The sequence below is a fragment of the Fistularia commersonii genome, chromosome 7 (assembly GCF_037954325.1).
Source record: "Fistularia commersonii isolate RoL2024-O1a breed Wild chromosome 7, RoL_Fcom_v1.0, whole genome shotgun sequence".
Taxonomy (NCBI): Eukaryota; Metazoa; Chordata; class Actinopteri; order Syngnathiformes; family Fistulariidae; genus Fistularia; species Fistularia commersonii.
Window position 1 is genome coordinate 19,812,123 of NC_141290.1, and position 111,617 is coordinate 19,923,739.

The window sequence follows — 111,617 nt, forward strand, 5'->3', positions numbered from 1 at the left end:
TTCAACATGTTACTGTGTGTAAGTTTAGACCTGCACTCAGGTCCTGTACCAAAAGGTCTGAGAGAAAAATTGTCTCAATATAAGGAGGCAAAAAAATCGTAACAAAACTTATAGGAAAGTAAAATAAAAGACCATAGAGTAATGTTGTGTAGGCCTCCTTCCTTGGGTTGAAGTTAGATATTTGAAAAGAGACACATTTAGAAGGTTAATAATTGTTGATGTACTTGCTGTAAAAACATTATATGCAGTACACTGCTGTGAATTGGAAGCTATGTGTTTTGTCTTTTCGCAAGACTGTTGATGGTTACTGTTGCACATCCATGAACAGAGCATGAACGTGAGCTAGGTTGTGGTTGCTTAAACTTCAAAGCAAGCTCTGACCCAAAATGCTGACAAGGATACAAATTTAATAAAGACCTTTTCTATCATGCAGTGTATTTAAACAGTTTCCTACAAAAAACAAATGGCAAAACCTTGCTGATTGCTTTAGGCCAAATCCTTGTTACATTACATTACATTACATTACATTACATTACAGTCATTTGGCAGACACTTTCATCCAAAGCGACTTACAAAAAGTGCAATTCAGTCACCGAAGATCTTGTTCTCTCTTACTGCTCGGTGGAGCAAATGTTGGGCATGATATATTGTCCCCATCACCCATTCACATTTCAAAATGTAAAATGCTTTTTTCAATCCTACCGATATAAAAATACAGTCTCTTGATAAAAATTACCAATACCAGGACTCAATGTAAGAAATGCAGTCACTCTTATTTTATTTTGTAAATATTACCCAGAATGCTCTTGCTATTATAGATCAACTTGGAATTATAATACAAACCTGTCATTATATACAAAATGATCCAATAATTCCTTGGACTCACAATTGTGATTCAATTCCAAGCATTTAGTCAACTCATGATCCTTGACATATTGTTTTTGTGTTTTCAGTTTTTCAATCATGCATCCTTGCAGATGAGCCAAAGTAAGAAATCATCTCAACACAACCACTTTTAATGCCTCTATCTTTCTTTTCACATTTTTGTCATTCAGTCAAGAATCAGTAACTAAATTATGATATGACCCATAAAAATTTATCTCAGTCCGTCATTTTTTGAATATATGCTGTTGCTGTCTGTTTACCTTCAGTCCATCAAACAGCGAAGTTTCGGCAAAAATGGCAGGTCTCCAAACCATGATTCATCTGGCAAAAGACATGCGTTCTATGTATGAAAGGTAAGGAAGTGTCAAGGCTCTTTGTTTTTACTGTTTTTTCATTTTCATTTTATGGCACCAGAATACGCCAAACATCAAAAATCGAATTAATTATTTTTGAATTACACAATAACACTTTTAACTATCGACCCCTTTGACCCAAATATAACAAAATTTAGAATCAAACCTCCAAAACACTACATGGTCTTATTATCCAGTATTCCATTGGATCTTCAGCCTAGACTCAAGGACTTGATCTTGACATTCCCTTGACATTGAGATTGAATCATGTATAAGGTGTTTATTCACCAAGAAGATTAAATTTCCTTTGTGTCCAAAACCAAGATTGCCCAGAACTGTCTTGCCCATCTAAACCGGGTAAAATAGTTACTTTGATCAAACCTAAACTATTCTTTCTGTGTGTTGAAGCTCTGGTTTAACCGATGAGGAAATCAAAGACTTGAATCTGAAGGTGAGTATCACTGAAACAACCCACTATGATTGTTTCTGAATGTTTTTTCTCCTTACCTACTCATATGTTGCCACTGTTGCAGGCGCTTACACCTGACGATATTAACAGAGGCCTGAGGCTAATCAACATTCTCATGAAAGGCCTGCTTTCAGTGTTCGAGAAAAAAGGGCAAGTATCAATCATTAAAGAGCCACTGGTATAATTAAATTTTATATCCATTATACATTCCTTTCTCTTGCCATTCATATTCATACATAATGCTGACGCTGAAAGATGTCCTTTGAGTTTTTTCCTTGATGGATGCCAAGATGCTTTTGTGGAATGTAAACCAGACATTAAAAGCAGTCTGATGACAACATTCTTGAGACCTTGAGGCAAAAATACAGGGTCAAATTCTAATTTGGGGTATTGGTTGCACCTGAGGTTTATCAAAGCAAGCAATAGGAGTGACTCGCAGGCCTGAAAGGCACTGAGCCGATTGCCAACAACGACAAAGATGATAAGGTGGCTTAAGGCTCCTGACACTTAGAATGTAAAGGGATCTAAAGATTCACAGATAGCTAGTGATTCTTGGAGAGAGGTAGCCTGAACCTGTTTCACAAAGAAGTGCAAGATGGCAATGCCTTTGTGACAAATTGGCAAAGGCAATAGAAATCAACCCAAATGCTGTATATGTTATTACAGCAGCTCGATCCTCACATTTAACACCATCCACATGACTGTTTCACTATCATTGTCACCATAGTTCTCACCTCTTGCGGAGCATGTAAGGGCCTTAAAACTTTTATGAATATCTGAAAGCATCAGGACATGAAGTGTGAAGTGTCTTTACTCAGAAATCAATATCAATGTTTCCCCATACGCCTTCATAAAATTCCCTTAAAACATTATTGTTACATCAACTGCCCATGTGGACATTAGTAAGAAAAGTAGATGAATGAATAAAAAACAGCCATGTAGTTCAGTATAACAACTTCCATCATTCATCCTTTCTCAGCAAGTGTATCTGACACCTCATGATATAGTTGTATATGTATTTAAATGTATAGCCGGTAAGTTAGCTTATAGCTCAGCTAAGCTGTGTATCGCAGTTGCTGAAACTGTGTTGTTGGTAACTGCACTTGCTTCTCGTTATTGAAGACACTTTCAATAACCTGAGGCAAATCTAACTGCCTCCTGTCAGTTTTAAGGAAGTAGTAAGTTAGCAAAAACCGTGTCTCAAAGGGTTTGCATCATTCACGCTATCTCTGTTTTACTTTGCTTTAACCTTTGCTTTTAAAAGATAATTTGGGGTTCTTTGTGTAATAATTAACTGTTGGTAAGAATAAAAATATTTTGGACAGACAGACTTTAACATAATCCAATCTCAATTGTTTCTCTATTTTTCTTCTCCCAATTCAACATCCTGTTTCTTTGTAGGTATGTTTTACCCAAATCAGATGTAACCCTGCTGACTGAGGAGGTGAGTGTGATTTACGGTATGATTCTACAAGATTCTCACTGTCAGTCAGCTTTCTGGGGTGGGTTTTTGTGTTCTGATGTGTGTCATTGTTGGACAGATTTTTGATGTGTGTTCTCTTCCAGGATATGACAGGAGACAACATGGTGGAACGTCTGGCCCTCCTGGAGTCTCAGCTGGAGAAGCTCTTCCAGATATATAAAAGGTTGGTAATTGCTGAGCCTCCTTTTTTGTTGTCATTGATTGTTTCATTTTTTTCTAATTGAGATTTAATGGTGAATATTCTTGGTATCTTTTACAGAAGATATCATTTTTACTCTTGTGTTTTATTTATATTTTTAGGATTTGCTAGATCTAAGTGTTACGTTAATAGATTCTGATTTACTTTTTACAGTTGGATGTAATTTCAATCATATTTTCTTTTGTTTTTTTTATCTTCAGCTTAAATCTAAATGATGAAGAAGACAAAGTAGTGGAGCCAGAAGTGAGTGCCTCTTCACTGATATTAGAAACATAATTTTATCAAAAATAATTCAAGTGTCCTGATTGAGATGTGTCTCTATGGTTACAGCCCCTCAAACATGTTTACAGAGGTCTTCTGAAGATGCAGAATCACCAGTTGGAGCTGAAAGAAGCGCTAAAACAGTAATTATCTATGAAAATGAGTGTAAAGATGTTTTCAGGGAAGATGACAAAACATTGTTCAAATAATGGAGGCAGTTAAAAAGAGGGATATGTGTATGCATATGTATTCAGTATGACAATTAAATAGATGGAGTATAGCATTGTACTAAAAATTTTCTCAGTTCTTCCCAAGGTTTATAGATGACCGAAATACATGAGAACACATGCACAAAATAAAAACCTTCAAGCATCAACTGGCTCTTAAATTTCTTTGGTTGTGTTAAACCTTGACACTGATTCCTAAAATAATAGAAAAAAAATTGGAAGGTAATGCATCTAATAAAGATAAGACAGACTGAATTTGTTTTAAGTTTTTCTTAGTTTCATGAACATAAATATCAAAATTGATCTTCAGATAAAGGGCAACATGGTTCCCAAAGTCATTGACATATTGGTCACTAGGTGGAAGTGTTGGATCATTCTTTTTTCATCACACATCCTTGGGCACAGTGGTGTTCAGGATACAGCAACATTTGGTTTCAGTTGGTATTGATACAAACTAAATACAGTGCAAGTATCGCTGGTACTAAAACCTTTAAATAAACAAGGTGGATACATCATCAAATTGCCACATCTGAATGAATTCATGACCATTAAGTGTATATGGAGCCTCTCAGTCATTCTGGTGACGGTTAATCCTTGTCATATGTTATCATTATGGCAACTGGACAAAGAAATCCAGAAGTCCAGTTGCCATGAAAAGATATTACAAGGATAACCTTTAAGTGTTTGCAGCTTTCCTTTGGTTTATAAAAGAATTAAAACACCTGAAACAATTTGGGCAATAGGAAATATTTACTATCAAATACAAACATTTTATCATAAAAAGTCCTCATCAGGGTAACTTTATCCAATTAAATATATGGCGCTCTCCTTCATTCATTATACCACATTAATCTATACCACTTATCTTGCACTCAGAATCACCTGGATGCTGGAGCCTATCCCAGCTGTCAGTGAGTGAGAGGCAGGGTTCTCCCTGTACCGGTTGCCAAGCAATCACAGGTCCACATATAAAGACATACAACCATTCACTCTCACATTCACTTACTGCACATCTTTAGACTGTGGGAGGGAACCAGAGAACCCTTAGGAAACAGACGCAGAAATGTGGAGAACATACAACTTCCCGTCAGAATCGAACCAGGAATCTTCTCGCTGTGAAGTGCTATCAACTGTGACACCAACATTCATTATTTGTTTGTTTAGATTCAAGTTAATGTCTTCCTTTACATAGCACATTTCAAAGGTATAAAGGTATTCTATTAAGGGCTCAGCTTGATTTGTCCTTCTTGAGGTGGCAAGAAAGTAATAAATGACCAGTTGCACTTTGAAAATGGATAACGTGGCTTCCTCGGCTGCCTCTGGGATGTGATATGGAAATGAGAGGAATGTGGGATATAGACTGTTATGACTGTTTGGAAGTGTGTTTGCTATGTGCTGGGGGGCGTCCATGTCAATGTGATGCTGTAACTGTGTAGTCGATTTTTTAATGTTTAGTTTTAGTGTCAAAGCCATGGGAGTGAAGTAGACGGCCATTGTGCTGTAAGAAGGTCAAGGTAAAAGACGGATGGTATAGATCTCCAACCTCATCAATCCTACAATAATTGAAATCCAAATTTGCTACAATAATTGATACAAAAATGGTAAACATATTATTTCTATCACAGTTATCTACCTCGGTATTTTCTGGGGTTCGTGTTAAATATTATAATGTCAACGATGACAATTTGGCGCGTCACAAACCTTATCTTTATCAGCGCAACTAAACAACGGTGGCTTCGCTAGTCTTCGCTAGAGCTTCTCCAGCTGAGAAACACAGAACTCAGAACTTCCTCGAACAGTACCGCAGGGTCGCCACAGTATCACTTCGATAGAATCGTCAGTGAATAATTTGGTAGACCAATTATATCCCGTTCCATTACAAATCCTGCAGCTTGTCGTTCAGCTTCAATTTGGGCTTGAAAACAGCCACACGGTGCAACTCGGACCGTGACTCCGCCATTGCTACTTGGTCACGTGACGAACACAGGAGGGACGAGCGAAGTGCGCATGCTCCGACTCTGATAGAAGCTACGCTTGAAAGCAGCCGTATCTCCAAACACACAGAAACTCAAGCTAAAACATTGTTTTTTACGTTGGTGTCGATCGTTGATATCGACATTTTTTGGGAGGGTGCGGGGTTGTGTAAAGTTGCTGATAAGTTGTTAATTTTTTAGATAACACTGAACAGAATTTCAGTGTGAACTTATTTTATTTTGTATTTTCACAGTAACAGAATGCATTTTTCTATATTTGAGTATTTCGCCTTTTATTTCCAATGTATTATTTATTTTTGGCCACATATTGCTAGATCCCTTGGTTGTCCCTCATACAGTTTCTGAAATTTGTGGAATCTGTTCTATATTTGTCCATTACATGTATGATTTCAAAAAAGAAAAAAAAACATTAGAGCTACAAGAATCTTGAAAATCTTGTATGACTATGAATTCCATGGGTTACACGAATATACTGGGGAATAGAATAAACATGTTTTGAATGGATGAACTTATAAAAAGATTCTCTACAGTTCACAGCAGGACAAAATGCCTTTTTTATGTTTTTGTTTTTTCATTGATCCATCATTTTTAATGATCAGAGGTCCATTACTTTGCCGTGTCTTTAGGTATGGATGTATCGATTGTCCACTATGAAAACTTTACCAATCAGTATTTTATAAGGCAAAGAACTTATCACTGCATTCATAGACAGAGAGATGTTGTTTTTATTCATGTAGGCATCAATGTCTGGAATACTAATGTTGCTTTATGTTGTTGCTTTATTTAGAATAAGAGATTTTGTGATTAAATTTGTGGTTTCAGCAGTAATGGCCAATGACTTAATGTAAAGTAATTATCCTTAGAGATTTGAATTATCTACTTATCTTAGGTAATGAAAATCAAATAACCTCAAATGAACCCTAGACACTGAAAGAGAACCCTGATCATGGTGACCTGGACAACAGAAATGAACCATGCAAAAAGAAGCATGCAAAATCAAGACATTTTATCCTCTGTGATTTTCCCCTAGATATCTCCCCAATACTGCAGTTCTTTGCCGACACAAGATAGCGTTTTGTTAATTTAAGTTTTGTTTTTGAGTTTGTGTTGCTGTACAATGTGTGTAATATTTTGATGTTTATATCATTAACTACCTTGTGGTGTGAAAAACAATCACAGATTTTTTTTCAAAAACTATAATATTATATTTTAGCTATCAGTTTCTGATTTTGAGCCATTTGCCACTACTGATATTTCTGAATACAGTAATCAGAGTATGAAAGCAGCCCATATTTATTTCAGCACAGATTCACCTGTTGCACTCCCTCTTGTCACTACTGCTTAAATTAATCCTGTCAGACACGTTAACTCCTCACTGTTGAGAACAGGGAGTCAGGCAGCGACAGGTGGCTTCCTCCTCCTCCTCCTTCTCCCCTGACGGTCTAACACTCTGTTTTCACTGTGACTGGCTGCTCCTTTGCCAGCAAGTCTCCGGCTCGGTGCTGTGAGGCAGTGGGTTAACTGACCCAACCGGCCAGGCTGTCCGGCTGCCAGGCACCGGAGGAGGGAGGGTGAGGGGGGGGGGGGGGTTGGGTCCACTGGATACAAGCCGAAGAGTGGGAGAAAAGAAGGGCAGAGAGTGGACTGTGTCCTACAGCAGAGATTCAGAAAGGTGAAGGATGGGTGCGTCATATGGAAAGAAGGTCAGTTACCTTTTTTTTTTTCTTCTGAACAAGAACAGAAGGCTTTTTCTCACATTGTTTTTTTTTTTTTTTTTTTGTACATAGAATATGATTTTTATTTATTTTGTGAATGACAAAGAACATAGTTTAATTTTCTGTTTAAAAGTAAAAAAATGCTTCAATATGTAATGATGGGCAGTTCAAACTATTACAAAACCTTTTCAGGGAGACCTTTGTGGAGGTCAAAGGTCAATATCTGTAACTGTCCTGCCAACGACAGTTGTCCTGTTACATCACAGTTCCTGTGTTAATGAGAGAAAAACAATGGTATTTTGCAGCTCTGATGAAAGCAGCCAGACTGGCGGACTGAAGTAACTGTTCAAATGTTCTTAAAATCTCATTATGCATAATTAATAACTGATAATAACTGATACACACTATGTGTGTGTGTGTGTGTGTGTGTGTGCCGGGGAAAAAGATATATACTGGAACTTGTGCATTGGTAAAATTTTAAGAATACAGTAATGGGTATCAATGGCAGTGAAGAGTAAATATCAGTACATATCTGAAATATGTATATAATTGCAAAATGTCATTATTTTCCTGGAATTATATATCATTATGCATAAGTGGGAAAGGGGGGATATTTGTATCTGCCTTCCTCTCAGATTGTACTTTATTACAAATACATGGATGTTTATTTATAGCTCTTATAGTCTTCAATGAACAAAAGCTCAAACATTACCACCCACTGAAACAGCATCGTTACACATCATTTGATTTTAATAGTATGTTTGCATGTTACTGTCCTTGGCTTCAAATGGTGTTTTCTAAACTTTAGCAGACTCCTGGTCACTAAATCTTAGGGCTAAAATTGACATTAGCTAATCAATAGCATGCTACAGTAGTTACGTGCGACACTTGGCTTCAGTTAATGATAGTTGCGCCTTAGTTGCTGCAGTGCTTGAACTTTAGCAGGGTTACACAACGGTAGGGTCTGCTAGGACAGTCAATTATCTCATATTGGCTGTGTGTCACATTGCTACTGCTCAAAAAACATACCCTGCAGCACCTACAACCTGCAGGGTAATCAAAAGGGAAAATCACTGGGATGTTATTCTTGAAACAGTTTTGATATATATTTGAGCTAAGGGGTGCGGTGCACCTGTTGAGGTGGGGCATTTGTTGTATGTGGTGTATGCTGGTGTATGTCATTCTGGAGGGTGAATCATAGTGCTGTTGACATGCTCATGGCTAATGATGAGAATACTTTAGGTTTTCCTCTGTGCAGCAGGTGGAAATGGTGGCAGGTGGCTTTGCGTGTGTGTGTGTGTGTGTGTGTGTGTGTGTGTGTATGTGTGTCTGTGTGTGTCTCTGTGTGTGTTATCAATTTGCTGACTTCCAAGGCTTTTATATCAGGAAATAGCTGATGAAATAGACAAACGAAAATACTGGCTGACACTTTAATAAGACTTTGTAAAAGACACAAAATACAACACTTCAAAAAAAAGATATAATAACTCATAAAATCACATTTTGAATCCCTCCAGGACTGATTCATTGCTCAAATGTCAAAGAGTAAATCCAAGTTGTAGGAAATAAATGAAAAGTATTTTCAAATGATTTAAAAAGGAGGCCAATATAATGCTATCAAAAAGAAGTGTGCCAGTACTTAGGCTCCAATAAAAATTCTGAAAAATCCTGTGATGCTACATAACATGTCCACATTACAGCAAGTTGTTGTGCTTGTCCAATGTAGATTCCGTTGTGAAAAATGTGCTCCGCTTTGAATCATCATCTTATTATGGTGGACTTTACATGTCCTCATCATCCAGGGAGTTGGGTTGTGTGGGGCATGGTGGGGTCTCCCAAGGCAACATGGTCTTTGGTGAAGACCTACACATGCTAGCCCTCTGTTTGGGAAACTGGCTTTAGGAACATGGCATGTCACATCTCTGGTGGGGCCAGAGCCAGTGCCAGAGGTGGAGCGGCAACAGCCAGAAATAGCTGGACCCTCCTCCATGGCATTGGATCTGAAACCAAATACCCAGAACAATCCTGGGTGGATCGGCAGGTCTTTTTGATAGATTTATATTGACCTCCTTTTTAATCATTTGAAAATGTTTTGAATTTGTTTCTTGCAACTTGGATATAGTTTATAGCAGCTGAGCTTTTATTAAATCTGGTTGTTTTGTGTCCGTACTCTCATACTAAGACTCATTAAAGTGACAAACATGACGCTTTAAGATTTTAAAAAAGCTTTGAGGGTCAGTAAAATGATAACATGACATATGAAATATGTATACAATAAGAAATAAAATCTTTTTCCACCTGTTGTGGAGAGGAAAACTAAAATAGTCTCATAAGTTGACATGAGCAGGTCGACAGCAATGCAATTTACCCTCTATAGCATAAACAACAGCTGCCGCCCACAACGAAATTTGTCGGGGGATACTTAGAAACTGCTGGTTGAGTGCCATTGCGTTGGAGTTTCCCTCTCAGTGAGAGGGTCGCCTCTTTGGGATAACATGGGTTGATCTCTAATGGTTGTTTGTGTTTATGCACCAAATACTTTTAGTATGCACCCTTCTTGAAGTCTTTGGGAGGTGAAGTAATAGATGGAGCACCACCTGATGACTCCATTATCCTGCTTGGTGATTTAATTGCTCACACAGACAAAGACAGAGAAGCCTGGAAAGGGGTGATTGGAATGAATGGGCTTTCCGGTCTAAACTGTAATGGCACTTCTTTAATGTAAAAAGGTCAGTGATCGACTTGCTAAACATACCATCTGCTATGTCCCTTTATCTATATCTCTGGTAGAGGTTACCGGGGCAACCATCAGTGGCGCCAGGTGTGGATGAGATTCATCTAGAGTCAGCATCTCCAAATCAGAGTCCTTGGAACTGGCGGATTTTATCCCGCAGGTTGGAAGAGAAGTACTGCCCCATGTGTGTTAAAGTACCTTGGAGTCTTGTCCACTTGAGGATAGAATAAAGAACTGGGTGGATAGATCGATATGGCGTCCTCAGTAGTGCAAGCACTGATTTGTCGGCCTCTCGGGCACATGCCATTAGGAATGTTATGGCGTGTTCATCCAGAAAAAAGGCCCGACAATCATCCAAGAACCTCATCCCATCTGGCCAGGGAACCCCTTGCAAGAAGGGTAGTTCCAGGTATAGGGACATCTGGGCTGACCTCCTTAGTGCTCCTGCACATTTATATATCACTAATCACTGTATCTCTAAAAAAGAAGAAATTACTCAAATATTTTGAAGCCCTCAAGACCAAAAAAAGCTCTCACACTAGCAAATAGTTGCCACATAGAACAAGAAACCTCGAGGTCTGCAAACGATTGCGTTTAATTCAATTATCGAAATATTTCCTCTGTGGTCATCAAGACCTTCGGTATCCTATCAGTAGTGTTATGCTAAGGATGCAGTATTTGCCTTGAGAATGTCGATAGAGAAGAACAGAGAAGGTCAGAGGGAGCTGCATTGTGCTTTTGTAGACATAGAAAGAGCATATGACAAGGTGCCAAGAGAGGAACTCTTGTACTGTATGTGGAATTCAAGAGTGGTTACGGTGGTGTGAGGAGTTGTGAGGTGTCCCATGGATGTGACGGAAGGGTTCAAAGAGGGGGTGGTACCGCATCAGGGATCAGCTCTGAGCCCCTCCTATTTTGCAATCGTGATGCACAGGCTAACAGATTAAGCTAGGCAGGAGTCTCCATGGATTATGATGTTTGCAGATGAATTTGTGAGCTATACTGAGAGCAGGAAGCGCGAAAGGGAATATCTAGAGAGGTGGAGGTAGGCTCTGGAAATGAGAGGAATGAAGGTTAGCTGCAGCAAGACGGCATATATGTGTGAATGAGAGGGACCCATGTGGAATGATGAGGCAAAGTGGAGTAGAGATAAAGAGGATGGAGAGTTTTATGTACCTAGGGTCAACATTACAAAGGAATAGATGTATGGAAAAGAGGTGAAGAAAGCTTTTAAGCGAGTGGGATAATTTTCGAGTGTGATGTGTGATAAAATCAGCCAGAAAGGAAAGAAAAAGTGTGCACGAGAGCAGGGATGTTGCATGGTCTGGAGGCAGTGGGGTTGAGGAAAAGACAGGAGACATAGCTGGAGGTAGCAGAGATGAAGATTTTGAGGCCAGATAGGGTGAGAGGGAGGCAGGTAGCGACAGCGGAAAAGAACAGCTGAAAGGACGAGGTGGAGGAATATGACTATTATGCTGAAAATGACCACCATTACAAACTAGAAGCTCCAATGCTAACACTCAACTCCAATATTCAGACATCGATCCAATCCCCAAAAAACTGCTCTTCCACGAATAAAAAGCCCCCGGGCTTGAGATTGTGTGCCTTTCGGAATTATAAGATATCGAGAAATGGGAAAAAAAAGCCAAAGGAGTAGGATCGGTCCAATCAGATGACTGATGAAGTCATGTGTGAGTAACCTGATGACGTGTTACGTAACAGGAAGTTGACCATGTGACTCTTTACACAGTAAATAGGACAGGTTTGTGTGTCGGTGGTTCTCAGATTTGAGGTAGCAGATTAAGGCAATCAGAGAAAATCCCTGCTGCTAAAAATACAGAGAGAAGAGGCTTCGAGAAAGTCACCACTTGATAATCAGCTCCAACAGTGTTTGAAGATGTAATAACATTGTACTTTAAACAGCAGCAGACCAAATACTATCTTTTATTTTTAGTTTAGGAATATGACATTGTTTCACAAAGTTTTTACAAATAGCTTTGATTTTGATTTTACTTTTCTTTTTTGTACATTTCATTACATTTAGATCAAATTACATTTTACTGCAACTGTGCAATGCGGTTAACTGACTTTAGATTTTTTTTTTTTCAGTTTTGCTTAAAGTCATAGGCTGGTGAGCGTAGCTGAATTGTAAAATTTACCGTAATTTCTTTCTTGCTGATTTGTATACCTGGGGGTTGCCAAGCCAACTGGTTGTAATATCCCTTTTTGTCCAGTGGAGGTCAGACTGTTCACAGATCCATTTCTGTGACGCCATCCAGCTAAACCACCTCTTTGTTAAGCCTATTAATAGGCGTTATTGTGCTTTTTGTATTTCATTTTTCATGACTATATATAGATGAAGCACAAAAACTCGTAAACATGTAGCTGGTCCCTATTGAGATAAAAAATGTAAAAGAAAACAAAGAAACGTACCTCTCAGTAGATCAGGTTCTTTTTATTTTGTGTAGACATCATCCTGCTGAAAACAGCATTCATCGCACCTCCAGATCCTCCTCAAACCCCCTCTAGTGTGTGTGGGTGGATGGGTGGGTAGGGGGGTAGTCAGGGAGACACTGAAGGCCTTGTTACCATGTTGAAGCCTGATGAAGCTTCTCCTAGCAACCAAAACAAAGTCCATTCAGTCTTAGAAGATGATGTCCGACCGCCCAGCAGCCGGACGGAGCCAGAGGGGACAGGGGGCTGGTTAGGGGTTTGTTAGACATACTGATAATCATTGAAGAGGAAAGCGTAACCCTCGAAAAGGAATTCTGGTTAAATTTCAATATTTAACATGTGTTTTTTGGGACTCAAATATCTTGTCAGGTGGAACAGGGTCTGCCAGAAGGTCCTTGAGGAGTATCTACAGTGGGTTCCTGTAAATAAAAATAAACGTTATGAATATGGTAAAAATGCGGTGATAGCATTTAATATTTGATGGTAATTTTTTAACCTGATGTTTTCAATTTTTGTCATTTCATATTTTTTTCTCATGTCTTTTCATTCTCAAGTCATTGAATGTTTATCTCTGAGAAAAAGAAATGCATAATTTTTGAGTGTGAGTGTGTGCGTGTGCGTGTGCGTGCGCGTGCGCGTGCGTGGATGGGTAGGAGGGGGTTTATTGGTAATTAAGATTTCCTGATAGTTTTTGTGTCTCTCGTAGAAAGCGTACAACATCGACCAGAAGCGCCAGCCGCAGAATCAGCAGAGTGTTAAAAATGGAAAGCATCCAATTCGAGGTGAGTTTGATGTTCTCTCGTTACAGAGAAACAGCAATGTTTGCAGGTGTAATGGAGTGAACGCTTTGCAGCTAAAAGGCTCCTCTGATTACAGGAGACAATGCATGATGCCTTCAGAAACACAGTAGGTTTAACCTCTGACATTTAGCGATTTATAGTCATGTGCTTTCTGCATGTTACTTTAGCTTGGATTGAACATTAGGAAACCTAAGGATCTTGCTGGTTGCTCACAAATGTATGCTTTTGGAACTGCTCCGTCAGGAAGCATATTTCAAGATTTTATAGTTACTTTAACATCCTTTATTTGGATTCTTGTAAGTTTCAAGTAACCCAGTAGCTCCTTCCCGCACCAGTTTTGAGTAAAACCAACTATATCTCAGTTCAAATGGAATACCTAAGTGTGGAGGATTCTCAAATCTCAAAGACTGCACCCCAAAAGTACTTTCAACATAAACAGATATCATGATTTCAGTCTTATTTTACATTAGCATTGGTTGAGACGCAGGCACCCAGAATGTGACAAGCAAGCAGCTGTTCAGTGACATCTGAAATTCACAAATCCCTTTTACATGTCAAACATATGTTTTTTCCTTCCTATTTCACATACATCAGTATGCTGATTAAATCAGCTTTTTAATTTACCAAATATCTTATTGTCAAGATTTTCACCAAATCACGATATCATCTGAGATATTGCTGAAACACCATATATAAGTCAATGAGCTGATTTCAGTCAGGATTTGGATCCCGTACATTTTGGTGTTGATCATATACTCTGTCAGCCATGCTTTCAGTGCTAACACGGCATTTCGTTTAAAGAGAATTATTTTATTCTGGTGTTTCAGTCTTGATTTCATCTAGTAGTCTGGGGTTTTGATCAGGTCCTTTGTTCCCTCATGTATAGAGTTATTTAACTCACTATCCGCCAAAATAGTCTGGTATTCCTTTCTTGGACTCTCTTGTCTGCAGCAAGTTTTACTCCCTAGGTTTTTATGTTTTCTTAATATTCAGTGTACTCTCGGATTTTTATGACTGCTTGTTTCTAAATACTCTTTCAGCATGCAGGGATCAAACTGTCACTTTGAATTATATTATGTTTTGTTTGAAAGTAGCTTCATATTGCAGTTTAAGGGGTTGATTGATTGACTGATTGATTGATTGATTGATTGATTGATTGATTGATTGATTGGTTGATTGATTGATTGATTGATTGATTGATTGATTGATTGATTGATTGGATACTTACAGATTAGCTGATTGACTGATCAATTGAAAAGGTCTTAAACATAGAAATACTTGTTCATGTTTGGACAACGTGTCAGTTTAATAAAGTCGAACTGATGGACTCAGACTGGATCTGAAGAAGTGTGGGAAGCAGGGGGTTGGACAGAGGCAGCAATGTTGCTTCACAAAAGGAGGTGGAGGAGGAGGAGGAAGAAGAGGGGGAGGCAGGGAGGCACTTGAGGATCATGTGACGGGTGTTGTACACTCAGCATGGTTCAGTCCGATGGAGTGAGGCTGAGACACATGAGGAGTGTCAGGACATGGATCGGACGACAAGCAGGAACCCTCAGTGGCCAGAGACAAACACAGGGGGTCTGGTGAAGTCGGGTAAGGGACTGACAATCCTCCTGGATTCCTCCTAATGCATTTTTCAAATCTGGTCTTCTGCTTGGAAACAATTGGGAAAATGAACTTTCTGTATGTCAAACTGAGTGAAACCTGCCACTGATTGATTCACATAGAAATAAACATCTATCCCTCTGAAACTTTCAATTCAGGAAAACAAGACATGGAAAAAAAATCCAATTTTTTCACACTTATTTTCCCAATATTGCCTCAGCCTTTATCATATAACTAGATGGATAGATTTATGATTTTTTTATGGTTACGGTGGATGTAAGTCTATGGTTAGTTTTTAGATCATTTGATGATTTCAGTCATTTTTGATAATTTCTTGTAGAATTGTCATTAATTGCTTGAAGTTTCCTGTTACGATTAAATTTTTTTTAATTAATTTTTTTCCCATCTCACGTGTCTCGTAGTACATTTAAATTCAAAGGGTGGAAATGGAGATTACGTCTGTGTCATGCCTTCCTATACAGTAGATTAGCAAATTTAGGGTAACAGAGATTTCGGAGGCTCTGATTGTTCAGGTGTCAATGCAGATAAGGTGAGGTTGTGAACAACAAATGGTTTTAATGCAAGGAATTTTACTCTGAAAATATTTTTCCCTTGTGTTGATTCCCATTTTGTCGCATGACAATATTGCTTTACAGTAGGCATTTAACAACAGAGATGATTGCTTATGCGGCTAACGGTGCTTTCTTTGCCCAGGCCATGGTAATCAATACCAATATTTAATGATTTTATTTCTTGGTTTCTCCATATGTAATGTCTTTGGGTACTTTTAAAAGCTAGACTATTCTGAATCCACATGTTTGTCTTTTCTGTTATGTAACATAGTCTTCCAAGACAGACTTGTTCATAAACAGTAAAGTCAGTCATATCATAAATTTCAGTGGTTTCACCCATATTGTTCTTTCATGGGGATCAATCGATACCAAATGGTACATGAAGGTTTTGCTTCGGTCCATTGGTTTTAGCAGGAGATGATGACTTTCCTTCTCATAAATAATTCAAGTTTTTAAGCATGCGGCACGAGGCCGAGGTAAGCAGAGCAACAAATCAGCTGTTGGCAAAGAATTGAGGTTCGATTCTCGTTCGGGGCTCTTGATGGTGTTCAGATTTAAAAAATGAAGTTAAGAAATCTCTGAAATTTTTGACTTTGTTACTTTTTTTCTTACTCTTGACCACTAATTTTGAATGGATTAACCTTTGTTGGTTCCATTAATATCTTGCATTTTAAGTTTGGAAGACTTCGTCCTGAGTTTGTCCCATGTTTCCTTTGTTTGTGCAGTCTTGTGGTCCAGTGTTGCAATTATAGTTTGATCCAATAATATTTTACAGTGTTATTGGTGATTTAATCTGACGAGGAATAGTATTTTCATCTTGGTTTCAATCCTAGAATTTTTCCTTTGTTCGTCACTAATTCCTGTATAAATTTAACATTCTTACACCATGTTTCATCTAATATTATCTTGAATAATCTTTAGTTTTTTTTGTATTGAACTGATGCTGGAGTTTAAGACCAGATTTCATCTACAGTTAATGATTTCCCCTGATTTGCTCCATATGCTTTTTACATTCTGGTTTCCCACTGTCAATTCGATGAAATCATGCCTGTTATTTTAGTCCTCTTTCTGTTTATTGAGATCAATCGTTGAGACCAGATTTAATTGTTGTCAAATCTTATCATGGAAACTCAATTTAGGATGAGAGGTGAAATGTCTTCAAGGAGAGAAAAATAGTCAAGTTGCCAAGATAAGATTTGACTCGCTCATATGTGACCGGGATCACTGAAAACCTGCACAGACACCATCTTTAACTGGATGCTGTTTAGTGATTTTGTCTTTTATTGTCCAGCAATTTCTGATCTTTGCACCTGTTTTTTTAAGAAAATCTTTTTTTTGTGACTGTCCTGACACAATGGTCTGACAGTCAGGTAGTAAATATATCTGATGATATATATATAAGTTCTGTTTGTGCTGAACTGGTTGCAAAACGCCTTGCTTCTGTAGAAACAGGTCAATTTCTGCACAGACTGACCCTCAGATCCTTTTTGTCTTTTGCAACATGTCAGTATGGTGTGTTTATCTAAGGAGAGGCATCACCATGCTGTGTTTGAACTGTGATTGTGTGCGTTTGTGTTCATACAGACATGCCAACAGAATCATTTTGTAATAGATTATTATTATAGGAAAGTCATAAAGTCGTTAATATTTTTCTTGGACTTAAATCAGGTTCTGTTGGATCTGGAACCTCCAGCAGTTCTTTCAAGTTGTGATGGGCAAAGGACGTTATCGTTTAACATTTCGTGTTCCTTCCTTCCCATGTAGCAAGTCAGACCGTCTTCTCCTACAGAATAAACTCAGAGTCTTTGGCTTCGTGTTTGAACAGGATCATCAGAGGTCAATAAACTGCACAGGGTCTTGGTTTGCACGTTTGGCCCTGCCCCCTTTCCTGATCGATGGCAGGCAGACCACATGATCTCAAAGTCCACCCTGCAACTTGCAACCGGCTCATCAGTTCTCAGCTGTTTGTGTGAGGATCAGGTGGATTAACAGTAGGTGGTGCTAATTCTCAAGGTCTTTATTGACATTGAAAGCCTATGACACAATCAGATCTCAAGGTTTTCATTCAAATGTAAATGTATTGAATTCAAACTGTTTTGTTGTTAGCATTATTGATTGTTTTACAGTCAGTTTTAGTTTCTGATGCTGGTCTGTCTGCATCATTTTCATTTCATGACAAGCGTGATACAAAATCTATGTTTGACTGTCATGTATGACCTCTCCACCCCCACAAACTTGTTCCCTGATATGTTCATATATGTCATGTGACTTCAGAAGGACTTCATTACACTTTACTTTTCGGCCTTTTTTTGCTTCCAACAAATTTTAACATGAGTCCTGGGCCACCCTTGTTTTTGTTTTTTAGTTAAGTCCAACTTATTAAGAGACTTATAAGGACACCTAGTTGTTTTTTTTTTTTATGGTAACCTCCAGTGTTCTGCTCTCATAATGGGTTTGCTGACCAGATTTCAAGTCTGATCTTTTGATCCTCTTCTCTTCTCTTCTCTTCTTTTGGTCCTCTTCTGTTTTCAATTGAATTTTGTGTCAATGCAGCCAATTAAGTCTTGACAAATAAATAAATCATAAACATACTGCTGTAACCAGATGTAAACAGTGCAGGTAAATGCAAACAGGGCAGTGAAGCAATGTAAAGGGTATCAGAAATGTAACAGTATTAGCAAGATTTGCAAGTTAAAGTGGAGTGCAGCTTTGAACGTGCATCTCACAAAATGCAGGTGGAGATTGCAGACAGTTTGAAGAGACAGTTAAGTAACACAAATAGTTGAGTGCACTACTAGCTGTACCGATTTTAAGTGCAGAATTATCCTGAAGTATAACATGGTTATTGACTCCTGTCAGTTGTTCAGGAGTGTGATGGCAGTTGGGTAGGATGAGTTATTTAGTTATGTCATTCTACATTTCACACCCCTGTTCCTCAGGCCAGAGGGAAGGAGTGTGAACATTCCATGTTGGGGGTGGGCATGGTCCTCGGTGATGGAGGCAGCTCTATTGTGGCCTCTGCGGTGGTAAATGCTTTGCAAAGAAAGCAGTGGGGTGTTTATGATCTTCTCTGCAGCCTTTACCACTTGCTGCATGCATTTAGTGTTCTGAGCAGTGTTGTTGCCGTTCCATAAGGTGATGCAAATGGTTACAATGCTTCAGCAATGCAGCTGTAGGTGTTGCTGAGGATCTTAGGTAACATTCCAAACCTCTTCAGCCTCCTCAGAAAGTATAGCCACGGTTGAGCCCTCTTAACCGTCTGTGTGGCGTTGAGGGACCAGGTCAGATCCTCACTGATGTGAACATCCAGGTATATAAATCACTCAACCTCGAGACCTCAGGTGACCAGTTGCTGATGAGGTCTCCTCTCCTTCCTCACTCAGAAAATTTTCAGCTAAAATTATTATTCCAAATTAGGAAATTATTTGATTTCTTCAAAGAATTTCATGATTTTATGCTTTAAAAATTGGAAATCCTCCAATGTCATACCACAGCCTATTTATTAGGCTTTTACTGTAAACAGGCTTGTGAAGTATTTATAGTATTTGTCAGAAAAAAAAAATATCCGGAAACAAGTATGGTCGGAGCTCTGAAACCAGCCTCTTACTCTGGGCTGCCGATGGCTCATTGAATATTTTTGAAATATGAAGCAGGAGATGACGTATCCGGTTGCAACCTGGGGACGAGGTCATTGTCTGGATGAAACTGTGTCCGCGCCTCCCAGAATATCTGACAACCAGGATCAAATTCTCATTGATCCTCAGTTTCGGACAAGACGCAACAGAAGGAAACTCTGGGAAACTAAAGAGGATCCAGAGAAAAGCTTGAGAAATTGAAAAAAATGGAATCATGCTGATTCACACAGACGAATCAATTGGCTTCAGGTTGCAGAGCAAGCAGGGTGGTGTCAAAATTGAAGCATGGCAGTAGACTAACGTGGAAGGGTGGGGGCCGATATTTAACTTGGTGAATAACACTGAATTATTGAAAATAATACCTTCATAACAGAATGGTCACATGCATTTCAGTGTTTCAGTGGTAACATCTTCATTCATTCTTGTCTTTCCCGCTCATATTCAGTTGAAAACTTCAGACTATATTTTGCTCGCCATTTAAAAAAAAAGTGAAAACTTTAAGCAAGATTTTGAGGCTTTATCTTTCTTTTCTTAATGGTCATTATGTAATAGGTTGTAATTTTTGCAGATTTTACAAGTCAATGTATTTTTTTTTTTAATAATTAGAAGAAAAAACACAATATTCACAAATTTGTTCAAAAAAGGGATTTGCAAATGAGCAAAATTATGTACTGCTCAAAAAAATAAAGGGAACACTTGAACAACACAATGTAACTCCAAGTCAATCACAGTTCTGTGAAATCATAGTGTCCACTCAGGAAGCAACACAGATTCATTTTGACTTGTTTTAAGGACATTACATCAAAGTTGGATCAGCCTGGAGTTTGTTTTTACACTTTAATTTTGAGTGTGATTCCTAATCAGACCTCCATGGATTGATACAATTGATTTCCATGGATCATTTTTGTGTGATTTTGTTGTCAGCACATTCAACTGTGTAAAGAGCAAAGTATTTCATAAGAATATTTCATTCATTTAGATCAAGGATGTGTTTTTTAAGTGTTCCCTTTATTTTTTTGAGCAGTGTATATTACTTGAGAATTGTCAAAAACAATTAATGTAAAATCATATCAAAAATGTTTGTTGATTCTTATTAGCTTTTATTGTCCTGTTGTACCACCCAAACTCAACGTCTTGTCTGATCGCCCGTCCTGCAGCTTCAGCATACGCCGACCTGCAGCAGCACCAGCTTGATGGCGTTCACAAGAAGACATCGCCAGTCTGCAGCTTCGTCCCGCCACCCGACTACCTCGAGGGGGACGAGGACGAGGACCTCATCAAACCCAGGAAATTAGTGAATCCCGTCAAAGCCTCCAAGAGCCATCAGGAGCTTCACAGGGAGCTTCTGAGCAGCTGCAAACGGTAACAGGGGGTTTTCTTTCTGCTTTAAAACCAATGGGGGATAGAATGTCTCTTCTTTTTATTGATTGCTTTTATTATTTTGGCCCTAAAATATTTTGTATTTTGACAAGGATAAAAGGGCGTTTTTTCTTCTCATTCTGAGAGGTGTTAAGTACTAGTGACACCAGCATTAAAATGCTTTCTTTTCACTTTTGCTTATTTTTAGAGACTTGCTGTTCATGTATTTGCAGCCATTTTTCTGCGTAACCTAATCATAAATATGCTAAATAGACTAGAAAAATATGTAGAAACCAGACAAGCAACAGATTATATTTTACAATTAGCTGTGTGAGTGAAGCGATCGAACTAAATTTGTCTGTTATTAGAGCTGTCAGACAATTGAAATCTTAATCACATGGCTGCTATGGAGGAATGAATGTATTATCTAACATTGTTCACTATTCTATTAATTCATTAATTCGTCTAATAAGAATAAGAATAAGAATAAGAATAAGAATAAGAATAAGAATAAGAATAAGAATAAGAATAAGAATAAGAATAAGAATAAGAATAAGAATAAGAATAAGAATAAGAATAAGAATAAGAATAAGAATAAGAATAAGAATAAGAACAACTTTATTTATCCCGAAACAATAATAGATAATTGTAGGAAATTGTATAAACAGTGAAAAAAGGGGGAGAATAAGAAATACAAATAATGTAGATAGTCTAGATAATGGTGTTCCTTTTAACAGTTATATAGTAAATCATTTTAAAGCATATATATGTTTTCAATTCGGATCACCCTGTTATAATTTATTTTGACTGTTGGAATCAATAAATTAATTGTCTAAAATCTTAGTATTGCTGATAATAACAGTGAAAAAAATAAAGCATAGTTGAGTTGCATAGTAAAGTTGAATTTTAACTGTCAGAGTTATGTGTGATCAGTATTTTTATTCTGATAATGTTCTGGGGCCACAAACTCCCCAGCTTTTTGTCTTCATAATAATCTCTTCCTGATAAAAATCTTTCCTCCCATTATTTTTGTTGGTGGTGGTGTTAGTTCTAGCAATAGAAGTAGTGGTAAGGGGGTATTATATACATTAATATCTTCATCGTGATTTAAATGATTTCCCGGGTTTTTATTTATATATGCACCATGTATTTTTTTAACTTTATATATATATATGTGTGTGTGTGTGTGCGTGTGTGTGTGTGTACCTGTATGACTATACACTGTATTTAAAGGTTTTCATGTTTAGTTTGCATTCATCGATTTGATTTATGACAAATGATAGTTAATATCAGTGGGTCCGGCAGCCTGCCCTCTGCTGGATGAAATGTACACATCCCTGTGGGTCTGAAAAGAGAATCGTATAATTTATTTGCTGTGTAGTAACATTTTGTGTTTGTGTATTGTGTGTCTTATCAGGACTGGTGTCAGTGTGGAGATAAAGCCAGAGCTGCAGAGAGTTCTCGAGTCAAGAAAACGAGATCAGCTGATGAGACAGAAGAAACAAGAGGAAGAAGCTCGAAGGAAGATTTCACCCTTGGAGGCTGAGCTGAAGAAGAGACACCAGAAACTAGACGAGGTAACTTGCACGGACAAAAATGCACATAGACACATGCAGACACATACAGTCAGACACACACACTGACACACAAACACACACACACACGTACATGTGCTCTGTGCTCCTTTTGCAGCTGGAGCTCCAGCAGGAAAGGCAGCAGCAGGAGATCCTTAGAGCTCCTGAATTTGTCAAAGTCAAGGAAAAGCTTAGACGGACGTCCTTCCAGGGTAAAGATGAGAAGGAGGTGTGAAGATAGACAGCTGTCAAGAACAAAATGAGGGCATTCCACAGTCTGGACTTTCTGAAGGACAGCGAGGACATGCCGAAGACACACTGATGACAAGATTCAGTAACGTTGAAGACCAGTGGAGGACATGCTGAGGAGATGTACAAAAGCTTTTGAAGGATTGCGTCGACATCATAATCAGGATGTGATTAAGAACATTCACATCTTCTTGAAGACATATTCGGGGCATGTTATTGTACACCGAGGACAATATGGATGTCTTCAAGAGATATCGACGACAGAGTAAGAAGCTTCCAGTGACAAGTTGGAGACCACGGGAACGTTGAAAAAAAGTTGAAAGCAGGTTGTCCAGATAGCGAGTCCCAAGGCAATAAACAATCTGAACTCTGCGAAAAGGACGTTTGGGAAAACAAGCAGACAGAGAAACATCCAGAGATTTGTGGGCTTGGACTGTGCAATGTGTCATAATTGTTACAACAACCCAACCAGATGGTTGACTTATTCTTAACCATCAATTAGAGGCAAAGAGGTTGCTCATCTTTCACAGAGATATAAAATGCATAGAACATTCTGTTCAGATCTATGTGACTTTTACCATATTGAAAAGACAGATGTGTTTGTGCCTTGCTTTCATTTTGCAAAGGGGCTATGATATATATCAACATGTTATGAAAAAGTTGTCAATGCTTCATTGATGTGTTATTGACTTGCTAATAATGTATCAAGAATCATGTATGCTCAACTTGGATGGGAACAAAAACATGATTAAGCAAGCTTCCTTGCGATGCGCAGAACACTCCCCTATCTGTTTACTAAAAAATGAACGAAAATAACATTTAGTGATGAAGTGGATGGAATTTTGCCACTCAGCAAAATTTATCCCAGATTTTTACAAGGGCTAACAGGATGCAGGAGCTCCAGGCAAAAGAAATTGATTGGTTGAAACATTTTTTTTCGTGATCAAAAATATGAATATAAAATATATCACTGTAGAAATGTTACAGTTTGTGAAATTGATTGTTATAGCATTTTCAATTTTGTAAACTTTCATCCAATGCAATACCGATTTATGACTAACACTGGTAGGATGATACTATAAAATAAAATTAAAACAGAAATATTTTATTTCACTGATTCATATTAATTTGATTAGAAAGTGGTCAATTATTAAGATATAATTACAACACACAGAAGCTGTAATAAGATTTCACATAACACGCAAGATACAGGATTGTTCTGTTAGAGTTTAAATTACAATTGGATGTATTTTTTTATGAAAAGATTATTTTATTTCATGCATGAAATGCATGTTACATCATACTACCAAAGGTGTGGACTAACTTCACGCGGGTATCAGCCTTACGACTCCAAGTCCGAAATGTAAAATTTAATTCTTCCATAAAATGTGTCAATAAAAATTTTTCTAAAGAAATACAGGTTGTTTTTTTTTCAATTTATTGTTTTGCATGAGTAAAGATTTTAAAATGAAGATTCAAGCCACAAAAGAAAAAAAAGGACTTTAACTGTAAGCTGATGATTATGACCAGAAAATGTTTCTAGTGGTTACAACATACACTTTCGAAAAAGTATGTGGAGTTTTATTCATAATTCAGGTAAAATTTACACAAAAAAGAAAGATCATCTGACAATGAATTTAAAAGCATGACTTTTCATCTGGTAATATAGAAATCACTTAATCATTTCTTATTTGTACAGTGCAGACATTTTTTAAACAAGTTGTTTGCACAAAATATTTCTAATGTTCTTAGAAAGAGGGCAACTCATTCTTCAAGATGGACTTTCAAGTTTTTTTTGGAATACAGGACATTTGTTTTAAACTAAATGAGTGTGTTATTGTTCAGTGGATCACAAGGTCGTTGATACAACAATATGTGAAGACAATAAAGAGAAGTCATGTTTTACTGCCGGATCTCCACATTTATGCACTTTAGACTTTGGCTTGAACTGTTGAGGATTCACAATGCAGTCTTTTTTAAGTGATTATTAACAGGATGTGAGTCACGACTGGCTGAAACTGAAACCTGTGCCAAACTGTTGCCGTGGAGACAATAAACGCACTAATCGTGTTGTGTGCGGTTTCCTTGTTTGTGTTGTTTTGGGGTTTGGGGGTCCACTGAACCAGCTGGTGGTCATAGGCAGACATGCATATCAATCCAGGGCAAATAATTGTTTGGTACATTTGAATGGAAACAACAACAACAATAGCAAGCATTTGCTTTTAGAATCTTCTTTTCCCTCCATTGGTTTCTCAACTTGATGGTCGCCGCGGTGAATCAACCTCCTTCATCTCATCCTACTCTCTGTATCCTCTTCTCTCACATCAGTTAACTTCATGCCCTCTTTCATTGCATCCATAAATATTCTCTTTTCTCTTCCTCTAGGTCTCCTGCCTGGCAGTTCCAACCCCAGCATTCTTCTACACATATATTCACTATCCCTCCTCCGTACATGACCAAAGCATCTCAGCCTGGCCTCTTTGACCTTATCTCCAAAATATCTAATGTGCTGTCCCTCTATTAGACTCATTCCTGATCCTATCCATTCTCATCATTTTCAACCTCCAACTCTGCTTCCTCTATTTTCCTCAATGTCACTGAGTCTAAACCATACATCACTGGTGTCACCACTGTACCGTACACCTTTTCTTTCATTCTGATAGATACCCTTTTATCACACATGATCATGTGTGATAAAAGACACTTCTCTCCAACCGTTCCAACCTGCTTGAAGCCGTTTCTTCACCTCTTTTCCACACTCTCCTTTTTGAATGGAATTTTGAACATATGACAACTAGCTCTTACAAAAACCTGACAAGAAAACACAAAAAAAAATTCTCTTAATGATTTTTCACATTTTTTTATGTTTGCTTTGCGTCTAATCCCAGACAGCACAGGAATAAGGCTGTCTGGGATAATTTAATTTTAAATGGGCATGAGAAGCCGACTGACCATTGAATGTATAACTCGACCAAATCTATTTTTATAGAAATATGTTTACAACATACAATCCCTTCTTTTCTTATTCTGATACTGTTGTATTATTTGGTTGTTTGTTCTATCAAAAAATTTTAAGTAAGTTTGAAGTAAGCTCCAGAGGAGCTGGACCCACCACATGGTCCGGCTCCTCTGGGGGGACTCATCCTTCTTCTTCCTCCAAACACGGCGAGTAGAGTATAGACCAAAAAGCTCTATTATCGTCTCATCAGCCCACGTGACGATCTTCCATTCCTCCTCTGGATCATCCAGATGGTCATTGGCAAACTTCAGGCGAGCCTGGACATGTGCTGGCTTGAACAGGGGGAGGATTTTAATCCACGACGGCATGGTGCGTTTAGTTTTCTTTCAGACTGTGGTCCCAGCTCTCCTCAGGTCATTGACCAGCTCCAGCCATGTAGTTCTGGGTTGATCCTTCACATTCCTGATGATCATTGATGCCCCACAAGGCAAGATCTTGCCTGGAGCCCCATAAGGGAGACTGACCATCATTTTAAACTTCTTCCATTTTCTAATTATTATGCCAGTGGTTGTTGCCTTCTCACCAAGCTGCTTGCCTATTGTCCTGTAGCCCATTCCAGCTTTGTGCAGGTCTACAATTATAAACCTGATGTCCTTACACAGCTCTCTGGTCTTGACAATTTTGGAGAAGTTTGTGTGATTGAGTGTGTGGACAGGTGTCTTTTATACAGGTAAGGAGTTCAAACTGGTGCAGTTAATGCAGGTGATGAGTGGAGAACAGGTCTGTGAGAGCCGCAATTCTTACTGGTTGGTAGGTGATCAAATACTTGTGTCATGCAATAAAAAGCAAATTGATTATTGAAAATTTAAATATCCCCTCTAGGGACCTGGAGATGGGTGGGTAAACTGAACTGTTGTTGGATGCATAGCCACAAACAACAGTCACAACCCAGCTCCCCACCGGAAGGCAGAGGGAGGCTACCCTCTCATCACCGGGTTGGACCCCAATGTACAGGTGCTGGGTCGCGGGGCAATCAATATGCCCACACCTGCCCGATGCCTCTCACCGGGGTCAACTCCAGAGTAAAAAACATATGGCTGTCATGTAAATTGATATTAGTTCAGAATTGTGAAATCCATCTGGATGTGATTGTTCCTCCAGGTATGATTACTTGTCCCTGAGTCCAATAGGCACCCAATAGGTGTGATTGACCCCTTTGCCTTTGGCTGCATCTCCTTGGTGAAACTGGTGAAATTGAGACCCACTGGGTTTGATTGGATCCTCAGATTGAGATTAGCCCTTGTTTTCTGATTGGCACCTTTCTTGTTTTAATTGAATCCTCTGGATGTGTTTGCATCCTCAGGATGCAATTGATCCTTTTGTCCAATGGGCTTCCTCTTGGTATGATTGATCCCTCTGTACATGAGTCAGGCTGCTGTAAGCAATTAATTTCTTAGGGGTGTGTTTGGATGTTCTAGGTGTGACTTAATCCTTTCGGATTTGACTAGTTCGAATAGATCCCACTGCATGTGATGAAAGAAGCCTTGTAAAACTATCCATCCATCTTCCCCGGCTTGTCCAGACTCTAGTCGCAGAGGTAGCAGACTGAGCAGTGAGGCCCCGACTTCCCTCTCCCCCGTCACATGGTCCAGCTCCTCTGGGGGGACCCCAAGGTATTCCTCCAGGCCTCCAGGCCAGCCTGGAGAGATAGTCTCTTCAGTGTGTCCTGGGTCTTCCACGTGGTAAATGGGTAAAGACCCGGCCACCAGGTGCTCACTGCCGAGCCCTGTCCCCCGGGCCAGGCTCCAGGGGGAATTGAAATATATATGTATATATATGTATGTATATATATATATATATATATATATATATATATATATATATATATATATATATATATATAGTAGCGGCTTGCGATACTGTTTATAGCAGTGTTTCCCAACCACTGTGCCACGAGAGATCATCAGGTGTTCCATGGAAAAATGGCCACTTTCACCTGATTGATCCAAAATTTTTTTATTAATCAATGGTTTGCACCTTGTGCTGAATGGTGTGTATTTACTCTCATGAAGTCTTCTTTTTATGGCAGACTTGGATACTGATATGCCTACTTCCTGGAGAGAGTTTTTCACTTGAGTGGATGATGTTGTGAAGGGTTTTTTACAATAATTCATAATCATAATTTATCCTTTATCAATTCCCATGGGGAAATTTTCTCTCTGCAATTAACCCATCATGGATGAACTATGAGCAGTAGACTGCAGTCCACCAGTGCCAGGGGAGCAGTCAGGGATTCAGTGTCTCGCTCAACAACACTTCGACACACTAGAAGGAGCAGGGAATCGAACCAGGAAAGACGATTGCTCTACCTGCGATCATCCACCACTGTTGTCTTCGGTGGATATTCAGGCCTTTTTGAGTTTTCAAGCTCAACAGGGCACTCTTTTGTTCTCAGAATGCACCAAACTGTTGATTTGGCCACTCCTAACATTTCTTCTTTTTTTCAGCCTCAGGATGGTCCGTTTCACCTCCATCGAGAGCTCCTTTGACCGCATGTTATGTGTTCACAGCGACAGCTTCCAAATCCAAACGTCACACCTGGAATCAACTCCAGACCTTTTATTTGCTTCATTGTTAACAGGTTGCCGAGGGAAGAACCCATGGAGCCTTGTTATTTTTATTTTCGCAGCCTTCTGAGTCAATTGTCCAATTACTTTTGGTCCCTTGAAAAAGAAGCAGCTCTAACAGCAGCTGCAGACTCTTATAGCTGAGAGTGCACTTTAAGCCAATATTGATTATATAATTGTAATTTGAATGTTTTTTTTACACACAGCTAAAATAACAAAACTTGTGTCACTGTCCAAATATTTCTGGGCCTAACTGTAAATGTTCTTCCACCAGATGGTAACAGGTAGTAAATGAACCTGTGTATCTACCTGCTGCTGCTCAAACAGCAGAGTAATTAGTGACGCTTCAAGAGTGACAGCGGCAGTGACACACGACGGACAAATGTGTTAAAAGAAAAAGTATTCAATCAGGACCCTCTGGTTCTGAAGAACATTCTGACCCAGATGATGGCCCAAGTATGAGTAGTGGTCAGAAGAAAATCAAAAAGGTGAGCTCAAGACAATACAATGAAAGTTACATAGAGTTTCATTTTTACTGGGGAACCAACCAACCGATTCCATAATGCCTGTTGTGCGGAGAAAAGCTGTCCAACAGTGCCGTGATTCCAGGGAAGCTTAAATGCCATCTCCAAACTAAACACCCTTCACTGCAAGTTAAGAACACAGACCATTTTGTTCATCTGTGTAAACAGACTGAGAAACAGGTAGCGTTGTTGAAGAAAACCACCAAGACTAAATCCAAACAGCCACACTCTGTGGCAGAGACATTAATACTACCTGCCTGTAAAATCACTGTAGAAGAAATGCTCGGCCCTGGCGCTGCTAAAGAAATAGCCCAAATCTAGCTCTCAAATAATACCATTTCTAGACGTATTGATTGAAAAGAGTGTTCTGGAAAAAATGCACATCGGTGGGAAATTTGCATTGCAACCCGACGGATCTATGGATAGTAGATATATTAGATTTCATTCTGAAAAGTCAATTGAGACTACGCTTTCATTGTATTTCCTTTTCTAATGTAAAAATGGGTGCTGTGGCTCAAAAAAGATTAGGACATACTGGTTTAGAGGAAAGTTCAGAGTTCTGAGACTTCCTCCTGGCTGTGAATATGTTTTGGGATGAGAGGGAGTGAGGGGGCAGAGGGGGCAGGGTGTGAGGAGAGAGAGCACCAGAGGCGGAGAAGATTTAGTGGAGCTGCTGTTGAATAACTGTTATAATTGTTCTTATAAAGATAAGATTTGTTAACCAGCAAATTGTCATCTTTGGGCACGTCCACTAGGGCATTACAGAAGTAAAACATCGGGGTTTAACCTGCCAAACTCCGCAGGTGCCCCTCAGCCCTGAAACCAGACCAAAGACTGCTTTCTGCAAAGGATTATGGCAGTTTCGAGTCCTCTGTTTCAGCCTGTGCAATGCCGAAGCCACGTTCACTCAACTGAGGGAGAACGTGCTGGCTGACATCCCCCAAAAGGAATGCCTGCTCTACTTGGATGACATACTGGTCCACGGGAGCTCCATCAATACAGCTCTGGGGGCCCTCCAGTGGGCCCCCGAGTGGGGGTTCTACAGTAGATATTGGCGGCTGGTCTGAAACTGCACCCCGACAAGTGCTGCTTCATGAGAAAAGAGCTGGAGTTTCTGGGGCACAGGGTTGGGGGAGTAGACATTAGCACGTTGGAGGAGCAGGTGCAGGCAGTGAAAGACTGGCCGGTCGAGTACAGTTTGAAAAAATCCGCACACCAAAAGTTCTTCAAAAAGAAAGACGATTCATTTTTATAACACAAAGAACTCATTCTTGCATGACATTTGGACCAAACATAGGCTCTTCCTCAGATTCTTATCGGAGCACTTTCGGTATGTGGATTTTTTCAAACTCTGCTCAGTTAACTTTTTTGATCCAGCACCCATCACTAACTGGACAGCGGATGTGCATGTGTTTTCCTTTTCTTTTTAGCTCTTTGAAAACAATGAAACTGGCGGTTTATGTGTGGGTTTTAATGCATTGCTGCGCCCCTGTTCCACGTGCAGCTAAAAGACAGAGATTTTTCCTGGACGCCTGAGTGTGAGCAGGCCTTCAGTTCCTTGAAGAAAACCTTGACAGAGTCACCCATCCTCATTCTCCGGACCCTTATCTGCCATTCATGTTGAACACAGATGCCAGTAAAGATGGGATGGGGGCAGTGTTGAGCCAGCCGGGGGCACAGGGAGAAAAAGTGGTGGCGTATTTCTGCAGAACTTTCAACAAGGCGGAACGGTGTTATTGAGGTGACACGCAGAGAACTCCTTGCCATTGTGAAAGTGATAAGCAACTTCAGAAATATCTGTGGGGAATGGCCTTCACTGTCCGAACTGACCTCTCTGCCCTCCAGTGGTTAAGGTCCTACAAAAAGTCAGAGGGACAGATTGCACGCTGACTGGAAAAACCGGTGCCATATGTCTTCCAAGTTGAGCACAGGGCTGGAAATCGACATGTCAATGCTGATGCCATGTCAGTATCGTGATAAGAGGGAGGCTCGTGAGAAAGAGCTCTGTGCGGGAGAGTAAGAGCCCATGCAGGATGGAGACGGGCCTGTCTGCAGAGAGATACAGGTTGTGGATGCACCTGACAAGAGAGCTCAGCAGGAACACGATGCTGAGCTGAGGGTTGTTTAGAGTCTAAACAATCCTGCAGGGTCACTACACTTTTGCACTGGCCGCTCGGAACTTTCCTCTAAAGTTTAGAGGAAATTTCCGAGTTCTGTGATTTCCTACTGGCTGTGAATGTGTTTTGGGATGAGAGAGGTGGAGAAGATTAAGTGGAGCCACTGTTTCTTAATTGTTATAAATGCCCTAATAAAAATAAGGTTTGTCAATCAGCAAACCGTCATCGTTGTCATCTTGTGTGTGTTTGTATGTGTGTGTATGAATGATATTTTCGATGCCTGGCATGAGATGAGCAGGTCCTCTAGACGTAGAGGGGTTGGGGCGGCGCATCCAGCTTCGGCTGCACCTGTTGTGCATTAATCCTCCGGTGGGCTGAAGCACCGTGAGGCCGGATCACGGCGGCGGGTCGATTTAATTCGGCGGTCGGGCTTTGCTGTCGGCAACGGTGGCCTTGCGGTTTGGGTCTCTCCGCAATTCCAGCGTCGATGACAGCTGTTCTTTCCAGATGTTTCCGGTCCCAGGAGATTTCGGTTATCCGTAATAATGCTTTCAGACTCTAGATATCGCTGTTCCCTTTTTTTCGTCGCTCCACGGACCAATAAAGTCAAATGGAATAATATATCGGAAGTGTATTTGCATTGCTGTTCAGCCAATTTTAATGCAGTCGTACTTGAAACGTGTGCTTAAAAGAGTTAACTTTAGTACGTACATTAATCGAATAGCCATCTAGTAAGACTCTAAAAAGCACCTTGAAGCAAAATGTTCACTTACAGATGTATTTTATTTAGAAATTGGGACCGGAAGCTACGTGTATCTTTCGGGTCCGGCTAGATGCTGCCGCTCCGGCAGCTGCCGAAGAGACGCTGACGCAAAGCGGAGAAGCTCGGCGGTGATCGGTCCTCAGAGCAGCCCGAGCCGCGTCGCACAGCGGACCGCATTGTTCAACGGCTAACAGCTGCGGACATAACGGAACCGGTGACCCTGTGTACCACCTCTATGTGTGGAATATCTCAAATACCGACGACTGGAATCTATCAAGTCACTTGGATACATCGACAAAGGATCGAGAATTGGAGGGGGCCGATGTAATTTTGGTCAAGAAACTAAACCGCTTTAAAATGGCACCCACCACCCACAGCCGGTGACCGTGGACCCAAGAAACAGGTGAGGCTTCACACGGCTAGCTAGCTGGAAAACCGACGACGCCCCGGTTCTGAAAATCTTCTGACGCATGTCTGAGCGGTGCATGAAGTTCGTCTTTTGGACAGCGCTGTTCCATGAGGTGCCCGCCTCCGGAGGGGACGTCGAACCAAACTCCATTCAGAGAATCGACAATCACAGCGGCGTTGCTGTCTGATATTGCCAGTTTCCCGAATGAGCGATACATTTGGCTTTCAAAATAATTTTTGGACTAAACGGCTGAATCCGGCCTAAATGATCTCATATGTAAGGAGTGGTTTGTTGTGATAAATTTGGAGTTGATAATCGTTTGAATGGTTCGTTCCACTCGCCACCGCCCTGCAGTGACGACCGTGCGGATGAAAACCACCGTAGACACAAAGGCCAGCCGCTAATAAAAGTTTTAATATTGCCAGACTGATCGCGTTTTGATCTGGAGCTCGAAGTCAAAAGTAAACCAGGACAACGCAGCCGGCTAGGGCAGAGAGGCACCAAGTCATGCGAGCATGGCCAAGTTAAAGTGGCTGGTCTGTGAATGGAGTTTGGTGGGAATGTCTCCGCCAGCCGGGAGGGGTCGTGTCAGAGGAGCCGCTGGCAGCTGCCTCGGCAGCTGTCAAGAGATGTTTTGGCCTCCGACGTCCCTCCCCGTTACCTCTGCGGTCTCTCTGTATAAGGTTATGATTCCTTGGACTGGAAAAAAAAGTACGAAACGGTCAGTTTTAGCCGAGAGTTTTGCATCAACGAAGAAGCCAGTGCAAAACTGATTCAACTAGATGTTGGAAATCACACACATTTGGTACAGAAGAAAACATCACACATTGCCAATATATTTAATACAAAATCAAATATTTGCATTCTTCAAAATCACATGTTACATTACACAACAGCTCATATGAATCTTCAAAGTAATAATAATGTATTTTATTTGTCAGTAATAACTTTAAAGAGTTTAGTCAGGAGGACAGGGAGATGTAGTGCTGGGTGACTTGTAGAGGTGGCAAGGGCCAGACAAAGGGTGCACAATGACTTGTGCACAAGGCTTTAAGCAGAATGTGCCTCATTTGTATAGGTAAGGTGAACCAGAGAGCTAGATAGGGGAGAGAAGGGCAACAAGTTAAGGAAACGGTGCGGAATATATTCAAAGGTGCCAGCAGTGTGTTCGGAAGATAGATATACCCTACCTGTGGAGGAATGGAAGTGTCTCGGAGCGATAGCTAAAGAGATTTTGACTGGATCATTCAACAGGATCTGTGAGTATGGTATTGCCTGAAAAATGGAAGAGAAATTCAATCCAGAGTTGTGGTTACTGGAAAAGAGAAGTAGGAGCTTGGTTTAGAGTAGAAGTGAGCATTTGTGGGCAGCAGTATTGTTTCATCCAAAAAAAGCGCAGTCAAGTTGCATTATTTGCTTTAAGAACATTGATAGAGAAGGTAAGAGGGAGTTGCATTGTGCCCTTGTAAATGCAGAAGAAGAATATGACAAGGTGCCGAGAGAGGATCTGTGGCACTGGATGAGGAAGTCTAGAGTGGCACAGAAGTATGTTAGAGCGGCATGCAACATGTATGTGCTACTGGTAAAGTGTGCCGAAGGTGCGACAGAGGAGTTCATGGTGGAGGGTGGACTGTCTCAAAGATCAGCTGTGAGCTCTTTATTGTTTGCTATGGTGATGGACAAGCTGACAGATTTGGTTTGACAGGAATCTCCATGTACTATCATTTTTGCAGATGACATTGTTATCTGCAGGGAGAGCAGGTGGAGGAAAATTAAAAGGGGGGGATGTGGCCTGGAAAGGAGAGGACTGAAAGTTAGCTGCAGCAAGACAGAATACATGTGTGAATTTCTATTTATATTATTTTTTTATTATTTTCTTATTTAAACAGGTCAGTCATTTGAGAACAGTTTATCATTAACAATGGCAACATGGCCAAGATGCACCACAATGGCAAATAATAACAAGGGAGATTGTATAAAAACAGTAAGAGCGATACAAATACAGTGAATTACAGTTAGGACAATGATATGTAGTTAATACAATAATAAATGAAACAAGAGGTTAAAAGCAAGAGAATTGGTGTTGTACAGATGGTTTAATGCAATTTATGAAGGAAGAGAGTGGCTTGAAGGAGCTTAGTTAAATTGTGTGTTGTGAGTGTTTCCAGTCAAATAGCAGCTGAGAACTGAAAGGAGGAACGACCAAATGTAGAACTGGCTTTGGAGATGCCGAGTTTGAGTAGTGAACAAAGCATAGGCTGCGGCTTGGGGTGTGGAGATAGAGAAAACACTGGAGGTATGGAGCATTTGCCCTAGTGAGTGTATTATGTATAAGAAGGTATGAGTGAAGGGATTGGAGGGACCCAACTGGATCAGTGAGGCTGGATCAGTTAGTCCATGGAGCAGCGGTAGGGAACCTATGGCTCTTCCGGTGACGCCGTATGGCTATCAGATAGCCAACTAGTTTATCTGCGTCAACCCTCATAACGGAAAAGTTGGCGAAAAGAAAAAAAAGACGATGATTACCGTGCACTCCGGGCTGCGTGGACAGAGGAATTTGCATTTGGATCTGTGCTATGGCTTTTATGGCTCTCCCAGTCGAAAAGGTTCCCGACCCCTCCTATAGAAAGTATGGATAACAAAAGTGGAGGATTTTAAGTACTTTGGGTCAACAGTTCAGAGCAAATGGGGAGTGAGGAAAAAGAGATGAGGAAATGTGTTAAAAAGGTAAGAAATGGATGGAGAAAAGGGTCAGTGCATCAGCCATAATGAAAGGAAAGGTTTCAAGAGAGCCACAGTGTTGTATCCTTTAGAGACAATGGCACTGAATGAAAGACAGGAGGCAGAGCTGGAGGTAGTTGAGATAAAGATGTTGAGAGTGTTTACTGACATTTGTTGAGATCAGTCGGATGACTGCACCGGCTGCCATAAGATCCTGGACATTTTTCCTGTATTTTTTTCAATTTAATGAGCATTTTATATTCATTTTTTGATCATATTGACCAATAGGAGAAACCAATGGAAACTAATTGTGGATTTTATGACATAATCTGTGTCACTTGTAGTTATTTCTTTCAAAGTTCTGGTAATTTCACATGTGACTTTCTGGAAAGTCCTGCCTGTTTTATACCTGTGCCTTCTTAGGCACTGAAACTTGAGTCCCGATGTTTGTTTGGGAAATATTGCTGACTTTTTATTGCTTAGAGTCATATAACTGAAGCCTATTTGCCAAGGTAACAAAGTATGGGAGCAATGGGTGAAACAGCAAGATGTTCAGGAGGTACCAATTAGGTTGTCTTCAGGCTGTCAGTTTGAGTAATCATTTTTGAACTGTACCAGTTGCTGTCTCTTAAACCCTATGTATTCATTCATGGGTGTGCATTTGTATGTGCTCACACCCACTCTCCGAGGAAGTTTGGTCTGAGAAATAGCTTCAATATGAACAGGAAGTTCATATCTGTTCTGTCACAACTTGTAAGTATTTCATATCTAAAATACTCAATAAACAGAGTAACAGCTAAAGAAAATAGCAGCTTACAAAATTCACCAATTCAAGTGAGAGAATGTATTCTATATTATTTTTACATGTGTTCTCTAAGTAGTTGGGATAGATGTCCTTAAGTTGTGATGCCTTATGAATTATTTGAGTATAAAAAAGTGAAATTACTTTAGCTACATACCCCTATGCTTCAATAACCTGGTATTTAGTTGCTTTTGAATATCCTTCAACTTTGCTAGATCTGTATGAAATTAAAAAAAAATAAATAAATGCTGGCAAATTGCTGAACCTTTGCATGAAATCTACATGCCATTGTCAAGAATTTGTGGTGGAAAATTTAACAATAATCTGCATTTGACCCATTTGTGATCGGTCAAGTACCAGAATTAGGAAGAAAACATTGTTTTAAAATGCTTTGATTAACACACCATATAATATGATGGTTTGACTGGTGGTGAGAGTTGAAACAATAATAATTACATGTAGTTGTGCAAATCAGTGTTATTTCACCATTAACCATATTTTCTTTGGTCATAGTGATTAATTAGCTTCACTGATAAATAATCAAAGAGCGTTCTCCAATATAGAAATAATAACAGCATAAAATCAAATTTTTCAAATGGTTGGTTTTACCTAGACCAGAGGGTGTGTTCTGCTGCTGCTGCTGTGAGTGTGTGTGTGTCACATGGTCAGACCTTCCCCCTAGGAGTCACAAAAGGGGGGATGGTATGACCGTCAATGTCTGAACCCCACCCTCAGCACTCCCCCACAACCATTCACACACACACACACACACACACACACACACACACACACACACACACACACACACACACACACACACATACACACACACACAAACATATATATGTGCATGAATACACATACACACAAAAACCTTCTTGTAATCATTATGGTGTGTGGCCATTGACTTTGATTCAGCCTCTCAACATTTACCTGGGCACTCAATCCTCTGACCACCATTTCTGGCCTTTGATCTGCCCTTGATTGAAACAAAAGCTCATTCCCTATCCTTATACAACAATTTAAGGTCCTGAATCCCCTGTAAAGCAAGACCCCAGACCTTAGAAGTTGAATAAGCTTGTTTATTGACACCCAGAGATCTGTACAGAGTTGTTTAAAAAAATCTTGAAATTTCCTCAGAGAACAATCCATCCACCCATCCATCCATCCATATATCCATCTTCTCCTGCTTATCTGGAATTGGTTCGGGGGGGCAGCAGCCTGAGCAGTGAGACCCAGACCTCCCTCTCCCTCACTACAAGGTCTAGCTCCTCTTGGGGGAACTCCTCGGTGTTCCCAGGCCAGCCTGGAGACATAGTCTCTCCAGCGTGTCCTGGGCCTTCCCCATGGTCTCCTCCAGATGGTCATGCCCAGAATACCTCCCCCAGGAGGCATCCAGGAGGCATCCTGACCAGATGCCTGAGCCACCTCATCTGGCTCCTCTCTATGCGGAGGAGCAGAGGCTCTACAGTACTCCGAGCTCCTCCTGCAGGACAGAACTTCTCACTTTATCTCTGAGGGAGAGTCTGGCCACCCTGCGGAGGAAACTAATTTCGGCCGCTTGTATCTGGGATCTCGTTCTTTTGGTCACTACCCACAGCTTGTGACCATAGGTGAGGGTGGGAACGTGGATCGACCGGTAAACTGAGAGTTTTGCCGTTTGCCGTTTGCCGCCAGAGTCCACATCACTGCAGACGTCGCACCGATCCCCACTCCATCGATCTCCTAGGATCACTGGGACACGCAACCCCTCCACCATGGTAAGGTGGCAGCTCACGGAGGGGTCAAAGAGAATAAAAATTATGAAATGATCTAGAAGAGTGGTCACCAAGCTCCCTTAAAGAAAGAAAATGCTACTTTATAAAGAAGAAGTTACTGAAATAAATTATAGATAATGTTAATGAATAACCAAGAAAGTATCATGCAAATCTTGTCTTCATCCCCCTTATCTCTCTCTCATGCTGCCATATTACCACATACTATGTCAATACCCTGGATGATATTGGCAGGGATTCAAGCCACTCCCTGTCCGTTCATACATGGACATTGCTGTATCAGGGAAATTTGCAACAGGTGAACTTTGATAAAACACACTCTTCAACTCATAGTTTTATGACGGAAAGCCAGACGTGCTGAACATACATTTAAACATCCTCATATCAATTTTCTTCCAATCTCATAGTACTTGCTTAGCAGTTTTAGCTATTCTGTGTCAATTCTTGAATTTACTATTATCAGCTTTGGGGGCTAACCTCCTGATCACCTTTTTATCCTCAACAATTTTTCTGTATAATTGACAAGTTAATTAAACTGATTTAACGTTAGCATTTAAATCAGTCAGAAATAAGATGAAAATGAGCAAGAAATTCCTTTTAAAATTCACAGAAATTTCATTCAATTTATTGAGAATATTGTAAAAACCAGCCAGAAAATGCCTTAGAACTTAACCAAAAAAGTTGCAAAACTCAATATTGAGAATTCCTCTACTCCTTTTTGGCTTTTCCCCTCAGGGGTAACTACAGCGAATCAGACTTCTCCATCTAATCCTATTTTCTCTATCCTTCTCTCTCACATCATCTGCCTTCATATCCTCCCTCACTATGTCCATAAATCTTTTCTTTTCTCTTCCTCTTGACCTCCTGCCTGACAGCTCCAATTTCAGCATCTGTCTACTATTCCACTATCTCCTCTGTGCATGACTGAAACATCTCAGGCTGGCTTCTCTGACCTTCTCTACAAAACATCTAACATTCCAACCTGCTTGAGCTTGTCTCTTCACATCTTTTCCAAACACTCCGCTGCTCTGGACTGTTGACCCCAAGTACCTGAAATCCTCCAACTTCTTGATCTCCACTCCCTGTAGCCCCACTGTTCTACCCAGGTTCCTCTCATTCACACACAGTCTTGTTGCAATTAACCTTCATTCCTCTCCTCTGCGCTCACTACAAATAACAATATCATGTGCAAACATCATTGTCCATGGAGATTCCTGTCTAACCTCATCTATCAGCCTCTCCATCACCACTGCAATCAAGAAGGGGCTCAGAGCTGATCCCTGATGGAGCCCCACCTCCACCTTGAACATTTCTGTTTCCCCCACAGCACACTGCACCACTGTCTCACAGCTAGCATACATGTCCTGCACCTGTCTAACATACCTCTCTGCTACTCTAGACTTCCTCTTACACTACCAGACATCCTTTCTTGGCACCCTGTGATATACTTTTTCCAGGTCTGCAAATTGCAATACAGCTCCCTCTGGCCTTCTCTGTACTTCTCTATTTGCAGTCTCAATGCAAATACTGCATCTGTTGTACTCTTTTTAGGCATGACGCCATACTGCTGTTCACAAATGCTGACCTCTGCTCTAAGTCTAGCATCTTCTTACTCTCCAAGATCCTGTTGAATAATCTTGCCAGAAAATCTCTACCACTGACTCTCCTTCCATACCTCCACAGGTATCTCCATCAGGACCAACTGCTTTTCCACTCTTCATCATCTTCAATGCCTTCCTCTCTTCCCTTTTACTAATCTCTGCTACTTTGTGGTCTACAATAGTCACCTCCTCTATCCTTGCCTCTCTTTCATTTTCCTCATTCATCAGCTCTTCAAAGTACTCTTTCCATCTTCCTATCACTCTTCTAGCATCTGTCAATACATTGTCTTCTCTATCCCTAATCACCCCAACCTGTTGTACATCCTTTCCATCTCTATCTATCTTTCGCCAACTTGTATAGAACATTCTCCCCCTCCTTACTATCCAACCAAGCATACGAGTCATCGTACGCCCCTTGTTTTCCCTTTGCTACCTCTATCATTATCTTATGCTGCACATCCCTGTACTCCTGTCTTGTCTCTTCAGTCCCCTCAGTGTCCCACTTCTTTGCTAACCGCTTTCCCTGTATATACTCCTGCATTTCCTCATTCCACCACCGAGTCTCCTATCCACTTTCATTCCCTCAACTTTGTCCTCTGCGCTGCCTTTGTCCTCTCGATCTTCCTTGTCACCAGAGTCATCTTACGCACCACCATCCTATGCTGTCTGGCAACACTCTCACCTACAACTACTTTGCAGTCACTGATCTCTTTCAGGTTACCTCGTCTATACAAGATGTAGTCTAGCTGTGTGCTCCTACCTCTGCTCTTATAAGTTACCCTATGTTCCTGTCTTTTCTGGAAAAAGTGTTCACAACAGCCATGTCCATCTTTTTTCCAAAGTCTACCACCATCTGTCTTATCCTGTATACCAAATCTGCCCATCACTTCTTTATCCCCTCTATTGCCTGCACCAACATGTGGATTGAAGAATGCACCAATTACCACTCTCTCATCTCTGGGGATACTGTATTCTGCATTATTTCATCTAACTCATTCCAGAACTTTTCTTTCTCCTCTAACTCATATCCCACCTGCGGGGCGTAGCCACTAACAACATTGAGCATCACACCTTCAATTCCCAGTGTCAGACTCATAAGTCTATCTGACATTCTTTTCACCTCCAGATCATTCCTAACAAACTCCCCCTTCCAGATAACATCTACTCCATTTCTCTTCTTGTCAGCACAATGTTAGTACAACTTAAAGCCCGCTCCTAAGCTTCTAGCCTTACTACCCTTCCACCTGGTCTCCAGGACACACAGTATATCCACCTTCCTTCTCTGCATCATCTTGACCAACTCTCTTATCTTTTCCTGTCATAGTCCCAATATTCAAAGTCCTTTCTCTCAGTGCCAGACTCTTGCCTTTCCTCGTCTGTCTTTGCATCTTAACACGCCGTCCTCCTCCTTCTTCAGCCTACAGTAGCCCAATTTCCGCTGGTACCCTGTAGGTCACATATGTCAAAGTCAAGGCCCGTGGGCTGAATCCGGCCCGTGAACAAATTATCTCTGGCCCCTGGGATGAAATTTAATTATTAGTAGAACTGGCCCGCAGGCTGCAGCAGCCTGCTGGTGTTTTGAACGCACCAATACTACATTCCCCACAATGCAACGGTACCGTGTGAACTCACTGCAGCGCAGCTAGCGGACTTTAGTTTCATTTTTCGTCAGAAGTCAGAGCAGATGTCAAATTTCAGCTGCCTCCTCCACAAAAATGGCTAAACGAAAGGTGGACGCTGACAACAGGGGATTTCAAGGCAGATGGGAGGCCGAGTACATGTTCACGGAGGTGAAAGGCAAACCTGTGTGTCATTAATGTGGAGAAAGTTTGGCTGCAGATGCGGATAGAAAACTTGAGCCACTTTCCCAACTGCCAGACCATGAAAGAGAAGCGCTCTACCGCTGCGTTCCCGAGTGCAGTTTGCAGATATAATCAACATACTTGCAGCCGACGTCCGACGCTGATTTGCTGACTTTGAAGGCCAAAAAAGCAGGTTTACACTGCTCGGCAATCCTTTTGCAATTGACGTGGAAAGCGCACCATCAAACCAACAAATGGAGTTGATTGAGCTCCAGTGCAATGACACACGAAAGGGAAAATATGAGAGAGAGGGTGCTACTGAGTTTGAACGTTTCATCCTCGACGTAATGCCCCAGCTGCGCATCCAAGCTGCTCAGACACTCTATATTTTGGAGCACATACCTGTGTAAACAACTGTTCTCTTTGATGAATCTAAACCTAAACCTAAATGAACGTATTTTTAGTTTTTAATTCAGTTAAATTCTTACATTTGTTTCTACAGGACGTGTGATTTTTCTTTAAAGAAAATATTGTTTTGTCTGTGTGCCATAGATCTTTGTATTTTAATTTATGTTATTTTATTTATTTATATTTATTTTTCAGTTAATGGATTTATTTTTCATTGAATGGACTAATTGCAGATAGGAGCCATCAGAAAGAATACAACTGATTTTATTTATTTATTTATTTTCTCATTTACTATTTGAAAGCAGTGATTGATATGATCATAGAGCAGCATGATATTGCATTTTCAGTTTATATTGCATGCAATTTCATTTATGTATTTAGGTCTTGGTTCAATAAGCTATGTTCAGTCAGTTCAATATGTTTTAATAAACACTGAATTGGTGCAGCCCTCAGCTTGTAACAAATTTGTTTTTTTGGCCCTCCGTGTATTTGACTTTGACACCCCTGCTGAAGGTCATCAGTACCAATGGCAATCGTTGTTAACCTGGGCCTCAACTGATCCCGAATCAGATTATTAGGTTTTGATTTGCATGTTTGGTTTTGGCAAAAGTTTTCCACAAGATGCCCTTCCTGATGCAACTCTCTAATGGAAACATTGGCCCATGCTGCCCTGAGGCTGCATTAAAACTGAATATTGAGAATAATCTTATAAAAATCTATAAAAACCAGAAAGACTATATTTAACATTTGCATTTAAATTAGCGAGTAATTTGGAACTTAATATTTCAACTCCATAGTTATTTAAATGACAGTCTTAAAGGTCAGATTTATTTTTACATAGAAACTATTCTACAGTGTGTAGGTGGTCCTGCTGACAATGGGGGAGGAGATGATGACATTATTGCTCCCCATGCAAACACACACACACACACTGAAACACCATAATACACACGAGGAACCAGCTGTGACCCACTTTAATACCCGGTAGCAGCTGGAGCTCAAAGACACCATTACACACCGCCATCATAAGCACACAATTATTCTCAACCTATTGATCTTTCAGGCACCCCCTCCACAATGTCCTATTGTTCATCTGGGAGAGTCATTTTCAGCTGATTTCCTGTTTATTTTCAGGTTGATTATTTGGGGTTGGGGCTTTGAATTTATTTTTTATATTTCAAATTTTCAAATTTTTGAGGTATTTTGTGGTAATAATCAAGATTGTTTCTCCTTACTGTCAGCTAATTTTAAACAATATTTAGATCCTTTATAGTTTATTTTTTCGGTAATGTTTTCTGGATAGCCAGCTGAATTGGAAACACTTATATAGATAATTCCTTTTCAGTTTTCAGTAGTGAATTACCACGTAACTCCTCGCTGTGTTTAAGAAACATTTCCAAGGCAATGTTCAGGAAAATTGTTATTCCAATTTCATGTCATTTGCAGACTTTTGTGCTAAACAAATCCTGCGCGTGTATCAAAAAAGTTGATTATAAAATTGCCATTTTCCTCATCTTAATGCCAGGCAGTAGTAGATCAATAATTCCTGTTCAGACTGAGGAAAGAAAGCTTTTGGCAGGGTCTTTATATTAGTGAATTAGATTTTAGCTTCAGCTCACTTTGCTTCAAAATACTCTTTCTGAACAACTCGATCTCTGCTGTCCCTCTGACAATCTGAGGAGTCCCTCCTGGCCTCACCTTGGCTGATTCATTTCCTCCCTGTTTTTTTTCTTCCTTCCCTCAGATTGTTCTCAGTGTTTCCTTCCTGCTGCTCTGTGCGCAGGGCTACGGGTGTGTTTCTCGGATAGTGTTTTTCTTCACTACTGAGGGGAAAAAGCATGTAGGTTCAGAGTGAGTCTGAAAACTACACACCTGAAACACTCCTTCACCATTCTTTCCTCTTCCAGACATAAAAACAGCAAAAATACCTGCGGGGATTGAAGAATGTTTGAATGATTGCCTTGTTAGACCTGATCAATATCCAAAGCTCAGTTTCAGATTAAATAAGGTACAGTAAATGGTCCGGTAATGTCCACGATGGCAGTCATGTGACCAGGAGAGAAACCTGTTTTAGGCAGACAAGTCTTTGCTGTGATGGGTCTGCTTCACCATCCCACAAATATAACTGTTTAAATTGTCTGATGACATAAGAACCATCCTGATAAATATTTTAACTGTCAGAGATTGGGTAAGCTTGTTGTATTGATTTTCAAGGCAGGACAGTGATATCATTCTGATGTTGATATTTAGGTGAACAAGTTTGTTTGTCAACTGTTTGATCTAGATCCTGACCACAGCTGACAGTGATATTATGTTGCTTTAAGTCATTATCTAACCAAAATGCAATGTCTTTCTACTGTAAAGTCCACATAATAAGAATTGTTAATATTTCATTTATTTGGATTTTTTTGTTCTTGTTCCTTCTTATTGTATTGTCCCCATTATGGCATAAAAACGTCAACTAGATACAAATATATGTTTGTTTGTTTTTTCGTGTTAAACCGATGTTTGGTGCAGGCAGTTTCATGCGTTGACCTTAACTCTTTAAGTTGTAGATCCTGAAAGCATAAGGGTAAACAAAAGACAAAGCAACCTTTTTTATTAACTCTCACCCTTTTTCTCAAAGAAGGTTTTACTGAAAAAAAACTTTGTAAAACTTGGTTAAAAGTTTTTAAGAGGCTAAATGGCGAAATAAAGACATTTCGGTTCCAAAGATGAGATGAGATGAGATGAGAACAACTTTATTTATCCCGAAGGAAATTGTTGTGCCAGAGTTTCAAGCAAAAACATAACCGTAATAGATAATAGTAGGAAAGAGGGAGAATAAGAAATACAATGAAATATAAATTGTCAAAGGTCAGGTGAATGACAAGCTGGGAGGGCCCACCTTGTCATTCTCCTACCCCTCTCAAAATACCCAGAAATATTGTGAAAAACAGCATTGAAATTGTAAAAAGTTAAGAAGTAACAGGTATTTGTTTTGCTTCAGCAGCTCCATGAATCATCGCTGGTTCTGCTAATCCAGCTGACCCTCCCCTCCAACTGTTCTGTGCTGGAGAGGCACTATGTCGGCAACTCAGACCCAGAAGGAGAGCAGTGAGGCGGGATGGGGCTGTTTAGAGGCCCTGGGTCTCAGCCAAAAGGAGCTGGTTCTTGCCGAAGCCTTGCAGATGGAGTACGATGCCCTCTCCAGGCTCAGACAGGACAAGACCACCACAACCCAGACCTGCTCCAAGACACCAGCTCCCTCCATAGAACACCCCTGTCCCACCCCCAGCAGGAATGTCCCGACACCTGCAGTAGGCAGCCTGCGGAGGGGCCTCTCCGGGTCAGACTCTTCCCTTAACCAGCCTGGAGGGTCCCAGTCTCCTCTCTCCAGCCCAGCCAGGGTGTCTGCTCCCCAGGGAGGCCCTCCTGGAGACCCCCTCTATATCCTGGATGGTCCAGAGCTCAGCAAGCTCAGGGATTCAAGCCTCAGGGACTCTAGTGGATGTGGCTCAGGCCTTCTCCCAAAGGTCGTCCCCTCTCTTCCAGACGATGCTCCCCCTGCCATCCCACCAAGGAACCCCATTCCACCAACATCGGGTCATGAGACCCCCTTCCTGCTCCCACGGCCCTCCATGGCTCCTCGTGATGTTAACCTTTTCACACCTGATATTGATCAGCCTAAAGTGACGGTTGAGCTGAACTACGACAATGTGAACGACTCATTGTCCCGTCTCAACGGGGGCCGCCAGGGGCCTCGAGCCCGGAAGGCGAATGGGGACCAATCTGGGAAGCCTGTGGCTCGGAGTAAGACCCTGCCCCCTCAAGTCCCACCAAGGACATATGTTCCTGTCGCCAAGAGTAACAAGAACCAGCGACGGGTATCAGCAGACCCAGTAAGAACTCTTTTTGATCACCTTGTTGTCTTTCTAATTTAATTTTTGAACTATTTTCAGGAAGAACAACAAAAAGACTATAGTGGATTAGAAATTACAGAAACTAAGCAAAAAAATAACACAATATAAAAATGATTGTATAATATCATTTTTGTCAAATATACTGGTAAACATTACTGCAAGGCACCTCTGCTGAATGTTCCTTCTTTCAAATTGAGAAAACATATTCAAAAGGCAATTTCCTGTGCTTAATTTTAGTTGATATTATGTCAAGTCCATGCAGAATAAAGCAATTAAAACATGATTCAGGCAATTTTTTTATTTTTGAAAATAATGCTTGATGTTATATCATAATGTTTTAGACATTTTCATAGATGGCTAATTGCAAAGATACATACACTTATACAAATAATTACATTAACTTATCAATCACAATATTTTGTGAAAAATGAAGTTCCAAAATCAAATAAATGATTACCCTGTCAAACTTATAAGTATGTCACCCAGAAGAAGCATAAAAAAAACAAAAATGCGGGGCATGTTCAGGATTAATTCTGACCCCTGTTGCTGGATAATCAGGTTCATTTATGTCAGACAATCATAATGTTCATGTATCATATGCCAAAATAATCCTGCAGAAAGAAGGGTTTCCAGACATAATCCGAATGTCACGATAAGACACTGATGAAATATAAACCTCCATTTCAAGTCATGCCCTGTTTGGAAACATTATGTCACCTTTGCAGTTAAATACTGTTTCATACAGCACAGAATGAGTAGTAATCTAATTCCAACACACTTGAATGATAGCTTCAGTTAGAGTCAGAGGTATCAAAAAAAGGGGGATGCATGGGTGAGTAACCTCACTTATCCACCTGGCAGCAGCATTTTATTTTTTTTATGAAAAGGTGAAAACATGAAAAGCTCAGACAAATGACACAAGTATTGTCAAACGGGTTTGGTCTTGCGCATCAGGCCCTCTTCTCAATTATTTCTGAGGGAAAAAAAACTTGAAATTTACCCAATTCCCATTTTCCCTTCTTAAACGATTGAAACAATATAGAAAAAAGGTCATATATAAATGCAACGTAGGATTTATTTTCACTGCAGCAGGACATCTCAATATGTATACATAAAATGTAGCTGAGGGAAGATTGTGAAGTGTCCATGGCAACGTCTCCCTAACTCGAACCTATGAATGAACATTGGCAGGGTGACAGTCTTTTGGGGGTAGGGTGTTTTTAACAGCAGTTAGTCCTGTCTACTCAATCTGTTGAATTTTGTTCAGGTCCTGGGGCAAGTCTCAGTGCTCATTGAAACATAAGTCGATTAGATAGATAGATAGATAGATAGATAGATAGATAGATAGATAGATAGATAGATAGATAGATAGATAGATAGATGATAGATAGATAGATAGATAGATAGATAGATAGATAGATAGATAGATACGTACATATGTACATATGTACATATATACATACATACTTTGTACTTCCAGCTTTTTTTTATTTTTCATTGCCAAACTCTTGTAGGACTACCATGTTCCTACCAGGTGCTAGTGAAAAAAAATCAACATATATTTCCCTAATGAGATGATCATACTTTTAAGTTTCCGACTTTTTCTATCTCTTTTGGCCATTCGTTTCCCAGGGAGCCCAATTGCTGAGGTTTCAGCAGTTTGTAAAATAAATAATTGTGTGTCAATTTAGCCCTCTCTGGTGTTTAACATTTCCAAAAATCCCATATTGTACCATATTGTATTGTTTTGTAACATGTGGTCTTACAGGTGATAACTTTTTATTGCCATATTGGTACTGAACCGTTTTGATATTCAGTTTGGGGCAATATAAATTTGTCTTTTTTTGAGTCTTTTTCTGTCTCACTCTCTCTGTGTCTCCATGTCTTCTTCTTTCTCTGTCCCTCTTTTCTCTCTTTCCTCATACACACAAAACCAATCTCCATTTTCTGTAACTATCTCAAACCTTCTCCATCTTTCTCTTACTCTCTTTCTTGGGCTGTATGAGATTTTGGCTGTAATAAACAAAGACTTACATGATAAAAAAACCACAGCAGAAATAACTGAGCGGTAGCCATTCAGAGCAGGAAGTGTCGCAAAGGAGAGCCACAGCTCAGGTCAAAGCTCTTCTCTGAGTGATGGTCATTCTTTGATTCACAGGTATCCCTGGGGTCCAGGATGAACGGCTTTGGATATGAACTCTTCCAGGTGTGTGAGGAGAGGGATGAGGAGGTGGCAGCTTTCTGTCACATGCTGGACGTGTGAGTCTCTCTCTCTCACACACACACACACACACTCACACACATGCATGTGTGCACATGTGCAGTCAGTTTTACTATCTTTTACTGTCAGGCTCATATATTCTTGAGATGATCTTAAATTGAGCAAAGTAAGATTTATGACAATTAGATTCTAGTTAGAATTCTTTTTTGCTAATTTGATTGAAAAAGTGTTCTTAGCACTTTGCTCCAAGATCTCAAGGTCAAGAAGAAAGAGCCAGAAAACATTTGCAATTAATTTCCAGTAAATCCATCCATCCATCCATCCATAGTCTACCATTTGTCTGGGATTGGGTCGCGGGGGCAGCAGCTGAAAAAGAGGGCCCAGACTTCCCCCTTCACTTGGTCCAGCTCTTCCGGGGGGATCTTGTGGCGTTCCCAGGTCAACCTAGAGACATAGTCCCTTAAGCATGTCCTGGGTTGTCCCCGGGGCCTCCTCCAAGTTGGACATGCCCGGGACCCCCCACAGGGGTGGCGTCCAGGAGGCATCTGAACCAGATGTCTGAGTCACCTCATCTGACTCTTCTCCATGTGACTCACCAGCGACTGCACTCTGAGTCCCTCCCAGATGGCCATGCTCCTCACCCTATCTCTAAGGGAGAGCCCAGACACCCTGAAAAGGAAGCAAAATTCAGCCACTTGGATCTGTGACCTTTTTCTTTTTGTCACGACCCACCGCTCGTGACCATAAATGAAGGTAGGAATGCAGTACAGTAGGTAAATTGAAAACTTTGCCTTTTGGTTCAGCTCCTTCTTAATCAGGACAGACTGGTGCAGAGTCCTCATTACTGCTGATGCCACGCCAATCTGCCTGTCAATCTCATGTTCCATCCTTCCATGACTCATGAACAAGACCCCAAGATACCTGAACTTCTCCATCTAAGGCAGGAACTCCTCCCCAACCCAGAGTGGACACTGCACCCATTTCCGTCTTAGAACCATGGTCCAGGATTTGGAGGTGCTGATCCCGATCCTGGCTGCGAACCACTCCAGTGAGTGCTGGAACTCATGGACTGATGAAGCCAACAGAACCACATCATCTGCAAAAGCAGAATACCAAACCTGAAGTCACCAAACTGGATCCCCTCAACAACCTGGCTGCGTCTAGATTTTTTTTTTCATAAAAGTTATGAACAGAATCGGTGACAGCCCTGGCGGAGTCCAACCATCACCAGGAACAAGTCTGACTTACAACTAGCAATGCGGATCATGCACTGACACTGATCATAGGACTGAACAGCCCGTATACAGAGTTTGGTACCCCATACTCCCAGAGCACAGGATTGCCCGTGGGACACAGTCGAATGCCTTCTCCAGGTCCAATGAACACATGTAGACTGGTTGGGCAAACTCCCAAGGACCCTACCAAGGGTGTAGAGCTAGTCCACTGTTACAGGGCTAGGACGAAAATCACATTACTCACCCTGGATCCAAGATTCGACGACCCGGCTGACCCTCCTCTCCTGCACCCCTGAGTAGACTTTTCCAAGAAGGCTGAGGAGTGTGATCTCCCTTTAGTTGGAAGTTGGGGCACACCCTCCAATCTTTTTAAAGAGGGGGATCACCACGCCAGTCTGCCAAGTCAGTGGTTCACTGCCCCCACCTTCACGTAATTCTGCAGAGATGTGTTAGCCAGGACAGCCCCATAACATCTAGTGCCTTAAGGAACCCAGGGTGGATCTCATCTACCCCCATCTTTCCCCCTGGAAATAGGAGAGTTCTGCCTAGGGTCCCCCAACTCTGCTTCCTCATTAGAAGATGTGTCATCAGGATTGAGGAGACCTTGGAAGTATTCCTTCCACAAGAAGGCGGATCCATGTGGACCACCACAGCTCCGGTATGCTACTTCAACACGGCTGGGAACATGCCCCATTCGGACTCAATATCCCCTGCGTCTCCTAGAATGTGGTTGAAGCTTTGCTAGAGGTGGAAGTTAAAACTCTTTAAGACAGGGGACTCTGCCAGACGTTCAATACAGACCCTCAAAATGCATTTGAGTCTGCCAGGTCTGACCGGCGTCCTCCCCCTCACCTGAGTGTCCAGAACATGCGGGCTTAAGTCCGATGATAAGACCACAAACTTGATTTTTGAACTGCGGCTTAAGGTTTGCTGGTGCAGGCCTGGGGACAGGGCTCAATTGCTAGCACCTGATGGCCAGACTCCAAGGAAGGTAAACAAGGGAACGCCAGGTCCGTTCACCTTTTTGCTCATTTGGGGTCTTCTTGAGCCACACTTTGTCTCGTCCGTTACCACCCAGGAACTGTTTGCCTTGGATGACCCTACCAGGGGTATAAAGCCCCTGGCAACATAGCTCCTGGTGATCACTGGGACATGCAAACCTTGCCACCACGATAAGGTGGTGGCTCAAGGAGGGATTGCAGTAAATGCAGACTCAGAAATTACTTAGATTTTAAAGTTCGTTAAAATCAAAAAACAAAAGATGATAACTTTTAAGGAATTCCAATAAATGATTAACATTCCCTCAAAGTTACCCTAAAAATCTGCAAAAGAGAAAAAATTGAAGAACTTATCTCAAACATCCCCTGCTCTGTGGTCACATGTACAGGTTGCGGTCAGCATACCCACACACTGACAGCTCGAAGAATGCAGGCTTTGTGTGGTCACCGTCAGTCGGCCATGATGAGCTACATCAGGGTCTGGGGGTCAGCGTGAAGGTCACTGTCATCAGTGAGCACTTCCGAGAACCACTGACATTCACCTGCGATGGTAAGATGACATGTCTATTTTGGTTGTGTCAAGTGTCTGGGAGCGGGGATTACTCAGATAAAATTATGGGCTCTGGGTGTCTTACAGGCTCCTCCACTGTGGACCTGCTGATCTATCAGACTCTGTGCTATGCCCAGGATGACCTGGATCACCTGGACGTGGACGACTACTTGCTGAAGGTCTGCAGACATGACGAATTTCTCAACAAGTAAGAACATTTTTAGCAACGTTACCTGTATTAGGATGATATGTTGTGTCATTACATTACGTTTTTCATGTTTTTTCACTTCAAACCTTCAGACCAAAGAAACCCTGAATTCCATTTTTTCAGGATATTGTTGGATAAAAGAAAACCTACAAATCACCAGACTCCCTATGAATTTGCAGCAAAATATAAACAACCCCTCGCCCCTGAAAAAAAGTAGTTTGGGTCCCGAGGCTCTGGTAGCTAGTATAAGATTACTAAACGGTCATCTTATGTTCATAAAAGTGAACAAAGCCTGTTCAACCACAATTAGACTGTGGCTTTTCTAAGCATTGGCACCACAGCATTGGCCTGGAACATCATCGTTCTGGTTAACACTGGAAATGAGTGATATCGTTGCAGCTCCCCTATTGTCAAACTTACAATTTACAGAAGACCATCCTGTTTGTCTGACTATGTCAACAAGGGTCTACAACATCAGGAAATCACAAATGTCCTCCTTCAGTAGCTCTCAAAAGGCTTAAGCCTGTTCAGTGTTCGTTTTCCCCAGATTCAACACTGCCCCTTGTGGCTGAGACCTCCATAACATCAACTTGCTGTGAAGTTTCTTGGAGAGAAACAGCTGATGTGGTTTGTGGCCCATACTTGGGCTTCGATGATTACAGAGCAGCAGTCCACACACTGGTGTTAGCACACACATGCCAAACCACGATATACACTCACACAAAGACGCATATAACAACTCTTGTGAGAATTATTCTGAGCTAATCTGCCATAGCTGCAGTGTTTTATCTGTTTACTGTTACATTGCAACATCAATATCCATCAGTGTATTTTTCTACTGAGCTGCATTGCACCCAATATCTTGCTTGTAAATGTCATCAGACAACCTCCCAGCAGTTATATAGTCAAACAAAATGTTTTGGCTTTCAAAATAGTGTCACCAGTAATGCTGCATTTTTGTTTGCATTGTTATACACAGCAAGACTGTCTCAAATAATCTAATCCTGGTTTGAGACATACTTTTTGAATAACACACAAAGTGTGTGTGTGTGTGTGTGTGTGTGTGTGTGTGTGTGTGTGTGTGTGTGTGTGTGTGTGTGTGTGTGTGTGTGTGTGTGTGTGTGTGTGTGTGTGTGTGTGTGTGTGTGTGTGTGTGTGTGTGTGTGTGTGTGTGTGTGTTCAGCTCACAGACCCTTGCAGGACTAGAATTTGTCCAACAGTGTTTGAAGTTTGACTGGGAGGTCCGACTGTTGCTGACCAAGAGATCAGCCATCAATACAGAGCTGTCCCGCAAGGTGAGAACAACACATCCCGTACAGGTTAAGAAATCCCACATGCTTCCTGTGAAATTTAATCTTTGTGAATTTGAGATTTTATGTAGTTGGTAATTTAATTGGTTATTTCTGAACTGTGCATTTTTGTGAAACCTATACAAAAATATTCACTTCTCTTTTTGTTGTGGGAAACTGTGCCCTGGATCTGGACTCAACCTCAGTTTTCTGAAAAATCTAAACTATCGGTTCTGGTTCGAGCTTAAGAGGGATAATTTCATGTTCTGCCACTTCTGGATCAAGGTTATTGATCACAGACAGAGGAAAACTGAAAAGTTAGAACAGCTGAGTTGCATGACAGTTTTTAAATAGTCTTAGCTGACTCAGCTAACACGGCATTAACAACTAAAACAAGAAAAAACAAAACCAATTATATTAACCCTCAAAAGAAAATAACAGTAAAAATGAATATTGGAGAACAAGTTTTACTTCAGAAAAAAAATCTTGACTTGAAGACAATCAGTTCTCATAAACCCGACATTTTAGATATAAGAAAGCTAAGGATGAGGCATAGCTTTTTTTCTAAAAAATATTTTCTATTTCCTCATGTCTTTCATGTGTATATTCAAACATGTAACATGTTTTTCAAACGACAGTGATAAAAGGCAGGCAAAAGAAAAGTAAAAAGCATAGTCTGAGGGCCATTGCTGGCTGAACTGACTTGTTTTCAATAGCACCAGGACTAAAGAAAATGTGGATCAAGTGGTGTGAACTGGCCCAGGGTTCTGGTGGAAACTGACATGAATGTCCTGGATCTGCTTGACATGAGTCACTCATTGATTGAACATGAATGTAGGTCACACCGAAGTGACGGTAAGCGAGGTTAATGATGGCAGAAGAACTGCCAGCACACAGAGAGCAAACAGAAGACCAGACACAACAAGAAGCACCAGGGAATTCAGAGCTGCTTACAATATAATACCAACACCTACCCGAAACCTTTATCCTCTGAATTGAAAGTCTCCTTTGAGTTAGTGTTCAGTTTTCCATATAAAGTTCCAGAATTATCATTTAGATCCAGATATGTAGTGAAGCAAAATATAGCAATTCATATTTCGGCAGGTAATTTTCAGTGTGTTTTTTTTCTATTTCTTTAAGTTTTCGCAAAATTTCTTTTTCTCCTATTTGCTAATTTTTAAGCATTTTCCATTATTTTTTTAGAATGATTTCCTCTCCCAAGGGAAGTTTCTGCTTGTATTCAATTCATTTCTTGGTAATGTTTTTTCTTCTGCTGTTTTTTTCACCCAAAATGTATGCCATTTTGTTTATTTGGACACCTCCTACTTGCTTTCATGTCATTTTAAGGCCATTTTTAGTTTTGCTTAGTTTTTAGTTTTTTTGAGTCATGTCTTGTTTGTGTTTTTAATTTAGGGGTTTGCCATTTGTGACATTTGTTCAGGTCTTAAACCATTTATTTTGAATCTGACACCTCTGAATTGACCACAGTTTTTGTTGCTACAATTGTTATTTATAACTTCAACAGGTTGCTGTGTTTGATCATGGTTGAAGTGTTGAGTAATGTTCAGTCAGGGAAAAGCTGCTCTTTAAATAAAACAATGTAAGTGTCCTAATTTCGACTTGAAATTTTGGTGGGAAAATTTCAGTTCAATTTTGACAAAAAACATGAAATGAAAAAAGATTGCACTTCCTTTTCCTGCTGCTGCTGCTCTATATCTGGCCATAGGTCTTTCAATTGCTGTCACCACCTCATAGATTGGACACACAAGGCTTGAGGTCCATTTTACTTAGTTTGGAAGCCAAGTTCAAAATAATTTGGAGTGCTTAAAACTTTGGTCTTCAGTTTTGTTAAATTGAATTAATATAATTTGATGCCAGTTTTCTGGTAATTACTTGGTATTGTTTAAGGGACTTTATCCAGTTTTGATTTTTTTCACTGTTTTTCTGAATTCAAGGTAATTTCTTGCATGTTTTAGGTAATTTCCTTGTATCCTTTTTGTATTTTTTCTGAGGGGTAGGTGTCCCTTCCATTTTTACAGTAGTAGTATTGAAGTATTGAAACTGAAATATTTTGTATATTTTTTTAGTTTCATTTATTTATTAGTCACTTTTCAGTGTTTTAAGAGGATTGTTTTCCATTTGGGGTTCCTTTTTTGTTATGTTATTGTTTTATGTATCAGTGTTTAATTTTAACCTCAACAGAGAGAAGATGATGAGATGCCGTCCACCATGAACCACTGCATCCTGTTGCAGGAGCGTCCAATCAAGCAAACAGTGACTAGGTAAGATGCTCAATCATCTGAGCTCCCCTTCTTTATACTGATTATATATTGTTTATATTTTTTATCTATATTTCTTTTTTTATTTGACTGTATATTTTTACATTTATTTTGCTATTTATGTATCTGAAGGCTGTATATTATCATTAAGTACTTCTACTGCACTATCCACTTTCTGCTGTGTGTGAAATTGCCCCAAATTTATCCATTGTGGGATGATTGCCAGTAAATGAATATTCTATTCTTTTCTATTCTATTCTTCCTCTCTTAAGAGTTGTGTTTGTTCACAAACAGGGAGGCTCTGACGCTGCTGCTAGACACTTTCCACAACGAGGCAGAGTCTTTCCTACTGTCAGAGGTGGGGCCACATCCAACATGTCCTGAAGTTACATGCCTCCTTTCGAGCAGAGAATACATTCAGATCTTGTTTTCCCCCTGGAAGGTGGAGCTGCCGCTTCACGTGGAGCGACTGGTCCAATCAGTGAAGGCACTGTGCAGTTCCCTGGCCGCCATAGAGACACCTGAAGTGACTGCCGCCCTCAGTCAGCTGCCAGCCTGCCCCTGTAGGCTGCAACCCCGAGTCCTGAAGGTGAAGCAGAAGCTCTGTCAGAAACCACAAGACTTGTGTTGAAAATAATTTTAATCATGATGTTGCATCTGTTTCCCAGGATGCATCAGTGCTCACTGTCAGAGAGAATAGAGGTTAGTCCCCCCAAGATATTTTTCTCGGTGAAACTGTTACAGCATCCAGCACAATTAAACGTTTCTCCCCTTCAGTATTTATTAGATACTTTGTCTCAATTGTATTTTTTTCCTTCACACATGATTTTTTTGAAGAAGATAAGATTTTTTGGGGGGGGGCTTGATGGTGTTTCACATATTTATTTTTTGGGGGAGCATTGTACCTCATTAAACCAATTGTTTTCAAAGGGATCTGAAAATATTAGAATAATGTTTGCAAGTAGTTACTGTAACTTTGAAGATGTAAGATACTCGCAAGATTTTAATCCAAAAACTGTCCAATAACTTTGAGATAAATATTGAAGTAGTACATCGATAAAATTGACCTCAAATTTATGTATTTATTAACTGATTAATTTTTCAGAAAGATATCAGAAACCATCTCAATTTCAGTGAGAAAGAAATGCAAAAAAATGATGCAGAAATCAGCAAAATAGTGGCAAAAATTGTTGGCACTTACATGAGTCTGATTCTGTAGAACAAACTATTTTAAATAAATATGCTTTTAAAAGACTGTCAAGCCTCAATGAAAATTAGATGGGAGATTTCAGGAAGTGGTGTAGACAGTTCTTGAGATCTGTCCCATTCTAAGCAGTGATGTGTCACATTGTTGTCCGACAGAAAAAGTGGTGGAGAAGCTGACAGTGGCCATCTTGGACCTGGTGGAGTTGTACTGCAGCACTTTTAATGCCAACTTTCACACCACGCCTCAGAGCCTGAGCTGCTCACCACCTGTCCAGGAGGCAGGTCTCGTCAACAGCGTGTTGTCCTTCAGCGTGTATGCTGCCCACCGCATCCCCATCACCTGGGCTGCCAGGTGGAACCCACACACATGCCCATATGCACATGTCCAGTACAGTGTAACATACCCATGCATACTCACAGACACACATACAAACATACACAAATTTGCAGATGTACATATAGGGAACTTGCAAACAGGCAAACACACACCGTGTATACAGACACACAAACACATATACATAGTCTCAGAAAAGCATACAGAAACACACAAACGTACATGCAGTGCATTCAAAGACAAACATACAAACGTATTTGAATACACAACAACACACACACACACACACATAAACAATAACATTATTGTGTGTGGCGCCTCTTACAGGAAATTGTTGTCGTTACACTCTAAGGACAGACTGATGACTCAGCTAAACGTTTGTGTCCCGATAGAAATGAGGCAACTACCCCCTCCCCCAACTCACAAACATTTTTCCCTTGTATTGTGAGGACTATTAAAGGCAAATCCAAATGCATATCAAAATATTGTCAGACTTCAGAAGTATTTGGCAAAAACTTTGAAGTTAACGCATGTCATTTTTCTTGTCACTGCCCACTGATTGATTGGTTGCAGGTTTTTAAGCATTATCAGACAATTCTTGTGTTTTTAACAAGCAATCAAATGAAAAATTGATTCAGCATCATTGGCGTGACATTTAAATACACCATTTCAATCATTAGAGGCTACTTTTTAGAGGCTAAGAAATACATTGTTTTCATAACATAATTTTTTTCTTATAGGTTTTTAGATTCTTTTGCTCATGATTTAATGACAATTTGTCTTTAAGTCTGTCGTCCTTATTTTTTAAGAATTTAAGCAGCGTCTTGATTAGCCAGCATGTTTTCATAACATCAATGTTTTGGACATGTGTAGTTTTACAGCTTTGTCAGTGTAGTGATGTAACACCATACCAGGTTTAAACTTGGCGGTCAGTATTGAATCCAACAAGACATAATAGAGATATTTTCTGACTTTTAATATGAAATAATTAACATTACTACGTAAACATCAAAATGGTTGAAGGATAACAACTCTCAATGTCGGTGTGGTTCTGCAACAGGAAGCTTTAGAAAAAACTCTCTTTACCTCTGGTTCTCACAAGGGTAGATGAATGTGCATGCACACTGTCCTGGGAAAGGATTATATAGGGACAAAGGAGCGACCGTCTGGGAACCAAGGTTGACCTCTGACCTCAGAGAGGAGGCGGGGTGGCTGCTCCGTGAGCCACCTGTTATTTGGCATCAGAGGCAGAATTATACGAATGGTGGACGATATAGCAGAGTCTCAGTGTTTGGTTCAATCTCTAAGTGAATGTAGTACATAGGCCCAAAATCAAGGAAGTGAGATGAATCTGTAGAACCCAAACAGCACTGGATTATTATAGCTGATCCCTTGACTAATGTCTGAGCAGCACTCGAATATCCCAATACAGGTAGACAAGCTAATTTCTTGACATGATTTCACAATAGAAAGATGTGTATTTATGGTTAAAAATTATATCTCATCATCTAAAGGACATCAGTTAATGTCAAAGATAATAATATGAAGTCAGAAAGATATTTATTCAACATCAGAAAGGCACCAATTTAATGTCAGAAATCAAACAGTTGAAAAGACACTGATTTAATATCAGAGAATATGCAATATTATCAATTTCTATTGACACATTTAATGTTCAGAAAATCATCTATTTTAGATTGTATGTCTTGTCCTTCATAATTGTATAAGACCATATCATATGCTTTTTGAGGTCTACAAAGGCACAATGCACCAAAGCAAATACTGCATCTATAGCACTGTCTCTAGGCATGAATCCATACTTCCATCCATCCATCTTCTACCGCTTATCCAGAATTGGGTTATGGGGGCAGTAGCCAGAGCAGTGAGGCCCAGACCTCCCTCTCCCCTGCCACATGGTCCAGTTTTTCTATGGGGACCCCAAGGCATTCCCAGACCAGCCTAGAGATATAGTCTCTGTCCTGGGTCTTCTCCATGGCCTCCTCCCAGAAGGACATGGCCGCAATACCTCCCCAAGGAGGCGTACAGGAGGCACCCTACCAGATGCCTGGGCCACCCAATCTCACTCCTCTCTATGCGGAGCAGCAACTCTATTCTGAGCTCTTCCCACATGACCCTATCTCTAAGGGAGAATACAGCCACCCTGCGGAAAAAAAATAATTTCGGCTGCTTGTATCAACGATCTTGTTCTTTCGGTTACTACCCACAGCTTGTGACCATACGTGAGGGTAGGAACGTAGATCGACCAGTAAATTGAGAGCTTTGTCTTCTGGCTCAGCTCCCTCTTCACCACAACAGACCGGTACAGCGTCCTCATCACTGCAGACACTGATCATACATACAGGGACAGAACAGACCATATTACGGGGTTCGGAACCCCATATTCCAGGAGCACCCCCCTACAGGATTACCCACGGGACACAGTCAAATGCCTTCTCCTGATCCACAAAACACAAGTAGACTGGTTGGAAAAACTCCCACGCCCCTCAAGGACCTGGCTGAGGTCCACTAGGTCCACTAGAGCTGGTCCACTGTTCCATGACCAGGATGAAAACCACAGTGCTCCCCCTGGATCTGAAGTTGTGACCAGGCAGACCCTCTTCTCCAGCACCGCTGAATAGACCTTACAAGGGTGGATGAGGAGTGTGATTAGTGTAGTTGGAGTACACCCTCGATCATCCTTTTTAAAAAGGGGGATCACCACCCCGGTCTGCCTGTCCAGTGGCACTGTACCCGACATCAATGCAATGGCTGACAGAGGAGTGTCAGCCAGGACAGCCATACAGCATCCAGAGCCCTGAGGAACCCAGGGTGGACCTCATCCCCCATCGGGGCCCTGCTATGTAAGACCTTTTTTACTGCTTTAGCAACTTCAGCCCCAGAAATAGGTGTGTCCACTCCAGAGTCCCTGGCATTTCAATGGGATTGAGGAGGTCTCGGAAATATTCCTTGCACCGATCTACAACGTCTCCAGTTTAGGTCAGCAGTGCCCCACTCCCACTGTACACAGTGTTGACAGAGCACTGCTTCCCCCCCCTGAGCTGCGGGATGGTGGACCAGAATCTCCTCAACGCTCACTGGAAGTCATTCTCCATGTTCTCACCGAATTACTCCCACGCCCGAGTATTTGCCTTGGCAACCACCGAAGCTGCATGCCGCTTGGCCTGCCGATACCTGTCAGCTGCCTCCAGAGCTCCACAGGCCAGAAAGGCTCGTTAGGACTCCTTCTTCAGTTTGACAGCATCAGGGTCCACCGGCGGATTAGAGGGTTGCCGCCCTGACAGGTGCCGACCGCCTTACAGCTACAGCTCCAGTCTGCCACTTCGACAATGGAAGCACGGAACATGGCCCCTTCGGACTCAATGTCCCCCACTTCCCTCGGGACATGGTTGTAGTTCTGCTGGAGGTGGGGATTGAAGCTCCTTCTGACACGGGACTGTGTGAGACGTTCCCAGAAGACCCTGACATTGTGTTTGGGTTTGCCAGGTCTGACTGGCATCCTCCCCTGCCACTGAAGTGAGCTCACCACCAATCAGTGATCAGTTGACAGCTCCACCTCTGTCTTCACCTAAGTGTCCAGGACATGCGCAAGTCTCGCCCTTCCAAGTCACACTGTCATTGGCCATGTGAGCATTGAAGTCTCCCAGTCGAGCAAGGGTGTCTCCGTTAGGAACGCTCTCTAGCAATCCCTCCCAAAAACTGTACTGCTATTTGATGCACAGCCACAAGCAACAGTCAGAGCCTGACCCCCCACCTGAAGGCAGAGGGAGGCTACCCTCTCGTCCACCGGGTTGAACCCCAACGTAAAGGTGCTGAGTCTTGTGGCAATCAATATGCCAACACCTGCCCGGTACCTCTCACTGGGGGCAACTCCATGGTAAAAAAAAAAAAAGAGTCCAGCCCCTCTCATGAGGCCATGGTCCCAGATCAAACGCTGTGCGTCAAGGTGAGTCCAACTATATCTAGTTGGAATCTCTCGGCCTCACGCATCAGCTCAGGCTCCTTCCCTGCCAGAAAGGTGACATTGTATGTCCCAAGAGCCAGCTTCTGGCCCAGGGTCAGACTAAGGTCCCCCGCTCTGGCCACCACCCGACTCACAATGCACCCGACCCCCTTGATCCTTCGTGTGGGTGGTGAGCCCAGGGGAAAATGGACAGGCCCAGCCACCAGATTCTCACCGTCGAGGCCCATTCCAGGGCCTGGCTCTAGAAAGTGCCCCGTTGATCCGCTTTGGGGCAGGGGAAACCTGGGTTCCAAGATGTTGTTCTTCATGGGGGGTCTTCCTACCCACTCTGCCTTGTCCTTCACCTGGTACCTGTTTGCCTTGGGTGACCCTTACAGGGGCATAAAGCCCCCGACAACATAGCTTCCAGGATTACTGGGACACGCAAGCCCCTCCACCACGGAAAGGTGGCAGCTCAGGGAAACCATACTGTTGCCCACAAATGCAGACTTCTGCTCTCAGTCTAGTTTCCACAACCCTTTCCCATAACTTCATTGGATGGATCATCAACTTAATTCCTCTACAGTTACTGCAATTCAGCACATCTCCCTTATTCTTATAAATGGGCATCTTCATACTTCTTCTCCATACCTCAGGCATTATCTCACTCTCTAACATCCTGTTAAGTTTATGTAACCAGGAACTGCTTTGCCACCTCTCATAGTCATTTATATACCTCCACAGTTGTATCATCGAGACCAATTGCCTCTCCCGTTTCATTCTCTTCAATAATAAGGAAGACCTCCCTGACCCCCCAACGCCTTTCTCACCTCCTCCCTGAGAATATACAACAATCCTCCCTTTTCAGCTACCAATACATTGTCCTCTGCATTGCCTTCGTCCCCCCTCTTTCACCAGATTCATCGCACAAACAACAATCCTTTACTGTCTGGCTAAACTCTCACCTACCACCTCTTTGTGGTCATCTCCTTCAGATTTCATTGTCTTTGCAACATGTGGTCTACCTGCATGCTCTTATCTCTGCTCGTATAAGTTATCCTATGTTCCTGCCTCTTCTGGGAAAAAAGCATTCACTATAGCCATTTCCATCCTTTTTACGAAGTCTTACCACTATCTTTCCTCTTTGTTCCTCTCCTGGATACCAATCCTGCCCGGACTTTTTCATCACCTCTGTTGTCTGTACCAAGATGTCCTTTGAAGTCTGCACCAATTACCACTCTCACACCTCTGGATGCACCAATTTTCACTTTCTCACCTCAGGGGATATTCAAATACCAATGAAAAGCATACTGATCAGACCTTTAAAATTAAAACATAGATGAGAAAAGATTTCATAGCAATGACTCCGCCCGTTGGTCACATCATGACCTCCTTTGGGATGGGACTTGCCACTGTGAATGATAAATACCTGACATCACCATAACCCTATATCCTCCCTTTTCTTCCTATTCCCTTCAGCTACGAGGGCTTCTTCCTGTCTTGCTCTCTGACTCACGGGGGTGCGGAGCTCTGTGCGCCCCAACACACCAGCAAGCAGGCAGTCAGCAAGTACTTGTTTCATCTGGTGGTATGGGACCAGAGGTGGGTCATCATCTTTTTCAATGGTGCTGTTGGGATGGTCAGCAATGGAAAAAAAAAACTCATATTATGATATTCATTAAATACTTCACATGAATTCAGACAAACCTTTTTCCCTAACTTTTTATGGCCCCATTTCAGTTATTTTCTGAATGATATGGAGTTATTGTGGGACTGTTTGTCATGCATTATCTTCTTTTGGATTTTGTCAAAAAGACATTCTTGCCATATTTTTGGTAATTAAAAAAACCTAAAAATAAGACTGTAATTTTATCATTTGATTTTTTTACACTTTTCTTTTTACAGGGTTTCGGTTTAGTTTTAGATTAGTTTCTGGTTATTCCAGAACTTCTACATGTTTTGATCTTCATATTTATGAAATCCTTGATGCTGATTTTCAGTCATTCTTGTTGATAACTGTGGGACTTTCACACTGATTCAATATTTGCATTTGCAAATGTTTCTTTCGCAAATTTCTCTTCATGCATGCATATCTGTATTTTTACTTAAAAATTTACCAAACACACTACTGTGCTAAAAAGAGGTGTACGGGTTTCTGTGTATGGCAGGGTTTCTTTCCCAGTGCAGATCAACCAGCTTCCACGAGAAACTCAGTTGACAGTAACGCTTTATGCGAGCTCTTTGCTGCCACCTGGTGGTGCCGAAGAGAAGGGGAAGCAACGGCGCAACATCGAGGCTCTGGGTTGGGTCACCATGCCGCTTTTCAACTTCAGGCAGTGAGTCCCATGAAAACCTCTCTTTACCTGCAAGTTGCCAAGAAAACACAACTATTGACCAACCATTACATCATAATATTATGTTTGGGTGAAACCAGGAGGTAACATTTACTATAATTGATGAATGAATATTATTGTGATGGAGACAGTCACTAACCGCTTGTATTACTTTACTGCCCTTTTGATTAAAAACAGAAGCAAACTCATAAATTTTGAATGTGACCCTGATGTACTTTGTGACAGAGGATGTTCTTCCCTGGACAAGAGGGAGGAGAGTGGAGATGCGTCTTGTCTCTTTTTTTCCTTTTGGCTGATCCCTTCAAGGGTCTCCTGAATCACCTGCATTCATCTAGCCCTTCCCTCTGCAGAACCTCAACATTTTCATCTCAGTGACCTCCAGCTCTGCCTCCTGTCTTTTCCTCATTGCCACTGTCTCTAAACCATACAACATTGCTGCACTTTTGTACACCTTTCCTTTCATTTTGGTTTATACCACATATCACATCTGACACTTTCCCCAACCATTCCGACCTACTTGCACACATATTTTACCTATTTTCCACTCTCTCCATTGCTTTGTACTGTTGACCTTAGATATATAAAATCCCCCACCTTCTTTATCCCCACTTCCTGTTGCCCGCCTGGGTTCCTCCTCTATTCTGCCTTGCTTCAGCTAACCTTCATTCCTCTCCATTCCAGGACATACCTCCACCTCAGTAGTTTCCACCACCTGCTCCCTGCTCTTACTACGGATCACAATGTCATCTGCAAACATAGTTCATAGAGATTCCTGTCTAACCTCATCTGTCAGCCTGTCTATTAGCATAGCAAGGGGCTCAGAGCTGATCCCTGGTGTACTCCTGCTTCCTGTCACACTACAGCACTCTATCTTATATAGTTGTTAAAAATAAACAGGAAGGAGGAAAACATCAGTTTTGTAACTGCCTATATTGGACAAACACTTGAGGTGTTGATGTCATTTCCTGTATGCGGAGCAGCTCACATCCTGTACAAGCCGGCCGCAGGATGTTTGTGCGGATATTGGATAAGAGTGTTGATTTGTTTGTATGTTTGTGTGTGACTGCAGCATACTGACTTGCGGTAGAAAGTTGCTCGGGCTATGGCCCTCGACTCTGGGAAGGAGTGGCAATGCTCGTTCAAGTTCCCCCAACTTCAGTCAACCAGACAGCGTCATCTTGCAGGTGAGACTAAGTGCCATATTTGTCCCTCAGAGGACAATACTTTATTGAGCTCCTTAGGGGAAATTTGTTTGTCCCAGTTGCGCAACAATAACAATAGAAATAAATAAATAGAAATAGAAGAGACTTATAAATAGAAGGTACAAATCAGAACAACAACAGCACGGATACAAATAGATAACAGAATGACAACAACATGGATACAAATAGATAACAGAATGATATCAAGGATAAAAATAGATAACAGAATGATGACAACAACAAGGATAATAATAGGTAACAGAATTATTACATGATGGTTGAATGAGTGAGGTAGTGGTTGCACAGATACACCTCCGGATGGTCAGAGTTGTGTGCTGTCCAGACTGGTATGTTGTGTTGTGGTTTGCTGTCTTCTCAACGTCAAGATGTTGACGCATACACAATTAAACATTTTGAACTAGCTTCACATTTTGTTGGATTAAAAGCCAGAATTAATTTCCTTTGTTCAACAGAGATCTAATGCCTGTTGAACCTGTTCCTGACATTCACCTTTTGACTGACAAATTATCACTTGAAACATGAAATAAGTGTCTCCCACCTCTGTATCATCCTGTTCCCTGTGCATCCACAAGGTGGACTTCCCCACAACATCCTTTGAGATCCGCTTCAATACTCCGTCTCCAGCAGACTTCTGTCCTCAGTATGATTTTTCCAGACTGGACACCATCAGTCAGATCCAGGTGCAGGATGTCCTGCACAAGAAAGCCTTTTTCTGGTCAGACACACACAGACACACGCATGCCATCATGTCAAGTGTGTGTATGTGATAATACTTACTGTCTTATTTATCATCTACTTCTGCAGGTTGACAGTAGATGACAAACGACTGCTATGGGAAAAAAAAGCCTTCTGTCAGGCAGAGAGTGCGGCGCTACCTCTGGTCCTGGCCAGCGCCCCTTGCTGGCAATGGGCATGTTTGCCTGATATCTATGGTCTTCTGAGGCAATGGGCATGTCTGGGTCACCTGGATGCCCTTGGACTCCTGCATGCCTCGTAGGCCCCATCTCTTTTTCTCTATCTTACCTCAGTGCCCTGAGTGGTGAAATCATCATGTCCTCCTTTTAGCTTTCCAGACCAGGAGCTGAGGAGGACAGCTGTCCAGTGGATGGACTCCATCTCTGACCCAGAGCTGCTGGATTTCCTGCCTCAGCTGGTCCAGGTCAGCTGTCATTGGTTTCTTCTGTCTTCATGTTTTGAAACATTCAAGAGGAGCTTCTAGTGCCTTTTGAGCTGAAGGGAATACCATCTGAAGATACTTTTTTGAAATCAGTCAATCGTAACAGAAACAAAACATGAAAAATGTGCTAGAAAAATTGTAAATATAATATGATATAATGTAAAAATTTGCAGTTCACACTGAAAAATAAATGTATTTTATTTGAATATACCAGGATAGCTCTTAATTATCTCTTTCTATTATTTTTCTCTGGTAATGTCATTACTGATTCTCTTAGTAAAGTGTCTGCTTCCTTTAGGCTCTGAAGTATGAATGCTACCTGGACAGCTCCCTTGTCCGTTTCCTTCTCCGCAGAGCCATTGGAGACATCCGCATCGCCCACTACCTCTTCTGGTCAGTCTCTCAAATCACCACCATCCAACGTCTGCAGTTTCATCTTAAAATTTTATATTAGTCCACTGTTATATGACCCATTCAGTTTCCCTGAGCCTCCAATTGAACTTTAAAAAAAAGAATCAGTCACTGCATCACTGATGATGGGATACTTGACTGTCAGGCTGCTGAAGGACAACCTACAGGACAGTCAGTTCAGTGGTCGCTATCAGCACCTGCTGGCTGCCCTGCTCTGCTGTGTTGGTGCCGGCCTGCGGGAGGAGTTTGACCGCCAGTGCTGGCTGGTGTCCATCCTTGCCAAGGTGGCTCAGAGTGTCCGGGACACCACACCATCCAGCAGACAGGTAACAATAGATTGGTTCTCACTTGGACATATAGAGTGTGTGGGGTACGGAGAATAGTTGTGCTCTAAGTGTATGTGGTGTATGTGCTGTGTATGCTGTGTGTGCTGTGTGTGCTGTGTGTGCTGTGCGTGTGTGTGTGTGTGTGTGTGTGTGTGTGTGTGTGTGTGTGTGTGTGTGTGTGTGTGTGTGTGTGTGTGTGTGTGTGTGTGTGTGTGTGTGTGCGTGTGTGAGAGACAGTCTGTTCTCAGGGAGGGTCTGGAGGAGATGAAGCAGTTCTTCACAGTAAACAGCAGATGCAGACTTCCCCTCAACCCAGCACTACTGGTGAAAGGAATCAACATCCAGGTGAGCACATACACTCACGTACACACACGTGCATGCACTCACACACACATACATTCATATAAACAGAGAGGTGTTTCACTATTGGACTTCTGTGCAAGGCATGGTTCTGTAATATCAAACACCATATTTGTGTATAAAGGTTGTTCTTAAGTGTATGTGCACAAGTGATACCAGATACCAAAACTGCCAACTGATTACCACCTGGTATTGAGCTGAATCAGGTGGTGGGGAAGTCTGCTGGACAGACCTGGTAAACCCAAATTCTTGCTTACTGACTATCTTACCTTGTATCTTGTGGGAAAATTACAAGAGATGGTATTGGATTTACACTAGTATTTTTACACCATGTAAAAATACAAGTCAAGCTACGGAAGCTTTAAAAAGTGCTTTCATCTGTGCAGATCTGTTCTTATTGTAGGATTGTTCAGGTCAAAGAGGTGAAAGGCGCCTCTTTTTCCTTCCAGGAAAACATTTTTTTTTGAAGTTATTCAGCAATTGCTTCTGAATTATATTACTGTACTCAGGCAAATATGAAATGAAAGGAAGCAGTAAAGACAAAGGATGACCTGCTCGATAAACACCGTGAGATACGCCTCTGTGTTCACACATATGTCACATAACTTTGAAAGTATCCAGTATAAGCGAAAAGAAAACTTCTTTCTTCTGCTGATTACAGTCCTGTTCTTTCTTCAACTCCAACGCTGTCCCACTCAAACTTTCCTTCCAAAACGTCGACCCCCTTGGAGAAAATATCAATGTCATCTTCAAGGTCAGACTGAGATTCACCATTCAAAAGCCTTAAATTTTATTTTTGCAATTTAAGGAAAGCTAAGGCCAGTGTATCAGGGCCTTGTAAAGTTAAGTACCAGTTTAAAGTACATCATGATATATGGTCATCGTAGAATTTACATTGTAGTCGAGGATAACAATTACGCTGTGTTTGAGAAATGTCTTTGAAAGTCTCAGTCTTAAAAGTATAAATATTCTTCCTTTGAATACTGTGATGAAGTCAAGATTCATGAGAAAAAGTTTGAATATGTGTTTTTGTGTTTTCCCTGTGTTCTGGTACTTAGCATTTATTATTGATGTGCTTTACTCTCATATGAAAATACAAAATATTTTAAAGGAAAAATATATTACAGACAAAGTTTGTTATGGAACATTATTCCATGGTTACGCACATGTCAAGCTGACACCTCTGTCTTGTCCAGTCAGGGGATGACCTACGGCAGGACATGCTTACACTTCAGATCATCCGCATCATGAACAAGATCTGGATCCAGGAGGGTCTAGACATGAGGATGGTCATTTTCAAGTGCTTCTCCACAGGCAGAGGGCGAGGTAAGGAAGCCTGATACTCTTGGGAGACAAGGCATCATGCAGCCCCATAATAGCTTTTGTTTTTATCTGTCACCTTGTTTTCAAAATGAATCATTCTTATATTGAAACAAGTTTAATTACAGTTGAATCATTGACTAATCTAGGAACATTTGCACGTCTTCCTTAAGCCAGTATATAGTCTTAATAATTGGGAATATCCTTTTCTTGTCATTAAACACATATTGTCCTTGATACTAATGTTTTGTGTATTTTTTTGGAGATCTTTTTGGAGATCTTTTTTTGGAGATCTTTTTGGAGATCTTGGAGAACTGTTTATTGTCATCTGTCATTCATTTTCAATTCATATCTTTCTCCTATGAGTTTTAGGTAATCGTTCAAATTTATCTCCTCACACTGAATTGGACCTAACAAAAAATATTGCAAGTTTGTTTGTGATGAAAGACAGGTGTAGTGATGATTGACACCTGTTAACATAATATTATTACCTTTATTGAAAGTGTATAGATGCTAAGAGTGAAGCTCGGTGGAGAGGGTTGACAGTTGGGGAGATGATCGATAGATTAAATTACCCCTGTGTTCTGGTGTACTGAAGCTGTTTAACATATCTTGTGTTTATGTATGGTAGAGATGATTGCCAAGTGTGATATCATCTGTATTCAGGGATGGTGGAGATGATTCCTCAGGCCGACACACTGAGGAAGATTCAGGTGGAGCATGGTGTCACTGGATCCTTCAAAGACCGAACGCTGGCTGACTGGCTGCAGAAATACAACCCTACTGACGAGCAGTATGACAAGGTACTGGTAGACATACACACAACATACACATCCAAACTAAATTCAGTAAACAATCGTTCAAGTAAATGTACGTAAATCTTCCTGCACAAAACTTGACAAACCATGAACTTATCAGGTCAGACATTACAGTCTGCAAATTAACCATGAGGAGTCACATGATCCTACATGCTGTACTTTTACATTTCTCCTTAATTTGTAAGAATTAGGTATTTCAGTGCTCTGCGTCCATATTTGTTCATGTGCATATTTGGGTTTTTTTTTTGGCCAGGCGGTGGAGAATTTCATTTACTCATGCGCTGGCTGCTGTGTGGCAACTTATATCCTGGGAATCTGTGACCGCCACAATGACAATATCATGCTAAAGACCAGCGGTCATATGTTTCACATTGACTTTGGGAAGTTCCTCGGACATGCTCAGATGTTTGGAAACATCAAACGGTGAGCTATGATGATGTCATGCTGTTGAATTCATATTATGTCTTTGAATATTTTGGTCTCCTGTGCCTGTGTGATAAATTAGCTCATAATAGTGTATAGAGTATGCTCAGCAAACAGTAATATCGCATATTAATGTTTGTCATGTCACCTTGGCAGGGACCGTGCTCCCTTTGTCTTCACCTCTGACATGGCATATGTCATCAACGGAGGGGACAAACCATCAAGCCGATTCCATGATTTTGTCGATCTGTGTTGCGAGGCATACAACTTGATAAGGAAACACACACACCTGTTTCTCAACCTCCTTGGCCTGGTAAGTTGGACACACACATACCAAGCTCCAACCTAGGAGTCAAAATAACCATTTCTTGGTCATTCCAAGGTAGTGCCTGAATCTGCCTTTAGAATTCTGTAGTAAGGGTTTTTAGGGTGTTTTCTCAAGATAGGTCTCCATTTGAGCACCGTTGACTTTTATGTATGTTATATCAATATTTTGAAATTTAGTCGTCTTGAAATTTACATTTTTTTTACTACTATTCCCAGAATTTTTGTTCTTTAAACATATTAACTCTGCAATTTTCTTTTTTATAAATAAAATAATTGAATCAATGACTGTAAATAACTGAACAGATATAGATGAAAAATTCAAGTCAATTAAGGACTTTTCTACTTGACCGTAAGAAAAACACACAAAAAATAAAATTAAACAAATTCTGAATTGTCTTTTTTATGTACATTTTGTTTTCATAAATATAAAAACACCACCCCTGAACTCTTTTTTTGAACTTCATAAAGCTGTTTGTTGTGTTTGGATGCAATATGGAGTGTGTCTGTTGTGTAGATGTTATCCTGTGGAATTCCTGAGCTGTCTGATCTGGAGGATCTGAAATATGTTTATGATGCGTTGAGACCTCATGAATCTGAAGCAGATGCTACGATGTACTTCACCAGGTACACACAGAACCACATACAGACACACATTACACTTTTTTTTTCTGCATAAATATATGTAGAAACATACACAGATTCTTCTTCCTCTTCTTCTTTCGGCTTTTTCCTTCAGGGGTCGCCACAGCGAATCAACTTTCTCCATCTAATCCTATTCTCCGTATCCTCCTCTCTCACACCAACTACCTTCATATCCTCTCTCACTACGTCCATAAATCTTCTCTTTGGTCTTCCTCGAGACCTCTTGCCTGGCAGCTCCGATTCCAGCATCCGTCTACCAATATATTCTCTATCCCTCCTCTGCACATGACCGAACCATCTCAGTCTGGCTTCTCTGACCTTCTCTCCAAAACACCTAACATATGCTACACACACTAAATGAGCCCTACATTTATATTTGTTTTGTGCGTGTGTGTGTGTGTGTTTGTGTGTGTGTGTGTGTGTGTGTGTGCGTGTGTGTGTGTGTGTGCCCGTGCGTGTGCATGGAAACAGGCTCATAGAGTCCAGTCTGGGTAGCGTTGCCACCAAGCTGAACTTCTTCATCCACAATCTGGCTCAGATGAAGTTTGCATCCTCTGAAGATCATCCCTCACTGTCCTTCGCCCCTCGTGTTCACACAGCACGTAGCACTGGCCTTATCAGGAACCTCTATATCTGCCGCCACGTCCGCATCTCCAGCAAGGGCTATGTGAGCAAACTCATGCAAAAGAATTCAGTTGGAAGGCTTTCATGGATCCTCCTATTATTTTGTCACTTTCTTAAAATAATCTCCAAAGTCTTTTTTTCAAGGTTTCAGTTCACAAAAAACTGAGCCATATGTTCAGAATCAGTTGATTTAGGCAAAAAAAAGATTGTCTTTGTCTTTAAATTTTTGTCAAAAAAAGGCTAAGGCAATTATTTTAAGAGGGTGGCGATATGCAACCCAGAAACCCAATTTTATTGCTGGGGAAAAAAGATAGAAAATCATTTTTGTGTTTCCAGGCTTTTGTGGTAAAGGTGGAGCGTGAAGGCCAGCAGGAGGCATCGCTGGTACAGAGAACCTTTGAGGAATTTCATGAACTGCACAGCAAACTCAGACTCATTTTCCCTTCGTCCAAACTGCCCAGGTAGTCTAACACAGACACAGATAAACACAACCGCTCCAATGTAAGATGACATGTTTCCTCTTTGCCCTTTCCCCAGTTTTCCAAGCCGCCTTGTGATTGGCCGATCTCGGGGTGAGGCAACAGCCGACAGAAGGAAAGACGAGCTGAACGGTTACGTGTGGCATCTGATCCACGCAGCCCCGGAGGTTGCACAAGTCAGTCCCTGACCTCTGGCCTTATAACACTGTCATCCCCTTCTCTGCTCCCCCAACTGTACCTAACTCCTCCACTGCTGTTATTAAATGTTTTGGAACATGTCCACAATATTAATTGAGAACTTTTAGAGCACAGTGACCCCACTAAAGGTCATGACCATTACCCAGATTACCATAATGTTTTTCTTAATATGCGGTTACGTATTCAGATCGTATATCTCTCTAAATTTTCCGGTTGTCGGCTTTAGATGTAAGAAGGAATAATTTAAATTTGGCTGTACCAAGCACTTGCAATTACGGGTATTTTAACTAACCTGACATAATTTGTCAATGTTTATGAAGTTGTTATTGTCATGTCAAAAAAAATGAAAGTTAATTAATTAATAAAAATGCAAGTTAGTAATTATCAAAAGCTTTTTAAGCCATTTAAGCCATTTTTTATGCCTTAATGATCAGCTATGTTGGATCAGAAGCAACCAGAATATTTTTTTTTTATTCTTGATAATAGGGTTAACTTTGAACAGCATCACTTAAAACAGTTTTAGGATCATTGAGGCTAAACTATTTTCAAAACATGATGACTTTGGACAGCTGTAGTTCACTGTGCATGCATGAGGAAGTAGTCATGCATTAAAAAAAAAGACATTTAAGCCAGTGTTTTAAGGTCTCATATATCCTATACCGGCTCAAGTACAGGTTCAGAGTCACGTCCATCTTTATCTATATGTTTTCCGCATACCATGTGCAATTTTCCTTTAGCTGGCTCTTAGAAGTATATATATGGTAAGAGATTTTAAAGATCATATTGGCACATGTGTGCAGACACATGCACACACACACACTGTAACTATCTCTGACACTCTCACAGGGTGGGATGGTCTGTAGTATCAGCTCTTTCCAGTTTTAGAAACTTGGCAGGACAGTTTTACAGTTTGTTTATCACGTACCTCTTCCTATCAGTCTGGGGATAAAGGTCTGTATGTGTACTACACGTGCATTTATTAAGTCTTTATTGAAAGGTTTATGCCTATGTGTGTATTTGTATTTTATGAAAGCTGCAATTTTCTAATGGTTTGATTCACACAAGTACATAAACAGTAACACATTTAACTCACTAATGATATAGTTTGACTTCTTGTTAGATGCTTTTAGTAGGGGATTCAAAATTTTGTTTGTTCATTTAATGGTGTGTTTTTTTTAATTTCATTGCTGGAACCAGTCATATAATACTATTACAATATCAGACATAACCCAGCGAAACATTACCTGGAGTTAGAATTAGCAATAAAATTATGGTAGAATCAAGAATCTACTCCTAATTTATTAGAGGAAATGTAAACTAAAGGACTATTGTGTTAAAATGGTGTTAAAACTATTTTAGATGACTGAAAGTAGATGTTTGATGGCAACCCAGTTATTTGGTTAGAACTTTTTTTCACACTCATAAATCTTTCACAAACAAGTTTATTTCAGCAGACAGACAAATGCTGTATGTGTGCTATATATCTGATTCAGTAACATTGTGTGTGCTTGTGGCCATGTGTGCTTTGCAGTGTGAGCTGGTCTACACCTTCTTCCACCCACTGCCCCGAGATGAGAGACCAGGACCTACAACCACCAAACCACCAGGTTAGGGCTTTTTTTTTTCGTCTTTATCAGATGTTTTTCAGTTAGGATGTTTCTCAAATTCCCTGCATTTTCATTCATTGTGTTGAATCCCCATTTACAGTCATGTTTCTGACTAAATATGCTGTAAATGTCAGCCTTATTTTCCGAAAAGCAATTTTTCCCAGATGTTGTGCCAGTGTCTCCAGTTCCCCTTATGTTAAAATGGTAATAGTGATGCGGTTTATGCTTGAAAGTGCTATATTTAAGTGTGTGCATGTGCATGTGTGTATGTGTAATTATCACAGATATTTTGTGGACACCAGCTTCAGGAAAGGAGCTTGGCGAGGTCAAACTTTCCATCTCCTACAAGAATAACAAGCTCTTCATCATGGTCATGCACATTCGAGGACTGGTTAGTGGTGCTCACATATGACACTGAAAATATACACTTTTACTAATATAAGGCTTCTTTAAATGCCACAAATCCTTAATTCTAAGCCTCAACTTCTCTTAGATTACATTCATGTAATACAGCAAGTGACAGGATACTGAAAGAGGCAAGTAAATAATTGTGACTCAAATTCAAATTTGATAATTTTCTATTGGCCAAAATAAGCATAAAAAGTCTGACATTTATTATTTCTATTATAATTTATTATTTTACCTGTTTTCTTAAGGTATTTTTTTAATGCAACTACAATTTTTGTCCTTCTTTAAAACATTGATATACCAAAAATATAACTTTAAAAAAACAGAATCCCATTCACTTCAATTACTGACAAGTTATTTTATTCAATTTTCTCAAATTTCGGCATCCTTTTTCCCAAAGTGAATTTCATAATACTTTCATGCATCTGTATTGCTTTTTTCCACTCTTTCAATAAGCATTTTAAACAAAAATGCAATAACTGGTTTTGTGAGAAGAACATTGCTTGTGTATTTCATGCAGCAGCCCCTCCAGGATGGGACAGACCCTGACCCCTATGTGAAGCTCTACCTTCTTCCTGACCCCCAGAAGACCAGCAAGAGGAAGACTAAAGCGGCCCGACGCACATGTAACCCCACCTACAATGAGATGGTAATAATATTTATGCATCTAATGAGAGACATTTTTAAAAAATGATCTTGTGGGTTATTTGGAATGACATATTTGCCAGCACAAAGATGTGTTTCAACCATAGTGTCCTTTTTTATCTATAAACCACCCTTCAGCTCATTGCTAACCAACACTTAGCTTGTAGCGAACTATTGGTGCACTCAAAATTGGATGACCAAACTAGCTGTTAGTTTGGTCATACACTTTCAAACAACTGCCTCAATGAAAACATCAAGATTCTAATGTAGCTTTTTACTGCCCCTGATCACTAACACTCACAGAAAGGGGCTGCTGATAATGACAGTGTCAACTCATGGATCACACTAGTACAATGTGGTCACCGTTAGGATTCATAGACATTCTGTGGTCTTGTTGATGTCACTTACAGGGAAGTGGACTCTTTCCTGGGAACATTCATTAGAATTTCATAGAAGAAACCAATATTCTGTGTGCATGACAGCGATAGAAAAAAAGAATAAAAAAAATCTTTGGCAGATATCCCCCAATCATTTGTAAACATTCATGTAAACTGTCCAGCCCTGAACTGTTACTTGTGTTTTTGGTCCTGCAGCTGGTCTATGAGCGGATCCCACAGGGAGACCTGAACCAGAGAGTGATCCACCTAAGGGTCCTCGGTGATGGGGCCTTCTGGGACAACACCCTATTGGGCGAGGCCTTCATCCCTCTAAAGAAGTTGGTCCCAGGTCAGCACTGGGTTGACTGGCACCAGCTAGGTGGTGCTGGCTCTGACTCCGCCCAGTGAGATGAGTCCGATAGAAAAGAGGAGGACTTATGAGTGTTAGGAGTGGTTCTCTTCAGAGGACTGAAGAAACAAAAGGGAAATCCTTTCAAAGTAAAAGCCATGTGGCTGATGGTCCCTCTGTGTGAGGGAGTTTATTTTGAAGCTGCAGCAGTTTCACTTCAGTGACATCATGTCTGTCTGTTGAGATCCATCTAATTTACTGGATTTCTTTATTGGATTTCTTATAGAATTAATAACTTTCTTGAACCTTTCATCTCCTTTAAACTCCTAATTTAAACTCCTAATTTAAACTCTCAGATGAAACGCTGGTTAAAGTGTCAACATCTAACTGTCTTTGTGACTAAAGACAATTAGGAAGTTACACTAACTTACTGTTTTAATGAAATAAGAAGGCAGTTGATTTGAAGTTTTCAAGACAGTCTTTAAATTGACTTCAAAGTGACAATTATCTAAACAAAGTAAGACTTCAGCTTGTTTTCTTTCTCTAAATATGGTCCAGATTTGACCCTGTTTTGTTGTTCGGCTCATTTAGTTTTAAGGGCTTTTGCCTAACTTACTGCACATATGACTCCGGTGTGAAGGAGGAGCTGCAGTCCGGGGCAGATGGGTGTGAGAACAGCAGGAAAATGTATGCACAAAGACATTTACGTCACAGGAAGGATAACAGGAAAAAAATGAAGAAAAAGCACATCAATAGTCTCAATTTCACTGTTTATGAACTATTCCTGCTGGAATGATCAGGAAAATCACTTTTGTGGATCACTTTGAAGGACTTTCCAGGACCAGGAGTTTCATTATTGAATTCCAGGAATTATTTTCAAAACTCAGATGGACTTCCTAAGCAGGTAAATAAGAGTTTGGAGATTCAGATCATTATGATGTCGCCAACCAGGATGAAGAGTTCCGTCATGTTTTAAGGACAAGAAAAGATTTTTCAAGGTTGTCATGTTAACAGCTGGCAGCCCTGGCTTATTTTTGATTCCCAACAGCCTGCATGGCCTTGCGACTGAAACAGGTCAGTTTCATTCCTTGATATCTGATCCACTCTTCTTCCATATGCGAATTTTGTACGTTTGGGTTTTTTTTTTTTTTTTGTTTGTTTGTTTTTATTTATTTTTTTTTGGGGGGGGGGTTGTTTTGTTTTTTTTCCTTTACTTAGTGGCTCGCCTGGATTTGTGTGAATTCGACTTGCTGTGAAAGATGAGCTTGATTTCTTTTCTCTGGATTTGCCCACCATGGAGGCCTGACACTATGCTGTAGCAGCAAGAAGCCAACAGTCTGACTGTCCTTGTTCCAAGTCTTCCCTCTGTGTCCAAATTGGTGTTGACGCCTGCAACAAAACAACTAATAACTGCTGCATCTCTGAGTTCAGAGAAGTCTGATCTTTAAAGTGCAGCCGTAGTTTCGATTTGGAGGTTGGGGGTTAAAATTATTAAAAAAAAATAAAAGATAAAAAAAATGGTCATCCGCAAAACTAGGACTATTTATTGTAGCAATTGTTTAGAGAAAGTGAAAGTCTGAAAGAGTCTGAAATTTAAATACAAATAATAAATCTGACATTCAAGGAGATAATTCTGATAGCTCAAAAAATGTTGTCATCTGTATAAAATTCTTAATTGTGTAGTTTTTTTTTTTGATAATAAGCTTTTTTTTCTTTGTGTGAGATTAAATAAAATCATATAATTTCTTTTTCCTCAAACAGATATCTGAACTATTCCCTTTGCTGACAAAGAATTCTGATGATTAATTGTATAAATAAAATTACAATATATTTTCTTAATTGTTTCTTCCAAATTTTTCTTCTTTTTTAAAAAATGTTCACACATGTCTTGTGACTTTTTTTGGCCATTTTCTGGTGCAACTAAAATAATGGAAGCTCAACTATTACCTGCTGAGTTTAAATGGGTCCAAAACTTTGTTCTTAGATAAGGTAAGATAGCATTTTAATGTCAGGTCAGGTCTTAAAAATGTTCTTGCATCCCAAAAGCACTATTTGCATCATCATTAGAAAACAAGACAATAGAAACACTACAAATAAGTAAAATTTATGTTGTGACTGTAGGCTAAATCATAGATTTTCTCAAGGGACTGGCCCATGATCTTTCAAATCTAAGCTGATCCGTTAATCAAAATTTTGCTCAAAGTAGTGGACTACCAGGTATGCCACACAGTGTTACAGTACCGTAAAACACTCCTTATCACGGAAGAACAAAACTTGCTTCAAAAGATCGAAGATAGTGGAGGGTAAAATATTTTGTTTCCTTTTTTGCTGACAAATTCAGTATGATATTTCTAGCATAACAGGTGATCTATCATTACACCCAAGCATTTGAATGTTTTTTTTCATCCTAAATAATATCAGGAACTTTACTGGTGTTACTACATTCGATTAGTTGATTTCAAAAGCACTATTTTTAATGTACTCAACTACTACTACTCGAGACAGTGATGTATTTGAGCTTCTTCACATATATTTAGGCTGTATCATCAGAATTCTTGGGAATGTATTGATTTGGTACATCTGTACAATAATCATCAGTATACAGTGTAAAAGTTATGACTGAACTGACACAGCCCTGGCCAGTCCAACATTGGTTATGATAGCGGATGAAAGGTATACTTTACCTTGACAGTGTGAAGTCTTTTGAGTCTAGAAAGACTGGTTTTGCACAAGTGTTTGGTTTATTCAAATGTTTGGAAATGATGCAGCCGAAAGTAGCCACAATACCCTCAGTACCACAGTCCTGTACTACCTGTAAATTTTGTGATATTGGCAATGCATCACGATACTTGAATTGAAGTTCTTAGTCACACTCTGCTATCGTGTCAGCAGCTAGTGATGCTTACCACTTGGAGGGGTGTATACGACATATAGTGAAACACACCCAAACTCCAGAGGCACATGAAAAGGACTTAAAGTCATGCAGAAAATATCAAGGGGGGGGGGGGGGGGGTGTGTCCAGCCGTGTTTCGCAGCTGTAGAGGCATCTCAGCTGTGACTCCCCTTCTCTGTCCGGGCTGGCACTCAGGTGTATCGTTTGAAGTTGCACAAACAGCCATCAAAAGTCTCCAGAATCAAAGCACAGTCTTTAAGATGCTTATCTCATCATCTACGCACAAAAAAATTAGGACAGCAACGACAAATCAAATTTCAGTCGAAACTTGAAAAGAAGGAAAACAAACAAATACCACATATTGGCTAGCAGTTTGCAGCGAAACACCGCCCCTTCAAAATGATGTCTGTAACCTGTGTTCTCAGTTGAGATTTTACTCACTGATAATGATATACTAAGGTGCAGCACTTTACGATCCTGCCGTTTTCGGCTTCAACTTGGGCTTGGAGAATTCAAGAAATACCTCTTTCCCTGGGACGTAAAAATGATTGTAGTTTTCTGTAACTCACATATGATGCTCCAATATATGGTCAATCGTATCACATTGTGAGCATACACAGAATATACTAAGAAACTTCAAAATGTTGAGAAGTTGCACAAAAAAATTACCTTTAAAATTAGAAACAAATGAAAAAAATTAAAATCAATTGAATAATTTTGCTTAGAAGGTGAAAATTTGAAATATTGACCAGAACTGATCAGCACACCAATGGGAGAAAATACCAGAAAACTGGTTAAAAAGAGAAATCTCAGGAAAAAAAAAAAGATACTCAACAATTGTTATCTTGATATTTAATAAAAAATAGGTGTGAATTGTAATTATTCCACAACATACTTTGAAGATGTTTGAAGGAACCCTGAAGCCTTAAAAGTTCAACTGCACATAAATTACCCCATGCCCCTTTTACTCTTGAGTTGTGGTCTGGTCAAGATGATAAAGTCTCTTAATGGGGTGATAATAGATATCAGTCCCCTTTTACTCAAATCAATATGTGATAGCTGGCTGTTCATTGGCATTTCTAAAATTGACTAAAAGGAAGAGAATTGGATTGAAGTGTGGTTTAGTAGAAGAAAATGCACAGTATAATTTTCCCTCATCATATAAGGTGATAATATACGTTTAATATACATTACAGGGGGCGACGTGGCGCTGGAGGTAGAGCGATCGTCCTTGGAACCGAACATTCCTGGTTTCATTCTCAGCTCCTCCTAGTGTGTCGAAGTGTTGTTGAGCAAGACACTGAACCCCTAACTGCTCCCCTGGCACTGATAAATTGCAGCCAACTGCTCATGGTTCATCCATGATATTATAGTGAGTTTTTTGCAGAAAAATATATTCATGTCACATTTGAATACGTCCTCTTTAACAATTCCAGAATACAATAAATTGCAAATACGTTTTTGTGTGAGAAGTAAAGGAGCTGCAACACGCCGAGGGACTGATGAATAGTAGTTGTGTCCAAGCCCGCCGCTTGAGACATGCAGGGGACAGAATGTAAGTTCAAAGTGAACTGATGTTTGTACTGTAAATACTAACTTGGGTGAAATTGTGATTCATTCTCCCTCGCTCAGATTCAGCAGAAGAAGAACATGCTGATTTATTAACACAATTTAAATTTTGGAACATGTTTTTTGCACTACAAAATAAATTTGAACTGAAAGCCACTTGAGTTCTTTTCATTTCCCCTTCCATTCTCTTTAACCCATGTTTTCTTCTAACTTCATCTTCTGTTCTTAAATTGTCTTTTTTGTCTTTCATCAGTCTCCAAGATTGTTGTCTCCCAGTTTTGATTGTTTTATTTCATTGTGCCAGCCTACTTATTCCTCCTCAAGAGGTTCTAGCCTTGTCGTGGCAAGAAGATGTATGTGTTCCTGTGATCGGGAGTGTATTACTTTATTTATTTACTGGTTTACAGTTACAGGGACAGGGCGCGTTATCGAAAAAATTCTATAAACGCACCAGTATTAGCTAATTGGTTGCATTTCAGCTGCAGCCCCTGTTCTGTCTGTAGTAGTCAGTTTATGATGATTCATATTTCTATTTTTATCAATGTATGTATTATAACAATAAACAAGCAAAAATTATTCTGTCACACTTCTATTCCTTCTGTTCATTTAAACATTGTGTTATCAATTTATTTTTCAATATCCATTTCACACGAATGACAATGAACTACAAATTTATAAAGGTATTGCTTGTATATCATCAAATGTATAAATGTGTCCCCTGCACGAGTGAACTATGCCTTAGCGTGACGTGGTTACAAACACGGGTGTCAGCTGAAGAAGGTGTAGGCTTTCCTCTCGCCAGTCGATGTAAACTGCAGGGAGCACACCACGAACGCACAGTATGCGACACGTGGACGCGCAATTCTGCAGGCGCTTGTTATGTAACAGGAACGCCCCGAAAACCTGCTGCCTCGAGTTCAGTAACACAGTGACGCTCCCTTACACTGAATTTTACACCAGGAGGTGGACGGAAATTTGCAGACGGTCCCTGATGTTTCTGATGAAATCCGACGGAAGCGACACAGCGGTTGAATTTTACTCACTTTGAAAGGAATACAGTGACAATATTGATCCGAGCTTTTCAAATCACGATTTGGAGTTGACATCGAATCCAATCGGATATCTTTGGTCGGAATATTTTGGATTTTGGTGACTTCCCGGTCAACCAGCCGTCAACCGTTGAGCTAGCTGGTAACGTGCTAACGCCCGCGGCTAGCCGCAGAACGAGGGAGCCTCTCAGCCGCCGCCTTTTGGAGATAAGCACCCGGAGGGGAAAATGGCTCTTATTTCATCGCAAAACTCGGGTTATTTCTTTCGCCGTGAATCAAGTGTGTTTTACCGTTGCTTGAATTCCTGCTCTGTTCATGTCTTCGCCAACACAAGACAGAAGTCCAACCATCATTCACAGCGAACCGCCGCGCAGCTCGCCGGCCTCACGGATGGTATTTCCTGGCTTCCTTTTTCTCACAGCTGTCAATGTATTCGTAAGTCAGTGTAACTTTTCCACGAGAAACATCCCGGGTTTCGTCGGGGTAAAAAAACTTGGACTATTTCTTGTTTTGATGCTGCATCCACATCTGCTTTGACAGCTGCTACGCAAACTGCCAGTGACTGAAAATCGACACCGCAATCGTTGTTTTAATTGTCTATTGCACTTTTGAACTGAAGAAAAATGTTCAGAAATCTCAATGACCAGCAGCATTTATCCGGCGGGAAGTGCTCGGCCTCGACGACCCGACACCTCGTCGCCTCCTCCGGCATTAACAGTCAGGAAAGCTCGTGGATCGGCCTGCTCTCCGGGCTGAGGCCCGCGCTGGCCTTCCTGCAGAGATATCTCCCCGGCCGTGCCAGGACTACGGCCCAGTGTGACACAGATGTCCGCTGGTTCAATGGCGATTTTAAAACTAGCTTATTTGATGGTGAAAGCGACTATTTACAACCGCACATCGTGCCGCTCACTCAGCCCCCCGGGCCCGCTGGCCTTCCGCCGCCGAGAGTCGGTGGCACTCTCCCCTGGCTGAGCGCTGACTCTCTGCGCGAAATTCAAGAGAAAGAAGAAACCGACATGAATCACCAAATACACATAGGATATTTTTCCTCTCTAAGAACTGTTTTCAGCTATGACATACTGAGCTCAGTGTCATCTCAGGAAATTAAGCCCACAGGAGGGACAGATTGGTTGGGCCCCACGATGAAGTTCAGTGCAGTTAAACCCACCAGGTGGGGCGGCTTCTTGGGAGACGACCAAAGCAATTTGAAAGGCTCGTTGTCATATCGGTCTTGGGCTGAAGTGAGGACGGTGTCAGCCCACCCCTGTCCACAACCACCAGCAGTTCAGACAATAGCTATCGATACTAAAACAAGCAATGTTTTTGTCTCCAGCAGCAGTGGGGAGGTGACGTTGGGAGAAAACACTGGGCTGCCACCACACAAAGAGCAGCCAGCTAACAATGGAGGCCTTCATATGGTCCAGAACACAGAGGGGTCCACGCCAGACCTCCAGCTCAACATCAGTAGCCACCTGAGCAGCTCAAGAGGTGCCGCCTGCAATGATGTGACACTTCTGACCCTGGATCTGGACAATGGTTACTCCAGTCTGGAGGAAGAGCAGTTGATCAATCAGCTGACCCTTGTGAAGACCCCCACTGAAGAGCAGATGCAGCAAGAGGCAGAGCTGACTGAAACCTGTGTCACTGTCATGGTGAACACGGAGGAGGTTTTTGAGGAGGGAGATTTCGCATCAGAAAAGGTAGATGTGACAGAGACCTCAGTTCAGCCTGCAGATGGAACAGCACTAGCTTCCCTCCATTGTCAGAATAAAGCCATTGCCTTCATCATGGGCTGCCCCTGCAGCGACGATGACAGCAGCATCCAATCAGATGAAGAGTCCAGTTATGAGGATGATGATGATGGCTTTGACAGCGAGGGCTCATCTGATTTTTCAGATTCCTCCGACGAAGATGATGAGGTTGACGAATCCTCAGACTCAGAAAGTGAGGTTGACTCTGAGAACGAGCGTCTGTGGAGCATCTTGTGTGAAAGCGGCGACCCGTATGATCCGCGCAACTTCACGGCCCGACAGTTCACCGGAAGAACACCAGTCCGAAGCATCCCTGCTACCAGTCCTCCTTCCTCCACTCAGTCTACCCCCTTGTCCTCCCCCGACCTCCCCTCCCCTCTTCTTTCTGGGTTTGCTTCCCCAGCGGCGCTCTCCTCCTCGCCACCATCAGGCAGTGACACTTGGGACGACTCGGCATCAGCCAGCGAGGTGGATGAAGCGGAGAGCCTACGTCAGTTGAGCCTCTTCAGTTCCTCTGACCCCTACAGTCTCTTGAACTTCCAGGCTCTGGTCAGGACTCAGCAGCCGGTTGAGTCTAAACATCAATCCCGGCCCAGGCCCAAAAAGGCAGCTCCTCGCTCCCCCTGTCATAACCCAGCATCTCCTCCTCGATATAGAAAGGACGAAGCTGAGGAGAGACTTGAAAGTGGTTTCGGTGAACCTTTCACCTCCTGCAGCCAGAGCAGTAACTCAAGCAAAAAGGTCAGTGAGTGTTTGACCTTGAAGCCAGTATCTGATGTTTGGGCTCTGCCAGCGCAGGCTGTTACCATTAAATGAATGATCTGCTGTCCCAATTGTCACGTTACTTAGAGTCATAGGTCCACAAACAACCCAAGATATAACCTAAGTAAAACCTATTTGTAGTCGTTGGTTCCATTTTTCCAGTCAATGCCATTGACTCTGTTAGCGTTAGCTTTTCTCAGAACAGTGACAAATATCCTTCCATGTTTCCTGCTGTGAGTAAGAGACCTTTGCCCCTCGTCTAGGCAGCACATATAGTCAGAGGACCTATCAAAATCATGTGGCCTATTTTTTTAATGTTTAACTAAGTATCACTGGTTGTAAAACAAATACGTACCACTATATAAATGTTCAAGCGCTCTCTGTTATGTTTTTCTGAAGGTAAATGAAGCCACAGCTCCTTACACAACATCTTTTTCAGTCGTTTTTGAGATGAGGTACCTCTCATGAGACCCTTTGGCTAACACTGAACATTCGGAAACACAAATAAGAAAATCAGTAAGCGTACTTTTTCCTTGACTGTTCAGAGTCAACCATTTTATGATAACTGTTAGTTGCAAGCACTCTGGCTGCCTGACTCAACAAACCTGTTCATTCTCAGGCTAGCAACAGTAGATAGGAATGCCACTTAACTGAATTGTTTTGTACTTTCTCTTTCATTCTGACAAAAAAATCTTTCTAGATATAATTTTCATTTGACATCATCTCCACCTATAGTGACTCGGCCATTACTCCTGCCTCTGACTTAACTCAAACTCCTTTTCAAGACAAACCCAGTGAGGTTGATTTGCATTTTAATTTATGGAAAGTTTGAGTTTTCCTTTTATTTTGCAGTGTCTGCATCCATATACTAACAGGATATTTTTTGTGGCCTTGAAATAGTCGGTAAAGAAAAAAATAACAGTGATAGTTTGTCTTTTTACAGCTATTGATTTGGTATTAAGTCAGCACCAGATCAGCTTCTGTTTTAAAATGGTCTCGACAGGGCGTGAAGCAGGAAGTTATAAATTTCAAATTTTGACGTGTTATACCATGTGATGAAACTAGCAGTTACTGTACGGACATGTAATAGCTGTTACTCGGATGTGAAGTCATTTAGAACATTAGTTCTAGTGTGCAATAACGCATGATTATTGACTGAGTCTAATTAAAATCTGTTGGGCGACCGTTAAGTTGAGTTAAATGTCTTTCGTCATTCCAAAAGGGTGCTCAGCATGGATTGACAATCAGAAGCAAAAACTTTCAATTTGACATCTATTACAGGCCATCAAAGGGGAGGAGAGGCGGTTGTTTATATTTGTGGACAAATTTTGAATTGTAATTGTAGCTATGTGCCCCCCCCCCAGTGACTCCAGTGATTACTAAAGGGTTTTTTTCCTAAGTATCTGGGCTCTGCGGAAACTACTTAAGCTCACAGTCTTGAGTAAATGTAATAAAGAATCTTTGTATCCTGGTTTATATATGGTGGTTGTGATAAAGTTGTTGCCATAAAGTTATATTTTTAAATATTTTAATGATAAAAGATTGCGATTGTACCAACACAAAAACAACGTTTTTTTCTCCTGCTTCCTGTAGGTTCGCTTTTGCGATGAGGTGGAGGAGTTCTTTGCAAGTTGTGGCGAAGAGGAGGAGGATCGTCGCGGCCCGTGGGAGGAATTTGCCAGGGATCGGTGTCGCTTCCTGCGGAGATGCAAAGAAGTGGAGCTTAGCATCTCCTACTGCTTGCTCCCGGAACACCGCAGCCTGATGTTCCATCGCCTCAGACCGCTCGCTGTGCATGATGTCTGAGGAGCTTGTGATGGAACTGTGGGGACGGCACAGCGGCAGGCTGGATGTTGCCCCAGTTGCGTGGTTCCCCTAATTGTCAGAATTCAGGGTGATCCAAGGACTGGTGTCCATCTGTGTGCAGATGGAGCCGTAAAGGTCAAAGGTTGCCACTCAGATCAGAGACAGAGTTCTCTATTTTTTTTGCCTTATGTTTCTAAATTCGGCTTTCATGACTTAAGCACACAACACACAAATGTGCGGCTGTTTTCACTAAAGCACTCGAGAACAAGATCTCATCATCTAAAGTCTTCAGCTGCAGTTGCACTCTGTCAGCGTTCTTAAGGTTTGAAATTCCAGTACTGCTATTAATTTTCCACAAAAGTATGTAAATTGTGAGGGGCGGTGTTAAGTGTATTATTCAGCCTAAGTATTTGAACCTTTACACAAAGTTCTTTTAAACACACAGAAATCCTGATTAAAGAATGCACCGAAGTCTGTGATGAAACTCAGTGATTATACTTTTCCTTTTGAGTTTTCCCTTCAGGGATTGCCACAGTGAATCAACCTCCTCCATCTAATCCAATTTTCCATCTTCCCGTCACTCACACACCAAACTTCATGTCCTCTCACTACATCCATAAATATTATCTTTGGCCGTCCTCCTGTTTGACAGTTCCAACCCCAGCATCCTTCTACCGATATATTGATTATCCCTCCTTTGCGCATGACCGAACCACCTCAGTCTGGCTTCTCTGACCTCTCAAAAACATCAAACATGCGCTGTCCCTCCGATTGAGTCATTCCTGATCCTAATTATCCTCGGCACTCCCAAAGAGAACCTCAACTTCTTCATCTTTTGTTATCTCCAGCTCTGCTTCCCGTCTTTTCCTCAGTGCACCTGTCTCTAAACCTTACATTGTTGGTCTCAGCTCTGTCTTGTTTACCTTTCATTTCTTGCTGGTACCCTGTTATCACACATTACCCCGACACTTCTCCAGCTATTCTTACCTTGAAACCGTTTCATCACCTCACTGAAATGTACATCATCAATTTTCAATAAGCCAGCAGATTTTATTTTCCCGAAATCAGGCTTAAGGACATTGTATCAATAATCAATTGATTATCCATATTTCATATTTTCATACAGTAATGTATTCAATTGTACAAATAAAGTTTAAAGTTTTTAAGTTGAGGTCACAAGGGGGATCACTGGCCCTGGTTACTGGTGAATGTGTTTGACAACTTGTTTCAGCAGCAGATTCCTGTTTGAGTCAGTGTTAGCTTTGAATTTCCAAAGTTTGAAATCTTTTCTCTTTTTTTTAGTAAAAACAGCAGACTATTAGGCAAAGAGCAGCCCCCAACTTCCCCCGAAGCCAAAGAATATGTGCAAGTGTGTAAGTCCTACAAATGGAACTGGCTCATTGGAACCTGCTGGATTTACATTTGCATGAATTCATGTAAAATTCATTGATGTAAAGAGAAAATGCTCCACCTAATCAATGAGACTCAATGCATTACTGTTAGTATTCTGCCAGTGATCAGTGCCAGGTAATAGGATTAAAACTCTTCTCATTTAATGAATCCACACTTTAGTTTACATCTGCAAGATGTCGCTATTAGCAGAAAAAAGGCTTCTAAACTGAAGATTTTCAAGATTATTACCTGCAGTTTTAGAGGCCTTTGACTCGGACTCAAGATCATTGATTCTGATCGGTTATCAAATGAATCAGTCCAATACTAATGTGCCAGTCTGTCTTATCAGCCTGCAGTCAGATGAAGCTGAAACTTTGTTTGCAGCGTTATTTATCAGGCACTTGAGACTAATGGACTATAGTTTTGAAAAGACAAAGGGACGGAAGCTTGCGCTTACTGTGGTGAGAGTGTTCAGTTTATATATTTACTCCTCTGTTAATTCAGTCACCCCAAAACTTTTTCTGTATCAACCTGATCACATCTCATTCAAGACTTCTGATCAATCACTGACCATGACTAATCTTGTGACGTTTTGACAAGCAAATGTATAATCAGACGCAGATCCTGATTAACTTCAGGAGATAGAGCCTCTCAGGTCAGAAAATCCCCAGCACTCAATTTAGCACTTTCTCCTCTTTGCCTCTCAGCCCAATTAGAATGTAATACAGATTGTAAAAGCAATGTGTTTGATGTACAACACTAAAGGAAAAAGAAACTTGGAAATTAGCATTTATTGATCAGTCAGCTTGTGTTAACATTAGTTCACTTAAAAGCATTGTTAAAAAATAACATCTTAGATTGTACAAGTGATATAAACCAGCATTGAGGATGGAATAACTTGAGATCAACACCTTTCTGATCCAAGACCAGGAGCATCTACTCAACTAAAACAGAATGGGATAGCAAGTGCGAAATGTAATTCTTTGTGGAAATTAATCTGGACACCAGGAAAATCTTTAGCATGGTGGGGGGATGGGGGGTGACTCGTCTTAAAATTTGGACAAGTTCTGTAAAGTATAACCAGGCTCAAAGCGCATGTTTTTAACTCTCATAAAAAAGTGTGACAGACATTCAATTTGGTCAAATAGAATAAGAACAAGGCCCAGTTTAAATTTGTTCGACTTCTCATACATTTTATTTCCTTCCTTCCTCCGTATGTTATATGTAATCTAAAATGGATGATAATTAGAATCAGCCCCCATCCACAGGCAGTACCTTCTTGTTCATTCGGTAGGAGGAAGCTGCATGTTTAATTGCCAGAAGTGGCAGAGGAATAGTTTCTTATGGGTGTCTTAGACACTTCAATGGTTTCTCACCCAGTTGACAATAGACATACCGATGGATCACTTTTTGTTTCAATGTATAATTTTATACACACAAGAGGCCAGTACGTGGCTCCTGATGTCAAGATGAATAACATGTTTGATTTTTGTTGAATTAAGCAAAAAGAGCAGTTTAATTTAAATTAGTGAAAAATCCCTGTAGAAAAAAAATGTAATGAGAAAGTGTTTTTATTTTTCTAAAGTGTCGTCTGATTCGTTGGTAACTTAATCTGCTTTTCTGTTCACAATGAAATAATAAATACATCCGTATTTAATGTTGAAATGTTGACTTGTTATTTTTCCTACAGAAGCTCATGTTCTTTTTTTGTTATAATGGTGATCCACCCACCCACACACCTCCAGATCAGTCATTTACTGATTCTATGCAATTCGAATCACTGCTTTGATGTTTTTCTTCTCTATTCCATGTGGTATTTCCTCTTCGCCCCTTCCAAACTTATTCATTCATTGTCTAAGCCACTTGTCCTGCACTCAGGGGCCTGGGAATGCTGGAGCCTATCCCAGCTGTCATTGGGCTAGAGGTAGGGTATAGCCGAACAGTCGCCAGCCAATCACAGGGCCTCATATAGAGGCATGCACCATTCACACTGTACTGTCATTCATCTGGGCAATTTAAAGTCTTCAGTTGAACGTCTGCATTTTTTTGGACTGTGGGAGGAAACCCAGGCAGACATGGCAGGAATATGCAAACTCCGAAACACAAAGGCCCCCAGTCAGAATCAAACCAGGGACCTTATTGCTCCTGCGCCTCCTGAACTTAGTTTTACTAAAATATACTGCTGTGATTTTCCCCCTCTAGCTGCAGAGATGGATGAGCGAACATCATCAATTGATTCGCGTTGGAAAAAGTTTAGCAGAGGCGAGCCAGCCTTCTGATTACTGATGTGTCAAATAAACGCACCTCAGCAAAAACAGTACTGTGCACCTCTTTTGTACTGTTGATTCAGTCATTCATTCACTATCCTACACTTAGTGTTGCTGGGATATTGCAGCCTATCCCTCATCGCAGCAAAAAGACATTTGCTGTCTCATTGGCACAATTGAGCGATTTCCCCATTTTTTTCCAATTAACCTTATTAATTTTGGACTGTGGGAGTAAAGCTGGAGAACCTGGAGGAAACATGCAAACTTCACACAGAAAAGAGCTCCCTGGGAACCAAACCAGGGTTCTTTGTGCTGTGAGGCAGAAGCGTTAACTATTGCGCTACCGTGCCAGCTCTTGTATAATAATATTAAGTGATTTGAAACTTCATAAAGTAACTAAAATTGTTAAGTGTTATAAATAAAAAGGGAACTTTTAAGAGAAAACAAAATAAAGGAAGAAGGTGTTAAACCGAAATCAATAATCTGTTTTTGTTTATTCATACAACTGAATATTCTCCGGCATTCCAGGTTAAAGATTATTATTCACCATCATTTCAGATTAACAATTCCAGAGCTCCTGCTGGAACCTCATACATTATCTCCCTGTTTCATAAATAACTAATAAATAACATGAACACATTTCATTTGACTTCAGCTTAAACCCTAGGAATATGTCACATCGCATTTGTGCCTTTAAATGTGCAATTTCAACTATAGTTCATAAATAATCTTGGCCATTTTCAGAAAAAAAAACCCATTACATTCTTTTCAGTATATTTTGCTGATTAATTACATTTTTATTTTGCTAACTTTTTCCTTAATCTTTGTCTGATATGTAGGTCAGTACATTTTTAAGCTTATCTTTAACTTTTTCCCAAATTTCAATTAAAGTAAGTAATGTCATTCAATTATTTTTTTTATTTCATTTTTTTTTATTAGTTTATCAATTTCACTCGTAATTATTTTGATGATCTACACAAAAATGTTTTGTTTGACCATCAGATAATTTCTTAATTTTGGCTTATCTTTAACTTTTTCCCAAATTTCAATTAAAGTAAGTAAGTTCATTCAATTTTTTTTTATTTCATTTTTTTTTATTAGTTTATCAATTTCACTCGTAATTATTTTGATGATCTACACAAAAATGTTTTGTTTGACCATCAGATAATTTCTTAATTTTGGCTTATCTTTAACTTTTTCCCAAATTTCAATTAAAGTAAGTAATGTCATTCCATTTTTTTATTTCATTTTTTTTTATTAGTTTATCAATTTCACTCGTAATTATTTTGATGATCTACACAAAAATGTTTTGTTTGACCATCAGATAATTTCTTAATTTTGGCTTATCTTTAACTTTTTCCCAAATTTCAATTAAAGTAAGTAATGTCATTCAATTATTTTTTTTATTTAATTTTTTTTTATTAGTTTATCAATTTCACTCGTAATAATTTTGATGATCTACACAAAAATGTTTATTTTGACCATCAGATAATTTCTTATATTCCGTCCATTTTATTAAAGGCTCTGTTCTTTCACTTCAGTAATTTCCCAGTTGACTTGTTCCAATGTTGGCTGATTTTATGATCATGTCAGGGAACTCACCGAGACACTATTAAACCAGTAAGTATTTGATCCAATACAAACAGATATTGCGTTGCTGCCCCCTGTTGGTCGCTTGCTTATTATACTCCAAGATTGGAAGCGATATTTGTCAGCTCTCCATCGCCCCGTTTCGGGCGCCTGACTCCGAGCGCCCCCCACCTGGCTCCACCAGCCCCTGCAGGTATTTGATGTAGCGGATGGCGGCGCGGAGCGTCTCCACCTTGCTGAGCCTCTTGTCGCCGCTGTGTCCCGGAAGGTGGTCCCTCAGCTTGGCGTAACCCTGGTTCACGCACTTGACCCGCTGACGCTCACGCTCATTCCTCTTCTGGATAAACGCCGGTTCCAGCGGACACTCGTAGAAGCGAGCGTGGGGGTGGAAGGGGACGATGCAGGGCAGCAGGCCGGGACCCGAGCGCCTCAGGGGCCCTGCGTACAGCGGCTCCACGCCGGGCGGGCAGAAGAAGAAGCGCACGTCCGGAGGTTGCAGGTGGGAGACGGCGTTGTCCCCGCTGTGACCTGCAGGGGGAGACATGGCGGACGTCCGGACGCTGCAGGAGTAAGACGGGTGCTGGTCGATGAAGGACGGAGAGAGACTCATCATGTGGTCGCAACGGGGGACCTTCTACAGCTTCATGTCGCTGCAGTGAATAAAGACGCGTGGAAAATCTCATTCTTATTTTGTATCTTACCAGTTTGGGTATAAATCATTGGATATATTGGTTTGCTCATAAGAGATAATTCCTTTCTATGTTATTTAGATCAAGTTGTTGCATTTTAATCACTTCTGTTTTGTTTCCTCTACAAAACTAGTGTCCGAACCACACAAATCTACGCACTGACATTTTTTAGATGTTTTTATCTGAAGTCAAACAAGCATAATCTCTCACAGCTGATCAAACGGTCCACGGCAGAATTGACTTTGTTAGAATCCGCATATCTAAATCCATTTCAACTAAGGCTGTAAAATTAAAGAGGATTTTTTGACTTACACATGCAAACATATGCATGTTCAGTTATGCCATTTGATGCAGATATCAGCGATTCATCAGATCTATCTAAGATTACATTACATTACATTGCATTTGGCAGACGCTTTTATCCAAAGCGACTTACAATAGAGGACAATAAATGGACAATAGATGCAATAAATGCCATCGGAAGCGTCCGATTGTAAGTAATTTTCCAGCAAATTATATTAATAATCTCAACATATTATGCAGATATTTTTAAACCTTTCAGGTTGTGGTTGATAAGATAAATGTGACCCTTGAAAAATAAAATGGCTGGTGGTTAAAATTTGTCCTCCGTTTTTAAGAATTATGCAAAACATTTGTTTTAACAATTTGACTTCCTGCTTTCTATGCATCTTTTCTAATTGTCAAGACATTAGGGTAGTTACCAAACATATTTTTGCAGACATTTTTTAAATTCATGTAACTTTATTATGAGTTTAGTTTTTTTTTAAATAATTATTATGTATCTTCATTATTATTATGACATTTTGCAATGCTATCTTCATTATCAATACATTTTTTAGGCTTCTGCTTAAACCTGCATTTTTTTTTTCTTTGTATAAATACCCTCTGAGCTCGAGGACGCTGAAGTTCATCTCACCATCAGCTGTTGTGCTTCTCCTCCAAGTTGCTGTCTGAATAAAGCTGAAGAATGAAACAGATGAGGGTTTACCTGCTCGTGCCTGCTGAAGCCCCACCCCTCAGCCCGCCAGGTGTGTGACGGTGAGACCACGACCTGGAACTTGGGCATTTATCTCCGAATAAATCTGCTGTTATGAGGATCGTCTTTGCCATTGTTAATTTCCCGTGTGGGTTGGTTCTGAGGAACGTCTACAGTTGATGAGCTTGATGGAGAATCTTCTTCCCTGAAGGTCCAAACACATCAAAGAGCTTTGGATGTAGAAATGAGTGTTTGCTGTTTTCTCCAACTAAATCCTTCACTTCCTGATGAAAGAAGGCAAAAACACACGCCCTTCCTGTCAGCCCCTCATCAGCGACACACACTGATGACTGTTTACACTTTTGTACACACAGGCGCACATGCTCCCTCCTCTCCCCCACACACACAAAAATCTGCTCTCACACTCCATCGTGTCTTTGAGGAAACATCAGACACATCAGATTAGGGTTGTATTTCCAACATACAACTTGCTGCAGCCTCAGATTGACTCTCATGTCGATGACTCGTGCGTTCTCTCCTACATGAAAGACTTTACACTGTCCTCAAATCTAGAATAGTGAAAAAAAAAATCATCCCATCCTAAAGAATATAAAAGCAATGGGTTAAAACTCAAAAGCCATTCCATCAGCCATTAGGTTTGAACTTAAAGACTTGAGACTTGAGTCGAAACTTGACTCACTTTTAGCAACACAGTAAAGCACTACAAAAAAATGTGAATACCTGCAACTAGGTTAGTTTGATGAATGTAAGAGGACATGAATAGGACAGCTGCTGTGCCTGCATCACCATGACCGGCTGATGGACTGCACGGACGTACATGATAACTCACTCGAGTTTTCTAGAATCATGACAGTGTATTTCATTTTTGAAAGCTTTGAATGTATGAGTTTGGCAAAACAAACACGGGCTTTGACTTGAAACTTTGATATCAGTGGCACACAAAGCTTTTCAATGGTCTGTTGAGGTAGATTTAAGTGTTTAGAGTACATCACAGCACAGAAACAGCACTGGTCAACATCAAACAACATAAAGCATCAAACAACAAACAAACAAACAAACAAACAAACAAACAAACAAGAAGTATCATAGTGCTCCCGGTGTGCATGTGTTGTTAGATCTCATTGCTGCATCTGACTGCATTAACCATCAAAACACACAGCAGAGACTTGAATATTTTAGTGGCATCAAAGCAAAAGTTCAGGATTTCTTGAAATCCTATTTAACAGGTAGGTATCAGTATATACATAAAAATGATAACTCCTCCATCTTCTTCTTCTTCTTTTGTCTTTTCCCTTCAGGGGTCGCCACGGCGAATCAACTTTCTCCATCTAACCCTATTCTCTGTATCCTCCTCTCTCACACCAAATAACTTCATATCCTCTCTCATTATGTCAATAAATCTTCTCTTTGGTCTTCCTCTAGACCTCCTGCCTGGCAGCTCCAATTCCAGCATCCGTCTACCAATATATTTACTGTCCCTCCTTTGTACATGGCCGAACCATCTCAGTCTGGCTTCTCTGACCTCTCCAAAACATCTAACATGCGCTGTTCCTCTGATAGATTCATTCCTGATCCTATCCATCCTGGTCACTCCCAAAGAGAACCACAGCATCTTCATCTCTGCAACCTCTAGTTCTGCCTGCTGTCTTTTGGTCATTGTAACAGTTTCTAAGCCATACAGCATTGCTGGTCTCACCACTGTCCTTTAAACCTTTCTTTTTATTCTGGCCAATAGTCTTCTATCACATAGTACCCTTGACACTTTTCTCCACCCATTCCAATCTGCTTGAACCCGTCTCTTCACCTCTTTTCCACACTCTCCGTTGCTCTGGAGTGTTGACCCCAAGTACCTGAAATCCTCCAACTTCTTGATCTCCACTCCCTGTATCCTTACCATTCCACCCGGGTTCCTCTCATTCACTCACATTTACTCTGTCTTGCTGCGACCAACTTTCGTTCCTCTCCTTCCCAGAGCATACCTCCACCTCTCTAGATTTTCCTCAACCTGTTCTCTGCTCTCACTGCAGATTGCAATGTAATCTGCAAACATCATGGTCCGTGGAGATGCCTGTTTAACCTCATCTGTCAGCCTGTCCATCGGCGCTGCGAACACAAAGGGGCTCAGAGCTGATCCCTGATGGAGTGCCACCCCCACCTTGAACTTCTCTGTTACCCCTACAGCACACTGCGCCACTGTCTCACAGCTAACATACATGTCCTGCACCCGTCTAACATACTTTTCTTCAGACTTCCTCATGCAATACCAGAGCTCCTCTCTTGGAACCCTGTCATATGCTTTTTCTAGGTCTACAAAAACACAATGCAGCTCCCTCTGGCCTTCTCTATATTTCTCTATTAGCATTCTCAAAGCAAATAGATTCTCTTTCTAGAGATTGAAACATACTAATGTTCATAAATGCTGACTTCTGCTCTCAGTCTAGTTTCCACTAGTCTTTCCCATAACTTCATTGTATGGCTCATCAACTTTATCCCTCTGTAGTTGTGGCAATTCTGCACATCTCCCTTCTTCTTAAAAATAGGCCCCATCCAATTTTGTCTTCATTCTTCAGGCATCTTCTCACTCTCTACGTCCTGTTGAATAATTTAGTCAGAAACTCTACCGTTGCCTCTCCTAGACACTTCCACACCTCCACAGGTATATCATCAGGACCAACTGCTTTCCCACTCTTCATCCTCTTCAATGCCTTCCTCACTTCACTTTTACTAATCTCTGCTACTTCATGGTCTACTATAGTCACCTCTATTACTCTTGCCTCTCTTTCATTTTCCACATTCATCAGCTCTTCATCTTCCTATCATTCCTCTAGCATCTGTCAATACCTTTCCCTCTCTGTCCGTAATCACCCGGACCTGTTGCACATCCTTTCCATCATTATCTCTCTCTTTCCCTAACCTGTATAGAGCATTCTCTCCCTCCTTACTGTCCTACTGAGCCTACAAGTCATCGTACGCCCCTTTGTTTTGTCTTTGAAACGGTGCCTAAAGAACGGTCTACAGGGATGTCGCATCGGCAGCTACTTCTTGAGAAGCAGGCCGAGTCAGTCGCCTGAGGTCCAGCAGCAGGACACACACCACAGTCTGCAGGACATCAACACCCCTGTCCCAGAGAAGGAAGAGCTAGGCACAAGAGAGGAACCTGAATCCAACACAGCACGTCCATGAGCAGAGAAGAAGCTTACGGGGTGAAGGCCACGAGTCAAGTGGCCAAAGTACTGCGACAAGTCGCTGTGGAATGAGATCAACACTGATCTCCGCAACATTCTAGAGGGGATTAAAAGCACCACCATGAAGAAGTTGGAGTGAATGGGCGGCTTGATCTATGCCTACAGACCGGAACGGTTTGGTGTGGTCAAAAGTAAATGATCAAATCTAACAATTCCTACCAAGTCCAGAAGGCAGACAGAAATAGACCGCCTAGTCAAGGAGAGGAGGCAGCTGAAGAAAGAATGGAGGAGGGCCAGAGAGGAGGAGAAGGAGGGAAAAAACCTGCTACAGGAAGTAAGTGTTCACTACAGCCATTTCCATCCTTTATGCAAAAACTGCCACCATCTGTCCCTCTGTGCTCCTATTCTGTATACCAAATCTGTCTATCACTTCTTCCCTCACCCACATGCCCATGGAAGTATACACCAATATCTGGGGATATTCTGCATCACTTCATCTAGCTCATTCCAGAACTTGTCCTTCTCCTCAAACTCACATCCTATCTGTGGAGCATAGTCACTAACAACATTGAGCATCACACCTTCAATTTCCAGTTTTAGATTCATAAGTCTATCTGACATTCTTTTCACCTCTAGGACGTTCCCAACAAACTCCTCCTTCAAGATAAGTCCTACTCCATTTCTCTTCTTGTCAGTACCATAATAGTACAACTTAAAGCCTGCTCCTAAGCTTCTAGCCTTACTACCTTTCCACCTGGTCTCCTGGACACACAGTATATCCACCTTCCTTCTCTGCATCATGTCGACCAACTCTACCTTTTCCTGTCATAGTCCCAATATTCAAAGTCCCTACTCTCAGTCCCAGGCTGTTTCCTTTCCTCTTCTCTCTCTGCTTCCGAACACGCACTCCTCCTCTCCTTCTCCGACCTACAGTAGCCCAGTTTCCATTGGTTCCCTATAGGTCATAGAACCAATAGCGGTCGTTGTTAACCCGGTCCTCGACTGATCTGGTATGATCTGGTTATTATGGTCGATCCGCATGTTTGGTTTTGGCAAAAGTTTTATGCCGGATGCCCTTCCTGGCGCAACCCTCTGCATTTCTCCGGGCTAGGGACCGGCTCAGGGAGACACTGCTCCTTCCCCCCCAAGGCTGGCTCAGGGAGACACCAGTCAGTGCCGCCCTGGGGCTGCATTGATAACTCCTCCATATCCTCTAAAATTTTATAGGGGTCTGTGCCTGAACTGATCCTATTCTCCATATGCTATGCAAGCTTCCTGCAGGCAACGATAGAAAACAGTTAAAATTATTTGTTATGAGGTTGACACACAACTATATTCATCCGTGAAGCCAGATGAAACAAATCAGTTGATCAAACTTCAACCATGCCTTGGAGACATTAAGACCTGGATGAACAAATGTTCTCCTATTAATTAAGATAAAACTGAAGTTCTTTTATGTGGTCCCAAACACCTCAGAAATATGTTTGCCAACAACATAACAATTCTACATAGTTATAGCACCACTGTACAAAACGGTTGTGAAATTTTGGAACAGGATATGTCCTTTGATTTCCATATCAAACAAACATCCATTATTGCTATTATTCATCCATGTAACATTGCAAAAATCAGACATATCCTGTCTCAAATATATAAATAAATAAAAACACAGAGAAATGAATCCATGCTTTTGTTTCCTCTAGGCTGGATTACTGTAATTCCTTACTCCTGTGCTGCTCCAAAAAATCTCTCAAGACTGGTCCAAAATGTGGCACTCATGTGCCTAAATGTGTACTAATAGGAGCTAGGAATAGGGACCACGAATATAAAATTCATGTTTGGTTCCCAACTGCTTGAATGAATTAACGAAGCCCTTACTCTAGCATCAGGCTTGTGTCACATACAGGGGTACTTACACATTAGAAAGCCCCTAAAACAGACTTTGTGTTTAAGGCAAAGTTTACATGATATTTCTGATACTACAGTCAGAATGATATACTGTAAATAAAGCAGATTTAAAGTGACCTGTTGCAGAAAAAACAGGATCTTTGTTTTGTTACTGCAGATCTACTTCTTGGTGGGCTCTACCTCCATGACAACAACATGCTGACTGTTGTGGCTTCATTCTTTGTGTGTGTGTGTGTGTGTGTGTGTGTGTGTGTCTGTGTCACATCAAAAGCTGAAAAACATGTAGAGACCCGATCATGTTGTTTCATAGTTTCAAAGCTAAAAAGCATTTGTACTTTCATGTGACACAGTCAAGTAAAAAAAAAAATTAATATTGACAACAACTCTACTTTTTCTTATCATTGTTAATATTGTAATATCGAAATGAATGTGCTCAATGATGACACCTGCTCTCACTACAGATCATAATATCATCTGCAATCATGGTCCATGGAGATTCCTGTCAGCCTGTCCATCACCACTGCAAACAAGAAGGGGCTTAGAGCTGATACCTGATGAAGCCTCACCTCCACCTTGAACTTCTCTGTTCCCCCTGCAGCACACTGCACCACTGTCTCACAGCTAGCATACATGTCCTGCACCAGTCTAACATACTTTTCTGCCACTCCAGATTCCCTCAAACAATAGCCACTATGGTGTTTCAGGAATTAAATAATGGCAGAGGCATGGAGGAGTTTGATTCTTTAATTTGAAACACCAACAAACAACAACTAGACCTTGAACCTCCGGAATCGCCAAATGCCCTACCTGAACTCTCTGCATTTATTTGTTCATTCAACAAGTCCCAGATAGGTGCTGAAAAACCTACTGTGTTTCTGTTGTTGGTACTTTACCATTATACAGTAATTTAACGGTGTTTAATGCAAGCATTGAGCCCCTGTAATGAAGTGCAGTGTTGGATTTGATTTCCTCCTGTTGTACACGCTGTTTGGCCTCTGTGAATTTATCGGGAAGGCATAGTCACCTTGTACAAAAGACCCTCTCTTCTGTCTGCGAAATTCAGGCATATTTCTGTCTTTATATGCCTTATTAGACATGGTCTTTTGATTTTCATACTTCCTCGCTGCCTTGGCCTGCTGAATCCCAAAACTGTCGATCGCTTTATAAATGTCTGCGCCAGTGGAAAGACAACACTTCTCCTTTTCAGCATTAACCACGACCTCTTCAAATTTCTGACCAATCAAACAAAAGTTCTTGGACACCACACGGAAAAAAACATTCTGCCCAGTTATTTTGATCTTGCAGTCCTGGGAGATAAACACATTTCGTTGTTCTTACATAGGATCTATGGGCTTTATTGCATAGAATAATATTCTATCTGTGTCTATGTTATCATAGTTCTTGTTGCTGTTCATGTCAAATCCACTGCACAGTGAATGAGATGCAGGAGTGATTGAATCCCAGCGCACTTCGTATCTGGTCACCGAACTACATGCTGGATTGGTACACTTTTCGGAGAAAAAAACATGAACAGAATGTGATACGAAATATATGCCAAATAGTAGCTTGAATTCATTTGAATTTATAAAATCAGTGTAGCCTTATGTATGGAAGCATTTAGTGATGTGCACATTAGAAGCCTGTAGCTTTCGGCCAGACAGCAGTCAGCCAATTAGTGTTAGAAATGAATGGCACAGAGCCTGATGAGTACATGGTTTTCTGATCATGATCAGAACATGAGTTGAAGGTGATCAGAACGTGGCCCCCAATGTGATGAGAGCATGATCAGAGCATAGCCACTGCATGAGAAAGGTGTGGAAGGTGAGGAATAGTAAGTCATCCTGTAGATATAAATCGTGGCAAATAGCGAGGGACAGAATCAATTCAGTATCAAAGGTGTTTTTGCCAGATTCTTTCATATTTGTGCAATGTTGTCTTCTGATATTTGTCCAATTACATTTCAAAACCACCTACAATGGACGGCACTCATATTTGGAGTCAAGCTTGGAGTCACAGCTTGTATTGGAAAACCTACAATCAGTGTAAGTAAACAATCCAAAAATCTACAAACTGGTATTCTATCACTCAGTGAGAGTCAGGAAGCACAAAGTGTGAAGCCAAACAGAAGCTTCTCAGGAGACCTTTGGTTTGTTTGAATCCCCTATTTGTCTTATCCTTATGACTTCAGTGTCCTTATCAGACACACAGAGAAACACCTGCACCTGATGCCTGATGCATTAGATGGTTCCCAGGTATTAAAGTCTGAGTATCTGCCCCTCAAGATATGTGAATTCACATGAAATAATCGACAGCTGCCTGTTCAAGTATCCAGTAAAGAGAACTAATCAGCAAAAATCATCATCGTCATTGAAAATCATCATCTCCCAGGGAAGTTGGTTGACGTGATGAACTTAAACCTTTGCAAGCCTCTGTCTCCTCACTCTGGAGCTCCTGTTTCTTCACTATGTGAAGGTTGAGCTATGAAGGGCCTTTTTTTAATTTAAAGTCCTCAATCTTTGTATCTCCTTTGGATGTGACATTATGAATTAATAAGTGAATACATTTCCAATGAAAACCTGCCACAAGTTTGTCTTCATGACAATAGAATCGTCACCTTTTTTGAAGTAAACACATCCTATTTACTCAAGTTGAACATGATGATGTTTTTATATGTTTTACAATATAGTACATTCTTTTTTTGTTCATGAGATGGTTTTGTCAGCCATTTCTGGTTGTCAATCATTAGTATCAGTAGAAAATGGTATTTGGAGACCCTCGTGACCACGGACCCCCGGGAGAGAGTTTCTACATTATGACTCCTCACATTACCCCCGAAATCTCTATTCTAGTGGGACCAAGTGTAGAAGCTGTCTTTGTGTCGTCAGTTGCATGACAATCAAAAACTGTCTCAGTGTACTGTTACATTACAATGTCCATCTAACTGTATCCCCCTTTAATAGTGTGTAGATAGCTTTTACTTCTCAAGTATTAATCAATAAATTCTCCTATATTAATAAATAGTTGATAGAATGAGTTTCTAACTCTCAGTTTCTAAATGCCCCAAAAATAACCAGTTTACAAAGACATTACTCTAAAATGAAATATTTTAAAAAAAATCAAGAAAATACCTTCTGCATGCTTTTATTTAATTGTTTTTTAATTTAATTTAAAAATTCTGTTCACCCGGAAGCGGAGACATTGAATGGTATTACTTGTCAGTGATGATGGGATGTTCGTGTGCGTGTGTCTGCAATTGAATGAATTTGTGCATTCTCTACGTCAATCAATTTTAAATGAGACAGAACAAAAAAAGTAAACTGAAAATTGATGAAATAAGGTGACAGGATGTGGTATTTGGGATCAGACAAAAACTGCAGGAAAACTGCAAACAGAAACAGACTGGACAAAAACTGTACTTATATTATTATACAAATAACATGTATAATTTGAGAGAAATTGCAAAATACGTTTGATTGGATGAAGCCTACATTTTAACTGAGCATTACAAAAGGTAATATAAACTTTTGTACAATAGTCAGTAAGTTACAAGTTATAAGTTCAAACCACGACAGTAAGTTATGGTTTGAACAGCCCACAAAGACATACAGTTGCGTCATTAATTTAACAGTGTTTTTTTTTTTTATATCCAGATGAGTTTGCTCTGAACTATTACTATAATTTAACAAATCTGATTATTATTATTATAATCTGATCATGCGAGTCAGCCATAACCATATCATACCGGATCGGTTGTGGATCGAGTTAACAACGACTGCCATTGGTACTGATGACCTACAGGGTACTAATGGAAATTGGGCCACTGTGGGTCAAAGAACAAGAACAAGAAGAAGAGGAGTGCGTGTTCGGAAGCAGAGAGAGAGGAGGAAAGGAAAGAGTCTGGGACTGAAAGAAGGGACTTTGAATATTGGGACTATGACAGGAAAAGGTAGAGAGTTGGTCGACATGATGCAGAGAAGGAAGGTGGATATACTGTGTGTCCAGGAGACCAGGTGGAGAGGTAGTAAGGCTAGAAGCTTAGGAGCAGGCTTTAAGTTGTACTATCATGGTACTGACAAGAAGAGAAATGGAGTAGGAGTTATCTTGAAGGAGGAGTTTGTTAGGAACGTCCTAGAGGTGAAAAGAATGTCAGATAGACTTATGAGTCTGAAATTGGAAATTGAAGGTGTGATGCTCAATGTTATTAGTGGCTATGCCCAGCAGGTGGGATGTGAGATTGAGGAGAAGGAGAAGTTCTGGAATGAGTTAGATGAAGTGATGCAGAACATTCCCAGAAATGAGAGAGTGGTAATTGGTGCAGACTTCAACGGACATGTTGGTAAAGGCAATAGAGGGGATGAAGAAGTGATGGGCGGATTTGGTATCCAGGATAGGAATACAGAGGGACAGATGGTGGTAGATTTTGCAAAAAGGATTGAAATGGCTGTAGTGAACACCTTTTTCCAGAAAACACGGGAACATGGGGTAACTTATAAGAGCGGAGGTAGGAGCACGCAGGTAGACTACATCTTGTATAGACGAGGTAACCTGAAAGAGATCAGTGACTGCAAAGTAGTTGTAGGGGAGAGTGTAGCCAAACAGCATAGGATGTTGGTTTGTAGTATGACTCTGGTGACAAGGAAGATGAAGAGGACAAAGGCAGAGCAGAGGACAAAGTGGTGGAAACTGAAAAGATAGGAATGTTGTATAGTTTTCAGGACGGAGTTGAGAAAGGGTCTGGGTGGTCAGGGTGAGCTTCCAGATGATTGGACAACAACAGCTAGTGTTATCAGGGAGACAGGTAGAAGAGTACTTGGTGTGTCATCTGGAACGAAAGTAGATAAGGAGACTTGGTGGTGGAATGAGGAAGTGCAGGAGTAGAGAAAGCGGTTAGCAAAGAAGAAGTGGGATACTTGGAGGACTGAAGAGAACAGACAGGAGTTCAGGGAGATGCGGCGAAAGGTAAAGATAGAGGTAGCAAAGGCAAAACAAACAGAGTACAATGAATTGCTCAGTAGGACAGTAAGGAGGGAGAGAATTATTTATACAGGTTGGCAAAACAGAGAGATGGAAAGGATGTACAGCAGGTCCAGGTGACTAAGGATAGAGAGGGAAATATCTTGACAGATGCTAGAGGAATGATAGGAAGATGGAAAAAGTACTTTGAAGAGCTGATGAATGTGGACAATGAAAGAGAGGCAAGGGTAGAAGAGGTGACTATTGTAGACCACAAAGTAGCACAAATTAGTAAAAGTGAAGTGATGAAGACATTGAAGAGGATGAAGAGTGGAAAAGCAGTTGGTCCTGATGATATACCTGTGGAGGTGTGGAAGTGTCTAGGAGAGGCAGCGGTAGATTTTCTGACTAGATTATTCAACAGGATCTTAGAGAGTGAGAAGATGCCTGAAGAATGGAGACAAAGTGTGATGGTGCCTATTTTTAAGAATAAAGGGGATGTGCAGAATTGCGTCAACTATAGAGGGATAAAGTTGATGAGCCATACAATGAAGTTATGGGAAAGAGTAGTGGAAACTAGACTGAGAGCAGAAGTCAGCATTTGTGAACAGCAGTATGGCTTCATGCCTAGAAAGAGCACTACAGATGCAGTATTTGCTTTGAGAATGCTAATAGAGAAGTACATAGAAGACCAGAGGGAGCTGCATTGTGTTTTTGTAGACCTAAAAAAAAGCATATGACAGGGTGCAAAGTGAGGAGCTCTGGTATTGTATCACGAAGTCTGGAATAGCAGAGAAGTATGTTAAACTGGTGCAGGACACGTATGCTAGCTGTGAGACATTGGTACGGTGTGCTGTAGGGGTTCAAGGTGGAGGTGGGACTCCATCAGGGATCAGCTCTGAGCTCCTTCTTGTTTGCAATGGTGATGGACAGGCTGACAGATGAGGTTAGACAGGAATCCCCATGGACCATGATGTTTGTGGATGACACTGTGATCTGTAGTGAGAGCAGACAACAGGTAGAGGAAAATCTAGAGAGGTGGAGGTATGCTCTGGAAAGGAGAAGGATGAAAGTTAGTCGCAACAAGACGGAATATATGTGTCTGAATGAGAAGAACTCGGGTGGAACGATGAGGCTACAGGGAGTGGAGATCAAGAAGTTGGAGGATTTCAGGTACTTGGGGTCAACACTCCAGAGCAACGGAGAGTGTGGAATAGAGGTGAAGAGACAGGTCCAAGCAGGTTGGAATGGGTGGAGAAAAGTGTCAAGGGTACTATGTGATAGAAGACTATCGGCCAGAATAAAAAGAAAGGTTTAAAGGACAGTGGTGAGACCAGCGATGCTGTATGGCTTAGAAACTGTTCCAATGACCAAAAGACAGCAGGCAGAACTAGAGGTTGCAGAGATGAAGATGCTGTGGTTCTCTTTGGGAGTGACCAGGATGGATAGGTTCAGGAATGAGTCTATCAGAGGAACAGCACATGTTCGATGTTTGGGAGAGAAGGTCAGAGAAGCCAGACTGAGATGGTTCGGTCATGTACAGAGGAGGGATAGTGAATATATTGGTAGACGGATGTTGGAATTGGAGCTGCCAGGCAGGAGGTCTTGAGGAAGACCAAAGAGAAGACTTATGGACGTAGTTGGAGAGGATATGAAGGTAGCTGGTGTGAGAGAGGAGGATACAGAGAATAGGGTTGGATGGAGAAAGTTGATTCGCTGTGGCGACCCCTGAAGGGAAAAGCCAAAAGAGGAAGAATATAAAAATCTGATTATTGTTCTACCCACTCACTGGTTCCTGTTGTCCCTCCAGTGAGTCCCGATGCTCCCAGTTCGCTCAGGCTGGAGTCCAGTCTGTCGTTATCATGTTTATTGAGTGTCCATCCATCTGTCCACTTGAAAACACACCTGTCAGCAGGAGACAACCCCCCCCCCCCCCAAACACACACACAAACAGCTCCCATATACACTGTTCTAAACCAGACATAAACATTTACTAAACTTATCTCAGTTTGAAAACTTGACTTTGAGAAAACTCGAGTTTGTACTGCCTGTTTCAAAGTATAATGGAGGAGTAGAGGAGTCCCCTGTCTAAGTCCCGCATTTGAAATAGGACCAAAATAAAATTGGCACGGATAAAATAAAGAAAAAGAAGTGAAAGGATTAGAGTGAATGAACACAAACATCCTCACAGCATGTCGCTGTATCCAGTCTGATTGACACTGTTGGATTGTACTTTAGCATATTCAACTAGTTAGCTAAATGCTGGTTTGTACTGCTTCATAAACAGTTTGCTAGTACAATCCACTCCTGTCAGCAAGTTTGGATTAATTTGTATTGTTATCCAGGTTGATGTACTCCAGCCAAATAGCTGAGATAAATGTGCACCTTTAGCTTGTATTTTCTATCACTGTAAGATAGTTTTTGAAGTCCTTTACTGCCGGTGAGCTTGCTTGAGAAATGTTACAAATAACCTTTAAATGTCAGATCAGCACTAAGGGGATAAGAAATTGCAATTATTGTAAATTTGCCACAGATACCTATATTGGATGTTTACTTACAATACAAACCATATTGAATGAAGTATTCGATTTTATGTATTCAATCTGTCTAAGAATCAGTCACACTATTCATACAGTCCCACAATAGCATAAGATAGTAAGTGAAGACAGCCTCTTATGATCAGCTGTTTTGACTGCTTCCATCTGGTATTTAAATAGGAGTCTTGACCCTCTAACAACTCAAAATTATGAACAGTAGATTGTTTTTTGGAATTTGGCTCAAAAACTATGGAACCGCTAATTAACCTCTAAGAAAAGACAACACACAGCAATTTTGACATCTTAAATACTTCAATAATTGTTTGAAATTAGGTGGGGAGGCTTTTTGACACTATGGTGCACTGTTAATGTAATGTGGAAAACTTACTTAGTCTGGAGGATGATGGGGGATGAAGGTAAAGGGATTGAGGGGCGTGGGCTAAGGAGTGTGGGAGAGGAATGGTGAGGTGGACTCCAGACTGGGTAGACACCTGTAGCTGTTTGACTTCATACAAACACACAATACACACACACACACACACACACACACACAAGGGTGCACACACACTTAACGTGTCAAAGCTTCTAATCTCATTTTGCAGCCATCAAACACTGATACCATCCACACCAACAGGATAAACTACACAAATCCGTCACACCCACATGCCATTATAGGATCAGCCTAAACTTGCCACAATCACTATGAAAATCTGAATGAGTGAACGCTTTTTTTTACCAATTATTCAGAAATCTTCCATTAGATAATAAGCTCACTCATTCAGGTATGACTTCCATTTTAAAGGTGCATATAGAAGTGATGTAATAAAATATATGAATCGGATATAAGGTATAAAATTGTGACACCATGAATAGAAGATCCATTGTTTGAACTATAATGGTAGTTTAGACTTTGTAGGTGTAATTCTCTTTAACACATATTTTTTCACAAAAAAGTAGTTTTACACATGAACTGTCCAACTAATTTTACAATTTATTGTTGTGAAACTATATACACTTTTGTAGAGGAGGCTTCATAAAATGGAAATCTTCACAATTTAAGAAGAAAAAAAAAGACAAATGGTCAGTATTGGGTCGATAACAGGGGAATGTTAGGTCGTCATGGCAACTTTCAACATCGAGACAGCATTTTTACACGTAATCCTGCTTGAAGGAGGTTTCAGGAAGTGATATGAGGAGTCAAATGGAAAAAAAACTCTGTGCTGGACAGTCCAGTGTCACAAGGGTCCCAGATGAGAATTTCTACTGATTCTGATAAAGTGACTGACACCCAGAATTCAATAAAACAAAACACAAAGCCATTTCAAGAATAAAGATAAAATCATTAAATTGTGTGTAAGAACATGATAATGTTCAGGATGAGTAAACAGGATGAGTTTCCTTTATAAAAGGTGACAAGTCTCGTCACATGAAGACAAACCTGTTGCAGGTGTCAATTGAGACATTATTTACTCATTCATTTATAATGTCAACTCCACAGGAGACACAAAGATGGACAAATTTACAGGAAAAAAAAGATCCTTACACAGTTTAACATTCACATGGTGAAGAAATAGAAGCTCATCATGTTTTAGCTCGTCATAGCAAACCAGTTCTAGTTGATTCTCAGTTCTCTATTGGTGATGATTTTAGCTGATTTTATACTGGATAATATTCAATTTTCATCTGACCTTCATACATTTTCTTGCTATCTTTCATTCAAAGAATCCTCAAACCCCCTAGAGACTGTAGTTTCAGTGTCTCTTCTGTTCTGGCAGGGATCAGAGGTCACCAGGGTCTCCACACCGCTCTGGCCTGATTGGGAAGCGCTTTTGCTGCAGGCTGGATAGGTTGTGGTGACAGTGGTGCCACGGAGGTGACATCCCTTAAGACGTGTAGCTGTGGTAACATCACATCACACCCCTGTTGGCTGCGGGAGGAAAGGAATTGTAGTGTTTCCCTCCAGCAGCAGGAGTAGCCCTTGGCCTGCGCTATGCCAGTGTTGGGGGTCATCGGCCGCAGCTGGCGCTTCAGGAACACCACGGTGGTCTCCAGCACATCGGCCTTCTCCACCTTGGCTTCAGGATCCTGGAACTCTTTCTCCAGGAGCACCTTCAACTGCTCGATGCAGCTGTTGATACGATCTCTTCGCTTCTTCTCCACTAGGGGTTTCCTCAGCTGAGGTGAAAAAAGAGATAGAGATGAAGAAGCTGTCAGTGAAGTGGTAGGAACTTTGGGAGGACATTAGGATGAGGACTGGTACTTACTTTGTTGTGTCTGTCTTTGGCGGAGAGTGAGGAGAAGACAGGAGGGTCTCTGGTGGGAGCCATTCTGGTGGAGAGCGGAGTGAGTTGTGGTCCAATGTAGGGGCCACTCCTCTATTTATAGAGGCATTAGCATCACAAACCCGGAGGTCCTGAGCAGGATTAGCTTTCCCACACTCAGAGGCTGCTGGGTGAGACCCTCCCCACTTTAACAGGCAGCCATCGGTTATCTCATGTGAACTCACGTATCTGGAAGTGCAGACGTACATAGGCGAAACCTCACTTTTATTACCTGGGAACCTTCTAATGTGTTGTGGTGCAGTGCAGATGTTTGTGTTCTGTGTCAGAGGCGGGGGCTGTCTTAATTAGGTCACTGAAGACCTAAAGGTAAAACAATTCTGTAAGCAGGCAAACACAGTAGCTACAAAGAAGGATTTTTTTTCAAAGATTCTTAAGGTTTTAAGGGAATTTTCAAATTTGGAATGTATTTCTTTCTCAGTATTTTAAGTAATTCCTTGCTGTTTTTGTCAGCATTTTGCATTTCTAAATTATGTATTAAACACATTTATGACATTTTTCTAATTCTTATTGTCAGTTTTGTGAATTACATCCTGACTTCTTGCATTTTGTATGCACTTTTAGTTGTCAAAGTTCCCCCCAATCTGGAGAACAATAGCCTTATTAGTTCTTACTTTTTATAATTATCACTTTTAATTAGTTTAAACTGATACAATTATCACATTCTTTTCTTACAACTTCAAGCACATATATCTCTTCACATTGTACCCTTCATCCTCCACAGCACGGTGATACGCGTGTGAGAGCGTGTGGGAACGGAGATTAGCGTTCACCCGCTGCTGCCCTCCAACACGAACCCCTCCCTCAACCCTGTTTCCTCAGAGAGCCTTTCAACCCACAGCACCAGAGTAGAGGACACGTGTGGGGTGAAGTTCCCACTCCTCACAGGAGTGAGTGTGTGTGTGTGTGTGTGTGTGTGTGTGTGTGTGTGTGTGTGTGTGTTCTTCTCCAATGGCTTCATGAGCAAATATAAGGTTTCACACCTGCTTCAGCACATGAGGAAGCTATTACTTAGAGATAAGGTGCAACATGTGGATTGTGAAGCAAAGCAAAACCCAAGTGTTTGAAACAATCAATTTGGAAATCAGATGACATAATGGTCTGATTTTATTGGAATACTTGGAACACCTGACCAGCCAATTGCTAATATTACGCTGTTTATGAATTTCTATTGATCTGTTGATTTATTTGCAATCAATGTGCCTACATCACTTGAAATGTCAACTTCAACTTAGTATTTTTCTGATGATTTTTAAATAGTTGTCTGTTAGTGGGTTAGTCCAAAAAAAAAAAAATCACGTTTGTAGAAGGAAAACTACTTATATAGATTATACAAATATTATTATTTTGTCTCTCAATTATTTTTAATCAGTAAGTTTTTTTGATATATAATTTATTAATAATGCTGGAGAACAGGAAATTATGGAGCAAGTTTTAGACCAGTGAATTTGTTGGGGGTTGGTAATGACGACGGATGTCGTTTGTTTCTTGGAAGTGCTTCTAAATTAATCTGACACTATATGCAGATTTAAACACATTCCAGAGAGAACACTCCCTCTTTTCACAGAGGAAAGCTTCATTGACCCTAAATCCCCCCCTCCCATATGCACAGACCCTTAGAAGTATGTTGGTGTGTGCATGTTGTCTTTCTCTCCTTAGGAATGTGTGAAAGTTTTTTCCCACACTTCAGCCTCCATTCATCCACCCACGGGCCTTCACTGTTCCTTCTAACGCCCCTCTTAAGCACGGGTCTCAATTGGCCATCTGGACAGCAGCCGCTGAGTCTCGGGAGAGCCCACAAGGCTGGGGGTCCAGTAGGTGTCCAGAAGCTGACGCAGAGGGAAGACTTCTTCTTCTTCTTCTTCTCCTTTTGGCGTTTCCCTTTAGGGTCACCACAGCTTAGGCTCACCACAGTGAATCAACCTTCTCCATCTAGCCCTATTCTCTGTATCCTCCTCTCTCACATCAACTACCTTCATATCCTCTCTCACTACATCCATAAATCTTCACTTTGGTCTTCTATAGACCTCCTGCCTGAGTCCGCCCCTACAGACTCAGGCAGGGAACCACACCTTCGAGGCAGAAGTCAGGGTTAAAACGCTTTATTTAGGTAGACAGGCAGGTAGGGTGTCGCTGGCAATTCCCTGGCCCCGAGACCGAGTCGCACAAGGCTGGGTCTCACCAGGACAGGCCCCGGGCTGGGTCAAGGCAGGATCGCGGATAGGGGTCCGGTCATGACAGGGATCCGCAGTGGTCCGTGACAATCCCCCCGCGCTAGGCGGCGCGCGCCGCTGCCCTTTATGGGGCTCTTGATTAGCGGCCACTGCTGCAGCTGGCGCCGATTACGAATTGAAGCCAGCCGTGTCCCCTCTCGGCTGCCGAGAGGAGATCCTGACACTGATAGACTCATTCCTGATCCTATCCATCCTCATCACTCCCAAAGAGAACCTTAGCATTTTAATCTCTGTGACCTCTAGCTCTGCCTCCTGTCTTTTCATTATTGTTACTGTTTCCAGGCCATACAGCATAGCTGGTCTCACCACTGTCTTGTACACCTTACTTTTCATTCTGGCTGATAGTCTTCTATCGCATAGTGCCCCTGACACTTTTCTCTGCCTGTTCCACTTGGGTTCCCCTAATTCGCACACATATATTCTGTCTTGCTGTGACCAACCTTCATTCCTCTCGTTTCCAGCGCATACCTCCGACCTGATCCCTGATGAAGCCCCACCTCCACCTTGAACTTCTCTGTTACCCCACGGCACACCGCACCACTGTCTCACAGCTAGCATACATGTCCTGCACCAGTTTAACATACTTCTCTGCCACTCCAGATTTCCTCATACAATACCAGAGCTCCTCTCTTGGCACCCTGTCAAATGCCTTTTCTAGGTCTACAAAAGCACAAGCAGCTCCCTCGGACCTTCTATGTACTTCTCAATTTGCATTCTCAAAGCAAATACTGCAATTGTAGTCCTCTCTCTAGGCACTAAGCCATACTGCTGTTCGCAAATGCTGACTTCTGCTCTCAGTATAGTTTTCGCTACCCTTTCCCATAACCTCATTGTATGGCTCATCAACTTTAACCCTCTGTAGTTGCCACAATTCTGGCCATCCCTCTTATTCTTAACCCTCTCAGGCTCAAATTAAGTTGTAGTTGCAGGAAAAATCTGATATTTGGCTGTCGCAAATCGGCAACATCTGCCTGGAGAAGGTTAAAAATGGGCAATATTGCACTTCTTCTCCATTCCTCAGGCATCTTCTCACTCTTTTAGTTCCTGTTGAATAATCTAGCCAGAAACTCGACACTTCCATACCTCCACAGGACAAACTGCTTTTCCACTCTTCATCCTCTTTAATGCCTTCATCACTTCACTTTTACTAATCTCTGCTACTTTGTGGTTTCCAATAGTCACCTCTTCTACCCTTGCCTCTCTTTCATTGTCCACATTCATCAGCTCTTCAAAGTACTTTTTCCATCTTCCTATCATTCCTCTAGCATCTGTCAATATATTTCCCTCTCTATCCTGCTGCACATCCTTTCCATCTCTCTCTGTTTTGCCAACCTGTATAAGTAATTCTCTCCCTCCTTACTGTCCAACTGAGCAATTCATTGTACTCTGTTTGTTTTGCCTTCTCTACCTCTATCTTTACCTTACAATGTATCTCCCTGTACTCCAATCTGTCCTCTTCAGTCCCCTCAGAGTCCCATTTCTTCTTTGCTAACTACTTTCTCTGTTTTTACTCCTGCACTTCCTCAATCCATCCACTAAGTCTCCCTATCTACTTTCCTTCCTGACGATACACCAAGTACTCTCCTACCTGTCTCCCTGATCACACTAGCTGTAGTTGTCCAGTCATCTGGAAGCCCTCCCTGGGCACCCAGAATCTTTCTCAACTCCTCCCTGAAAACCATACAACACTCCTCCCTTTTCAGCTTACACCACTTTGGTGACAAGAAAGATCGAGAGGACAAAGGCAGTGAAAAAGAACAGTCATCCTACAAATCACCATCCTATGCTGTCTGGCTACACTCTCACCTACAACTACTTTGCAGTCACTGTTTCTCTTTCAGGTTACCTCGTACCTCTACCTACATGCTCCTACCTCGGCTCTTGTAAGTTGTCTTATGTTCCTGTCTTTTCTGGAAAAAACTGTTCACTACAGCCATTTCCATCCTTTTTGCAAAAACTACCACCATCTGTCCCTCTGCGCTCTGCCCATTGAAGTCTGCACCAATATCTGGGGATATTCTGCATCACTTCATCAAGCTCATTCCAGAACTTGTCCTTCTCCTCAAACTCACATCCTATCTGCGGAGCATAGTCACTAACAACATTGAGCATCACACCTTCAATTTCCAGTTTCAGACTCATAAGTCTATCTGACATTCTTTTCACCTCCAGAACATTCCTAACAAACTCCTTCTTTGAGATAACTCCTACTCCATTTCTCTTCTTGTCAGTATCATGATAGTACCATTTGAAACCTGCTACTAAGCTTCTAGCCTTACTACCTCTCCACCTAGTCTCATGGACACACAATACATGCACTTTCCTTCTCTGCATCATGTCGACCAACTCTCTACCTTTTCCTGTCATCATCCCAATATTCAAAGTCCCTACTCTCAGTCTCAGACTCTTGCCTTTGCTCATCTCTCTCTGCTTCCAAACATGCCTTCCTCCTCTCCTTCTTTGACCTACAGTAGCCTTATTTCTACTGGTACCCTGTAGGTAATTGGTATCAATGGGGGCCGTTCTTAACCCGGGTCTTGACCGATCCAGTATGAGATTGTTAGGTTTTATTTGCATGTTTGGTTTTGGCAAAAGTTTTATGCTGGATGCCCTTCTGCATTTATCTGGGCTTGGACCGGCTCGGGGAGACACTGACTCGTGCTGCCCTGAGGCTGCATTTGGCCATATAAGCCCCTATTATCCGAAGGAACAGTGGGGAACATTTTGTCTTCATCCCGCTTCTCCCACAATTGTACATTAGCAAACCATCAAAAACTGATGAGCAGTCTTTAGTCTCATCGCAGAAACTTGTTAGGTGTAGTATTTGCTGACACATACAGAAACGCGACAGTCGTTGATTCCTGTTTAATTTGCATCTTAAGTTTTAACTTCCTGTAAACCATTGCCAGAAGGACAGCAAGGTGACAAACATTTGACAAAGTGGACAAAATACAGGTGTTGACATCCAGAGTAGCATCATATATCCAGATCCAAGGCTACCACTAGCCAAGGAGAACCCCGGCTTTTGACTTGTCAAACTAAAGTTGCTAGTCTGAATTGATCAGCAGCATACCAGGGTTATTTGCAAACATTGCAATGCCAGTCACTAGCAGGAATCACTGAGCACTCTGTGTCATGACCAAGGAAAATTGTGACCGTCCACATCTGTTTCCTTTCCCTGGCTGAATGGTTGTGATTGCCTCCACCTGTTCCCCAATGCAGTGTGTGCATATATGTTGTGTGCTTCGGCTGTCTCGTGCTTGTTTCTGGGTCTCCTTGTCGTCATGAGTGAGTGAGTGAGTTTCCTTTGCAGTTTAAGCAAAGATTGTATAGCAGCTTTGATTTTTAGGTTTTACTGGTTCTCAACTTGTGGTAAGAATAACTGCTTCCAGAAGAATTACAGTTTGCATTTGTAGATTAGTCAGTCAGTACCCCCTGGCAAGTAACCAGTTTTAACACTAACCTCTACAGACATTCTCAAGGTTCGTTGTGTGGACATTATTGACAGACACAATATTGGAAATCCATTGGTTGTTCTAATTCATGAGCACTACAAATTAATAAATACTAGAAAAATCCCATCATTGCCATTAGCAATGATGCATTCAGGTTTCACTGAAACATGGTGAATCATTTCAGTGTAAAATAAAAGAGGCAACTTTAATAACACTTAGAACACACATACATTTGTCAGTAAAACATTGAAAGAGACTCCACTTGACAGTGACGACTCTCTGCAAATGAAGTCAGGAATTTGCTGTCTATGTCAAGGCCCAGGGATCAGATGTTTGTCAGTTTGTGAGTGTGGGCGTGCAACTGCCCTGGTCTTTGTTGTCTGACAGACACATGACACAAAAGCCTGAGTGATGACCCCCCCCACACACACACAAACAAAAAAAAGTGTTCAGTGCTTACAATTATTGTCAAAATTGGGAAATGTGACTTTTGACCTGTTAAAATCTTTAGCTGTTTCCATGGTAATCATTTAATTGGAATTCACACACATTCAAATCTGGAATGTGAGCATTATGCCTCAAAGAAAGGAAATTGACTGGTTGAGGCTCCTTTTTGCTGATCGGACCAGGTGTATTTTTACAAACCATTTAAATGCATTTTCTCATCTCTTCTCTCTGTAACTTCAAATTGATTCTCAATTGAATTTGATTTAAAAAAGCTAAATTTCATTGCACAACATAGTACCATGAACATACACCAACAAAACTCAACTAAGTCTTAAATTATGCATTTTTTTTCCTAGACCAGGGGTCAGCAACCCGCGGCTCCGGAGCTGCATGCAGGTCATTCATCCTTACACTGCGGCTCAGAGTGGCTTGGGAAAATAAATTAT

General features: G+C 41.1%; 6 protein-coding genes across 10 annotated transcripts; 4 read left to right on the forward strand and 2 right to left on the reverse strand.

Annotated features, from left to right (window-relative positions):
- Positions 1-1,179: 1,179 nt before the first annotated feature.
- LOC147233033 (uncharacterized) lies at positions 1,180-3,860 on the forward strand. Its single transcript, XM_086150285.1, has 7 exons — positions 1,180-1,238; positions 1,647-1,689; positions 1,772-1,857; positions 3,109-3,151; positions 3,274-3,353; positions 3,590-3,632; positions 3,720-3,860. Exons 1-7 carry the CDS (start codon positions 1,180-1,182, stop codon positions 3,795-3,797), a joined length of 432 nt encoding a protein of 143 aa, XP_086006411.1. The 3' UTR covers positions 3,798-3,860.
- A 3,556-nt stretch (positions 3,861-7,416) lies between these two features.
- On the forward strand, positions 7,417-24,637 carry LOC147233034 (protein FAM107B). 2 transcript variants are annotated; one of them, XM_086150231.1, is made up of 5 exons: positions 7,417-7,574; positions 13,481-13,556; positions 20,544-20,748; positions 22,163-22,322; positions 22,438-24,637. In XM_086150231.1, exons 1-5 carry the CDS (start codon positions 7,551-7,553, stop codon positions 22,552-22,554), a joined length of 582 nt encoding a protein of 193 aa, XP_086006357.1. In that variant the 5' UTR covers positions 7,417-7,550; the 3' UTR covers positions 22,555-24,637. The 2 variants fall into 2 exon arrangements, with proteins under 2 accessions (XP_086006357.1, XP_086006358.1); XM_086150232.1 differs by lacking the exons at positions 7,417-7,574; positions 13,481-13,556 and adding an exon at positions 15,060-15,167.
- Positions 24,638-31,664: 7,027 nt separating this feature from the next.
- On the forward strand, positions 31,665-77,945 carry pik3c2b (phosphatidylinositol-4-phosphate 3-kinase, catalytic subunit type 2 beta). 4 transcript variants are annotated; one of them, XR_015106421.1, is made up of 34 exons: positions 31,665-31,961; positions 44,069-44,957; positions 47,137-47,237; positions 49,822-49,982; positions 50,070-50,190; positions 51,374-51,485; positions 53,682-53,761; positions 54,053-54,116; positions 54,201-54,347; positions 54,427-54,460; positions 55,121-55,316; positions 60,739-60,861; positions 61,428-61,595; positions 62,683-62,797; positions 63,409-63,551; positions 63,641-63,829; positions 63,902-63,995; positions 64,312-64,406; positions 64,570-64,750; positions 64,988-65,095; positions 65,772-65,864; positions 66,307-66,436; positions 67,097-67,233; positions 67,502-67,671; positions 67,828-67,984; positions 68,513-68,622; positions 69,112-69,307; positions 69,601-69,725; positions 69,802-69,919; positions 71,473-71,548; positions 71,833-71,939; positions 72,477-72,605; positions 73,195-74,401; positions 77,417-77,945. XR_015106421.1 is itself a non-coding variant. In XM_086150236.1 (33 exons), the coding sequence occupies exons 2-33, from the start codon at positions 44,142-44,144 to the stop codon at positions 73,384-73,386; spliced, it is 4,788 nt and encodes a 1,595-aa protein (XP_086006362.1). In that variant the 5' UTR covers positions 31,665-31,961; positions 44,066-44,141; the 3' UTR covers positions 73,387-77,945. The 4 variants fall into 4 exon arrangements, 3 of the variants coding, with proteins under 3 accessions (XP_086006362.1, XP_086006361.1, XP_086006363.1); XM_086150236.1 differs by having other exon boundaries at positions 44,066-44,957; positions 73,195-77,945; XM_086150235.1 differs by having other exon boundaries at positions 73,195-77,945.
- Positions 77,946-78,755: 810 nt separating this feature from the next.
- On the forward strand, positions 78,756-86,214 carry ppp1r15b (protein phosphatase 1, regulatory subunit 15B). The gene is made up of 2 exons (XM_086150239.1): positions 78,756-81,330; positions 82,945-86,214. Exons 1-2 carry the CDS (start codon positions 79,462-79,464, stop codon positions 83,155-83,157), a joined length of 2,082 nt encoding a protein of 693 aa, XP_086006365.1. The 5' UTR covers positions 78,756-79,461; the 3' UTR covers positions 83,158-86,214.
- A 2,199-nt stretch (positions 86,215-88,413) lies between these two features.
- LOC147233037 (achaete-scute homolog 5-like) lies at positions 88,414-90,056 on the reverse strand. The gene is made up of 2 exons (XM_086148902.1): positions 90,033-90,056; positions 88,414-89,056 (listed from the first exon to the last, which is right to left on the reverse strand). Exon 2 carries the CDS (start codon positions 89,017-89,019, stop codon positions 88,528-88,530), a length of 492 nt encoding a protein of 163 aa, XP_086005028.1. The 5' UTR covers positions 89,020-89,056; positions 90,033-90,056; the 3' UTR covers positions 88,414-88,527.
- Positions 90,057-104,481: 14,425 nt separating this feature from the next.
- On the reverse strand, positions 104,482-105,023 carry LOC147233038 (transcription factor HES-5-like). Its single transcript, XM_086150286.1, has 2 exons — positions 104,961-105,023; positions 104,482-104,871 (listed from the first exon to the last, which is right to left on the reverse strand). The coding sequence occupies exons 1-2, from the start codon at positions 105,021-105,023 to the stop codon at positions 104,482-104,484; spliced, it is 453 nt and encodes a 150-aa protein (XP_086006412.1).
- Positions 105,024-111,617: the final 6,594 nt, after the last annotated feature.

What these genes read in the sequence shown, in the direction of transcription:
- LOC147233033 (XM_086150285.1), top strand. Translation starts at nt 1,180, where the DNA reads ATGGCAGGTCTCCAAACCATGATTCATCTGGCAAAAGACATGCGTTCT. An exon ending in ATGCGTTCTATGTATGAAAG is followed by an intron (nt 1,239 to 1,646) that starts GTAAGGAAGTGT and finishes TGTGTGTTGAAG; the next exon opens with CTCTGGTTTAACCGATGAGG. An exon ending in TCAGTGTTCGAGAAAAAAGG is followed by an intron (nt 1,858 to 3,108) that starts GCAAGTATCAAT and finishes GTTTCTTTGTAG; the next exon opens with GTATGTTTTACCCAAATCAG.
- LOC147233034 (XM_086150231.1), top strand. Translation starts at nt 7,551, where the DNA reads ATGGGTGCGTCATATGGAAAGAAG. An exon ending in CTTCTGAGCAGCTGCAAACG is followed by an intron (nt 20,749 to 22,162) that starts GTAACAGGGGGT and finishes GTGTCTTATCAG; the next exon opens with GACTGGTGTCAGTGTGGAGA. An exon ending in GACACCAGAAACTAGACGAG is followed by an intron (nt 22,323 to 22,437) that starts GTAACTTGCACG and finishes CTCCTTTTGCAG; the next exon opens with CTGGAGCTCCAGCAGGAAAG.
- pik3c2b (XM_086150236.1), top strand. Translation starts at nt 44,142, where the DNA reads ATGTCGGCAACTCAGACCCAGAAGGAGAGCAGTGAGGCGGGATGGGGC. An exon ending in ATCGCCCACTACCTCTTCTG is followed by an intron (nt 64,407 to 64,569) that starts GTCAGTCTCTCA and finishes CTTGACTGTCAG; the next exon opens with GCTGCTGAAGGACAACCTAC. An exon ending in CTGACGAGCAGTATGACAAG is followed by an intron (nt 67,234 to 67,501) that starts GTACTGGTAGAC and finishes TTTTTTGGCCAG; the next exon opens with GCGGTGGAGAATTTCATTTA.
- ppp1r15b (XM_086150239.1), top strand. Translation starts at nt 79,462, where the DNA reads ATGTTCAGAAATCTCAATGACCAGCAGCATTTATCCGGCGGGAAGTGC. An exon ending in GCAGTAACTCAAGCAAAAAG is followed by an intron (nt 81,331 to 82,944) that starts GTCAGTGAGTGT and finishes TGCTTCCTGTAG; the next exon opens with GTTCGCTTTTGCGATGAGGT.
- LOC147233037 (XM_086148902.1), bottom strand. Translation starts at nt 89,019, where the DNA reads ATGATGAGTCTCTCTCCGTCCTTCATCGACCAGCACCCGTCTTACTCC.
- LOC147233038 (XM_086150286.1), bottom strand. Translation starts at nt 105,023, where the DNA reads ATGGCTCCCACCAGAGACCCTCCTGTCTTCTCCTCACTCTCCGCCAAA. An exon ending in CCAAAGACAGACACAACAAA is followed by an intron (nt 104,872 to 104,960) that starts GTAAGTACCAGT and finishes TTTTCACCTCAG; the next exon opens with CTGAGGAAACCCCTAGTGGA.